The following is a 144,179-nucleotide window of genomic DNA, read 5'->3' as shown; positions in this document are numbered from 1 at the left end:
GTGAAACAGATGGGTTTCACAACAATCGACAATGGTTTTGACTGCTTTTTAATTCCAGATTTATTAATTGAATTCAAATTCCACCTTCTGCCATGGTGGGACTCAAACCCATGCCCCCAAGGCAATACCCTGAGTCTCTGGGTTACTAGTCCAGTAACAATACCACTATGCCACCACCTCCCCCTGATAGTGGCTATGTGCAAATTGCCTTTCCTACATTGCAATGGTGATTGCATTTCGAAAACTACTTCATTGGCTGTGAAACACTTCACGATGTCATGAAAGATGCAATATAAATGCAAGCTGTCCTTTTATCAATGAATATCTTGTTAAGCTGCATTGGTGATAGTGGTGGGCCTTCTTGATACAGTTGTGAGGCTTTCTAGGCCACTTCAGAGAGCACTTAGGAGTCAACCACATTGATGGAGGACTGGAGTCACAGAGAGGTTAGACTGATACAGTGGCGCAGTGGTTAGTGCCGCAGCCTCACAGCTCCAGTAACACAGGTTCGGTTCTGGGTACTGCCTGTGTGGAGTTTGCAAGTTCTCCCTGTAACCAAGTGAGTTTCCACTGGGTGCTCCGGTTTCCTCCCACAGCAAAGACTTGCAGGTTGATAGGTAAATTGGCCATTGTAAATTGCCCCTAGTGTAGGTAGGTAGGTAGGTGGTGGGGATGTGGTAGGGAATATGGGATTAATGTAGAGTTAGTATAAATGGGTGGTTGTTGGTCAGCACAGACTCAGTGGGCCGAAGGGCCTGTTTCAATGTTGTCTGACTCTATGGTAAGGATGGCAGATTTCCTTCCATATAGGGTGTTAGTGAATGAATTGGAAATAGGTCAAAGTTGTCATCATTTTACTCATGGAATGAAAGTTAATGAACCTTAAAGGCTTTTACTTTATACTAACTAGTCTGAACCACTTGACAAATCCTTTGGGCCCATAAAGGCTGTCAAGTCCAGATCCTTTGTAGAGACATGTAGACTAAACTAATCTCCAGTTTCGAAAGAGCTGACCCAAAAACAAAGAACTCAAAAGCTGCTCTGAATATAGCAGAGGGATGTTTTCACAGGTGTGTGCTGCAAGGCACAACCCAAGAGTGTAATGGATACCCTCCACTTGCCTGGATGGGAGCAGCTCCAACAACACCCAAGAAGCTTGCACCATCGAGGACAAAGCAACCCTCTTGAATGTCAGCCCATCCACTGACTTAAACATCCACTCCCATTACCACAAGCACACAGTGGCGGCTGTGTGTACCATCTACAAGATGCAGTAACTCGCCAAGGCTCCTTTGACAGCACCTTCCAAAACTGTGACCTCTACCACCTAGAAGAACAAGGGCAGCAGATGCTTGGGAACACCACCACCTGCAAGTTCCCCTCCAAGTCACACACCATCCTGACTTGCACATATATTGGCCATTTCATCATCATCGCAGGCTCAAAATAGTGGTTCAAGAAGGCAGCTCCTTCTCAAGATCAATTAAGGATGGGCAACAAATGTTGGCCTTTCCAGTGACATCCACGCGCCAGGAATAAATGAAAAAAGTGCTCACTTGATATCAAAATTAATTATCATTCCTTTCTATGTTCCTCTGATAGTTAAAAGGCAAAATATTCCATACAAAAACTGCTTCCAAAAAACACCCCACAGATTCAATTAGGGGAAGGGTTTGGTGAAGTTAGCAAATAGCCATTAAAATAATGTCCATTGCAATTTCAATGGCACGCGCATTTGGCTGCTTTGTTCATATTCCACTGGCCTGAAGTTCATAGAATCATTGAATAGTACAGCACAGAAAGAGGCCATTCAGCCCATTGAGGCTATATCAGCTTTTTTTTTAAGAGCAATCTGGTTAGCTCCCCGCTCTTCCCCAATACCGCTGCAATTGTTTCTCCTTCATGTATTTATCCAGTTCCTTTTGATGGCTACTATTGAATGTGTATTGTGTATTACCCACCCTACCAGGCAGTGCATTCCACATCCTAACCACTCATTGTGTCAAAAGGCTTTTCCATATATCACCTCTGGTTCTTTTGCGCCTTCTGGTTATCAACCCTTCAGTCACTGGAAACAGTTTCTCTTTATTTACTCTATATAAACCCATCATTATTTTAAACACCTCTATCATACCTTCTCGTAGCCTTCTTTGCTCACAGGAGAACACCCCAGTTTCTCTGGTCTATCCACCTAACTGAAGTCCCTCAGCCCTGGAGTTATTCTCGTAAATCTCTTCTGCACCCAATTGCAGCGGTATGGGGAAAGAGAGGGGAGCTAATCAGATTGCTGTTTAAAAAAAGCTGATATAGCCTTCATATTCTAATGTGTGGTGCCCAGAATTGGACACAATACTCCAACGGGGTTGAACCAGGGGTCAGCATTACCTCTTGGCTTTTGTATTCTTTAGGGCCCAATTTGACCTCTGTGTAAGTGAAAGGGTTTTGGGTGAGTTAAAATCTCGCCCATATATCTATATATATATATGTTTCTATTTATGAAGCCCAGGATCCCAATTGGCCTTATTAATTGTATATTCCCATATGCTTTATTAACTGCCTTTATTAACCTGTTCTGCCACCTTGAAAGGTTTGTACACAAAAACCCCTAGGTCTCTCTGTTCTTGCCCCTTTAAAATTGTACCATTTGGTATGTCTGGTCTCTGTTGTGAGTTTAAATTCTATCATGACAACTTGCGCAATGGAGTCCCATAAATACATGGGCTGTGCCAGGACCAATGACCATTAAATAGATTGTCATAAAATGCCAACTGGTTTAAGAATGTCCTTCAGGGAAAGCGAACGAACCATCCCTACACAGTACAGCCTAGATGTGACTCCAATCCCACACTGCATGGTTAACTCTTAAGGACTAAGGGTAACAAAGGTTTGATAATGAATGATGCCATGTTAGGGTTGCCCTATTAATAAGATCAAATAAAGAAAAGTCAATTAAAAAGCTGAGCAATGTTAAACCATGGTGAATTTCTCCTTCCCTCAGTCAACTCCCTCTTGTTCTGCTGGGTATTTTACTCTGGAAGTTTTATAATCTCTCTTACTGCAAAATTGTGGAGATGGTGGTGTAGTGGTAATGTCATTGAACTAGTAATCCTAAGGCCCAGGCTAATTTCCTGGGGACACGGGTTAAAATCTCACCACAGCAGCTGGTGGAATTTAAATTCAATTAATTAATAAAACTCTGGAATTGAAAGCTAGTCTCAGTAATGGTGCCATGAAACGACCATCGATTGTCGTCAAAACCCATCTGGTTCACTAATGTCCTTTAGGGAAGGAAATCTGCCGTCCTTACCTGGTCTGGCCTACATCTGACTCCAGACCCACAGCAATGTGGCTGACTCTGAACAGCCCTCTGAAATGGCCTAGCAAGCCAAGGGCAATTAGGGATGGGCAACAAATGCTAGCCTTGCCAGTGATGCCCACATCCCATAAAATATTTTTTTTAAATTAAAGGATTTAACAGGTGGCAAACTGAAAACAGACCACTCAAAACACACAAAGACCTAACACCATCCAGGACAAAACAGCCCACTTAATCAGCGCCCTACCCACCTCTGGCACACTGTGGTTGCAGTACATACCATCTACAAGATGCACTGCAGCAACTCACCAAGCCTCCTTTGACAGCACCTTCCAAACCTGTGACTTTTACCATCTAGAAGGACAAGTGCAGCAGATGCGTGGACAGCTTGCTGTGCACTACTTGGCTGCTGTGTTTCCCTACATCATAAAATGCTTCAAAAAAAAAAGTACCATGTTGCCTCGAAAGCACTTTGGGACATCCTGAGTTTGTGAAATACACAGTACAAATACAAATTCTTTCTTTCTTCTTTCTAACAATAGTGTGTCTCTCAAACTAATACCTCAACCTTTTTCTGGTTTGAAGCCAATTGTTTGACTAATCAGACAGCAGTAAAGGAATTCTGTAATTTCACATTGCAGGATGTATCCAGGAATGGACCAGGAAACAGATTAATCCTGAACCACAGCAATACACAGACTGAATCAAATCAATAGCAAACGAGAAAGACGAGAATGCCCCGTCTGACAAGCCAGTGAAGGTCCAACAAAATGAGCTGGATAAAGTCTGTAACTAGGCGGTTGAGTGACAGATAGAATTTAGCACACAAGTATAATGGGGTCTCAGGATGTGGGCATGGCTGGCAAGGTCACATATATTACCCATCTTATGCTGAACCGAAATAAAGCTCTGGTTAGGCCCAACTAGAGTACTGTATCCAATTCTGGTCACCACACTTTAGGAAGGATGGGAGGGTCCTTGAGAGGGTGCAGAGGAGATTTACCAGAATGGTTCCATGGATGGAGGATTTTAGTTACAAGATTGGGTTGGAAAAACTAGGGTTGTTCTCCTTAGAACAAAGAATATTGAGGGGAGATTTATTAGAAATGTACAAGATTATGACAGGCTTAGATAAGTTAGACAAGGAAAAACTGTTCCCATTAACTGATGGAACAAGGACTAGGGGAGAAAGATTGAAGGTTTTGGGCAAGAGATACATGGGGAATGTGAGGAAGCACTTTTTTACGCAGTGGGTGGTAATGACCTGGAACTCATTGCCCACGAGTATGGTGGAAGCGGAGACAATCACTTACTTCAGGAGGAAACTGGATGGCCACTTGAAAGAAATAAACTTGCAGGGCTACAGGGATTGAGCGAGGCAGTGGGAACTACTGGATAGTTCTGTGGAGAGCCAGCATAGCCCAAATGGCCTCTTTCTGTGCCGTAAGTGACTCTATGACTCTATCTCTAGTTACCCTGAGAAAATAGTGGTGGACTTCATCTGCTATCCTTAGCAGTCCTTGTGGTAATGGTACACTCATGACGGTGCTAGATAGGAATTTGACTTAGCGACAGTGATATGAGAAAGAAAGAGGTGCATTTATATAGTGCTTTTTCACTCAGAGGGTTGTGAATCTTTGGAATTCTCTACCCCAGAGAACTGTGAATGTGCAGTCACTGAGTATATTCAAGGTTGAGATCGATAGATTTTTGAACACTCAGTGAATTGAGGAATGTGGGGGAAAAGGGTGGGAAAGTGGATTTGATGTAGTAGATCAGCCATGATCTTAATGAATGGCGGTGCAGGCTCGAAGGGTCGTATGGCCTACTCCTGATCCTCTTCCGTCTGTTCTTAAGATCCCATGCATTATATGAAGAAGCGCAGGGGACAATCCAGAGAATGAGTTCAAACCCCACCCATGATATTTTGAGAATTTTACTCAGGTTGACAAAAATATCTGAAATGTAAAGCTTTTAATCAGTAAAAGTGACCATGAAGCTTTTGGATTGTTGTAAAAGCCCAAATGTTTCACTAATGACCTTTTTGGGAACAAAACTGTGGTCTGGGCCTATATGTTACTCCAGTCTCACGTCAATGTGGTTGCCTCTTAACTGCCTTCTGAAATGACTACTTAGTTGTATCAAACTGCTGCAAAGAAGGAGGCAGCCCATCCCACCTTCGAGTTAATGTTAATCTGGCCACACATCTGGAAAATGAATTAGGAACATAGGAGCAGGTGCAGGCCATTCAGCCCATCGAGACTGCTCCGCCATTCAATACGATCGTAACTGATCATCCACTTCAATGCCTTTTTCCCACACTATCTCCATATCCCTTTATGTCATTGGTATTTAGAAATCTGTCAATCTCTGCTTTAAACATACTCAATGACGGAGTTTCCACAGCCCTCTGGGGTAGAGAATTCCAAAGATTCACAATTCTCTGAGTAAAGAAATTTCTCCTCATCTCTGTCCTAAGTGGCTTCTCCCTTATTTTGAAATTGTGTCCCCGTGGTTCTAGACTCCCCAACCAGGGGAAACATTTTACCTGCATCTACCCTGTCTATCCCTTAATGTATTTTGTAGGTTTCAATGAGATCACCTCTCATTCTTCAAAACTCTAGAGAATACAGGCCTGGTTTCCCCAATCTCTCTTCATAGGACAGTCCCGCCATCCCAGGAACAAGTCTGGTGAACCTTCGTTGCACTCCCTCTATGGCAATAATATCCTTCCTAAGGTAAGGTGACCAAAACTGCACATAGTACTCCAGGTGTGGTCTAACCAAGGTTCTATACAATTGAAGCAAAACTTCACTACTCCTGTACTCAAATGCTCGTGTGATAAAGGCTAACATACCATTAGCCTTCCTAATTGCTTGCTGCACCTGCATGTTAGCTTTCGGTGATTTATTGACAAGGACACCCAAATCCCTTTGTACATCTACACTTTCTAATCTCTTAGCATTTAAAAAAAATTCTGCACATCTGTTCCCCCTACCAAAGTGGATAACCTCACATTTCTCCACATTATATTCCATCTGCCATGTTCTTGACCACTTACTAAGTTCATGCAAATCCCCTTGAAGCTGCTTTGCATCTTCCTCACAACACACATTCCCACCTAGTTTTGTGTCATCTGTGAAAATATTACATTTGGTCTCCACATCCAAATCATTGATATATTAAAGATTAAAAAAGGCTTCACTACAGGAAACATTAAACTCAACTCAAATCTCTTCAAAGACACCAGGTGTTCCAGCGCAAACTCAATAAATTAAACTCATAAATCCCAGGTTCACCTTCTGCCTCCTCCTGGGTGCCCCCCCACCCCCCCCCCCCCCCATGCCCGCACACAGTGTTCCATATAGATGCTTTAGCTAGGACATCATAAGGAACTGCAGGAAGCTCAGAGGTACAATTCTAATGAACTTCAAGAAGTCTTGAAAACAATCTTACCCGTGTGATTAAAGTTGATTTTCAAACTGGTAATTGATCAAAAACTTTGGCATTTTGAATTCCACTAATAATCTAACCTTGAGTTTGATGACCTCGCAAACATTGAAGCACCCGCTGTAGGTGTCGTTTCCCAGTCCAAGTCTGCCAAGGATGTGTTGCAAATTAAAAAGGCATTGAGTGATGGAGTTCTCTCCAGTTCTACAGTCAGGCTATTAAGGATGGAATTGTCAGCTGACTGCTACACAACACTGGCTGAACAGAGTCAGTAAAATAGACTTGTGCCCATTGTCAAAGAGAAGTGACGTCCTTGGGAATGTAAGACTCTTCTCCATCTAGGATCCGACAGAAATAACTGAAGGCCAGAGTAGAGGGTGGTGGGGAAGCACCTTCAGATTAACCAGTAGATGCTGAAATTTGAGCCCTGGACCATTCCTTGTAATGCATCCAAACATTTCCAATGCCGATCAATATTGGTATCAGCCGACCCTCGCTTGCTGGCATGCACATGAATAGTGATGTTGGCTGTGTAATAAAGTGTAGTGGTGACTTCACCTTTAAGAAACTTCACCTTTAAGAGACGAGGTCACTGATGCAACAGATGACATCATCAGTCATATATAAGGAGGAGACACTGTTTTGAGAGACACACTCAGCACATGGCTTTACAGAGAGCAGTTACACACCAGCGAGGAAAAGACCTGGACCTGAAACCATGCAATGTAGATAAGTAAGAAAATAAATAGTGTTTGTGTTGAATCCGAATATAAAGCCTGCGGTTGTCATTTAAAGAAGACTTAAGAACATAGCACAAAACTACAGGCTGTGGCACCAGAGGTTAGATAGGACTCAATGAACTGAACCCCAGCAACGACCCTTCATCATCAGCGAAAGAGGACTGGGGGGAGGTTGAGCTGACACTCAAAAGAAGACTTTTATTTTCACATTAGTTTGCACAATTGTAGAGTTCCATAAAATATTTATCGGAGTGTTACCTGCTTTCACATGTCAGCATTCCAGTTAAGCTATCTGCCACACAGAGATGAACACATTAACCAAGATGGAAAGTCCCCTCGAGTCGATAAAATACAGGTCTGGTATCAATTACCTCACTTTAGTGTTGACTGAAGCCATCCATGACAGAATTAAAATATATTACTTACATAACTGCAAAACTGCACATAAAAACCAAGCACTAGAAATGAATAGCATTAGTCAGAAATCTATATCTAACCCATTTTTCCCCCTTTTTTTTTGGGAGTGTTTGATGGGACCGTGTAGAGGGAGCTTCATTCTGTATCTAACCCCATTTTTTTTTTGTCTTTTTTTTTTCTCTTTTTTTTTTCTCAAGGTGGCCTTTATACCCCAGGCCCCTTTTACATATTTCATGTCGAGGGGGCCTTTATTCCTCAGGCCCCCTTTATATACATATTTTTAAAATAACTTTATTAAAAACAGATAAATAAACAAAAAACTCAAATTAAAATGCCATTCTCGGCGTCGATGATGCACTCCAGTCCCTGCGGTGCCCACCGGTCGCAGAACGCCTCAAGCGTACCGCGGACACCGCATGCTCCTTCTCCAGGGACACCCGGGCGCGAACGTAACCACGGAAGAGGGGCAGGCAATCGGGGAGGACGGACCCCCCGACGACCCGCAGCCTGGACCTGTGAATTGCCACCTTGGCCAGGCCCAGGAGCAGACCGACGAGGAGATCCTCCTCCCGGCCCACGCCCCTCCTCACTGGGTGCCCAAAGATCAGGAGCGTGGGGCTGAAGTGCAGCCAGAAATGGAGGAGCAGCCCCTGCAAATACCTTGCACACTCCATATATACATGGAACACAGACTTGTCCAGGCCGCAGAAAGTACAGGCGGCACAGTGGCGCAGTGGTTAGCACCGCAGCCTCACAGCTCCAGCGACCCGGATTCAATTCTGGGTACTGCCTGTGTGGAGTTTGCAAGTTCTCCCTGTGTCTGCGTGGGTTTTCTCCGGGTGCTCCGGTTTCCTCCCACAGCCAAAAAACTTGCAGGTTGATAGGTAAATTGGCCATTATAAATTGCCCCTAGTATAGGTAGGTGGTAGGGAAATATAGGGACAGGTGGGGATGTGGTAGCAATATGGGATCAGTGTAGGATTAGTATAAATGGGTGGTTGATGGTCGGCACAGACTCGGTGGGCCGAAGGGCCTGTTTCAGTGCTGTATCTCTAAACTAAACTAAACCTACTTAAAAGTCAATTGCACGGGACTGCCCAGTGCAACACCCTCCCGGGGGAGGGCTCCCGCGTAGAGAGACATCCATCGGGGTTTCCCCTCACTGCCAGATGGCAACGCGGACCGCCAGGGCATGTCCGGCCAGCTGACGAGGGCGAGGAAGTGAAGAGTGTGCAGGAGCAGCCCATACAGGAAACCCCTCCGCACCGATTGGAATGGCATGGAGGGCATTTCCGAGAGGCAGCTCGGGTTTTGCGAGATCGGCTCCCGAGGTGGGTTTCGGGGCCTGGGTCCAATGAGCAGTTCCGGCCGAGCGGGGGTCAGCTCGGCCGGGAGCACTCTGCACTCCTGAGCTCCCTCGCGACCCACAGTGCGGGGAGTCCCAGGGGCTTCGGCTACTCCTCCGCCCGCCGGTCCGTCCCCGGAACCGGCCACCCGGACAGCCGAGGCGCTCACCTCTGCCGGCGGGGGAGCGCCCTGACTGGAGTAGATCCCAGTAAAAGACAGGCAACTCCTTCAGAGAGGCGCGGCGAACGGACTCTGCCAGGAGCTGCGTGTCATCATGAAGGCAGTGACACTGGCGGAAAAAATACGTCGCCAGCGCACACCATCTGGGAGGATGCTCGATGAACAGGTATCTCTGCAGGGTCCGAAGGCAGAGAGTCGCAGCCTGGGTGCGGACGCACACCAGCGACTGGCCGCCCTCCTCGATCGGGAGACTCAGGACTGCACAGAGACCCAGTGTTTCCTCTTGCCCCAGAACAAAGAACAAAGAACAGTACAGTACAGCACAGGAACAGGCCATTCGGCCCTCCAAGCCTGCGCCGATCTTGATGCCTGCCGAAACTAACTCCTTCTGCACTTCCGGGGCCCATATCCCTCTATTCCTTCCTATTCATATATTTGTCAAGATGTCTCTTAAACGTCGCTGTCGTATCTGCTTCCACCACCTCCCCTGGCAGCAAGTTCCAGGCACTCACCACCCTCTGTGTAAAAAACTTGCCTCGCACATCCCCTCTCAACTTTGCCCTTCACACCTTAAACCTATGTCCCCTAGTAACTGACTCTTCCACCCTGGGAAAAAGCTTCTGACTATCCACTCTGTCCATGCCGCTCATAACTTTGTAAACCTCTATCATGTCGCCCCTCCACCTCCGTCGTTCCAGTGAAAACAATCCGAGTTTTTCCAACCTCTCCTCATAGTTAATGCCCTCCAGACCAGGTAACATCCTGGTAAACCTCCTCTGTACCCTCTCCAAAGCCTCCATGTCCTTCTGGTAGTGTGGCGACCAGAATTGCACGCAATATTCTAAGTGTGGCCTAACTAAGGTTCTGTACAGCTGCAACATGACTTGCCAATTTTTATACTCTATGCCCCGACCGATGAAGGCAAGCATGCCGTATGCCTTCTTGACTACCTTATCCACCCGCGTTGCCACTTTCAGTGACCTGTGGACCTGTACGCCCAGATCTCTCTGCCTGTCAATACTCCTAAGGGTTCTGCCATTTACTGTATACCTCCCCCCTGCATTAGATCTTCCAAAATGCATTACCTCACATTTGTCCGGATTAAACTCCATCTGCCATTTCTCCGCCCAAGTCTCCAACCGATCTATATCCTGCTGTATCCTCTGACAATCCTCATCATAATCCACAACTCCACCATCCTTTGTGTTGTCCGCAAACTTACTAATCAGACCAGCTACATTTTCCTCCAAATCATTTATATATACTACAAAGAGCAAAGGTCCCAGCACTGATCCCTGCGGAACACCACTAGTCACATCCCTCCATTCAGAAAAGCACCCTTCCACTGCTACCCTCTGTCTTCTATGACAGAGCCAGTTCTGTATCCATCTTGCCAGCTCACCTCTGATCCCGTGTGACTTCACCTTTTGCACCAGTCTGCCATGTGGGACCTTGTCAAAGGCTTTACTAAAGTCCATATAGACAACATCCACTGCCCTTCCCTCATCAATCATCTTCGTCACTTCCTCAAAAAACTCAATCAAATTAGTAAGACACGACCTCCCCTTCACAAAACCATGCTGCCTCTCGCTAATAAGTTTGTTTGTTTCCAATCGACGAGTTTCTTCTGGATCTAGGTGGCAAATGCAGGGGGCGGGGCCAAAGTGACCAACTGGTACCACAGCATGGAGGCCACCAGTTGGTTTATGACCAGCGCTCGGCCCCTGTAGGAAAGCACTTGGAGCAGTCCTGTCCAGCGCCCCAGCCGAGCGGTGACTTTCGCCTCCAACGCCGGCCAGGCTTCCTCAGCGGGGTTAAGGTGGACTCCCAGATAGAGGAGGTGCGTGGTGCTCCACGCAAAAGGCGTCAACTCCTCCGGCAGGGAGTCCACCGCCACTGACCCACCAGGAGACCGGAACATTCTCCCAATTGATCCTTGCGGAGGATGTGGCAGAAAAGGTCTGCTGGCAGTCGCACATCCTCCGCAAGCCAACGGGATCTGGGACCGCGAGGAGCACGTCGTCAGCGTAAGCAGAGAGGACGACCCGCATGGCCGGCTCGCGCAGAGCCAATCCCGTCAACCTCCTGCAAAGCAGGCACAGGAAGGGCTCCATGCAGATGGTATACAATTGGCCGGACATGGGGCATCCCTGATGCACTCCTCTCCCAAAGCGAAGGGGCGCCGTCAAGGACCCGTTAACCTTGACTAGACACTCTGCGGCGGCGTATAAAAGTCGGACCCGGGCCACGAAATGCGGCCCGAGTCCGAAAGCGCGCAGAGTCCCGAAAAGATATTCGTGATCCACCCTGTCGAACGCCTTCTCCTGATTGAGGGAGAGAAAGACTGACCAGTCCTCTGGGAAAGATCGATCAGGTCCTGGACCAGGTGGATGTTGTCCTGGATGGACCGGCCTGGGACCGTTAGGACTGGTCGGGGTGGATCATGTGGGCCAGCACGGAGCCCAGGCGGGTAGACATAGCCCGGGCAAAGATCTTATAATCCGTGCTGAGGAGGGAGACCGGACGCCAGTTTTTAAGCAGGCGGAGATCACCCTTCTTCGGCAGCAGGACGATGACCACCCTGCGCCACGAGAGGGGCATCTCCCCGGTCGCCAGGGTTTCCCCCAGGACCCGCGCGTAATCATCCCCTAGGACGTCACAGAACGCCCTGAGGATCTCCACGGTCAACCCATCCAGCCCCTGGGGATTTGCCCCTTGAGAGCTGGTGGAGGGCGCCAGTCAGCTCCGCCAATGTGAGCGGAGCCTCCAATCCTTCGGCGCCCTCCGGGCTGACCTGTGGCAGGTCCTCCCACAAAACTCTGCGTGCGTCCTCGCTGGACAGATCTGGAGAGAACAACGCACTGTAATAAGTACGGACCAGGAGGCCCATTCCCTCCGGTTCCGTGATGGAGGATCCGTCGTCGGCCAGCAGCTCAACGAGCTGCTTACGGAACCCCCCACCATTTTTCCAGCGAGTAGAAGAAGGGTGAGGCGCGGTCCAAATCTTCCAGTATCCGGATCCGTGACCTCACGTATGCGCCTCGGGACCCTATGAGCTGCAGGTCCCTCAGCGCGCCCTTCTCTTTATACGCCTGCCACAGGGCCGGGTCCGCGACAGCATGACCGAGACGGGACTCCAAGACGAGCACCTCCCTCTCTAGGCGCCCGATCTCGGCTTCCCGCCTCTTGGTCGACCCCTTCGCGTACTCCTGACAGAAGACGTGGATGTGAGTCTTGCCCACATCCCACCATAGCCTCAAGGAGGGGAAGCCCCCCTGCTTCCTTTTCCAGAGTCCCGGAATCGCTCGTCTTCCAGCAGCCGGTTGTTAAAGTGCCAGTACGCGGATCCTGCCCATGTGCGGAGCGGAGTGAACTCCACCCACACCAGGTGGTGGTCCGAGCACAGCACCAGCCGCATGGAGGCCGCCGAGACGTGGGAGACGTATGCCTGCGAAAAGGAGAGGCGGTAGATTCGGGACCCTCCTCCTCCAGACCTCCACGTGAAGGCGCTGGAGTCGGGATGGAGATTCCACCAGACGTCCACCAAGTTAAGGGAGCTGATCAGTCCCCTCAACTTCTCCACCGACGCTTGGCCGCGCTGGGGACCAGAGCGATCCCCCACCTCGAGGGTGCAGTTAAAATCCTCCCCCCCCCGCGAGGAAGATGCACTCGCCACTATCGATGGAGCTCAAGACAGCGGACACTTCTTCAAAGAAGCGCGCTTGCAACGCGCCGGGCCTGGGCGCGTACATATTCACAAAGTGGAGCGGCATGCTACCCAGGCAAACAGCGAGGTGGAGCAAGCGGCCTAGCACTAGCTCCTTGACCCCCAAGATCTCCGGCTGAAAAGTCGGGGCCAACAAGATAGCTACCCCACTAGAAATAGGGGTGAGGTGACTCATGTAGACCCCACCTTGCCACTTCAGGAGCCAGGTGGCTTCGTCTCCAGGAACGGTGTGGGTTTCCTGCAGAAAGCTCACCGCGTACCTCCCTTCCCTGAGGACTGAGAGATTGTGAAATCTGCGGTGAGACCCCCTGTTGCCGTTGATGTTGAGGCTGGCTATGGTTATCTTCATGTCAAAGGTACTTAAAACCCGTCACCAACACCTCACTGTGAGGAGGGAGTGGAAGTGCACCTGGCCTTCCACTCCCCCAGCAACCCATTGAGAAACACATTAAAACGGCACCTCTCAACCAGTTTCACGCCCGCGCGCTTGCCCGCTTTCTTCAGGGCAGCACGGACGGACTGTATGATCAGCGCCAGATTCGACCAATGGCTGAGGGCCAGCTGAACTTTATCGCGGCAACCCCTGCAAGCCGCGAGGAAATCCCGGAGTTCCGTCGTGGGGATGAGAGGAGATTCGGTGGGAGGCAGGAGGGACTCCACCACCTCACTGGTGATGGAATCAAGGTCAGCCTCCGTGCCCCACACCGAATCCCCATCCTCCTCCGGGTCATCACCGCCAGCGGCCGACACATCCACCACACACTGTGGGGTGGATTTCCCGGCTGCGCCAGCTGGTCCCGCCTCCATCACGATCCCACCCCCAGGATCGATGGCGGAGGAGTCCTCTCTGGGTTCTACTGTGAAACTGGAGCCTGTGGGTACCAGCAGTTCAGGACACCCCTCCACCTCTGTCCCCAGGCCAATGAGCGGTCCAGGGAAGACAGAAGTTCCCGACTCCGGAAATCCAGCCGGTGCCGAGACCGGAGGCGGAGAGAGGAGGCCATCTCCCGCTCCGCCAGCACCCACAGGCCCAGGAATAGGGACAACATTTTCAATTGCAACTGTGTCGGGTGTCTCCTGGTCAGTGGAGAACCCTCTGGGGCCTCGCCCTCCCCTCCACTCAGGGCACCCGACCCAGTGGCAGCGGCAGAATGAGCGGCGTCCTCAGGCTCCCCCACCGCAGGCAGGGCTCCACTTACTCCTTCAGGAAGGGCCGTATGTACAGGGGCCTCCCCCTCCCCTCCATCCTGAGGGACAGGGAGCTCCTGCCCAGACTTTGTAGCTTTGGTGGTGGTGGTAGGGGATACCTGGGGACCCGAAACAGGAGACAGCTCCCCTCCAACAGATGGGCCCTGTATCTCAGGGCCCTGTGTTACCTCTGTGGAGGGGTGCCTTCTCCTCTTTTTCCCAGTTGTGTGCGGAGGCTCAGAGACCTCCATGTCATCAGAGGTCTCCGCCTCCGCACTCTTTTTTTATTCACGCTGGGCCTGAGCCCAGCCCTGGGGCAAGTTGACTCCCCGAGATTGGGCTTTGTGCTGAGCTCAGACTCGGGTAGTGTCACGGTGTCCAGGGGATGCGCCTCTCGATGTTTATTTTTCCTCCGCACCTTCCTTCCACTTGGACGGGCACCCCCCTCCCTGCCGAAGGCCGTGAAAACCACAGCCTCTGGTACCGACTGAATGGTATCTGGTGGAGGTGTAGGGGGGGTGGGAGGAGGTGCAGCGGCACCACCCTGGGCCGCCATGTTGGGGTTGGCAGCCGAGAGGTTGGGGCAGTTCTTACGAACATGCCCCACCCCCTTACAGACATGGCACCGCAATCCGTCCAAGGTCCAGAAGACGCGGTAGGCCGTCCCCTGGAACTGTACATTGAAGTGGCCCTCTGTAACCTCCTCCCGCGCCAGCTACATGAACATGCCGGAGGCTGTTCTCCCGAAGACCGAGCGGGACTGGGGTGAGCCCCGTCTTTACCTCCCCCAGATGGTGCAGGTGGGGAAGGAGGAGCTCACCAGGAATGAAGGGCGGGACGTTGGATAAAATGACCCTTTGCGCAGTGGCCTCCAGGGGGTCCACTGGCAGAAAGGTCCCGCCCACGGTGAGCCCCTTGTTCAGAGCCAGGACACCGCCCGCTCGGTCCTCAGGAATAACACTGCCTTCCCGTATATTTTAGAGGCTGCAACAATGGCCGAAGGGCCGACAACCTCGGCCATTGCTTTCTCGCATGCCTCTATCGTCATGTTTGGGTGGACGTAACTCTTGACCCCATACTTCGATGTTATTAATGAAAATAGATAAGTCCCCTGGGCCAGATGGGATTTATCCTAGGATTCACTGGGAAGCCAGGGAGGAGATTGCAGAGCCGTTGTTGTTGATCTTTATGTCGTCATTGTCGACAGGAGTAGTGCCGGAAGACTGGAGGATAGCAAATGTTGTCCCCTTGTTCAAGAAGGGGAGTAGAGACAGCCCTGGTAATTATAGACCTGTGAGCCTTACTTCGGTTGTGGGTAAAATGTTGGAAAAGGTTATAAGAGATAGGATTTATAATCATCTTGAAAAGAATAAGTTCATTTGCGATAGTCAGCACGGTTTTGTGAAAGGTAGGTCGTGCCTCACAAACCTTATTGAGTTTTTCGAGAAGGTGACCAAACAGGTGGATGAGGGTAAAGCCGTGGATGTGGTGTATATGGATTTCAGTAAGGCGTTTGATAAGGTTCCCCACGGTAGGCTATTGCAGAAAATACGGAAGTATGGGGTTGAAGGTGATTTAGAGCTTTGGATCAGAAATTGGCTAGCTGAAATAAGACAGAGGGTGGTGGTTGATGGCAAATGTTCATCCTGGAGTTTAGTTACTAGTGGTGTACCGCAAGGTTCTGTTTTGGGGCCACTGCTGTTTGTTATTTTTATAAATGACCTGGAAGAGGGTGTAGAAGGGTGGGTTAGTAAATTTGCGGATGACACGAAGGTCGGTGGAGTTGTGGATAGTGTCGAAGGGTGTTGTAGGGTACAGAGGGACATAGATAGGCTGCAGAGCTGGGCTGAGAGATGGCAAATGGAGTTTAATGCGGAGAAGTGTGAGGTGATTCACTTTGGAAGGAGTAACAGCAATGCAGAGCACTGGGCTAATGGGAAGATTCTTGGTACTGTAGATGAGCAGAGAGATCTTGGTGTCCAGGTACATAAATCCCTGAAAGTTGCTACCCAGGTTAATAGGGCTGTTAAGAAGGCATATGGTGTGTTAGCTTTTATTAGTAGGGGGATCGAATTTCGGAGCCACGAGGTCATGATGCAGCTGTACAAAACTCTGGTGAGGCCGCACCTTGAGTATTGCGTGCAGTTCTGGTCACCGCATTATAGGAAGGATGTGGAAGCTTTGGAAAGGGTGCAGAGGAGATTTACTAGGATGTTGCCTGGTATGGAGGGAAGGTCTTACGAGGAAAGGCTGAGGGACTTGGGGTTGTTTTCGTTAGAGAGAAGGAGGAGGAGAGGTAACTTAATAGAGACATACAAGATAATCAGAGGGTTAGATAGGGTGGATAGTGAGAGTCTTTTTCCTCGGATGATGATGGCAAACACGAGGGGACATAGCTTTAAGTTGAGGGGTGAAAGATATAGGACAGATGTTAGAGGTAGTTTCTTTACTCAGAGAGTAGGAGGGACGTGGAATGCCCTGCCTGCAACAGTAGTAGACTCGCCAACTTTAAGGGCATTTAAGTGGTCATTGGATAGACATATGGATGAAAATGGAATAGTGTAGGTCAGATGGTTTCACAGGTCGGCGCAACATCGAGGGCCGAAGGGCCTGTACTGCGCTGTAATGTTCTAATTCTAATTCAAACGGTGACGGGGCAACAGGTGCAGCTGCAGCAGCCGCAGCAGCATATGTACAGGAAGGCCCCGCCACCGGCAAAGGAGGGCTTGCCGTGGGGTCTAAGTGCCACGTCCACCCCCAAGAAGCAAAGCAATTTTACACAATTGAAACAAAACAAACAAACTTTAAACAAAGTGGAGTGGGAGCACAGGAGGATAGGGGTGGGAAGGTAAAGGAAAAAGGGGGGACAGGTGACTGAGGCGACTGAGTGGAGGAAGGGAGAGAAAGGCTGAAAGGGATGTTTGATCCAACTGCCAGTTGGAGCACCTTTGTAACAATTAGTCCAAAACTGTTGGCTGTCTTCCAGTTGGGGGAGGCTTCTTCGCCCGGGATGGCTGGAGCCGCCCGGTACTCTCCTCTTCTGCTTTTAACAAGAAAGTCTTCACCCGGGCAACTCCAGCTGTCCCGAGCAGGCAGTTGGGGTGGGGAGGGAGCTCCCTGTGTGCAAGCACCAATACAAATACAGGGGCCCCCTACTGGATTTGGCAGCCCCACCCAAGTCTTCCGGCCTCTTCTCCCTCCCCCAAACAGTTCAAACTTAAGAGTTCTTCAGGTGCCCCGACACCCACCTCTCCAAAACAATTGCAGCCTTCCTTGATGGTTTCTCTCCACTCTGCATTCACCTCTCTCCACTTTCTCCAATTACTCCAGTCTCCACTCTGCAGTTGCTGCAGCACAGGTGCAGCTGCTCCCCCTGATTGCTGGCAGGAAGTGTTCCAAATTGCCCAGCCAATCCCAGTGCTGTACCTGTCCTAGGACTGTTTGATGGGACAATGTAGAGGGAGCTTTACTCTGTATCTAACCCCATTTTTTTTTTTTTTTTTGACTCTGTATCTAACCCCCCGTGTTGTACCTGTCCTGGGGAGTGTTTGATGGGGGACAGTGCCTTCTTTGGACTCCTTATCTCGAGAGACAATGCATAAGCGCTGGAGGTGGTCAGTGGTGTGTGGAGCAGTGCCTGGAGTGGCTATAAAGGCCAATTCTAGAGTGACAGACTCTTCCACAGGTGCTTCAGATAAAATTGGTTGTCGGGGTTGTTACACAGTTGGCTCTCCCCTTGCGCTTCTGTCTTTTTTCCTGCCAACTACTAAGTCTCTTCGACTCGCCACTCTTTAGCCCCGCCTTTATGGCTGCCCGCCAGCTCTGGCGAACGCTGGCAACTGACTCCCACGACTTGTGATCAATGTCACAGGACTTCATGTCGCGTTTTCAGACGTCTTTAATGCGGAGACACGGACGGCCGGTGGGTCTGATACCAGTGGCGAGCTCGCTGTACAATGTGTCTTTGGGGATCCTGCCATCTTCCATGCGGCTCACATGGCCAAGCCATCTCAAGCGCCGCTGACTCAGTAGTGTGTACAAGCTGGGGATGTTGGCCTCCTCGAGGACTTCTGTGTTGGAGTTACGGTCCTACCACCTGATGCCAAGTATTCTCCGGAGGCAGCGAAGATGGAATGAATTGAGACGTCGCTCTTGGCTGACATACTTTGTCCAGGCCTCGCTGCCATAGAGCAAGGTACTGAGGACACAGGCTTGATACACTCGGACTTTTGTGTTCCGTGTCAGTGCGCCATTTTCCCACACTCTCTTGGCCAGTCTGGACATAGCAGTGGAAGCCTTTCCCATGCGCTTGTTGATTTCTGCATCTTGAGACAGGTTACTGGTGATAGTTGAGCCTAGGTAGGTGAACTCTTGAACCACTTCCAGAGCGTGGTCGCCAATATTAATGGATGGAGCATTTCTGACGTCCTGCCCCATGATGTTCGTTTTGTAGAGGGAGCTTTACTCTGTATCTAACCCCGAACTGTACCTGTCCTGGGAGTGTTTGATGGGGACAGTGTCGAGGGAGCTTTACTCTGTATCTCACCCCGTACTGTACCTGTCTTTACAGTGTTTGATGGGGACAGTGTAGAGGGAGCTTTACTCTGTATCTAACCCCATGCTGTCTTTGGAGTGTTTGATGGGGACAGTGTAGAGGGAGCTTTACTCTGTATCTAACCCTGTGCTGTACCTGTCTTTGCAGTGTTTGATGGGGACAGTGTAGAGGGAGCTTTACTCTGTATCTCACCCCGTACTGTACCTGTCCTGGGAGTGTTTGATGGGGACAATGTAGAGGGAGCTTTACTCTGTATCTAACCCCGTACTGTACCTGTCTTTACAGTGTTTGATGGGGACAGTGTAGAGGGAGCTTTACTCTGTATCTAACCCCATGCTGTCTTTGGAGTGTTTGATGGGGACAGTGTGGAGGGAGCTTTACTCTGTATCTAACCCCGTACTGTACCTGTCTTTACAGTGTTTGATGGGGACAGTGTAGAGGGAGCTTTACTCTGTATCTAACCCCATGCTATACCTGCCTTGGGAGTGCTGCTGCTTGTGGGAGCTTGCTGTGCACAAAATGTCTGCTGTATTTGCTGCATTACAACAGTGACACTGCGATGTCCTGAGCTGGTGGAAGGTGCTGAATAAATTGTCTCATTTCTATCTTACCCGAGCTGTCATTGAGAAATTAATGGAGGATGTATTCCTGGTTCGGTTCCCTCCCTGCCCTTGCAATATGCTGCAGTTTTCAGTCTTTCATACATTGTCCCTGAACTCCTGCCAAACGCTTGCTTTTGAAAACAAACTTAAATTGTTTTTTTTTTTGATTGCTTTCCGCCCTGAGCCTCACACTGTGTTCTTTTTCTCTGTGAGAGATTCTCCTTAATCATCTGATTTCATTTGTTTTGAGTTTGTCTTTCATGTCTGTTAAAAGTGGATGGAGAGTCTGGACGAGCTGGGCAGAGGGAATGCTTTTTTTAAAGCTATTTTTGGATGGTGTATAACTGGTTGTGCTTATTTACTATTCTGCAAGGGATCACCATGTTTAATTGCTTTGCAACGATTTATAATCAAAGCAGTACACACAAAGAGCTAAGGAGGCGAGGGGGTCCTGGTTCACAACCTGCTGATGTTCATTTCTATTGAGGCAGGCAGCGTGCAAACTTGGTGCTGTCTCCTCATTTACCTGATTGGTCAGAGTGGGGCCTGTGCTGCTGGCTCCCTGTGCGCTCAGCAGGCGGCCCAGCAGCATGTGCTGATAGCATGTGATGCAGGGAGCTACTGACTGACTGTACTGACACTGGCTGCAAGTAGGAGCCTCACAAATGGAGCACCAGGGAAGAGAGGGGACTCCGAGGTTCACGGATATGGTGGTGGAGGCCTTAGTGGTAGAGATTGACGGGAGGAGAGAGGTCGTGTTTCCCCACGGGGGGGCGGGGGGGTGTGGGGGTAGGTTCAGAAGACCCTCAAGGACCACCCTCTGAAAGGAATGGGAGATGGTGGCCAGGGAAGTCTGGGGCGCGGCAGCAATGCCACAAGAAGTTCAATGACCTCACCCGGGTGGTCAAGGTCAGTGAATGCATTTCCAAAGGGCATCTCCTACCCATCGCAGCACCAACCTCACATACCCCACCTCACCCTCACACACGTTCCGATGATGTCAGCCTTACATCCACCTCTCACTGCTTTCATATACCACCAGCTATTGATCGGTGGCAGGCACATCACCCAAACACAGGGCAACACAATCACGAACATTCTTCCCTCTCTCTTGTAGGACAAGGTCGCCCATAATCACCAGGAGCAGAGCAGGACTGGTGAGGGACAAAGGTGTCTGCATCTCCACAGCACTACGGAAGAAATGGTTCTCCACATCATGGGGCCGACTGCAATGGGCTGCGCAGCGTCTGAGGATGATGGTACACGGATGAAGATAGGAAACAGAAGCAGGAGTAGGCTATTCGGCCCCTTGAGCCTGCTCTGACAGTTGATAAGATCATGGCTGATCTGATTTCAGCCTCAACTCCATGTTCCTGTTTACCCCCCCCATGAGTCTTGACTTCCTTGTCTATCAAGAATCTATCTAACTCAGCCCTGAATATATTCAATGATCCAATGAAGAGAATTCCACAGACTAACAGCACCTTGAGAGAAAAATCTCTCCTCAGCTCCATCTTAAATGAGAGACCCCTTATGCTTAAACTGTGTCCCCTAGTTCGAGTCTCTCCCATAGGTGGAGACATTCTTTCTGTATCCACCCTGTCAAGTCCCCTCAGGATCTTATATGTTTCAATAAGATCACCTCTCATTCTTCCAATGTGTACAGGTCCAACCTGTTCAACCTTTCTTCATGAGACAAACCCCTACATCCCAGGAATGAGCCTAGTGAACCTTCTCTGAACTGCTTCCAATGTAATTATATCCTTTCCTAAATAAGGAAAGCAAACTGTGCACAGTACTCCAGATGTGGTTTATTTAGGCCCTGTACAGCTGTAGCAAAACTTCCCTACTTTTATATTCTATTCCCCTTGTTGTCTATGTATCTCTTTCTTTCCCCCCCCCCCCCCACCCACCCACCAGCCCCCTTCCCTCACCTTAACCGTCCCTTCCTGATTTTCAGTTTTCAGATGTCTGTGAACTGTCGCTGCCCAGGAGAAGGAGAGAGAGCGACATCACAGGACTGGTGAAGAGCCCCCGGCACTTAATCTAACACTCACTGGCAGCAACGTAGATACTGGCAGTGCCCTTACCTCGGAGTAAGCAGGTATGGTTGGGCTGCAGCCAGGCCAGGGGGAAAGGATAGTTTGGGTGCCAGCTCTCCAGAGGGTAAGGATGCCGGTAAGTTCTGCTGCAGAGGAATCAGATGAGGACCTCAATAGGGCAACATACAGGAGAAAGCTGATGATATTTTTGGAAGAGTTGTGGTGAGAGGCTGGGTGCATTGGCTGGCGTGCCAGACAAACCTCTGTCACTGTGACAAAGCATGGAGGAGTCCAGCTCCAATTTGGCAGCGGGCATCGAGCACAGCTTGCTCTCCCTGCAGCCTTTGCTCTATCTTCCTGTCATGTTACAGAACCCGAGGCATTGGCACAACACTTCCAAAAATACTTCACAAACATTACAATAGCAGAAGTTAACTTAAATCACCATACCTGCAAGTTGGATGCCTGACTCTTCAAACAACATTACTGATGGATCCCTCTTGCGGTGAACGTATGTTCCTCAATGAGTGACCAGTGAATGCAGTGAGTGGACCTGAGGGTGTGGTCCACGTTTGTAATTTGTGCGTCAGGTCAGCTGGTGAGGGTGTTGGCGTCACAATCTGGTCAGTTCAGAAGTTTCCGGTGCACGCTCAGCATGCCCGCACGATTGCCCTTCCCAGCGCTGGGCGCCGTGTGGCCATGCCCCACACCGAGGGCTACCAGCTTCCACAGTGCCAACTCCAGCAGCACAAATGAGCCCAGTACACACCCACAGTATTTGGTATGTTCATTTGCTGTGGCTCCAAGACCAGGAAAGTTGAGTTCTGGAAGTTTTAGTTGGTTGTAACAACAACAACTTATCTTTATCTAGCACCTTTAATGTAATAAAATGTCCCAAGGTGCTTCACAGGAGCATTATAAAACAAAATATGACACCAAGCCACGTAAGGAGATATAAGGGCAGATGAGCAAAAGATTGGTTTTAAGGAGCAACTTAAAGGAGGGAAGTGAGGAGGAGGGGTTTAGGGAGGGAATTCCAGAGCTTAGGGCCCAGGCAGCTGAAGGAGCAGTCACCAGTGGTGCAGTGATTAAAATCGGAGATGCACAAGAGGCCAGAATTAGACGAGCGGAGAGATCTCGGAGGGTGGTGGGGCTGGAGGAGGTTTCAGAGATAGGGAGGGTTGAGGCTATGGAGGGATTTGAAAACAAGGATGAGAATTTTAAAATCAAGACATTGCCTGACGGGGAGCCAATGTCGATCAGCGAGCAGAGGGGGGTGACAGGGGAACGGGGCTTGGTGCAAGTTAAGACACAGGCAGCAGAGTTTTGGATGACCTCAAGTTTACAGACGGTAGAGCATCGGAGACCAGGCAGGAGTGCACTGGAATAGTCAAGTGTAGAGCTAACAAAGGCATCAATGAGGGTTTCAGCAGCAGATGAGCTGAGACATGGGCTCTTGCTGTTGCTTAAAGCCTCATCCATGTTTTTGTTACCTCTAGACTTGACTATCGCAAATGCAGCCCTGGTCAGCCTCCCCTCCTCGACCCCCCATAAACTCTGCTGCCCATTTCCTAACTCACACCAAGTCCAGTTCACCCATCACCCCCTTTGCCCACTGACCTACATTGGCTCTCAGTCCGGCAATGCCTCGGTTTAAATATTCTCATCCCTGGGGGGAACCTCCAAACACAGGGTTTGGAGGTGGGGTAAGTATGTAATTGGGTGGGAGGGTTGTGGCTGGGAGGGGGGAGCCCCACCACCTTCCAGCCTCCATCGAAGTTGAGTCCCGGGTGGGAAGCCTGGTAAATGGCCTCACCGCCAATTGAGGCCCTTAAGTGGGCAATTTGTGCCTAGCTAAGGGCCTCATTGCTGCTGCAATTAGCCCAGTGGTGGGCGGGACTGTCGCTGCATGGGGAGCAAGGCAGGAAAAACCATGTGGATTGCTTGCCCGCTCAGTGGGGTAGTGCAGACCCTCGTTAAAAGGTACTTAGTGCCCGAACCTGGCATCGGGAAGGGGGAGTTGGGGAGTGCTGAGAGCTGCCCCCCCTACCCTTTCTACCGATCACCCTACACCCTCTCCCCCACAACCCGCACCCCATGAGACCCCTCCCGCCCTGACCTAACTGTTGCCTGGGTTCAGTGCCGCTCCTGGACCTCGGGTGAATCTCCACCAGCTCCAATTGTCCGGCAGCTCTCCGAGGGCAGGACTTCCCTCGGTGCGGTCCTTGATCCCATGGAAGGCCCATCACTGTTCAGTTAAGTGCCTAATTGGCACTTGATTCAACGGGCCTCTCACTGAAGGGACGGTGCAGGTTTCTCAGTGGCGCTTTTGCCAGAGGTCGAGACCCTGTCGCCCGGATAAAATCCCAGCCCTTGTGTTCATATAGTTCCATGGCCTCGCCCCTCCCTATCTCTGTAATCTCCTCCAGTCCCACAAACCTCATGGCCTCGCCCCTCCCTTTCTCTGTAATATCCTCCAGTCCTGCAGCCTTCCGAGATATCTACACTCCCTCAATTCTGGCCTCTTGCACATGCCCAATTTTAATCGCTCCACCAATGATAGCACTGCCTTCATCTGCTGAAGTCTTAAACTCTGGAATTCCCTCCCTAAACCTCAACAACAACTTGAGAAACTCTAAAGCAGAAAAACATCCCAAGGTGCTTCACAGGAACCTGATCAAACAAGACACATAACAAAATATTAGGGCAGATATGGAAAATCTCCTCTTTGCTTCTCTTTCATTTTTATAAGACCCTCCTAAAAACCCTGCACTTTGACCAAGCTTTTGGTCACCGGTCCTACTGTCTCCCGATGTGGATCAGTGTCCACAATGCTTCTGTGAAGAGCCTTGGGATGTTTGACTTCTTTAAGGCGCTATATAAATGCAAGCTGGTGTTTCAACTGTTTAAACCGGTTACTGTTCAATGAGGAATAATGTTTCTCTTCAATGCTGCAGCACCATTTAACATCTTATCTGTACCCCATTGGCTGTAAAACACTTCGAGACAGCCTAAAGATGCTACAGGCATTATGTAAATGCAATTTGTTCTTGCTTCCTTATCTGTGGACTCCATTCTTTCAAAGGATTTAATAGGGTAGATAGTGGGAAACTCTTTCCTCTGGTGGTGGAATCCGGTGCAAGATTAAGTGGAACTCTGGAACTCTCTCCTGCAAAAAGCTGTTGAGGCTGCAGGTCAATTAGAGATTTCATTGCTGAGGGTGACTGATCTTTGTTAGTTAACGGGATTAAGGCTTATAGAACCAAGGCAGGTCAATGGAGTTAGGGTACAGATCTGCTTTAATCTAATTAAATGGCAGAACAGGTTTGAGGGGCTGAATGGCCTGTTCCTGCTGTTCTTGTGTACTGCCCTATTTTTTCGATGTTATAGTGACTGTGCAGATCAGAGGTGAATGAGCGGGTGATGGGTTATACCTGGGGGGAGGGGGTTGGGGGTTAAAGTTCATGGGCAGCAGAGCTGTGCGTGTTTGTGGGGCTTTACTGGGTTTTGCTCAAGGGGAGTTACTGTGCCTGGGAGCCTTTGCAGGTCTTCCCTGGTATCTTCCCCCCTCTGCTGGAAGTACAGTGAATTGCACAAGGGTTGATCAGATTTCATCATTTTAACCCTGACTTTAACTTGGGGCAGAAGAACATAAGAAATAGAAGCAGCAGTGGCCATTACTAGATGGTACGTACTGGAGGCCTGGTAATCAGAGGATACAGATTTAAGGTAATTGGTGACATAGTGTGTACCATCTACAACATACACTGCAGCAACTCACCAAGACTCCTTTTTTTTTATTTCCAAAATATACTTTATTCATAAAAATCTGTAAAAATTACATTGCCAAACAGTTTCAAACAGCACCAAATCAAAAAACACAAACAAGGCAAAAGTGATCAGTTTCCTTCAATACAATCATGAGTTGTCTCACAACCCTTCCATTTCATTTGTCATGCCATATACATTTTTACATTTACAGCAAATGAAAATTTTCCCGATACAGTTCGAGGGGTTTCCCATGGATCCAGCCCCTCAGTCCAGCTTGGTGGGGGGGGGCCTTACACAGTGGTCTTTCCCCATTGAGCCTTTGCTGCGGCTGCCCCAAGCTATAGTGCGTCCCTCAGCACGTAGTCCTGGACCTTGGAATGTGCCAGTCTGCAACATTCGGTGGTGGACAACTCTTTGCGCTGGAAGACCAGCAAGTTTCGGGCAGACCAAAGGGCGTCTTTCACTGAATTGATAGTCCTCCGGCAGCAGTTGATGTTTGTCTCGGTGTGCGTCCCAGGGAACAGCCCGTAGAGCACAGACTCCTGTGTTACAGAGCTGCTTGGGATGAACCTCGACAAAAACCACTGCATCTCTTTCCACACCTGCTTTGCAAAGACACATTCCAGGAGGAAGTGGGCAACCGTCTCTTTCCCACCACAGCCACCGCGGGGGGGTATTGCGCGGAGTGTGCAGGAAGGATCTGACGGGGAGGGCCCTTTTCACCACCAGCCAAGCTACATCTTGGTGCTTGTTTGAAAGTTCTGGTGATAAGGCATTCCGCCAAATGACTTTGGCGGTCTGCTCGGGGAACCATCCGACAGGATCCCCCGTCTCCTTTTCCCGTAGGGCCTTGAGGACATTCCGTGCAGACCACTGCCTGATGGATCGGTGGTCAAAGGTGTTTTCCCGCAGAAACTGCTCCACGAAGGATAGGTGGTACGGCACGGTCCAACTGCACGGAGCGTTCCGCGGCAATGTGACCAGGCCCATCCTTCGCAACACCGGGGACAGATAGAACCTCAGCACGTAGTGACACTTGGAGTTTGCGTACTGGAGATCTACACACAGCTTGATGCAGCTGCACACGAAGGTGGTCATCAGGATGAGGGCCACGTTGGGTACATTTTTCCCGCCCTTATCCAGAGGTTTGAACATCGTGTCCCTCCGGACCCGGTCCATTTTAGATCCCCAGATGAAGCGGAAAATGGCTCGGGTGACCGCCACAGCGCAGGAGTGGGGTATGGGCCAGACCTGCGCCACGTACAGCAACAACGTGAGCTCCTCGCACCTGATGACCAGGTTCTTACCCACGATGGAGAGAGATCGCTGCCCCCACATGCTCAACTTTTGTTGTACCTTGGCTACTCGCTCCTGCCAGGTTTTGGTGCACGCCCCGGTCCTTCCGAACCATATCCCCAGCACCTTCAGGTAGTCTGACCTGACGGTGAAGGGGACAAAGGATCGGTCAGCCCAGTTCCCAAAGAACATGGCCTCGCTCTTGCCGTGGTTAACTTTGGCTCCCGAGGCCAGTTCGAACTGGTTGCAGATGCTCATCAATCTGCGCACGGACAGCGGATCCGAGCAGAAGATGGCAACGTCATCCATGTACAGGGAGGTTTTAACCTGAGTGCCTCCACTGCCTGGGATTGTCACCCCTCTTATGCTCGCATCCTTCCTAATAGACTCAGCAAAGGGTTCAATACAGCAAACAAACAAGACCGGGGAGAGAGGACAGCCCTGTCTGACTCCAGATTGGATTAGGAAACTTTCTGATTCCCACCCATTGATTGAGACTGCACTACTGATGTTTGTGTAGAGCAGTTTGATCTAATTGCAGATTCCCTCCCCAAACCCCATTTTGGAAAGCATGGCCATCATGTAGGTGTGCGATATCCTGTCAAAGCTCACCAAGGCTCCTTCGACAGCACCTTCCAAACCTGTGACCTCTACCCCCTAGAAGCACAAGGGCAGCAGACACATGGTAACACCACCACCTGCAAGTTCCCCTCCGAGTGCAAGTGACCAAAAATGGGATTTACGAATAGAGGCAGAGGACACGGCTGAGGTACTAAATGAGTATTTTGCATCTGTCTTTACCATGTAGAAAGATGCTGTCAAAGTCAGAGTGAAACAGGAGGTAATTGAGATAAAAACAAGAAATGCTGGAAATACTCAGCCGGTCTGGCAGCATCTGTGGAGAGAGAAGCAGAGTTAACGTTTCAGGTCAGTGACCATCAGAATTGAGATGCTGAAAGGGCTAAAAATTGATAACGAGGAGGTATTAGAAAGGCTGGCTGAACTTAAAGTTGACAAGTCATCAGGACCGGATGAGATGCTTCTGAGAATACTGAGGGGAAAAGGGGAGAAATTGCGGAGGCAGTGGCCGTAATCTTCCAATCCTCCTTAGATACAGGGGTGGTGACAGAGGACTGGAGAATTGAAAATATTGTTCAGAAAATGGTCTATGGGTAAACCCAGCAACTACAGACCAGTCAGTTTAACCTCAGTGCTGGGAAAGATTTTAGAGACAATAATCCAGGACAAAATTAAAAGTCACTTGGACAAGTGTGGATAAATTAAGGGAAGCCGGCGTGGATTTGTTCGAGGCAAATCGTGTTTAACTAATTTGATTGATTTTTTTGACAATGTATCAGAGCAGGTTGATTAGGGTAATGTGGTTGATGGGGTGTACGTAGACTTTCAAAAGGCATTTGGTAAAGTGCCACATAACAGGTTTGTCGGCAAAATTAAAGCCCATTGAATAAAAGGGACAGTAGCAGCATGGATACAAAGTTAGCTGAATGACAGGAAACAGTGAATATTGGTGAACTGTTGTTTTTTGGACTGGAGGCAGGTTCCCCAGGGGTCAGTATGTGAACCACTGCTTGACTTGATCTATATTAATGACTGAAACTTGGGGGGTGAAGGGAACAATTTCAAAATTTGCAGTTGACACCAAACTTGGAAGTATTGTGAACTGTGAGGGAGATAGTGCCATAGAGTCAGAAAGTCATTACGGCACAGAATGAGGCCATTCGGACCATCGCGTCCATGCTGGTCCTCTGTAGAGCAATCTAGTTCCCTTTCTCTCACTCGATCCCTGTAACCCTGCAAGTTCATTTCCCTCAAGTGCCCATCTAATTTCCTTTTGAAATCATTGATCTTCTCCATTTCAACCACCCTCATGGACAGTGAGTTCCAGCTCATTACCGCACACTGTGTAAAAAAAAATATTCTTCCTCACATTCCCCCTGCGTCTCTTGCCCACGACCTTAAATCTGTGTCCCTTAGTCCTTGTATCATCAGTTTAATGGGGACGGTTTTTCCTTGTCTAACTTATCATAATCTTGTACACCGCTATCGAATCTCCCCTCTAACTCCAAGGAGAACAACCCCAGCTCCTCAAACCTAACCTTGTAGCTAAAATCCATCATCCCTGGACCCATTCTGGTAAATCTCCTCTGCACCCTCTCAAAGACCCTCACATCCTTCCTAAAGTGTGGTGACCAGAACTGTATACAATACTCCAGTTGGGGCCTAACCAGAGCTTTATAAAGGTTGAGCATAATTTCATTCCTTTTGTATTCAATACAAATACTGATAGACTTCAAGAGGACATAGACAGGCTGGTGGAATGGGCAGACACATGGCAGAGAAGTGTGAAGTGATTCATTTTGGTGCGAAGAATGAGGGGAGGCAATATAAATTAAATGGTACAATTCTAACGGGGGGTGCAGGAACAGAAGGTGGCGGGGCAGGTTGAGAAAGCAGTTAATAAGGCATATGGGATCCTATGCTTTATAAATAGAGGCATAGAGTACAAAAACAAGGAAGTCATGATTGAACCTTTATAAAACACTGGTTCGCCCTCAACTGGACTATTGTCTCCAATTCTGGGCCCCACACTTTCTTTTGGGCCTCCTTATCTCGAGAGACAATGGATACGCGCCTGGAGGTGGTCAGTGGTTTGTGAAGCAGCGCCTGGAGTGGCTATAAAGGCCAATTCTGGAGTGACAGGCTCTTCCACAGGTGCTGCAGAGAAATTTGTTTGTTGGGGCTGTTGCACAGTTGGCTCTCCCCTTGCGCCTCTGTCTTTTTTCCTGCCAACTACTAAGTCTCTTCGACTCGCCACAATTTAGCCCTGTCTTTATGGCTGCCCGCCAGCTCTGGCGAATGCTGGCAACTGACTCCCACGACTTGTGATCAATGTCACACGATTTCATGTCGCGTTTGCAGACGTCTTTATAACGGAGACATGGACGGCCGGTGGGTCTGATACCAGTGGCGAGCTCGCTGTACAATGTGTCTTTGGGGATCCTGCCATCTTCCATGCGGCTCACATGGCCAAGCCATCTCAAGCGCCGCTGACTCAGTAGTGTGTATAAGCTGGGGATGTTGGCCGCTTCAAGGACTTCTGTGTTGGAGATATAGTCCTGCCACCTGATGCCAAGTATTCTCCGAAGGCAGCGAAGATGGAATGAATTGAGACGTCGCTCTTGGCTGGCATACGTTGTCCAGGCCTCGCTGCCGTAGAGCAAGGTACTGAGGACACAGGCCTGATACACTCGGACTTTTGTGTTCCGTGTCAGTGCGCCATTTTCCCACACTCTCTTGGCCAGTCTGAACATAGCAGTGGAAGCCTTACCCATGCGCTTGTTGATTTCTGCATCTAGAGACAGGTTACTGGTGATAGTTGAGCCTAGGTAGGTGAACTCTTGAACCACTTCCAGAGCGTGGTCGCCAATATTGATGGATGGAGCATTTCTGACATCCTGCCCCATGATGTTCGTTTTCTTGAGGCTGATGGTTAGGCCAAATTCATTGCAGGCAGACGCAAACCTGTCGATGAGACTCTGCAGGCATTCTTCAGTGTGAGATGTTAAAGCAGCATCGTCAGCAAAGAGGAGTTCTCTGATGAGGACTTTCCGTACTTTGGACTTCGCTCTTAGACGGGCAAGGTTGAACAACCTGCCCCCTGATCTTGTGTGGAGGAAAATTCCTTCTTCAGAGGATTTGAACGCATGTGAAAGCAGCAGGGAGAAGAAAATCCCAAAAAGTGTGGGTGCGAGAACACAGCCCTGTTTCACACCACTCAGGATAGGAAAGGGCTCTGATGAGGAGCCACCATGTTGAATTGTGCCTTTCATATTGTCATGGAATGAGGTGATGATACTTAGTAGCTTTGGTGGACATCCGATCTTTTCTAGTAGTCTGAAGAGACCACGTCTGCTGACGAGGTCAAAGGCTTTGGTGAGATCAATGAAAGCAATGTAGAGGGGCATCTGTTGTTCACGGCATTTCTCCTGTATCTGACGAAGGGAGAACAGCATGTCAATAGTCGATCTCTCTGCACGAAAGCCACACTGTGCCTCAGGGTAGACGCGCTCGGCCAGCTTCTGGAGCCTGTTCAGAGCGACTCGAGCAAAGACTTTCCCCACTATGCTGAGCAGGGAGATTCCACGGTAGTTGTTGCAGTCACCGCGGTCACCTTTGTTTTTATAGAGGGTGATGATGTTGGCATCGCGCATGTCCTGGGGTACTGCTCCCTCGTCCCAGCACAGGCATAGCAGTTCATGTAGTGCTGAGAGTATAGCAGGCTTGGCACTCTTGATTATTTCAGGGGTAATGCTGTCCTTCCCAGGGGCTTTTCCGCTGGCTAGGGAATCAATGGCATCACTGAGTTCCGATTTGGTTGGCTGTATGTCCAGCTCATCCATGACTGGTAGAGGCTGGGCTGCATTGAGGGCAGTCTCAGTGACAGCATTCTCCCTGGAGTACAGTTCTAGGTAGTGCTCAACCCAGCGGTCCATCTGTTTGCGTTGGTCAGTGATTATGTCCCCCGATTTAGATTTGAGGGGGGTGATCTTCTTGATGGTTGGCCCAAGAGCTCTCTTCATGCCATCATACATTCCTCTGATGTTTCCGGTGTCTGAGGCCAGCTGAATATGACTGCATAGGTGTTGCCAGTAGTCGTTTGCGCAACGCCTAGCTGTTCTTTGTGCAGTACTTCTGGCTGCTTTAAGTGCTGCGGATGTTAAATCGCTGGGGGCTTTCTTGTAGTTCAAAAGTGCAATGCGCTTAGCGGCTATGACAGGTTCCAGCTCTTCATTATGAGATTGAAACCAGTCTGCATTTCTCTTCGCACTTTTGCCGTAGGTGGTCAAAGCTGACTCATAGATGGCGTCTCTGATGTGGGCCCACTTGGTCTCAGCATCCCCTGTGGGAGTGTTTTGAAGGGCTGTTACAAGTGAATTTAGAAATTTTTGTAACAGCTGTGGGTGAGAAATTCTGCTCGTGTTGATGCGCGGGTGGCCCTTCTGCTTGGAATGATGCAACTTCTTTGGTCTGAGTCTAACCTTGCTGCACACCAGGGAGTGGTCGGTGTCGCAGTCCGCACTGTGGAAGCTGCGTGTGATTTGAACACTGTTTAAGGCGGCTCGCCTTGTGACAATGAGGTCTAGCTGGTGCCAACGACGTGATCTTGGGTGCCTCCATGAAACCTGGTGACAGGGTTTAGTGTGAAAGAACGAGTTGGTGATGCAGAGGTTATGATAGGTACACAACTCAAGCAGTCTCTGCCCGTTCTCATTCATCCTTCCAACGCCATAGCGCCCAAGGCAGGAGGGCCATGAGTCATGGTCGGCCCCAACCCTGGCATTAAAGTCCCCCAGCAGGAATAGGTGTTCGGTGTTGGGGATGCTGCTAATGATGTTATGGAGTTGTTCATAGAACTGGTCTTTAGCTTCAGGTGCGGAACAGAGTGTTGGAGCATAGATGCTGAGTAGGTGTACTGGACCAGAGGTGGTGAGCAGTCGGATGGACAGTATGCGTTCCGAGCCATTTGAGGGAGGCTCTATCATGCTGAGCAAGGAGTTTCTGATGGCGAAGCCCACTCCATGCTGTCTTGGTTCTTCAGGATCCCTGCCCTGCCAGAAGAAGGTGTAGTCTTGCTCTGCTAGAGAGCCACTCGCGGGGAGGCGAGTCTCCTGAAGTGCTGCAATGTCCACATTGAGTCTACTGAGCTCGTTGTTAATGATGGCGGTCTTCCGAGAATCGTTGATTTGTGTAAGGTCTTCCGACAGGCCAGGACACATAGTTCTGACGTGGGAAGGATGTAAAGGAATTAGAGAGGGTGCAGAAAAGATTCACAAGAATGGCTCCAAGGAGGAGGGACTTCAGTTACGTGAACAGATTCGCAAAGCTGGGGCTGTTCTCTTCAACGAAGAGAAAGTTGAGAGGAGTTGATAGAAGTGTTCAAAATTATGAGGGGTCTGCACAGAGCAGAGGGAAAGAAACTGTTCCCATTGGTGGAAGGGTCGAGAACCAGAGGACACCAATTTATGCTGATCGGCAAAAGAATCAAAGGTGACATGAAGAAGAAACCAGCGAGTGGTTAGGGTCTAGAACACACTGCCTGAGAGTGTGGTGGAGGCAGATTCAATCATGGCTTTCAAAAGGGAATTGGATAATTATTTGAAGAAAGAGATTTTCAGGACTACAGGTAAGGGCAGGGGTGTGGGACTAGCTGAGCTGCTGTTGCAGAGAGCTGGCACATATAAGATGGGCTGAATGGCCTCTTTCTGTGCTGTAACCATTTTATGTGTCCATGATTCCATAAGTGACACACACCATCCTGACTTGGAACTATATCGCCGTTCCTTCACTGTCGCTGGGTCAAAATCCTGGAACTCCCTTCCTAACAGCACTGTGGGTGTACCTACCCCACATGGACTGCAGCGGTTCAAGAAGGCAGCTCACCACCACCTTCTCAAGGGCAATTAGGGATGGGCAATAAATGCTGACCGAGCCAGCGACGCCCACATCCCATGAATGAATTAAAATAAAAACAATGATGTTTGATGGAAAGATTTGTTGGCGAATGGTGTCTTTAGGGTGCCTCAAGTGGTCTGTTACTCAGTGGTCCTGTGCAGTGATTGGTGGAATAATACACCTGGAAAGCGGCTGCCAGTCCGTCCTGATTTAGCCTATATCACCTGAGGGTGGGGTTAAGGGCTACATTTGGCCTCAGTGCAATCAGGTTAGGGGAGAGACCTCGTGGGGAAATGAGGAGAATTTTTTTCACTCGGGGTTATCGGAATCTGGAATGCTGTTCCTTAAAAGGTGGCTGATTCCATAAATCTTGTTAAAAGGGAGTTGCACAGTTACTTGAGGATGAGGAATTTATAGGGTTACAGACTAAAGCGGAGTTGCGGGACTCAGCGCGACTGTTCTTTCCAGGAGGCAGCACAGGCACAATGGTCCTGTGATTGTAGTTTATCTGAGGGTCTAGCTCTTGCCCACTGTGCAGTGCATTCATCTTATGTTCTTTTAACAGAAGTATTGGTTTTTGGCTGTGATGCCTCTCATGGTTTAATATCCTGTTGATGCTCAGCGTCTGGAACTCCACATAAAGAAAGACATGCATTTCTATAGCACCTGCCCCAGCCTTAGGATGTCTCAAACTGCTTTACAGCCAGTGAAGTCCTTTAGAAGTGTAGGAAATGTGGCAGCCAATTTGTGCACAGCAAGCTCCCACAAACAGCAATCTGATAATGAACAGATCATCTATTTTAGTGATGTTGGTTGGCGGATAAATATTGCCCAGGACACTGGGGAGAACTCCCCTGCTCTTCAAAATAGTGCCCTGGGATCTTTTGCGTCCACTTGAGAGGACAGATGGGGCCTCCATTTAACGTCTCAACTGAAAGACAGAACCTCCGATGGAGCAGCACTCCCTCAGTACTGCACTGGAGCGATGGCCCTGCCTCTGGAGTGGGACCTGATCCCACAACTGTATGAGTTTGAGGATTTAAGAAAATCAAATGCTCAGGTGGGGTTGGGGCCTGTAGATCTAGGATGGGTCGAATGGCCTCCCTCAAATTTGCCTGTCATGTGATCCTCTATATGACTGAGCGATCCCTGCCAAAGTTCAGAATCTCTTTGGGATGAAGCTAGAGCGTGTGAACAGTAGGGGGAGGTGTGTCTTCACTTATTGGTGGATTGTATGTGGGAATGTAACAGAGTGGGGAGAATTTTATGGCGATGACGGGGGTCTCGGCTGCTGGCTGGAGATCTGGCGAGAGACCCACGTTGGCTTGTGAAGGGATATAGGTATAATAGTCTTGATTAAGTAGAATTTGGAAATAGTTAGTGTATTATGCCTTTAGAGTTAAAGACTGAATAAATGGTTAGTTTTCAGAGCTCATTAAAGTTCCCCTTTATGATGGAAGAGTTAAACATTTCAAGGTCTCTGTTAAAATAGAATTGCTGTTACCAGGGGCTTGGGAGATAAACACAGACATTGAAATATCCTGTGTGACCTCAGTAAGAGGTAGCAATAAAACTTAATTGGTTTATGGGGTTGTTGTTCAGACAGGTCAGCTCCGGAGGTTGCTGTGGGTACTATGGAAAGGGTAATTAACAAGAAATGGAATGTATTCAAAGGAACAAGAGAGGTCAGGTAAACACAATTATGAATATTTTGACCAGATAAAAGCTCACAAACTTCAAATTCCAGCAAAACAATAAATTAAAGATATAGATTTTAAAAGGGAACACAGGAAGGTCACATCTAATGCAAAAGTCATACGACACCTTATAAATAGTATATAAATACAAGGTTATGAAGCAAACACTTAGGAGTGTTGAATCCTCAAACAGTACTTCTCATCCCATGCCTTATTCAGGGATTTAAGGTACATGTTTACTTTAACTTTTGATGGATATTCTGGATATTCTAAGATAATTTTGCTGTAACATTAGCAAGGTTAAACTTTTGGATTCTATATTAGAAATGTTAGGGCGGCACAGTGGCGCAGTGGTTAGCACCGCAGCCTCACAGCTCCAGGGACCCGGGTTCGATTCCGGGTACTGCCTGTGTGGAGTTTGTAAATTCTCCCTGTGTCTGCGTGGGTTTTCTCCGGGTGCTCCGGTTTCCTCCCACAAGCCAAAAGACTTGCAGGTTGATAGGTAAATTGGCCATTATAAATTGTCACTAGTATAGGTAGGTGGTAGGGAAATATAGGGACAGGTGGGGATGTGGTAGGAATATGGGGTTAGTGTAGGATTAGTATAAATGGGTGGTTAATGGTTGGCACAGACCATGGTGGGCCAAAGGGCCTGTTTCAGTGCTGTATCTCTAAGTCAAATCTAAAAATCAAATAAGAATATGTGTTACATCTCTCAGTAATATTTGATATTGTGATATACTTATCCACTTAAGAAGTTTATTGCCTGTTAAATTCTTTAATAAATATATATGTTAATAAATTGACTCATGTAGTATTCTGTATACAACTACAAGAACCCCCTCTCTGTGCCTCTTTAAGTGGAGAGATATGTACTGAAGAGAGTTTCCCAGACCCTTATAATATCTGGGATATTTATGACTTAGCCATCTAAATATTAAAAATAGGCTGTCCAAAAGATGGTAACATTCTCTGTTGGTTTTCTTTCTTTGAGGGAAAGCTAGTGCAATTCTTTGGACCCAAATAAGTGTCTGAGAATTTGTCTGGTTTGAACTTGATTAAAGGAGATTCGTGGGGATGTGCTCATGATTTGGTTTAGTCCCTACAAGGGGTTAAAGTCATAAATCACTTCAGGCTGCTTTGGGGATGGCCCGCCATATGACGAGCCAATCAGGCACTTGAGAGGCCACTGGTGGGTCTTTGCTGGGATCAGGATCCAGGGGGTGGGAAGTCCTGCCTCCCGAGAGCTGCCGGCCAATCAGAGGCTGGCAGCTGTTTTGCTCAGCAGCGCCATCAGGGAAGTAGTGGCTGCTGCTGGAATAACACCAACCAGAGGTCCAGGATCACGGAGTGATTCAGGCCAGAGGTAAATGATGGCGGGAGGGGTTTCTCGGGGTGGGGTTCATGTGGGAGGAGGGTGTGGGGGGTGGGGAGGGTGGCAAGGGCAGGGGAGTGGCTTTCAGCCTTTGAACGAGGGACTTCCAGGAGACCACATGCAGCTCCGCACTGGCTTGCATGTCATACTGCCCACATGGTGACAAGCTTGCCTACTGCTGGGCTAAACCAACGGCAGAAAGAGGCCCCTAATTGGGCATTAATTACCCCTTAAGGGCCTCAATTGGGATCACCCTCCAGTCCATCCCACCCAATTAAATGCCCTCCCCACCTCCAAACACGCCACGGGGGAGAGCATAAAATATCGCACCAGTGTGTCAGATCTATAAATCGTGATCTTTCCCAAACTCAATCTGATTTTACCAGGTCTGCATTCAATGACAAGGCAACATCTTGGCATCACTGAAATGAGATATTGGTCCATCAGCCACTCTCAGGAGCTTGTGCCCCATTCCCTTTCCCCTATCTCTGTAACCACCTCCAGCCCTACACCCCTCCCTATCTCTGGAACCACCTCCAGCCCTACACCCCTCCCTATCTCTGGAACCATCTCCAGCCCTACACCCCTCCCTATCTCTGGAACCATCTCCAGCCCTACATCCCTCCCTATCTCTGGAACCACCTCCAGCCCTACACCCCTCCCTATCTCTGTAACCACCTCCAGCCCTACACCCCTCCCTATCTCTGTAACCACCTCCAGCCGTACACCCCTCCCTATCTCTGTAACCACCTCCAGCCCTACATCCCTCCCTATCTCTGTAACCATCTCCAGCCCCTACATCCCTCCCTATCTCTGTAATCTCCACCAGCCCTACATCCCTCCCTATCTCTGTAACCACATACAGCCCTACACCCCTCCCTATCTCTGTAACCTCCTCCAGCCCTACATCCCTCCCTATCTCTGGAACCACCTCCAGCCCTACACCCCTCCCTATCTCTGTAACCACCTCCAGCCCTACACCCCTCCCTATCTCTGTAACCACCTCCAGCCCTACATCCCTCCCTATCTCTGTAACCACCTCCAGCCCTACACCCCTCCCTATCTCTGTAACCATCTCCAGCCCCTACATCCCTCCCTATCTCTGTAATCTCCACCAGCCCTACATCCCTCGCTATCTCTGTAACCACCTCCAGCCCTACACCCCTCCCTATCTCTGTAACCTCCTCCAGCCCTACATCCCTCCCTATCTCTGTAACCACCTCCAGCCCTACACCCCTCCCTATCTCTGTAACCACCTCCAGCCCTACACCCCTCCCTATCTCTGTAACCACCTCCAGCCCTACATCCCTCCCTATCTCTGTAACCACCTCCAGCCCTACATCCCTCCCTATCTCTGTAACCTCCTCCAGCCCCGACAACCCTGGTAACCATCTCCAGCCCTACATCCCTCCCTATCTCTGGAACCACCTCCAGCCCTACACCCCTCCCTATCTCTGTAACCACCTCCAGCCCTACATCCCTCCCTATCTTTGTAACCTCCTCTAGCCCTACATCCCTCTGAGATCTCTGCGCTCCTCCAATTCTGGCCTCTTGTGCATCCCCGATTTTAATCACTCCACCATTGGTGGCCATGCCTTCAGCTGCCTGGGCCCTAAGCTCTGGAATTCCCTCCCTAAACCTCTCCACCTCTCTCTCATCCTTGAAATCTAGATCTTTGACCAAGCTTTTAGTCAACTGTCCTAATTTATCCTTATGTGACTTGTTGTCAAATTTTGTTTGATTACGTTCCTGTGAAGCACCTTGGGATGTTTTACTACATAGAAACATAGAAAATAGGAGCAGGAATAGGCCATTCTGCACTTCGAGCCTGCTCTGCCATTCAATTCGATCATGGCTGATCATCCAACTCAGTAACCAGTTCCCGCTTTCGCCACATACCCTTTGATCCCTTCAGACCCAAGAGCTATATCTAACTCCTTCTTGAAAACATACAATGTTTTGGCCTCAACTGCTTTCTCTGGTAGTGAATTCCACAGGCTCACCACTCTCTGGGTGAAGAAATTTCTCCTCATCTCAGTCCTGAAAGGTTTACCCCGTATCCTTATACTATGACCCCTGGTTCTGGACTCCCCCACCATCGGGAACGTCCTACCTGCATCTACCCTGTCAAGTCCTGTTAGAATTTTATAGGTTTCTATGAGATCCCCCCTCACTCTTCTGAACTCCAGCGAATATAATCCTAACCGACTCAATCTCTCCTCATACATCAGTCCCACCACCCCAGGAATCAGTCTGGTAAACCTTCGCTGCACTCCCTCTATAGCAAGAACATTCTTCCTCAGATAAGGAGACCAAAACTGCACACAATATTCCAGGTGTGGCCTCACCAAGGCCCTGTATAATTGCAGCAAGACATCCCTGCTCCTGTACTCGAATTCTCTTGCTATGAAGGCCAACATACCATTTGCCTTTTTTACCACCTGTTACACCTGCACGCTTACCTTCAGCGACTGGTGAACGAGAACACCCAGGTATCGCTGAATATTCCCCTCTCTCCGTTTATAGCCATTCAAATAATAATCTGCCTTCCTGTTTTTGCTACCAAAGTGCATAACCTCACATTTGTCCACATTATACTGCATCTGCCATGCAATAGCCCACTCACTGAACTTGTCCAAATCACCCTGAAGCCTCTCTGCATCCTCCTCACAACTCACCCTCCCGCCCAGTTTTGTGCTATATAAATACAAGCCTTTATAGCCAGTCCAGGCGCTGCTTCACAAACCACTGACCACCTCCAGGCGCTTACCCATTGTCTCTCAAGACAGGGAGGCCAAAGAAGAAGAAGAAAAATACAAGCCATTTTTGTTGTTGTTCGGTGTCAGTTGTTTGTAAGTGCTACTGTACCGACAGGACATTCCCATGTCTGCTATATTTCTACATGCTGCATCTAATTTGTTTCAGATGGCTCATGTCCATGTTGTAACTGCACGAATCGAGAACTAGTTTGACAACATTATCTGTCTGGACGGGACCTTTGATGATCAAAAGATCGATCTTGGTGAGTGAGTCTAGAACACGGGGGTACAATCTTAAAATGACAGCTAGGCTGTGTTGAAAGAAAGGTGCGTTTATACCTCACCCGCAGGACACCAGGATGTGTCAAAACACTTTACAGGTATCTTTTGAAGCATAATCACTGTGGAATTGTAGGAATTGCGGCAGCCAACTTGCACGCACCATGTCTCACAAACAGCAATGCAATAATGACCAATTAAACTGTTATTTAATGAGGTAGGTTGATAGATAAATTTTGAACTAGGACATAAGAACACCCGCTCTTCTGCAAAATAGTCTTTTATGTCAACCTGAGAAGGCAGGCGGGGTCTCAGTTTAACGTCTCAGCCAATGAGATGAAGTAAGGTGGGAGGAAGCTTGTGTGGAGCTTAATTGCTGGCACGGACCAGTTGGACCAAATGGGCTCTTTCTGTGCTGTGAGTTCTACATAAATCTATTTCCTCATCAAGGCCAATTTCCTGGTACCTTGCACTTCTCAATGGAGCCACAAGATGGAGCAGGTGAGGCCCATGTGGGGAATTGTTTTGAGCCTGGGGTGAACAGCAATCATATTTTGTTTTTACAGGTTCAATTTTAACTCCGCGTGCCCGATGAAAATGGGAGATGGGGGCACGGTTACAATGGTGGCTGCACGCTATCCTCTCGGTTCCAGCTGCATTTTAACTTCCCGGCTGGCTTTACAGGCAGCTTCAGGCTGACTGGGGGAGTCAGTATATAAAAGTTGGGATGTGGGTTTCTTTGCAGCAATTAGGACCCTGGCGTGACTTTCACGTTGCCGTGCCAAGGATCCAGGCGGCAGAGGGGATCTCAAGCAGGAGTGTGAGCGTTTTATAGTTCCCACGAGGGTCTGCCAACTCGCCGCCAAACACACAAGGCGACTTCAGGCATCCCCCCTGTCCAACAGCGGCCCAATCTCACACTCCTGTCACCTCCCCACCCCATGGCCGGGTAGCTGGGTGCGGGCTGGGTATCCGAATCTCTCCTCTGCCCTGGAACCGATGAAGCTGGAGCTGAAATCTCGACATCGAGCGATCTCCTGTCATTCTCCGCAGACCCCTCTCGTGCCCTGACTTCAAATGGAGGGTCCCTTTAAATATCCTCGTTTGCTGCCCGTCTCTGTGGGTGAACCTAGACAACGAGTGCCGAAAGGCTATTCGACTGGGTGGGGCATCACAGCAAACCCAATGGTGTCCGCACCCTCCACATGTCAGGAGGAGGTGCAGCAGGAACCCTGGCTGATTTTCCCCACTCCTGGTGTCAGCCGTGGCTCTGTGCATCGCACTCTGAGTCAGAAGGGAGTCAGTACAAGCCCCAACTCTGGAGCCTTAAGCACAACATCTAGGTGCTCCCAGTGCAATACCGAGCGAGTGCTACATTACTGGAGGTGCTGCCTTCCAAATAAGATGTTAAACCGAGGCCCTCATCTGCCCTCTCGGGTGGACAAGATTCCATTGCCATGATTATGAAGCAGAGCTGGGGAGTTCACCCTGGTCTCTGGTGATTTATGCCTCAACCAATAGAACTAAAGCAGAATTAACGGGACCTCATCTCATTTCTGCTTGTGGCAGCTTGCTGTGCACAAGTTGGCTGCCGTATTTCCTGCAAGCGCATGGGAAAGGCTTCCACTGCTATGTCCAGACTGGCCAAGAGAGTGTGGGAAAATGACGCACTGACACGGAACACAAAAGTCCAAGTGTATCAGGCCTGTGTCCTCAGTACCTTGCTCTATGGCAGCGAGGCCTGGACAACATATGTCAGCCAAGAGCGACGTCTCAATTCATTCCATCTTCGCTGCCTCCGGAGAATACTTGGCATCAGGTGGCAGGACCGTATCTCCAACACAGAAGTCCTCGAGGCGGCCAACATCCCCAGCTTGTACACACTACTGAGTCAGCGGCGCTTGAGATGGCTTGGCCATGTGAGCCGCATGGAAGATGGCAGGATCCCCAAAGACACATTGTACAGCGAGCTCGTCATTGGTATCAGACCCACCGGCCGTCCATGTCTCCGCTTTAAAGGCGTCTGCAAACGCGACATGAAATCCTGCGACATTGATCACAAGTCGTGGGAGTCAGTTGCCAGCGTTCGCCAGAGCTGGCGGGCAGCCATAAAGACGGGGCTAAAGTGTGGCGAGTCGAAGAGACTTAGTAGTTGGCAGGAAAAAAGACAGAGGCGCAAGGGGAGAGCCAACTGTGCAAAAGCCCCGACAAACAGATTTCTCTGCAGCACCTGTGGAAGAGCCTGTCACTCCAGAATTGGCCTTTATAGCCACTCCAGGCGCTGTTCACAAACCACTGACCACCTCCAGGCGCGTATCCATTGTCTCTCGAGATAAGGAGGCCCAAAAGATTTCCTACATTACCAACAGTGACTACACTTTAAAAATTAAATATTGGGAAGAGCGGTGCCATTGAATTTAGCCTGTGCCACAATCTTGGTTTCCTAGCCACCGACTCCATCCCTCTCCCTTGCCACTGTCTGAGGTTGAACCAGATTGTTCATAACCTTGAAACACTGTTGACCCTGAGCTGAGCTTCTGACCCCATAACCTCTCCGTCACCAAGACCGCCTACTTCTGCCTCTGTAATATCCCCTGTCCCCACCTCAGCCCATCACATCCTGAAACCCTCATACATGCCTTGATTACCTCTGGACTCAACTAATCTAATTTTCTCCTGTTTGGGCTCCCAACTTGCAACCTCTGTAAATTTGAGCTCATCCAAAGCTCTGCTGCCAGTGTCCTAGCTCACGTCAAATCCCATTCACCCATCAGCTCTCGTCCTCACTGACATACATTGACCTTTGGCCCAGCAATGCCTCAATTTTAAAATTCTCACCCTTGTTTTCAAATCCCTCCAGGGCATCGCCCCTCCCTATCCCTGTAACCTCCTCCAGCTCTACAACCCTCTTGAGAACTCTGTGTTGCACCAATTCTGGCCCCTTGCACATCCCTGATTTTAATCGCTGCAGTATTGGTGGCCATGCCTTTGGTTGCTTGGGCCCTAAGCTCTGGAATTCCCTCTCTACAAACAAACATATGAATTAGGAGCAGGAGTAGGCCACTCGGCCCCTCGAGCCTGCTCCCCCATTCAATAAGCTCATGGCTGAACTGATTACTCCACATTTCCACCTGCCCCCGATAACCTTTCACCCCCTTGCTTATCAAGAATCTATCTACCTCTGCCTTAAAAATATTCAAAGACTCTGCTTCCACCGCCTTTTGAGGAAGAGAATTCCAAAGACTCGCGACCCTTTGAGAGAAAAAAATTTCTCCTCATCTCTGTCTTAAATGGGCGACCCCTTATTTTTAAACAGTGACCCCTAGTTCTAGATTCTCCCACAAGGGGAAACATCCTTTCCACATCCGCCCTGTCAAGACCCCTCAGGATCTTATATGTTTCAATTAAGTCACCTCTTACTTTTCTAAATTCCAGCGGATACAAGCCCAGCTTGTCCAACCTTTCCTCATAAGACAGCCTGCCCATTCCAGGTATTAGTCTAGTAAACCTTCTCTGTACTGACTCCGATGCATTTACATCCTTCCTCAAATAAACGGGGGTGGCACAGTGGCGCAGTGGTTAGCACCGCAGCCTCACAGCTCCAGCGACCCGGGTTCAATTCTGGGTACTGCCTGGGTGGAGTTTGCAAGTTCTCCCTGTGTCTGCATGGGTTTTCGCTGGGTGCTCTGGTTTCCTCCCACCACCAAAGACTTGCAGTTGATAGGTAAATTGGCCCCTATTAGAGGTAGGTGGTAGGGGAATATCGGGACAGGTGGGGATGTTGTAGGAATGTAGGATTAGTATAAATGGGTGGTTGATGGTCGGCACAGACTTGGTGGGCCGAAGGGCCTGTTTCAGTGCTGTATCTCTAAATAAAAAATAAATAAACCTAAACCTCTCTGTCTCTTTCTCTTGTGAAGATGCTCCTTAAAACCTACATCTTTGACCAGGTTTTTGGTCACTTGTCCGAACGGCTTATGAGGCTCGCTGTCATATTTTGTTTGATAATTGCTTCTGTGAAGCATCTTGGGACATTTTACTATATCAAAGGGGCTATATAAATGCAGGTTGTTGTTGTATTTCATTGACTGTAAAGCGCTTTGGGACATTCTGAGGATGTGAAAGGTGCTGTATAAATGCAAGTTCCTTCTTTCTTTCTAATCCAGAGCCTAGTGTGATGTCTTGTACACTGTCCTGGTTCACTAACTAACTAACTCAGCGGTGACTGGGAGTTGAGGGTTAACACCCTGGCTCTGCAGACACACTGGGGCAGTGTTCTGTAACTTTGCTCAATGGTGCAGTTATGTTGCAGTCTTTGTATCAATCGAACCCCCCGTGTCACACTGAACGCGTGTTCCCGTGAGACCACCTCAATGGACAGCTTGGAGATGGTCATCATCTGACTTCATCCACCTGTCCCCTGATCCCACCCATCCTTTTGACTCCAACCAACCATCCGTAACCCCATCCACAGCTTGACCCCATTCACCCATGACCCCACAATCCTATCACACCACACAAATCTGAGACCCCATCCATCCAATGACTCCACTCACCTAATAGCTCCACCCATTCTATAACTCCACCCACCCCATAACTCCGCCCATTCTATAACTCACTCACCTCATAACTCCACCAATCTGATAACTCCACCCACCCCATAGCTCCACCCATGTTTTCAAGTCCCCAGTCTAGAGATTTGAGCAGGTAATGGAGGCTGAAACTCCAGTAAGTGAATACTGTACTATGGAATTGGATGCGCTGCTTCTCAATTGAGATGTTAAACCGAGACCCTGTCTGCCCTCTCAGGTGGATGTAAAAGATTCCTTGGCACTTTTTGAAGAGCAGGAAAGTTCTTTTAGTGACTTGGCTAATATTTATCCTTCAACCTATACCACTGAAAGAAATGATCTGGTCATTTATCACATTGCTGTTTGTGGGAGCTTGCTGTGCGCAAATTGGCTGCCGTATTTCTCGACATTACAACAGTGACTACACTTCAAAAAAGTATTTCATCAGCAGTGAAGGGATTTGGGACGTCCTACTGCCGTGAAAGGTTGTGTTAATGTTCTATCTTTTGTCTTTCTCTAGATGTTGTGACTCCAGTTGCTATGTAAACTCACAGCCGTCGCTTGGAAGCTCCCATGAGTAATGCGTCAGTCCAGGCATTGAGCTGGTTAATGGGCCATGACAATAATTGCATTCCGTTCTTACCTGACATCCACATTCATGCACCTTCCAGCAGGTGTGGCTGGATTGGAATCAGGCGTGGAAATCCTGATGGGTTTTTTTTTCCCTTTGATCACCAAAGAGTCAGTCCTTGTCTCTCCCGGAACCATGTAGAACAGACCAGGAACCAAACATGGGACCTTCCAATTCGTATGGCATATGTTGGGCAACATAACAGCAATCATTGTGCTTGAAAGATAATTCAAAGTGTGAAACAATCTGAGATGTGAAAAGGTCATGTGTAAATACAAAGATTACTTTGCAATTCTACATCAAAAACAACTTACATTTCTAAAGCATTTTTCACTAACAAAGCAATCCCAAAGCACTTAAATACTGAGTCACGTAAGGAGATATTCTGTGATTCTGTGATATTAGGACAGGTAGCCAAAAGCTTAGAATCATAGAATGGTTACAGCACAGAATGAGGTCATTGGGCCCATCGTGACCGTGCTAGGTCTCCACTACAGTAATTTAACAAGTCCCACTGCACCATCCTTTCCCCAATCGCCTGAAAATGTTTTCTATTCAGCTGTTTATCCAATTTCCTTTTGAAAACTACAATTGGACCTGCCTCCACCACACTCTCAGGCTGTGCATTTCAGATCCTAACCACTCGCTGTGTAAAAAAAGTGTTTCCTCGTGTCATCATTGGCTCTTTTGCCAATCACCTTAAATCAATGTCCTGTGGTTTGCGACTCTTCCACCAATGGGAATGGTTTCTCCCTATTTACTCTGTCCAGACCCCTCGTGATTTTGAACACCTCTATCAAATCACCTCTCAACCTCTCTCCTCTAAGGGGAACAGCCCCAGCTTCGCCAATCTATCCACATAAGTGAAGTCCTTCATCCCTGGAACCATTCTCGTGAATCTTTTCTGCAGCCGCTCCAAAGCCTTCACATCCTTCCTATAGTGTGGTGGCCAGAAGCAGACATAATATTCCAGTTGAGGCCAAACCAGTGTTTTATAAAGGTTCAACATAACTTCCTTGCTGGAGAGGCTTGGTCACAGAGGTAGGCTTTAAGGAGGCTCTTAATGGAGGAGTGAAAGCTGGGAAAGCTTAGGGATTTAGGGAGGGAATGCCGGAGTTTAGGGCCCAGACAGCTGAAGACACAGTACTGGTGCAAAGTCACCATGCTACTCATTACCATCTTTTGGATGATACGTTAAACTGAGGCCCAGTCTGCACACTCAGGTGGGTGTAATAGATCCTGTGGAACTATTTGATGGGGAGCAGGGGAGCTCTCCTTAGTGTCCAGGACAATATTTATTTCTCAACCAACATGAATAAAACTGATAAACTGCTCATTAAAAGTTTCCTTTTATTAATTTTCGGGATGCGGATGTCAGTGGCAATTTGATGTTCATTTCCAGGATACAATTGATGACTCACTAGAACATTTCAGAGGGTGGTTACTAGACAACCACATTGTTATGGGACTGAAGTCATATACAGGTCAGGCCAGGTAAGGACAGCAGGTTCCTTTCCTGGTTGAACTAGTTGGGTTTTTACAAAAATCTGACAGCATCATGGTCACTTTTGCTGGTGCCAACTTTTTAAAAAAGAAATATAAATTCTCATTCTGAAGCTACCATGCAGGGGTTTGAAAACATGTTCTCTCGATTATTAGTCTGGGCTTTGGAATTCAAGTGTCAGCTGTTGTTCAGTGGGTTGCATTTGCTGCATTGAGTTGGAGGTTCAGGTTCGACTCCAGAGACTTGAACGCGGTTTCCTTTGCTCCAACAGTGATTACACTTCGAAAGTCTTTCAATATCTGTAAAGTGCCTGGACTTGTTCTGAGGTTTTGAGAAGTGCGACAGAAATGTAAGTTTCCTTTTAACGACTGGCCCAGTAAGATAACCACTACACGAAGTGGCAAGTAACATTTGCGCCACACCAGTGCCAGGTAATGACAATCTCCAATAAGACAGAATTTATCCATCTCCCGTTGACATTCAATGGCATTACCATCGCTGAATCCGCCACTATCAATATCCTGGGTTCACCAGAAGCTGAACTGGACCAGCTACATAAATGCTGTGGCTACAAGAGCAGGTCAGAGGCTAGGAATTCTGTGGCGAGTAACTCATCTCCTGACATCCCAAAGTCTGTCCATCAAAGAAACATAGAAAATAGGAGCAGGAGTAGGCCATTCGGCCCTTCGAGCCTGCTCCGCCATTCATTATGATCATGGCTGATCATCCAACTCAGTAACCTGTTCCCGCTTTCCCCCCATATCCTTTGATCCCTTTCGCCCAAGAGCTATATCTAACTCCTTCTTGAAAATATACAATGTTTTGGCCTCAACTGCTTTCAGTGGTAGCGAATTCCACAGGCTCACCACTCTCTGCGTGAAGTAATTTCTCCTCATCTCAGTCCTGAAATGTTTACCCCTTATCCTTAGACTATGACCCCTGGTTCTGGACTCCCCCACCATTGGGAACATCCTTCCTGCATCTACCCTGTCAAGTCCTGTCAGAATTTTATAGGTTTCTATGAGATACCCCCCTCACTCTTCTGATCTCCAGTGAATATAATTCTAACTGACTCAATCTCTCCTCATATGTCAGTCCCACCATCCCAGGAATCAGTCTGGTAAACCTTCGCTGAACTCTCTCTATAGCAAGAACATCCTTCCTCAGATAAGGAGACCAAAACTGCACACAATATTCCAAGTGTGGCCTCACCAAGGCCCTGTATAATTGCAGTAAGACATCCCTGCAACTGTACACGAATTCTCTTGCTATGAAGGCCAACATACCATTTGCCTTTTATACTGCCTGTTGCACCTGCATGCTTACCTTTAGCGACTGGTGTATGAGAACACCCAGGTATCGTTGCATAGTCCCCTCTCTCAGTTTATAGCCATTCAGATTTTTAAAAATTCATTCATGGGATGTGGGCATCGCTGACCAGGCCAGCATTTATTGCCCATCCCTAATTGCCCTTGAGAAGGTGGTGGTGAGCTGCCTTCTTGAACTGCTGCAGTTCATGTGAGGTAGGTGCACCCACAGTGCTGTTAGGAAGGGAGTTCCAGGATTTTGACCCAGCGACAGTGAAAGAACGGCGATATAGTTCCAAGTCAGGATGGTGTGTGATTTGGAGGGAAACTTGCAGCTGGTGGTGTTCCCATGTATTTGCTGCCCTTGTCCTTCGAGTTGGTAGAGGTCGCGGGTTTGGAAGGTGCTGTCTAAGGAGCCTTGGTGCGTTGCTGCAGTGCATCTTGTAGATGGTACACACTGCTGCCATTTTGCGTCGGTGGTGGAGAGAGTGAATGTTTGTGGATGGGGTGCCAATCAAGCAGGCTGCTTTGTCCTGGATGGTGTCGGGCTTCTTGAGTGTTGTTGGAGCTGCACCCATCCAGGCAAGTGGAGAGTATTCCATCACACTCCTGACCTGTGCCTTGTAGATGGTGGACAGGCTTTGGGGAGTCAGGAGGTGAGTTACTCGCCACAGAATTCCTAGCCTCTGACCTGCTCTTGTACCCACGGTATTTATATGGCTACTCCAGTTCAGTTTCTGGTCAATGGAAGCCCTGAGGATGTTGATAGTGGGGATTCAGCGATGGTAATGCCATTGAATGTCAAGGGAAAATGGTTAGATTCTCTCTAGTTGGAGATGGTCATTGCCTGGCTCTTGTGTGGCGTGAATGTTACTTGCCACTTATCAGCCCAAGCCTGGATATTGTCTAAGTCTTGCTGCATTTCTACATGGACTGCTTCAGTATCTGAGGAGTCACAAATAATAATCTGCCTTCCTGTTTTTGCTACCAAAGTGAATAACCTCACATTTATCCACATTATACTGCATCTGCCATGCATTTGCCCACTCACTTAACTTGTCCAAATCACCCTGAAGCCTCTCTGCATCCTCCTCACAACTGACCCTCCCACCCAGTTTTGTGTCATCTGCAAATTTGGAGCTATTACATTTAGTTCCCTCATCTAAATCATTAATATAGGACCATAGGAAGATAGGAACAGGAGTAGGCCATTCAGCCCCTCCAGCCTGTCCCTCCATTCAATGAGATCATGGCTGATCCGTGGCCTAACTCCATATACCTGCCTTTGGCCCATATCCCTTAATATCTTTGCTTAACAAAAATCTATCTATCTCAGATTTAAAATTAACAACTGTTCTAGCTTCAACTGCTGTTTGAGGGAGCGAGTTCCAAACCTCTATCATCCTTTGTGTGAAGAAGTGCTTCCTAACATCTCTCCTGAATGGTCTGGTCCTAATTTTTAGACTATGCCCCCTAGTTTTAGAATCTCCAACCAGTGGAAATAGTTTATCTTTATCTAGCCTGTCTTTTCCTGTTAATATCTTGAAGACTTCGATCAGATCACCCCTTAACCTTCTAAATTCTCGCGAAAACAGGGCGAATTTGTGTAATCTCTCCTCCTCGTAACTTAACCCCTGTAGTCCAGGTATCATTCTTGTAAACCTACGTTGCACTCCCTCCAAGGCCAATATATCCTTCCTAAGGTGTGGTGCCCAGAACTGCTCACAGTACTCCAAGTGGGGTCTAACCAGGGTTTTGTACAGCTGCAGCATAACCTCTGTATCTTTATACTCCAATCTTCTATATATAAAGGCTAGCATTCCATTAGCCTTTTTGATTATTTTCTGCACTTGCTCGTGGCATTTTAAAGATCTATGCACCTGAACCCCCAAGTCTCTTTGGACATCCACTGTACTTAACCTCTTCCCATTTAGCAAGTACCCTGCTCTATCCTTTTTTGGTCCAAAATGGATAATCTCACACTTGCCCACATTGAAATCCATCTGCCACAGTTTTGTCCACTCACCTAGTCTGTCAACATCTTATGCAATATTTATATTGTGAATAGCTGGGGTCCTAGCACCGATCCCTGCGGTATCCCACTCGTCACTGCCTGCCTTTCAGAAAAAGATCCATTTATTCCTCCTCTTTGTTTCCTGTCTACCAACCAATTTTCTATCCATCGCAATACACTATCTCCAATCCCATGCACTTTAATTTTACATGCTAATCTTTTATGTGAGACTTTGTCGAAAGCCTTCTGAAAGTCCAAATAAACCACATCCACTGGCTCCCCCTCATCAACTCTACTAGTTACATCCTCAAAGAATTCTAGTAGATTTGTCAAACGTGATTACCCTTTTGTAAATCCATGCTGACTCTGTCTGATTCTACCACTGTTCTCCAAGTGCTTTGCTATAAAATGTTTGATAATGGACTCTAGAATTTTCCCCACTACCGACGTCAGGCTGACTGTAATTCTATAATTCCCTGCTTTCACTCTACCTCCCTTTTTAAATAGTGGGGTTACATTAGTTACCCTCCGATCTGTAGGAACTGTTCCAGAGTCTATAGAATCTTGGAAGATGATCACCAATGCATCCACTATTTCTAGGGCCATTTCCTTAAGTACTCTGGGATGTAGATTATCAGGCCCTGGGGATTTATTGGCCTTCAATCCCATCAATTTCCCCAACACCATTTCACTACTAATACTGATTTCCTTCAGTTCCTCCCTCTCACTAAACCCTGTGTTCCCCAACATTTCTGTTATGATATTTGTGTCCTCCTTTGTGAAGGACAAGGCACAAGTCAGGAGTGTGCTGAATTCTCTCCACATTGCTGGATGGGTGCAGCTCCAAAAACATTCAGGAAGCTCGACACCATCCAGGACAAAGCAGTCCACTTGATCAGCACCCATCCACCACCTTCAACATTCACTCCCTCCACCACCGATGCACAGTGGCAGCAGTGTGTACCGTCTACAAGATGCACTGCAGCAACACACCAAGACTCCTTTGATAGCACCTTCCAAACATGTGACTTCTACCACCTAGAGGCAGCAGACACATGGGAACACCACCACCTTCAAGTTCCCCTCCAAGCCACACACCATCCTGACTTGGAAATACTCACTGTCGCTGGGTCAAAATCCTGGAACTCCCTTCCTAACAGCACTGTGGGTGTACCTACACCACATGGACTGCAGCGGTTGAAGAAGGCAGCTCACTACCACCTTCTCAAGGGCAATTAGGGATGGACAATAAATACTGGCTTAGCCAGCGACTCCCACATCCCATGAAAGAATAAAAAATACTACCATGCAACAACAACTACATATATTTATATAGCGCCTTTAAAGTAATAAAACATTGCATGGTGCTTCACAGGAGCATTATAAAATAAAGTATGACACCGAGACACATTAGGAGATATTAGGTGAGGTGACCAAAAGCTTGGTCAAAGAGGTAGGTTTGAAAGAGTGTTTTAAAGGAGAAAGCAAGGTAGAGAGGTGAAGGGAATTTGGGAGGGAATTCCAGAGTTTGCGGTCTAGGTAACTGAAGGCACAGCCAACAATGGTGGAACAATTAAAATCAGGTATGCACAAGAGGCCAAAATTATAGGAGCGCAGAGATCTCAGAGGGTTGTGATGTTGGAGGAGATTACAGAGATAGGGAGGGGTGGGGCTGTGGAGGGATTTGCAAACAATTATGGAAATTTTAAAATCAAGATTTTGCTTGACTGGGTGTCAATGTAGGTTGTAGCGATTACAGGAGTGAATAGGACTTGGTGTGAGTTAAATCACAAGAAGCAGAGTTTTGGATGACTTTAAGTTTACACAGGGTAGAACATGGGGAACCAGCCAGGAGTGCGCTGGAATAGTCAAGTCTAGAGGTAAGGAAGGCATGAATCAGGGTTTCAGCAGCAGATAAGCTGAGATGGGGAGAAGATGGGTGATGTTAGGCAGTGGAAATAGGCAGTCTTAATGATACCCATTGTCTCTCGAGATAAGGAGGCCCAAAAGAAAGAAAGAAAGAAAAAAAGAAAGAATGATACCCATTATTTATAGAGGCAGGGGAATGTAGCTTGTAAACTGAGGTGGCAGTTTTGCTGGGTCTGGGCTATTGGGGTCTCCTGCCCTGAAAGGTGTCAGACATAGTGGAGAATTAAAGAACTAACTGTCGAACTTCTTCATATTATGGAGCAATAGACTTTCCAATATAAACAGGGGGGATGGCTTTGAAGTGTCATGAGATGAATGCAGAGCTTGTCTTCTGATATGTAAAGTGCTTGTGCACTGAAATACCTGATGTCAGTAATGATACCATCTTTAAGTAATTAAAGTGTAGCTTTAGGGACTTCTTTTGGGCCTCCTTATCTCGAGAGACAATGGATACGCGCCTGGAGGTGGTCAGTGGTTTGTGGAGCAGCGCCTGGAGTGGCTATAAAGGCCAATTCTGGAGTGACAGGCTCTTCCACAGGTGCTGCAGAGAAATTTGTTTGTCGGGGCTGTTGCACAGTTGGCTCTCCCCTTGCGCCTCTGTCTTTTTTCCTGCCAACTACTAAGTCTCTTCGACTCGCCACAATTTAGCCCTGTCTTTATGGCTGCCCGCCAGCTCTGGCGAATGCTGGCAACTGACTCCCACGACTTGTGATCAATGTCACACGATTTCATGTCGCGTTTGCAGACGTCTTTATAGCGGAGACATGGACGGCCGGTGGGTCTGATACCAGTGGCGAGCTCGCTGTACAATGTGTCTTTGGGGATCCTGCCATCTTCCATGCGGCTCACATGGCCAAGCCATCTCAAGCGCCGCTGACTCAGTAGTGTGTATAAGCTGGGGGTGTTGGCCGCTTCAAGGACTTCTGTGTTGGAGATACAGTCCTGCCACCTGATGCCAAGTATTCTCCGAAGGCAGCGAAGATGGAATGAATTGAGACGTCGCTCTTGGCTGGCATACGTTGTCCAGGCCTCGCTGCCGTAGAGCAAGGTACTGAGGACACTTTAGGGACTAGGGTCATAAATATAGGGAGAGTTATCCATTAGGTATAGTATAGGAAGACAACGGTTGATAGACCCTGTTCTTCAAAGAGTTGAGTCAGGAAGACTTGTTGAAGGGAGGTAGCTTTGGAGTAAATAACTACGACCGATTATGCGATTAATCTGTCTTAGAGGGATTTGGAAAAGATACGTTTTGAGGTCTTACCTATGACATGTACATTTGATGTGGGCAATATGTGATGTTCCAATAAAGATGACCCAGAGAGATAAAGAAATGGAAAAGCCACTCTCTGATTTGGGTAGGGTTGATCTCGCATCATAGATATCAATAAAGTCTGTTCCATACACTATGCACAGTCTCATGTGCTTACTCAGAATAAGTTGTTGTGTTGAGAAGGAAGGAGGTTGAATGCTGACGAAAATTAAACACTGGTGCCTCCTTGGGCCACTTCTGTCCTACTTTTTATCCTAAGAGGCCAGGCCATGACTCACAACCAAAACCCCGAATGGAGCCTACAATTATCAATCGGCCTATCAGTGTATTTGGATAACGTGCATTTCACATCCGCAGGATGTTGCAAAGTGTTTCACGGCCAGCGAAATACTTTTGGACTGTAGTCACTGTTACAATGTAGAAAACTGGGCAGCCAATTTGTACACAACGAGATCCCTAAAACTGCATTGTGATAATGACCATATCATCTATTTTACTGTTTTGGTTAAGGGTTAAATGCTAAGCGGGACATGGGGGAGAACTCCCCTCCTCTTCTTTGAAATACTACATCCACTTGAGAGGGCAGGCAGGGGCTCGGTTTAATATCTTACCTGAAAGACGGCACCTCCCATAATAGACTGAGTAAATGATATCTGATTTATTGGATTTATTGCAATCTGGAATTTACTGCCTGAAAGGACATCTTCACTGCCAACATTCAAAAGGGAATTGGGCAAATATTTGAAGGGGGCGAGAATTTTCCGGACTCTGGGAAAAGAGCAGGGGAGTGGGACTAATCACCATCAATAATCACTAATAAATCCAATAGGGAATTCAGGAGAAACTTCTTTCACCAGAGAGTGGTGAGAATGTGGAACTCACCACCACGGGGAATGGTTGAGGGGAATAATATAGATGCATTTAAGGGGAAGCTGGATAAATGCGTGAGGGAGAAAGGAATAGAAGGATTATGTTGATAGAGTTGGATAAAAGAGGTTGGGAGGAGGCTTCAATGGGCATAAACACCAGCATGGACTGGTTGGGCTGAATGGCCTGTTTCTGTGCTGTATGCTCTATATAGTTGGATAGATCTTTCAGAGAAACAGCACAGACACGATGGGTTGAATGGCCTCCTCTCAGATAGACACTGAGAGACTGAGAAAGAGGGTGCTCCATGACTCTATAGCCTGTTGGTTGTTTCTAACAGCAAAAAAAAGTCGGCCAAGTTTTTCTGCCCGGAAGACAATGTCCCTTTAAATAGGGGTGGGCTGTAGCAGCCTCTGTGACACAGATCGGTGGCTGGAGCCTGTGCATTGTGGAGTGTTATAAACTGGGGCGAGTGTGGAGAGATCCGACATCTAATCACCGGCATGAAGAAGTCTCTGATTTTGCAACCTGTCAGAGAGTGATGATAGAGAAACAGAAAGTCACCGCTCTCCCGGTTCCCGAACTATTCCTGCAATCCTACCGCAAAGTTTGTCAATTTCCACCCTCCTGGGTTAACTCGAGTCAGTTCCAGCAAAAGTGGGAGGGAAGCTGGTCAGTTTCCGCTCACCCAGCAGTGAAGGAGCGTGGGACTGAGGCAGACAGATAGGTAGAGAGAGAGAGAGAGAGAGACAGGAAGATACTGAGAGAGCAAGACACAGACATTGAGAGAGAGAGAGAAACACAGGGAGATATAGAGAGAGAAAAAGACAGGAAGACAGAGAGAGAGAGAGAGAGAAAGGAAGACACAGACATTGAGAGAGAGCGAAAGCCAGATATATATAGAGAGAAAGAAAGACAGGAAGATACTGAGAGAGCAAGGCACAGAGAGAGAGAGAGAGGCACACACAGGAAGATAGAGAGAGAAAGACAGGAAGATACAGACAGAAAGAGGCAGGCATTGATAGATAGAGACAAACACAAAGAGAGATAGAGTGACACCGATAGACAGATAGAAAGAGAGGGAGGGGCATACAGAGACTGAGAAACAGGGAAAGTAATAGAGATAATCAGACAGAAGGAGGAGATGATAGAAGAGGAAGAGAGGGGCATGGGACTCTAGGATATAAAGAAAGGCTGGTGGGGGGGGATGTGGGGGGAAGGAGACTGAGTGGGAAAGTGGGGGGATTTGGGGCACTGGGAGAGTGGAGTCTGAGGTGGAGAAAGTGACGGAGTGAGTGAGTGAGGAGTGGAGTTGAGGGGACAGAGTGAAACCTGCCCAGAAACTGAGATACAACTTGTATAATAAAAGCAAAATACTGTGGATGCTGGAAATCTGAAATAAAAACAGAAAATGCTGGAAATATTCAGCAGGTCTGGCAACATCTGTGAAGAGAGAAACAGAGTTAACGTTTCAGGTCGATGACCTCTCGTTAGATACACTGGGAGACAACTTGTTGCTGAGACCAGGTAGGTCTAGAATGTCAGTTTTGCTGTGCTGTCAGTATCGCCTTGTTACTGTTACTGGGAGGGGAGGTGAAGGGGGCATTAGACGGCTGGTTGTCTCTGGTCGGACGGGTGCATGTGAGGTATATAGATATATATATGTGTGTGTGTGTATATGTCCAAAGTACGGAAAGTCCTCATCAGGGAACTCCTCTTTGCTGACGATGCTGCTTTAACATCTCACACTGAAGAGGGTCTACAGAGACTCATCGACAGGTTTGATGCTGCCTGCAATGAATTTGGCCTAACCATCAGCCTCAAGAAAACGAACATCATGGGGCAGGACGTCAAAAATGACGACCACGCTCTGGAAGTGGTTCAAGAGTTCACCTACCTAGGCTCAACTATCACCAGTAACCTGTCTCGAGATGCAGAAATCAACAAGCGCATGGGAAAGGCTTCCACTGCTATGTCCAGACTGGCCAAGAGAGTGTGGGAAAATGGCGCACTGACAAGGAACACAAAAGTCCGAGTGTATCAGGCCTGTGTCCTCAGTACCTTGTTCTATGGCAGCGAGGCCTGGACAAAGTATGTCAGCCAAGAGCGACGTCTCAATTCATTCCATCTTCGCTGCCTCCGGAGAATACTTGGCATCAGGTGGCAGGACCGTATCTCCAACACAGAAGTCCTCGAGGTGGCCAACATCCCCAGCTTATACACACTACTGAGTCAGCGACGCTTGAGATGGCTTGGCCATGTGAGCCGCATGGAAGATGGCAGGATCCCCAAAGACACATTGTACAGCGAGCTCGCCACTGGTATCAGACCCACCGGCCGTCCATGTCTCCGCTTTAAAGACGTCTGCAAACGCGACATGAAATCCTATGACATTGATCACAAGTCGTGGGAGTCAGTTGCCAGCGTTCGCCAGAGCTGGCGGGCAGCCATAAAGGCGGGGCTAAAGTGTGGCGAATCGAAGAGACTTAGTAGTTGGCAGGAAAAAAGACAGAGGCGCAAGGGGAGAGCCAACTGTGTAACAGCCCCGACAAACAAATTTCTCTGCAGCACCTGTGGAAGAGCTTGTCACTCTAGAATTGGCCTTTAAAGACACTCCAGGCGCTGCTTCACAAACCACTGACCACCTCTAGGCGCTTACCCATTGTCTCTCGAGATAAGGAGGCCAAAGAGAGTGTATATGCATAAATATTGGTCTCAAAGATGCTTCAGAGAGTTTTGAACAGGACCCTTTCAAGCTAGTCCACACTATGTTTTCAAATGGTTTGATCTAGTGTTGCCAACTCTCCAGGATTGCCCTGGAGTCTTCAGGAATTCATGATCAATCTCCAGGACACTACTGCGAGCAGAAACCCAGGAGGAAAATCATCGGGGCATTTTTAAAAAAAAACTATTTCCATGAATTTTCTTTAAACCTTTTTGTTTATTAGTTATGAAAATATCTGAGAAGGGGCAGTGGGGGTGGGAAAGGCTGTTTGACTAACAGCCGAGAGTCATCCAATCGGACAACAGAGTTTGTTTGTTGTCCAATTGAGACGAGAAGGTGGAGCATCTTGAGGAATTGCCTGTTGGGTGACCAATGAAAGCGGGAGATCCTGTGATGATTCCGCCAGGAATACCGTTGGCCTGTCTGAATATGCTATGCCTGGTTTTCATTTGGATCTGACCTCCATGTACCAAATTATATAGACTATACAACAACTACTTGTATTTATATAGTGTCTTTAACATAATAAAACATCCCAACAGTAACATTACATACTGTTACCTTACAGTAACATTATTAAACAAAGTATGGCACCAAGTCACTTAAGGAGATACCAGGTCAGATGATCAAAAGCTTGGTCAAAGAGGTAGGTTTTAAGGAGGAACGTGAGGTAGAGGGGGCAGGGGGGTGTGGGGGTGCGGGGGGGGAGCGGAATTCCAGAGCTTAGAACCTCGGCAACTGAAGGCATTGCCGCCATTGGTAGATCAATTAAAATCGGGGATGCTCGAGGCCAGAATTAGAGGAAGGCAGATATCTGAGGGTTATGGGACTGGAGGAGTTACAGACGTAGGGTGAGATGAGGCCATGGAGGGATTTGAAAATAAGGATGAGAATTTTAAAATCGAGGCGTTACTTAACCGTGTGTCAATGTAGGTCAGCGAGTACAAGAGTAATAGGTGAACGGGCCTTGATGCAAGTTAAGACGTGAGCCAGAGTTTTGGAAAACCTCAAGTTTACGAAGGGTAGAACATGAAAGACCACCCAGGAGTGTGTTGGAATCGCTGTCTCGAGGTAACAAAGCATGGATGAGGATATTAGCAGCAGACAAGCTGAGGCAGGTGAGTTGGGCAATATTATGGAGGTGGAAATAGGTGGTCTTAGTGATGTTACGGATATGTCATTGGAAGCTCATCTCAGGGTCAAATATGGTACTAAGGTTGCAAGTGGTCTGGTTCAGCCTCAGGAGAGAGATGAGGCAGTGGAGTTTATTTTTATTTGTTCATGGGATGTGAGCATCGCTGGCAAAGCCAGGATATGTTGCCCATTCCTAATTGCCCCTTGAGAAGCCACCTTCTTGAACCGCTACAGTCCGAGTGGTATAGGTGCACCCTCCCACCTGTTAGAGAGGGAGTTCCAGGATTTTTACTCCACAACAGTGAAGGAACGACGATATAGTTCCAAGTCAGGATGGTGTGTCACTTGCAGGTGGCGGTGTTCCTTGCGTCTGCTGCCTTTGTCCTTCTAGGTGGTAGAGGTTGAGGGTTTGGAAGGTGCTGTCTAAGGAGCCCTGGCGAGTTGCTGCAGTGCATCTTGTAGATGGTACACACTGCTGCCGCTATGCGTCGGTGGTGGAGGGAGTGAATGTTGAAGGTGGTGGACGGGGTGCTGATCAAACGGGGACTGAAGCTAACGGCTTCCGTGTTTCCAATATCTAATTGGAAGAAATTTCTGCTCATCCAGTATGGGATGTCGGAGAAGCAGCCTGATAATTTAGAGTCAATGGCGAGGTTGAGAGATTTGGTGGTGATGTAGAGCTTGGTGTCATCCGTGTACACATGGAAACTGACGTGTTTATGGATGATGTCGCTGAGCACCAAAGTGTAGGTGAGAAACGGCCAAACTAATCTGTTGGTGTTCACACTCCACATGAGTCTGCCCCCATCACATCTCGTGCTATCCCATCTCAGCCTTCAGGCATATCTTTCTATTCTCTTCTCTCATGTACTTGTCTCGTTTCCTTTTGAAAGCATCTGAGCTATTTGCCTCAATCACTTCCAGTGGTCATGAGTTGCACATTCAGATGTGAAGCTTTGGGCCAGGTGCAGCACATTCTCATACATCCAACTCACCCAATAATAGTTTGACTTTTCAATGTTGGGTTGGGCCATGCCAGACATCAGTCGAAGATGCTGATATTTGAGGGAGAAGAGGTAGGGCAGGGTTCAATGTCCTGTGTTGAATCACAATATCTATTAAATCTGTTTCTATTCTGTGGTTCTCCTGGCCACCTTTGCACCTTCCACTCTCCGTAAACTTCAGTTCATCCAAAACTCTGTTGTCTGCATCCTAATTCGCACCAAATCCCATCCATCTAACACCCCTGTGCTCACTGACCTACATTGGCTCCTGGTCCAGCAATACCTTGATTTTAAAATTCTCATTCACATGCTCAAATCCCTCCATGGCCTCACCCCTCCCAATCTCTGTACCCTCCTCCAGCCCTACAACCTTCCAGTATATCTCACTCCTCTAATTCTGGCCTCTTGCGCATCCCTGATTTTGATTGCTTCACTACTGGTGGCCGTGCCTTCAGCTGCTGGGTCCAGGCTCCGGAATTCCTTCCCTAAACCTCTCCTACCTTTAAGACGCACCTTAAAATGTATCTCTTTATCCAAGCTTTTGGTCACCTGTTCTGATATCATCTCCTTGGCTCAGTATCAAGTTATGATTGACTGCATTCTTGTGAAGTGCTTTGAGATGTTTGACTACATTGAAGGTGCTATATAAATGCAAGTTGTTGTTGTATCCCCATACTGCCAATATGATACGAGCATATGAATTAGGAGCAGGAGTAGGCCACTCAGCCCCTCGAGCCTGCTCCACCATTCAGTAGGTTCATGGCTGAACTGATTACTCCACATTCCCACCTACCCTCGATAACCTTTCACCCCCTTGCTTATCAAGAATCTATCTACCTCTGCCTTAAGAATATTCAAAGACTCTTCTTCCATCACGTTTTGAGGAAGAGAATTCCAAAGACCCACAATCTTCTGTGAGAAAACATTTCTTCTCATCTCTGTCTTAAATGGGTGACCCCTTATTTTTAAACAGTGACCCCTGGTTCTAGATTCTCCCACAAGTGGAAACATCCTTTCCGCATCCACTCTATCAAGGTACTTCAGAATATTATGCATTTCAATCAAGTTGCCTCTTACTCTTCTAAACTCCAGCAGATACAAGCCTAGCCTGTCCAACCTTTCCTCATAAGATGACCTGCCCATTCTAGGTGTTAGTCGAATAAACCTTCTCTGAACTGCCTCCAATGCATTTACATCCTTCCTTTAAATAAGGAGACCAATACTGTACACAGTACTCCAGATGTGGTCTCACCAATGCCCTGTATAGCTGAAGCATAACCTCCCTACTTTTGTATTCAATTCCCCTCACAATAAACAATAACGTTCTATTAGCTTTCCTAATGACTTGCTGTATCTGCATACTGGGGGGAGAGGTTGCTGGAGTAGGAGGTCTAGGACTGGGGCCAAGAGGTCCCCAGGGTGTGTGACTGAGATTGAGGAGTAAGAGATCGCCAGCCGGGTATGGGTGGCGGGGGGGGGGTTGTGGGGGTGGTGAGGCTGCGACTGGGGGTGAAAGAGGTCCCCAGGAACTGGGACTAGGAGAGTTTTTCTGGGTTGGGTGTGAGGGGGAATGTCGGGGACTAGGGGGGGAAGAGGCCCCTGGGAGCTGGGATCTGTGTCCTCCTGATTAGAGTCAAAGTTGTACAGCATAGAAATAGGCCCGTCGTGTCCGTGCCAGTCATCAAGCACCTAACTATTCTCATCCCATTTTCCAGCACTTGGCCCGTAGCCTTGTATGCTATGGCATTTCAAGTGCTCATCTAAATACTACTTAATTGTGAGGGTTCCTGCCTCTACCACCTCTTCAGGTAGTGCGTTCAAGATTCCAACCACCCTCTGGGTGAAAAAGTTTTTCCTCAAATCCCCTCTAAACCTCCTGCCCCTTACCTTAAATCTATGCCCCCTGATGACTGACCTTCCTACCAATGGGAACAGTTTCTCCCTATCTATTCTATCAAAACCCTTATTGATCTTGAGCCCCTCTATAAAATCTCTTAATTTTCTCTCGTCTTCGGAGAAGGACACCAGCTTCTTCAGTCTCCCAACGTAACTGATTTATTTTTTCTTTGTTTGAACCTAAAATCTCCAGTTTCCCTTGAGTAAAGAATCAAACAACTGAATTATCAGTAAGGTTTCTTTGAAATGCTCTCCAGTGACTCTAGAAGAAGCTGATGCACGATTGGAGTGATTGAGGACTTGCCACAGGTCCTGATGTGTAAACTGCCTTGTGTCAGCAGTTCTCAGGATAATTCACTGCCTGGACAGCTAACTGAAGAATTTATGGGACCCTCTGCCATCTTAAATCAGTCAATAATCCTATTGTGAAAATAAGGTTTATTTTCCTTTTGAAATTGAAGATGAAATTGACTATGTCCTTGCTGGGGACAGGCCCAGATTCGTGTGATTGATAGCTAACTAAAGAGGAGAACAGTAGCTACAGCATTGTCTATCTCCAGTGCTTCATTCCACCACAGCCATGACCTCTGTCCTGTCAGGAGCTTGGCCTTTGACCCTTAATTGTCAATCATGGCCCAGTTGGTAGCACTGCCCAGAAGGGTGTGTGTTCAAGTCCCACTCCAGAGATTGGAGCAGAAAAAATCTAGGCTGACACGCCCAGTGCAGTACTGTGGGAGTCCTGCACTATTGGAGGTGCCCTCTTTCCGATGATGTTTCTCTGAGGCCCTGACTGCTCTTGGTTAGATGTTAAAAGATTCCGCGGCCACTGTTCCAAGGAAAGTATAGGAGTTCTGGCCAATATTTATCACTCAATCTTCATCACTCAAACATATTATCTGATCATTTATCTCATTGCTCTTGGTGGGAGTTTGCTATATGCAAATTAGCTGCTGCATTTGCTACATTACAACAGTCATTACATTTCAACAAAGTACTTAATTGGCTGTAAAGTGCTTTGGAATATCCTAAGTTCGTGAAAGGTGCCATATAAATGCAATTTATTTCTTTCTTTCCGGGCGATGTCAACTGTTTGAACCTTGTTTTGCAGGAGTAATTGGCTGCAATTCTTCTTTTTCGTGGCCTGTACATCAGACAATTACTCAACTGGTTTTACTGGTCACATGGTTAATGAGTACATGTTGGTGCCTGTTATCTTTTCTCAAAGTATTTCTAGGATTGACTTGGATGAATAATGGTTAGGTATAGAGTGAAGCTTCCTTTAACCTGTGCTGTACCTGCCCTGGGAGTATTTGATGGGAAAGTGTAAAGACAGCTTTACTCTGTCTCTGACCTGGGAGTATTTAATGGGACATTCTGACTTGGAATTATATCACTGCTCCTTCGTTGTTGCTGGGTCCAAATCCTGGAACACCCTATCTAACAGCACTGAGGGTGTACTTAAACTGCTGCAGTCTGCGTAGTGTAATAAGGCAGTTCACACCACCTTCTCTAGGGCAATTAGGGATAGGCAATAAATGCTGGCCTTGCCAGTGATGCCCATAACCTGAAAATGAATTTTAAATAATCTAACCTGTGCTACACGTCTCCTGGGAGTATTTGGGACAGTTTGGAGTGAGTCCTATTCTGTATCTGTTCTGGGAGTATTTGACTGGACTGTGTAGAGGGTGTACCTGACTGTGTACCTGACCTCTGAGTGCTTGCTGCTAACACTTTGTCCCTGAAATGGAAAGTGTTTCATTTCTCAGCTCTGACCTCTATCACCTTGATGAGCAGAAAAGTCTGGAAATTAAACTGATTAGAGAGTGGGGGAGAAAAGATAGTTTTCTGAATTATTAATTGTTGATATATACTTGGGGCGGTGCAGTGGTTAGCACCGCAGTCTCACAGCTCCAGCGACCCGGGTTCAGTTCTGGGTACTGCCTGTGTGGAGTTTGCAAGTTCTCCCTGTGTCTGCGTGGGTTTTCTCCGGGTGCTCCGGTTTCCTCCCACATGCCAAAGACTTGCAGGTTGATAGGTTAATTGGCCATTATAAATTGCCCCTAGTATAGGTAGGTGGTAGGGAAATATAGGGACAGGTGGGGATGTGGTAGGAATATGGAATTAGTGTAGGATTAGTATAAATGGGTGGTTGATGGTCGGCACAGATTTGGTGGGCCGAAGGGCTTGTTTCAGTGCTGTATCTCTAAACTAAAAACTAAACTAATGGAGGATTAGTATAAATGGGTGGTTGTTGGTCGGCACAGACTCGGTGGGCCGAAGGGCCTGTTTCAGTGCTGTATCTCTAAATAAATAAATGTTCTGATGAAAGGTCACCAACCTGAAATGTTAACTTTGCCTCTCTCTCCACAGATGCTGCCAGACCTGCTGAGTATTTTCCAGCACTTTTTGTGTTTGCTTGTGAGCTTTGTCCTATTTCTCCTGCAGAACAAGACACAATTAAAGTATCTTAGATATGGTATAAATGAGTTTAAGAGGCAATTAGACATTCTTACTGAGTGAGATTGTGAGGTGTGGTGGTTTATCAAAGAAGGAAAGTCCTTGTATAATTATTTGCCGGAGTGTTAGGCCTCTGCTGCTCCTTCAGCTCCATTTTTGTTTCAACAAGTCTAACCAAAATCTGACTTTTTTGGAGAGGTCTCAACATCTATAATTTCTTTAAAAATTCTGCATTTGTGCGCACTTTCCATCCGCTCCATCTGACTTCCTGTTATGTTTTAATTACACTTTTTTGTCAACTTTTTCCCATTTTATAAGTTCCCATGTCCACATTTGTGAAAAGAGAGATCAATTTCTACAGTCCTTTTCATGACCTCGGAACGTCCCAAAGTGCCTCACACCAATGAAGTACTTTTTGAAGTTGTAATAATGAGATTTACTGATGTAAACTGTCGAGCCTGCCTCCCCAAGTTTCTTTGAGCTGTGCAAGCCCTCTACATCCTAATGCTCCCAGACCCTGGGTACTCGCCTGGTGGCACTGCTAGAGCCTTGACATCTCATCTTAATACTGCCAGATTCCAGGACACCACCACCCACCCCCCCCCCCACCCCTCCCCCCAGATCCCAAGGGCTGAGACATCAGTGTCCTTGATTATTATATTTTGCAAAATACTCCAGTTCTTTTATCAAAAAACAAGATCGCTTATGCATCCCAGTGCCACAGAAGATCTTCTAAAGTGTTTAAAAACTTCATACTTGCGCACATTTCTTATGTCCAAATTGATAATGAAAACTGCCTATGCTCCATGGGGTATGAGCAGGAGAGTGGGATGAATTGGAAAGAGCCTGTATGGGCATGATGGGCGATTGGCTTCCTTCTGTGCAGTATGATTCTATGTAAACAGCACATTTCAACCTCTACCCGATAGAGATGGTGCTTTGTTACTGAAGTAATACAACAACAACTTTATATAGCACCTTTAACATAATAAAATGTCCCAAGGTGCTTCATTGGAGCATTACTAAACAAAATTTTACACCGAACCACATAAGGAGATATTCGGGCAGGTGACCAACAGCTTAGACAAAGGAGTAAATTTAAAGGAGGAAAGCGAGGTGGAGAGAAGTAGGGAGGGTATTTCAGAGGTTGGCGTCAGTAGTGAGGGAATAGACTTTGGTGCGGGGACTGCAAACCATGGCTTCAGTCTTCAGTCTTCCCAATATTTAATGGGAGGCAATTTCTGCTCATCCAGTTCTTGGATGTCGGACAAGCAGTCTGATCATTTTAGCAACAGCGGAGGAGTCAAGAGAGGTGGTGGTGGTGGGTTTGAGCTGGGTCCCATCAACATACACGTGGAACCTGACACTGCTTTTCGGATGATATCGCCAAGGGACAGCATGTAGAGAAATAGGAAGGGGCCAAGGATAGATCCTTGGGGTACACCCAGAGGTAATGGTATAAGAACAGGAAGAGAAGCCATTGCAAATGATACTCTGGCTATGATTAGATAGATAAGAATGGAGCCAGTTGAGAGCAGTCTCACCCAGCTGGACGACAGTGGAGAGGCTTTGGAGGAGGATGGTTTGGTGAATTATGTGAAAGGCTGCAGAAAGGTAGAGAAGGATGAGGAGGGAAAGTTTACCTTTGTCGCAGTCATGTGGTAATGGTTTTAATTAGTGTGATTCATTTAAGTAAACCTTTCCAGTAAATTGTGTACTGGCCTCTCATATGGAACCTGGATTCTGATCCAGATAACATTGGTAAATCTCTACCAGCTGCAAGGATTATGAAGTGCATTCAACTTGGAGGGGGGGTCTGATGAAGTTCCTAATGAGGAATAGCCCACGACTCGAAATGGCAGTCTTACTGAGAGTCCTGTGTGAGGAAATTAGAATATCACACACTGGCACCATAGACAGAGTGCTCTTCTGACATAAAATCAGAAAATACTGGAAATACTCAGCAATCAGGCAGCAATTATGGAGAGAAACAGAGTTAACCTTTCAGGTCGGTGACCTTTCATCAGCACTGGAAGCTGGTAGAAATTTAACATTTTATAAGCAGGTGCTTCTTCTTTGGTCTCCTTGTGTCTAGAGACAGTGGGTAAACGCCTGGAGGTGGTCAGTGGTTTGTGGAGCAGCGCCTGGAGTGGCGATAAAGGCCAATTCTAGAGTGACAGACTTTTCCTCAGGCGCTGCAGATAAAATTTGTTTGTCGGGGCTGTTGCACAGTTGGCTCTCCCCTTGCGCTTCTGTCTTTTTTCCTACCAACTGCTAAGTCTCTTCGACTCACCACTCTTTAGCCCCGCCTTCATGGCTGTCTGCCAGCTCTGGCGATCACTGGCAACTGACTCCCACGACTTGTGGTCAATGTCACAGGACTTCATGTTGTGTTTGCAGATGTCTTTAAAGCGGAGACATGGACGGACGGTGGGTCTGAAACCAGTGACGAGCTTGCTGTACAATGTGTCCTTGGGGATCCTGCCATCTTCCATGCGGCTCACATGGCCAAGCCATCTCAAGCGCCGCTGACTCAGTAGTGTGTATAAGCTGGGGATGTTGGCCGCCTCGAGGACTTCTGTGTTGGAGATGCGGTCCTGCCACCTGATGCCAAGGATTCTCCGGAGGCAGCGAAGATGGAATGAGTTGAGACGCCGTTCTTGGCTGATGTACGTTGTCCAGGTCTCGCTGCCATAGAGGAAGGTACTGAGGACACCGGCTTGAAACATTCAGACTTTTGTGTTCCGTGTCAGTGCACCATTTTCCCACACCCTCTTGGCCAGTCTGGCCATAGCAGCGGAGGCCTTTTCCATGCGCTTGTTGATTTCTGCATCGAGAGACAGGTTACTGGTGATAGTTGAGCCTAGGTAGGTGAACTCTTTAACCACTTCCAGAGCGTGGTTGCTGATATTGATGGTTGGAGCATTTCTGACGTCCTGTCCCATGATGTTCGTTTTGTTGAGGCTGATGGTTAAGACAAATTCGTTGCAGGCAGCCGTAATCCTGACGATGTGTCTCTGCAGACTCTGCAGGTGCAGAGCTAGGGAAAGGTGGGAGGGGAGGACAGAACAACATAAAGAAAGAACAGGTTGATCGAGAGGAGGTAAAAGTATAACCACTATCAGCACCTGCTGTCCGAAGAAAATCAAATATAGGAGCAGTGTTTCTAACCTGGATCAATTGAACTCCTTGTTAAGGCCAGAAGATTGTAGAGTGCCTAATTGAAAGGTGAGATGCTGTTCTCGAGCTTCCATTCAGCCTCACTGGAATAGTTTCGGAGGCCAAGGTCAGAGTGCGAATGGGGCGGAGAATTAAAATGGCAAACGATTGGCAGGTCAAGGTCATGCTTGTGGATTGAACTGAGGCAAAATTATCACTCAATCTGCATTTGGTTTCTCACTGTAGAGGAGACCACATCGTGAGCAGCGAATGCAGCATACTAAATTGAAAGAAGTCCAAGTGCTGTTCTGAAATTGGACATAGTCGTGGGAGCTTTCCCTCAATCTGACCACAGCATACTGAATTCATGTTATTGGGGATGGTGCAGTGAAGGCTTGCATTGATCCTTGAACGTAAAGGAATGGCATCTGAGGAAAGATTCGTTATCTTGCGTATTTTCTCTCTGGAAAAGGGAAAACTGAGAGGGGATATAATAGAGTTTAAAATTAGGAAAGGTTCCAATGAATTGGATCCAAGTCGAGCTTATCTACCATGTGCAGAATTTAAGCCCAAGGCTTCATATTTATAAAGTAAAGATGAAATGCAGGAGGATTTTTTTAAAATTACAGAGTGAGCAGTATGTTGAATAGATAACCGGCATAGGTGGTGGAACAAGAACCATCAAATAAAAGCAAAATACTGTGGATGCTGGAAATCTGAAATAAAAACAGAAAGTGCTGGAAATACGCAGCAGGTCAGGCAGCATCTGTGGAGAAAGAAACAGTTAATGTTTTAGGCTGATGACCTTTTCATCAGAACTGAACAGAACAGTAACAAGAAACTTTAAGTTAACTAGGTAGGTTCTTGTTAATAAACGGGATTCAGGCTTATTAGAAATTCACCAGAGGAACATTGGGGATAGGTGAACTAGATGGGCCGAAGGTAGTCTCCTTCCTGAAACTGTTATTGTGAAGTACTTGGCGCTAATGCAGAGTGCCTGAAAAGAGATGTTCAGTTCCATTTTACTATACTCCCTCACCTTGGTAAGCACCAAATCTCTCTTGCATGTCAATTAAAGAAATAATAACGCTTATTTCTGCTTTGTTCTAGGATGCCTTGGGCTCTTTCAGTCTTTGTCTTGTGGATATTGGCCTGTATTGATACAATGGAAACACATGGGCTCAGTGAATCTGGTGAGTGAATCAAAGTGGTTTGTTAACTCTGAATAATGAGTGTATTTATAGTGTCCGTCCTTCCTTTTGAATCATTTTATTCGAATATCCTCCTATCCTCCTACAGCACAAGAGGAGGCCATTCACCCATCATGTTTCTGCTGGCTCTTTTGAAAGAGCTATCCAATTAGACCCACTTCCCTGTTCTTCCTTTTTTGCCAATTATCTTAAATCTGTGTCGTCTCGTTACTGACTCTCCTACCACTGGGAATGGTTTCTTCTTATTTATTCTATCATAATCCTTCATATTTTTGAACGCCTCTATTAAATATCTCCTGCTCTTAATACCTTAACCTCTGCTCTAAGGTGAACAATCCAGCTTCCCTAGTCTCTCCATGTAACTGAAGTTCCTCATCCCTGGCATCATTCCGGTCAATTTCCTTGATGTCCTTCCTAAAGTGTGGGGCCCAGAATTGAGGACAGTACTCGAACTGAGGCCTAACCAGTGTTTTATAAAGATTTAGCCTAACATTCCTGCATTTGCACTCTGCCTCTATTTAAAAAACCAAGGATCCCTTATGCGGTTTTTAACTTGTCCTGCCAAGTACAAATATTTGTGCCTGTGAACCGTGGAAATAGTAGGAGATGACTCACTTCCTATATTGCTAAATCTGTAATTTTTTTTGAAGTAAATAGCAATGGTTCAATTGGGAAAAGGCACTGCCTGGCATGGTAATGAGTCATAAAGATCAGAAAGACTGTGAGTTAAGAGGTTGGGAATTCTGCGGCGAGAAACTCATCTCCTGTCTCCCCAAAGCCTGTCCACCGTCTACCACCATCAAGTCAGGAGTGTGATGAAATACTCTCCAATTGCCTGGATGGGTGCAGCTCTAACAACACTCAAGAAGCTCGACATCATCCATGACAAAGCAGCCCGCTTGATTGTCACCCCATTGACCACCTTAAACATTCACTCCCTCCACTACTGATGCACAGTGGCAGCAGTGTGTACCATCTACAAGATGCACTGCAGCAACTCACCAAGGCTCCTTCGACAGCATCTTCCAAACCCGCGACCTCTACCAACTAGAAGGACAAGGGCAGCAGATGCCTGGGAACACCACCACCTGCAAGTTCCCCTCCAAGTGACACACCATCCTGACGTGGAACTATTTCGCCGTTCCTTTACTGTCACTGGGTCAAAATCCTAGAACTCCCTTCCTAACAGCACTGTGGGTGTACCTACACCACATGGACTGCAGTGGTTCAAGAAGGCAGCTCACCACCACTTTCTGAAGGGCAATAAATGCTGGCCTAGCCAGCGACGCCCACATCCCATGAACGAATAATTAAAAAAAAGCAACCTTCGCCATGGTGATCAATAGCTGGCTTCAAGGCTGCTAAGCTCAGAGGAAAAGTGTCAACCTAGATTTCTGCTTCTGTTCACTATCTAGTGACCTGTGCCAGAAAGTGAGTGGCAATCTCATTCTGAGAGGCTGACATGAGAGAAGGGGAGGTCACACTTTTGCAGTACAGAGTGCGCATCTGAGGTTGGGAGGGAGGTGCATCAGAGTCATTGTCATTTACGGCACAGAAGGAGGCCATTCGGCCCATCAAGTTCATGCTGACTCTCCATGGAGCTTTGCAGTTAGTCCCACTCCCCCGCTCGATCCCCGTAGCCCTGCAAGCTTTTCTCTCAGGTGGCCATTCAACTTCCTCTTGAAGTCATTGATCGCCTCTGCTTCCACCACCCTTGTGGGCAGCGAATTTCAGGTCATTAACACCTGCTGCTTCCTCATGTTCCCCCTGCATCTTTTGCCCAAAACATTCTACTGTGTCTGCTAGCCTTTGTACCATTTATTAATGGGAAGTTTTTCCTTGTCTAACTGATCTAAGCCTGTCATAATCTTGTACACCTCTATTAAATCTCCCCTCAATCTCCTTTGTTCTCAGGAGAACAAACCCAGCTTTTCCAACCTAACTAAAATCCCCCATCCCTGGAACCATTCTGGTAAATCTCCTCTGCAACCTCTTGAGGACCCTCACATCCTTCCTGAAGTGTGATGACCAGAACTGGACACAATACTCCAGTTGGGGTCTAACCAGAGCTTTATAAAGGTTCAGCATAACTTCCCCGCTTTTGTACGCAATGCCTCTATTTATGAATCCCAAGATCCCATATGAGAGAGTAGATTGGGCTTTACCCTACATCCATCCTCACCATACTGAACCAAAAATGCCTGATGTAGGGACTGGCAGTGTTATTCCACAGCACTACCTTTAGTGTTCATAAGCAGTAAATTCACTTGTGTGGGGTATAGGTACAAGTGGGCACCAAGCTCTGTTCGAACTGTACCCCAATCTGGAGGAAATGGGCAGGGGTATTGGGGCGAAAGTGGATTTGGAGATGGAAAGGGAGAAGCAGCATAAATAGCTTTCCATGATCCCCAATCGATCTCCTTAAATCTGTCAAACCCTCTTGTGAGAGAGTTGATCGAGAAGGGAAATGATTTGAAATTTGGCAATTGGACTTCAAAATGTTTGAAAACTGGTGTTTAACTTCAATTTGTTGGTGGAATTTGAAGAGCATGAATTTCATTGCACTGAGCTTGTACTGTGTTGACTCAAGTTGTTCGGTTGCGATTGTTAAATGTTTTTGTTTTGCTGTATGAAGCTTTATTCAGAAACAGTGACTTGTTGCAAATGGCTCTTGCGATAGATGTTTGTGTTCAGGTGTGCAGCCAATCGTAATGCTAGTTTGTGAGGAACCAACTTTTTGGAGACTGATATTCCCAATTATAGCTCAATGTCCCTGGAAATGTATGTAGTGCTGAATGAACAAACTGGCATTTGTTGGTCTGATGTTATTGAAAGGAGAATTTTGGGATATTACCTACCCTTCTGACCGTGCTCAATGCACTTTACCTCTGATGATGAACACTGCAGAAGACCAAAATCAGTTAATTAAAGCCAATCCCAAAGGCTACAGAATATGATCTGCTCAATCTCTCACGTCCATCCGTTGCCTCACTTGCCAAATGCCCATCTAGCTCCCTTTTAAAGTTTGCCAACCTACTCCATCACAAACGCAATTTTTTGAAGGTGTTGAGACAAGCTGATATTTTTTTTTTAAAAGAAAAATGCTCTAAGATCATTAGCTTAAGAAATAGAGTTGAAGGGTACAAAAGCGAGACAGTTATGGTAAACCTTTTAGAAACCACTGGTTTGACTTCTGCTGGAATATTGTCTAATTCGGAAGACCATACTTTAGGAATGATGTCAAGGCCTTGGAGAGAGTGCAGAGGAGATTTACTAGAATGGTACCAGATACGAGGGACTCCGTTATGTGGAGAAACTGGGGTTGTTCAGAGGGGAGATGTAATTTGGTGTTAAAAATTATGATAGAACAGAGGGGCAGAAACTGTTTCCATTGGGGGAATAACTAGAAGAAACAGACTTAAAATAGTTTGCAAAAAAGCCAGGGAGGAGATAAGAATTTTTTTTTACTCCGTGAATTGTTATGATCTGGATTGCACTGCCTTAAGTGGTTGTGGAAGCAGATTCAATAATCTCTTTCAAAAGAGAACTGGATATACATAAAGAAACATTAGCAGGGCTATGGGGAAAGAGATTAGTTGGATAGCTCTTCCAAAGAGGCAGCACAGGCACAGTGGGCCGAATGGTGCTTCTCTGTGCTCTATGATTCTATAATCTCCATTGCTTCCTCCTTGGGTAGCCCATTCCTTCATCCGGCAGTCTCTGTCAGCACAATTAAATCTGAGTAGTTCACTTTCTTTCTTCTGAGTTGCAGTCTGTGCCTTAAGTTTCAGATGATCTATGAACTAAGCAAAGCACCTGTTCTTGTGCTGTGGTGTGAGCGCTGTTTTCATTTGTCTCAATCTCCGTGTCCTCAGTTTTCTTGTACCTGAAAGTCATGGGTTGAGTTCCACTGCAGAGACTTGAGTGCATACTGCAGGCTGATACTCCCAGTGGAGAACTGAATGTGTGAGGCACTGTCTGAGGTGGCGTTTTTCAGATGAGACGTTAAAATGAGACCCTGTCTGCCTTGTGTGGCCGTAAAAGATGCCATGGCACTTTTTGAAGAAGGGAAGGTGTCTTGGCCAATCTTTATCCCTCAAGAAACACTAAAACAGATTATCTGGTCATTATCACATTGCTGTTTGTGGGTGCTTGTGGGTGTAAATTGACTGCTGTTTCTTACATTACAACAGTGACAACTGTTCAAATGTACTTCATTGGCTGTAGAGTGCTTTGAAATGGTTATTACCATCTTATCATTAATTCCTGGAGTTGGGTTAGAGGAAAAGATCAATGAGAGTCCAGCTGTCTCTGAAAGATTTCGGGAATGCTTAACCATGTCGCGTTGGATGTAGCAGTTCCTACATGTATGGGACAGTAATCAAGGCTACAATGAAAAAGAAAGACTTATATTTATATAATGCATTTCACGAACTCCAGATGTTCCAAATGAAATTTGATGGTGATGTTTTGAGTCAATAAAGAACTAAAGAGCTGATTAATATTATTTTCATGTAATGTAATATATATATTTAGCATTGCAGATGGTGCAGTGAGCACCTCTTTACCACTGCAGTTTGGCGTATATGTTCTTCACATTGACTCAACAGTACTAGAGCTGACTATAGCTGTTTTCTCTGGAAAAGGAGTGGTCTGTTAGAGGTCTTTAAGATTGCAAAGTGTCAATGTAGAGAAGATGTCCCCACTTGTCGGTGAGTCCGAGGGGCCATAAATACGAGATAGTCACGAATAAATCTGATGGGGAATTCAGAAGAAACTTCTTTACCCAGAGAATGGTAAAAATGTGGAACTCACTAACACATGGAATAGTTGAGGTGAATAGTATTGATGCATTTAAGGGGAAGCTGGATAAACACATGAGGGAGAAAGGAATAGAAACTCATGTCGATAGGGTGAGATGAAGTGGAGTGGGATGAGGCTCATGTAGAGCATAAACACCAGCAGAGACCTGTTGGGCCGAATGGCCTGTTTTCACTGTTGTAAATGTTGAGGCAGTGGTCCCACCCATGGTCTAAAAAGTTGGTGGAGAGCCTGCCTCCACCGGGCCGGGAAGCTACGCTGCAAATTTGTGTGAACCAAGCACTTGGGTGGGGCTTCCACCACTCTGAGGCAGGAAGTCCTGCCTCCAAGAGCTGCCAACCAATCAGAGGACCAGCAGCTCCTCAGTCCCAGCAGTGCCACCAGGAGCGATGGTCACGGCAGGGATTGCACCCAGCAAGAAGAGGGCGATCGCCTTTCAGGAAGGTAATTAGGGTGCGGGCCTCGCTGGGTCAATCGCTGGATCCGGCGAGGGGGATGGGGGTCAAATGGTAGGGAAGGGGTGTTAGTTTTAGTGGGGACGGCCCGTGCTGCTGCTGCTGGGGATGGGGGGTGGGCGGTCCTCCATGAGGCACACAATCAGGAGTGAACCAACCCCCCCCCCCCCCCCCCCCCACCCCCCGCCCCAGCCCTTGAGGCGGCCGCCAGGTATTACTAGTTGGCCTCCTTGGGTGCTGAAGTGCCCATCCACTGCTGGTAAAATACTGGTGGTGGCATGAGGAGGCCCTTAAGTGGCAATTGGCCCATTAAGGTCCTCAATTGGCAGCGGGCGGGCTGTTTGCCACCTCCCCCGCCACTGGTAATAGAGCATCAAGGCGGGCCGGCAACGGGAACGGTGCCCCCCGTCCCCACAACGTCTCCCGCTCAACTTTGTGCCACACCTCCTCCTTCCCCACCCACCCCCCCCCCCCACCCCCCACCTCCCACCCTGTTCATGGGTGGGGTGTAAAATTCTAGCATATGTAATTTGATGTAGTTACCCCGCTAGTAAGTACTACCAGACGATAATTATTTGGACATTTATCATCTAGTAGTATAATTAGTTTAAGGACGTTTCCCAATTCATTTTATACCCTACTTGCTGTTAGAATACTAAAAGTGTTTTTCTTTTGTGCTGGGTTCCTACAGCCATTAATCTCATTGTGACAGGTTAATTGCTTTTTCAGTTGGTTGTTGGCTGCTTGACAGCAGCTTTGAAATGTTGCACCATCTCCAATAATTGATTCCGCTGCTGGCTTGATGGGAAGTACATGTTGACAACTCCATGTGTTGAGGTTGGACTGACCTCACAGGAGGACCAGGACTTGTGTCTTTGGTGTTAGCTGTGGCTCAGTGGGTGACATAGGAAGATAGGAACAGGAGTAGGCCATTCAGCCCCTCCAGCCTGTCCCGCCATCCAACGAGGTCATGGCTGATCTGCGGCCTAACTCCATATACCTGCCTTTGGCCCATATCCCTTAATATCTTTGCTTCACAAAAATCTATCTATCTCAGATTTAAAATGAACAACTGTTCTAACTTCAACTGCTGTTTGAGGGAGCGAGTTCCAAACCTCTACCACCCTTTGCGTGAATAAGTGCTTCCTGACATCTTTCCTGAATGGTCTGGTCCTAATTTTTAGACTATGCCCCCGAGTTTTAGAATCTCCAACCAGTGGAAATTGTTTATCTTTATCTAGCCTGTCTTTTCCTGTTAATATCTTAAAGACTTCGATCAGATCACCCCTTAACCTTCTAAATTCTGGCGAAAATGGGCCTAATTTGTGTAATCTCTCCTCCTTGTAACTTAACCCCTGTAGTCCAGATATCATTCTTGTAAACCTACGTTGCACTCCCTCCAAGGCCAATATATCCTTCCTAAGGTGTGGTGCCCAGAACTGCTCACAGTACTCCAAGTGGGGTCTAACCAGGGTTTTGTACAGCTGCAGCATAACCTCTGTATCTTTATACTCCAATCCTCTAGATATAAAGACTAGCATTCCATTAGCCTTTTTGATTATTTTCTGCACTTGCTCGTGGCATTTTAAAGATCTATGCACCTGAACCCCCAAGTCTCTTTGGACATCCACTGTACTTAACCTCTTCCCATTTAGAAAGTACCCTGCTCTATCCTTTTTTGGTCCAAAATGGATAACCTCACACTTGCCCGCATTGAAATCCATCTGCCACAGTTTTGCCCACTCACCTAGTCTGTCAATATCTGCTTGCAATTTTATGCTATCATCTGGACTGTCTACAATGCCGCCTAACTTTGTATCATCAGCAAATTTGGATATATGATTTACTATGTCATCATCCAAGTCGTTAATGAATAATTGAGGCCCCAACACAGATCCCTGCAGGACACCACTAGTTACATCCTGCCAATCGGAGTACTTACCCATTATCCCCACTCTCTGTCGCCTGCCACTCAACCAACATCCTCAGCATGTCAATAATTTGCCCTCAACTCCATGGGCTTCTACCTTAGTTAACCATCTCTTTTGTGTGGGACTTTATCAAATGCCTTCTGGAAGTCCATATAAATAACATCCATAGACATTCCCCTGTCCACTACCTTAGTCACCTCTTCAAAAAATTCATTGAGATTTGTTAAACATGACCTTCCCGTCATGAATCCATGCTGGCTGTCCCTGATTAACTGAATTTTTTCTCGATGTTCAGTCACCCTATCCTTGATTATAGACTCCAGCAACTTCCCCACCACAGATGTCAGGCTAACTGGTCTGTAATTTCCTTGGTTGCCCCTTTCACCCTTCTTAAAAAGTGGAGTGACATGTGCAACTTTCCAATCCAGAGGGACCACTCCTGAATCTAGGGAACTCTGAAAGACTATAGTTAGGGCATCTACAATGTGTTCCCCTACTTCCTTTAACACCCTCAGATGGAAACTGTCAGGTCCTGGGGATTTCTCACTCTTTAGTTCCATTAATTTCCTTGTTCCTGATGTTTTACTTACGTTAATTGTATTAAGTCCCTGTCCCCTATCAGCTGTTAATTTTTTCAGGACTTCCGGCAAGTTATCCTCCTTTTCAACTGTAAATACTGAGGCAAAGTAATTGTTCAACATGTCTGCCATTTCCCCATTGTCAATGACAATATCTCCAGTTTCAGCTTTTAGTGGGTCTTCACTGCTCTTGACCACCCACTTTCCCTTTATATAAGTATAAAATTGCTTATTGACTTTTGTGGAATTGAGCAGAAAGGCATGGCACTATGCTTGATGGGAAATTTAGCCAAGTTAGGAATAAAAGCTTGCTTTTGTAGGATAAGGAAATAGATCAGCAGAATGTAGCTCCTGTAATTGTGTAGTCACGCCCGAGTTAATCGCACCCCTTATTGGAAATAGACTTTAGAATAGACTAGACATAGGTAGATTGTGCAATGATATTAAGAACACGATGGGCTGTTAACCTCAATAATTAGTATGTAAAACGAACAGAATGTGCTGCTAAATGTGCTGTTAACCTCAATAAATGGTTTAACAAAGGGGTATAGCACGAAGCTGAGTTGTATCGCACTGATTGGTTAAACAAGGAGGTATAGCATGAATCCTAAATGTATTAACGATAGTATCTGTAACACGGTGGGGCACATACTTTGGTGGACCCGACAGACTCTGTTGGAGTCAGTGCCGCTGTATCGTAGTAAGTCCGCCGGCTAATACGCAAATAAAGTAATTGATTTTACCTACACATCCAACTCGGTATATTTACTGAACCGGACTGAAGGCAAAAAGAACTCAGATTGTCATTTTGATGTCCCTTGCAAGTTTCCTTTCAGAATCCCTTTTAGTAGCTCTTATAAGCTGCTTTGTGACCCTTTGCTGGCCTTTGTATCGATCCCATTCGGCCGGATCTGTGCTGCGTTTTGCATCTTTGTAAGCCCTTTCTTTTTGTTTTATGCTATCCCTAATCTCTTTAGTTGTCCAGGGCTGTTTTTTTCTGTTTTTCCTCTCGGGTATATACTCACTCTGTATTTCGTTAAATGCTTCTTTAAATATTCTCCACTGTTCTTCGGTCGTTTGACCCATTAACAGATCTACCCAGTTTACCATGGACAGTCTCTGTCTCATCCTGGTAAAGTCAGCCTTACCCAAGTCTAAAATTCTAGTCGCTGATTCGTGCTTTTCACTTTCAAACGCTACCTTGAATTCAATCATGTTGTGATCACTATTTGATAAATGTTCACGCACAGTTAGGCTACTAATTAAAATTGGCTCATTACTCATAACTAAATCTAATATTGCCTGTCCCCTTGTTACATCTAGGACATATTGCTGTAGGAAACTATCCCAGACACATTCCAGAAATTCACTACCTTTCTGACAGGTGCTAGTCTGCCTCTCCCAATCTATGTGTAAGTTAAAATCCCCCAGTAATATTACTCTGCCTTTTTTTTTTTCAAAATATACTTTATTCATAAAAATCTGTAAAAATTACATTACCAAACAGTTTCCAAACAGCACGAAAAAATACAAACATTGCAAAAGAGATCAGTTTCTTTCAATAATGTCATGAGTTTCTTCCCAACCCTTCCGTTTCACAATTGTCATGTCAATTACAGTTTTACATTTACAGCAATTGAGAATATTAACGATACAGTTCGAGGGGCTTCCCATGGTACCAGCCCCTCAGTCCAGCTTGGTGGGGGAACCTTACACTGTGGTCTTTCCCCATTGAGCCTTTGCTGCGGCTGCCCCAAGCTTTAGTGCGTCCCTCAGCACGTAGTCCTGGACCTTGGAATGTGCCAGTCTGCAACATTCGGTGGTGGACAACTCTTTGCGCTGGAAGACCAGCAAGTTTCGGGCAGACCAAAGGGCGTCTTTCACCGAATTGATAGTCCTCCAGCAGCAGTTGATGTTTGTCTCGGTGTGCGTCCCTGGGAACAGCCCGTAGAGCACAGACTCCTGTGTTACAGAGCTGCTTGGGATGAACCTTGACAAAAACCACTGCATCTCTTTCCACACCTGCTTTGCAAAGGCACATTCCAGGAGGAGGTGGGCAACCGTCTCTTCCCCACCACAGCCAACGCGGGGGCACTGTGCGGAGGGGGCGAGACTTCGGGTGTGCATGAAGGATCTGACGGGGAGGGCCCTTCTCACCACCAGCTGCCTTTGTTACACACTTGCCTAATTTGTGTATTTATACAATCGAACACCTCAGAACTGCTACCAGGGGGTCTATACACAACACCTATTACAGTTTTAGATCCTTTTCTGTTCCTCAATTCCACCTATAAGGTCTCCACTGGATGCTTTCCCCTCATTATATCCTCCCTCACCAATGAGGTGATATTTCTAATCAGTAAGGCTACTCCACCCCCTCTGCCATTTTCCCTGTCCCTCCTGTAATCTTTATAACCAGGTATATTTAGTTCCCAGTCCTGACCATCCTGCAGCCACGTCTCCGCAATGGCCACCACATCATAATCTTCCATTTGAATTTGCGCCTGCAGCTCATCTAGTTTATTCCTTACACTCCGTGCATTTTTATATAGAACTCTTATTTGGGCTATACCCCCTAACCTGTCCCTCAGCACTGATGCTTTATTTGCCTGTTTATTATTTCTCTCTTCTGGTTTAACCAGTATACTACTTGCAGTTGTGCCATTACCTGCAGTTCCTGAAGTTGGGTTCCTGACTGTTTCTTTACCCTGTTACATGTTTTTGAAACTGTATTGGCTTCCCCCTCCCCACCCCCCGCCCCCCCCCCCCACCCTCCCATTTACTAGCTTAAAGTCCTTGTGACCACCCTATTTATCATTTCCACTAGGACACTGGTCCCAGATAGGTTCAGGTGGAGCCCGTCCCAACGGTACAGTTCCCTCCTGTCCCAATACTGATGCCAGTGGCCCATGAAATGGAACCCCTCTTTCCCACACCACCCCTTTAGTCACATGTTTACTTCCCTAATTTTCTTATCCCTTTGCCAATTTGCACGTGGTTTTAATCCAGAGATTATAACCCTCGAGGACATGTTTTTAAATTTTGTTCCTAGTTCCTGATAATCCCCAAACAGGTCCTCTTGCCTAGATTTGCCTATGTTGTTTTTCCCAATGTGGACCACAACAACCGGATCCTCCCCCTCCCTCTCCAGTATCCTTTCAAGCTGGTTAGAGATGTCCCTCACCCTGGCACAGGGTAGGCAACATACCATGCGGGACTCTCGGTCCTGCTTACAAAGGATGCTGTCAGTACCCCTAATTATGGAATCCCTACCACGACTTTTCTTTTTGCTCCCCCCACTTGAATGGCCTCCTGTACCACGGTGCAGTGGTCAGTTTGCTCATCCTCCCTACAGTCCTTTTCCTCATCCACACAGGGAGCAAGTACCTCATACCTGTTAGACAAGGTCAAGAGCTGAGGCTCCTCCATTGCTGAATTCAGGATCCCTCTACCTGCCTCACTTGCAGTCACACCCTCCTGTCCCTGACCACTGGCCGAATTTGAGATACTTAATCTACGGGGTGTGACTGCCTTCAGCACAGTGTGCAGGAACCTCTCCCCCTCCCTGATGTGCTGCAGTGACTGAAGCTCAGACTCCAGCCCATCAACTCTGAGCTGAAGTTCTTCGAGCTGCAAGCACTTGCTGTAGATGTGGTCACTGTGACTCGCAATGGGATCTACCAGTTCCCACAGCATGCAGCTATGTCACATCGCCTGCCCTGACATCTTTACTTTTACTTTAGTTTAATTAGTTGTTCAAATTTTTCAAATTAGTTGTTCAAATTTAGTGCAGATTCCCTACCAGTTTTCCTGCGACGTCACTTTTTTCAGATTTTTCTCTGTTTCAGTTGGAACACTGAAACAGTGAAAGCAGCTCTGCCCCTCCGGGTCCGTTCTACCTCCGCTCCCCGGTGACTAGGCCGCGAAATCCCCGAGGTAAGTTATTTATACTCTCAGCTCCAATGCTCCGCACCTCCGGGTCTGCTCTTTCTCAACGCGAGCTAGGGTCCCAACCGCTAGCACTGGGCCCATACCCACTCCACTAAGGGGACCCAGCAAGCAGCCCCTTACTCGGCTGCTCTCGCACTGATTGCTGCTGGCCTCTGAATCAGAAGGTTGTGGATTCATGCCCCACTTCAGAGACTGTAGCAAAAACTCTAAGCTGACACTGAAGTGCAGTACTGGGGGAGTGCTGCACTGTTTCAGGTGCTGTTAGTTTAAATGAGATGTTAAACCGAGGCCCCATCTGACCCCTTGGGTGACTGTTAATGATTGCATGGAGAGCAGGTGAGTTCTTCCCTGTGACCTGGATAATATATAATCTAAGAACCAACATTACTGAAAGGATGGATAATCTGGTTATGATCACATTTGTTGTTTGTGGGAGTTTACTATGGGCAAATTGGCTGCCTACACTTCAAAAATACTTCATTGGCTGTAAAGCGTTTTGGCACACCCTGAGGTTGGGAAAGGCGCCAGAGAAATTTAAGTCCTTTTTTTGTGCTGGCAATTAGCAACACTCTAGTGACTTATAAATTACTGGTCTATCCTGGAGACAGGAGATGAGGAATTGCTATGGGATGGGCAAGCATAGAGTACAAGGTTTCAACAATTTGTCTTATTAATTGAGTCGGGGCTGTCTTCCAAGCTGCTGTAGTGCAAAAAAGAAAATTGCTGTTCCTTCACTTTGGTGTATAAAATGTTGTCCTCGGTGTGCTTCTTAATAGATTTGTTAAATTGTCCTTCCATATTCCTGTTCTACTCATTCCTTTGTCAGTGTCGTAGAGTCATGTAGCATAAAAGACAGCCATTCGGCCCATCAAGCTTGTGCCAAGTTATGCAATGGTCGGGTTGCTCCCACCCCCACCACTCTTTCCCCACAGCTTTGTGCAGTTTGTCTTTATCCAGTTCCCCTTTGAATCTGCTTTCAGGCAGTGCATTCCAGATCGTCATAACTCACTGAGTAAACCCATTTCTTCCAATCATCTACCTGGCGTTTTTGCCAAATATCTTAAATCTGTCTCCTCTGCTCACTGACCCTCCTGCCAGTGGAAACAGTTTCTTCTTATTTACCCAATCAAAACCCCTCATGATTTTGAACACCTCTATCAAATCTCCTCTTCACCTCCTCTGCTGTAAGGAGTACATTCCCAGCTTCTCCAGTCTCTCTCTGGAACTGAATTCTCTCATTGCTGCTACCATTCTGGTAAATCTCCTCTTCATTCTTTCTAAGATAATCTGACAACCTGATGATCACTTTTCACTGGTGGTGTTTTTTTTTTAAAAAAAAAGGTAAACTCAAGTTGTCAAACTGCTTTGGTGGAATTTGAACTTGCATTTTTTTATTTAGATCAAGAATTTTAGTCCAGGCCTGTTGTTTACTAATCCATAATGTAACCCCACTATAACCATGCCCTGTTCCCATTAAACCTTTAAACTTTTGGCCATTGAATACTGCATTTACGTTTATCATGGATTGTTGTTCAGCCAGGTGCCCATCTTGACTCAACTGGTTGTACTTTCTCTACTTGAGTCAGTTGGTCTTGGGTTTAAACCTCACTGCACGGACCAGGTTGATGCCCCTGGTGCGGTACTGAGGGATTGCTGCACTGTGGAAGATGCTGTCTTTCAGGTGAGACATTAAAACCTGGGCCTTGTCTGCCATCTCAGGTGGATGTAAAAGATCCCAAGGCCACTATTCCAAAGAAGAGCAGGGGAATTCATAGGAACATAGGAATTAGAAGCAGGAGTAGGCCGTTCGGCCCCTCGAACCAACTTCACCATTCACTTAGATTATGGCTGATCTGCTACCTCAATGCCAGTTCTCCCGCAGTGTCCTGGCCTATATTTACCCCTCAATCAACATCACTTAAAAAGACAAATTATCTCGTTGCAAATTAACTGCTGCTTTTCCTACATTACAACAGTGACTGCACTTCAAAAACACTTCATTCGCTGTGCAGCACTTTGGGAAATTCTGAGGTTGTGAAAGCACTATAGAAATGATGCTTTCTTTAACTTCGAGTTCACACAGATGTGAAACTCAATAGCACCTTGTTAAATATAAATTAACAAAATAAGCTTTTTTTTAATATAGGTGTCAGCTGTGGCTTTTTGGGTAGCACACTCCCCTCTGAGTCAAAAGGGTGTGGGTTCACTTCCCACTCCAGGACTTGAGCAAGAAAATCAAAGCTGACACTTTCTGAGGTGCTGTCTTTTGGGTGAGATGTTAAGCTAAGGCCTCCATCTGCCCCCTCGGATGGACATAACAGATCCCATGGCACAAGATTGAAGAAGAGCGGAGGAGTCCCCCACGGTGTCCTGGGCCAATATTTCTCTCCCAATCAACATCATTGAAAGAGTTTCTGACCCTTATCACATTGCTGTTTGTGGGATCTTGCTGTGCGTAAATTGGCTACCGTGCTTCCTATATTACAACAATGACTATACTTAAAGGACTTCATTGGCTGTTGAGCACTGAGATGTACGGTGGTCAGGAAAGAAGCTATATAAATGCAATTATTTCTTTTTATATAATCTACATTTATTTTCCATGTAAAGTGGCCAACTCATTATCCAGCTCTTAAAGTGCAAACACTGCTGTAAATGCGTTAATGTTGTATTCAGCTTTGCAGTTTCTTCAATGTTCTTGATTAGAGATGTAAGATATAATGTTTGGACTAAGCACAATGAAAAGTTGCTGTTCATGCTGCAATAAAATAAATTTGTGATTAATTTATCTAAAGAGTTAATGGTGAGGCGGGGTGTTGGACAAACCATTTATTCAGCATGTTTACAGTTAGTGCTGTCATTGTATATGTGGCCATGACATCTTTTGCCCTGAGCATCATTTTGGCTGTGAGTGTGTCACTGGGCTGATTTATCAAACACCGAAGAAACCAACAGCAAATGAACAGCTTTCTTTGAATATGCTACTTGTTCGCTGAGTTGCACTGTTTTTATTGATGATTTTTCAGCCCGAGTGATTGAGATCTGGCACATGCAAGTATGGCCACTCCCCTGCCCCTGGGTGGTATTTAACTACTGGCTACATAAACCTCTCTCTGTATAGAGGGAAGGTCTATCCAACTCCTGGTTCATCATCTTCGAACATGACTCCGTTTTGATGAGGGGCCAGTAGTGCTTTTCCTTTCACCAACCCCCTCTCTGGCCATGGTTCAGACTGAACCAGACTCTTGGAAAGCTCAGTGTTCTTTTCAACTCTGAGCTGAGCTTCCAATTCATATCCTTTCCACTACCAAGACCGTCTGCATCCTGCTCCATAACATTGCCCCATCTCTGCCCCTGCCTCACACAACTGCTGCTGAACCCCGCAAATGTACCTTTGTTACCTCCAGACTCGACTCTTCCAATGCTTTCTTGGCCAGCCTTCCACCCTCCACCCTCTGTAAACTTCAGTACGTCCCTGTTGTAATCCTCTGCCTTCTCTGTTTCTTATTGTCTCATGTCTTTCCCCTCCAAATCTCTGCTGCCTTTATCCTAACTCCAAAGTCCCATTGACCCCTGTCCACCATGACCCCCACCCAGCCGCACATTGCCTCCCAGACCCACAATTATTCCAGCTTAAAATTTGCATCCGTCAATGCCCTCACCCCACCCCCCCCCCCCCCCCCCTCCTCCTCCGGATATCTGTAATTTCCTCCAGCCCTTCAATTTCTACCCATTTACCCCTGAACTTTGCATTTCCTTTGCTAAAGTATCATATGCTTTGGAGTGTTGTTGTGTTTTGAAATTACAATTGCATTATGTACTGTAGAGGCTGCTGTAGAACACACATGCTAGAGAGAAAGTGAAACTAAAACGGAATGAAGAAGAAGCCTTTGTGTTCAACAGACTGCTGCTCTGTTTCGTAATGCTGTCTCAGTCTAAGACTCACATCTTATACTAAACTCGGTCAGACCTCACTAAAGTCCATTGGGAGATCACATGCATCTGCTCCTTAAAGCCAAGTTTTTAGTCAGCTCTCCAATATCTTCTTTGTGTCATATATCTATGAAGTGTCTTGGGACATTTATCTGTGTCAGATGTACGTCTCTGTTGTAACCCTCTGCCTTCTCTGTTTCTTATTGTCTCATGTCTTTCCCCTCCTTTTTTTGTCTTTCAGGGAAATGCATGGACTGGGGAGTGGACCACATCAATGAAGTGAAAGCCTATGATGGGGAACCAGTGAGGATCAGCTGCCCTCTCTCTCTGACGTACATCAAGTCAAACTACAGCATGGCCCACGGCCCAGGACTGACACTAGTGTGGTATAAAACCAGGGAAAATGAAGACCTGGAAAAGCCGATTGACTTTCACCAAGCAGAGAACCGCATCGTGAAGGAGAAGGACATGCTGTGGTTTTGGCCGGCGTTTGCCAATGATTCTGGGAACTACATCTGCATGTTGAGGTACTTGTTTGAAACTCTGTTTGACCTGAAGGTTTTGTCATTTATGAAGGTTAGATTTACAATGGAAGCTAATGGCTATGATAACCATAGAAGCATACAGCACAGGAGGGGGCCATTCAGCCCATCTTGCCTGTGCTGGCTCTTTGAAAGAGCTATCTGATTGGTCCCAGTCTCCTTGCTCTTTCCCTAGGGCCCTCCTATTCGTGTTTATCCAATTCCCTTTTGAAAGTTACTATTGAATCTGCTTCCACTGCCCTTTCAGGCAGCGTGTTCCAAATCACAACAACTCCATGTCTTTTTGTTTAAAAAAAAAACTCCTCTCCCTTCTGGTTCTTTCGCCAAATACTGTAAATCTGCATCTTTTGGTTACTGACCCTCATGCCAGTGGAAATCGTTTCTCTTTACTGACTCTGATCTTGCACACGAGGAGTTTTGACAGGAAATTCTTTATGATGCACGTAGGCCAGTATTTCAGAGAACTGTTGAAAAGGAACTGTAATTGCATCAGGCTCGTGCTGTTTCATTCAACTCTGGCGAACAAACCTCTGAATTGCACCCAGGGGATGAGTGTGATTTGTGTTGCTGATTCCCAAATAGGACAGTGGGTGGGTCCAAGACTCTGCTTGAGGCTCGCAACTTGCTGAACAGTTGAAATAAGATGGAGTTTACTATCTTATTTCAACTGATACTGAAGTGGCACTGGTGGCATGGTGGATTCATCCTCTCTCTCATTCGGAGTTAAATAATGATCCCCATACTCAGCGCCGTTTTACCCCCTTCCTCTCTCTGACTCCGAGTGCAGGAGTGCTGCTGACTGAGCCAAGCTGGCATGTGTAAATGGTGGGAAAAATCTGAAATAAAGCCAGGGAATGCTGCAAATACACGGCAACTGCAAAAATAAAAGGCTATGGGTAGGGAACCTTTATCCATACTGGGGAAGGGGCCAGTGTATGAATCTCCTTTACAAACTGGTGCAAGAGGAGGGGCATGAAAGTAAATTTGACCTTGTAAACAGGACTGCGTTGAATACAATGTTTTACCATGTTTATTTCATCCCAGGAACACTACGTATTGTCTCAAGGTGGCAGTCCCTCTCTTAGTCATTCGGAAAGGACCCGATTGTAACAGGAGTAAGGAAATTATTTTTCCTGCTGAGTTCACGCTCGGAAAAACCAGCAACTTGAGCTGTCCAGACACTACTGAGTTCTCCACAACTTCAGTCAACTCAACAATTGCCTGGTATGAGGTAAGGAACACTACAGAAGTTTTCAATTGTGGTGGCTGCCCTCTCTGTGACTTGGGAAGTACCAAGGATAACTGGGCTATGATCATTAAAGCAACTGTCCTGTACCTTTGGTGTAAATCAGTCTTCAAAGCATCATTTCTAAACACTTCTGTTTCCCCACTGAATGAGTTTGAGTTTGATGTGTGCCTGATGAGTTGCAGATCCTTCCAGGGTTGTCCTGCACACTCCAGGAATTGAAGACTCCGTCATGAGCAAGTTCTGGAGAAAATTAATCGGACCATTAGAAAATTGTTTTTATTTTTTAGAAAACTGAAGTGTTCGATTAAATTTATTTATCAGTTATGAAAAGAAATTGGAGATGGGGCAGGGAAGTCTGTTTGCTTCTCAATTGGGAATGGGAAGGCGGGGCATCACAAGAATGAGCATGACGACAGACCAATGGCAGCAAGGCAGGGCAGTGGGAGATGGGAGGTCATGTGATGGAACCTCCAGGAGTACATCCAACCAGAGTTGGCAACCCCAGTTCCTGAGCTATTTCTCACATGTGTGCCAACGTGGTGCGTGTGTGCGTGCGTGTGTCCGTGCTGAGAGGAGGCTCCCAAGGTATGAGACATGACCCACATTGTTCGGTGATTCGCTCTGGATCCTGATAGTCCGGGGGCAGTGTTGCACTGCGGGAGCAGGCTGGTACAGGACCTTTTGTCGTCCGGATGTTTAGCTTAAGGCCCATTCTTTCATACTCTTCCGTGAATGCATCAATGACTATGTGAAGCTCAGCCTCTGAGTGTGCGCGTACGCAAGCATCGTCAGTGTACTGCAGCTCAATGACAGAGGTTGGAGTGGCCTTGGTTCTGGACTGGTGGTGATGTAGGTTAAATAGGTTCCCGCTCTTTCTGTAGCGTAGATCTACTCTGGCAGGGAGCTTCAAGGAGATGAGGTGGAGTGTTGTGGCGAGGAAGATGGAAAAGGGCGTTGGTGTGATAACACAGCCTTGCTCGACCCCAGTTTGCACTCGGATTGGGTCAGTGGCAGATTCGTTGTAAGGATTCCTGTTTGCATGTTGTCGTGCAGCAGGCGGAGGATGGCGATGAATTTCTCCAGGCAGCCAAATTTGAGGAGGATGTTCCATAATCCCTCCCAGTTGATAGAGTCGAAGGCCTTTGTGAGGTCAAAGAAGGTCATGTATAAAGGTTGCTGCTTCTCCATATATTTTTCTTGGATTTGTCTTGCTGTGGAGATCATGTCCACTGTGCCTCTTGATGGATGGAATCCACATTGTGATTCCGGTAGGAGCTCTTCAGCCACGGGGAGGAGGTGGCTGAGAAGCACTCTTGAAATGACCTTCCCAGGGACGGAGAGCAGGGATATCCCCTCTGCAGTTACCACAGTCAGTCTTGTCATTTTTTTGAAGATGGTCACAATCATGGCCGGCATGCTCTCCTCCTCCCAGATGAGGGAGATGAGACCATGTATTTGTCAAGAGTGCTTCCCTGCCATATTTTAGAATTTCGGCGGGAATCCCGTCGACACTTGCGGCCTTATTTTCTTTTTTAGCATCTCAAAGCCCTGGAGAAATATCACCAGTGGTGCCTCCGCAAGATCCTGCAAATTCAGTAGCAGGACAGGCGCTCCAATATCAGTGTCCTCTCACAGGCCAACATCCCCAGTATCGAGACGCTGGTCATGGCTAGTCAGTTACACTGGGCGGGCCACATCGTCTGCATGCCTGACACAAGACTCCCAAAAGAAGCTTTCTACTCCGAGCTCCGTCACGGCAAGAGGCGACAAGGAGGGTAGAGGAAACACTACAATTATGTCCTAAAAACTGCCCTGAAAAAATGTGACATCTCCACTGACTCGTGGGAATCTCTTGCCCGAGGTCGCCCAAATGGAGAAGAAGCATCTGCGGAGGTGCCAGCCAGTTCGAACAACGTCGACATGCCCAGGCAGCGACCAAGTGCAAGCAGCGGAAGAAGCGTTCGGAATTTCAAGCATCCCATGCAGTCACCTCAGCAAACACCACCTGCCCCACCTGTGGCAGTGTGTGTGGATCAGAATTGGACTATTCAGTCACCTAAGGACCAACAACCCTGGGGTGGAAGAAAGTCACCCTCGTTCCCGAGGGTCTGCCTAAGAAGAGGCACTTGTATACTGTCAACTGAACACCAGATGGCCCTCCGACAGGTCTAAGAACATTGTAGCAGTTGCACTCGTAGGTCTTTTTTCTTATACCTGTTATTTTTTGGACCGGAATATTCGCAAGAGCCTAGTAACAAAAGGAGTTTATTTATTCTATTAACACCAGTGCGTGTTCAGGAATAACTGGTTCCTGCTCTGTTCTAAGATTTGAGGGCATAATTTAGGGTTAACATGCCAATGCAGTAGTGAGTATTGCATTATCAGGAATCTGCCTGTGTTGAAGAGATTAGAAGGGTGTTGGAGAAAATCCAGATTATGCCCAATTATTTAACAAATTCTCCGGACTCAGACTTTGAGAATAAACACTTTATTCATGATATCATGGGGGGCACACCTTACCTAAAAGCGGTCCAGTGCCACTCCACAGAACAAAGGAAATCCACAACGGATATACAGTTACTCAGCCCATCCCGGCAGGACACAATCCAATCCAGAACGGTTATTGATTACATACATTACACATAGTACCAATTAGATTACTGATTAGGCATCATGTGGCAACGTGATCAGCTCATGCAAGCCCCTGATCACCAATTGATGAGCTCAGGCCCTATCAATTATCCTTGAGTCTTCCAACTGTCACTTTAATTGGGCCTGCATTCCTGAGTGTTTTGTGCAGTCTGCAGTTACACTGATAAGAGGGGCCCTCTCGTTGTCTGCGTTATGCTGTTCCAAGCTCAAACTGTGAGCTAACTAATCTGTCCCACAATGCCTCGGTCAAAAACTCCATTTTGTACCAATATGTAGCAATACTTTCAACTCATATATGAAAGAATATATGTATACGTATTCACTAGGATTATATTAATCTACTTACTCAAATAACAGTTATAGAAGCAAAGGCTCAGCAAAACTGCTCCCACAAAGGGCTACCTGAATATTCAAGCAGAATTATCCAGATAGATAACGGAGAGTGTATTTCCGGTCTACTTCAAACGGTAGTCTTCCCATCTCCTTTCTTTTTTCTATCAGGAAACCGTAAAGCAACAGTTGGCTAACTCTTGCGAGATAAACAGACTGTCCAGTAACTGGGTAGTCGGCAGTGTCCACCATCTACAAGGTGCGTTGGAACATCTCGCCAAGGCACCTGCAATAGCATCTTCCAAACTCACAACCTCTAACACCAGGTCGGACAAGGGCAGCAAACGCTTGGAAACACCATCACCTGCAAGTTCCCCTCCAAGTCACACACCAACCCTACCATCTGCTCATTACAGCATCCAGCTATTTCTTAAATGGTTTCAGTGTCTGATAATCATTCAGTTTGATGGGTCATCAGGAATACTTCACACGACTCTGCTGCCTGGCCAGAAATAGCTGTACGTCAGGTGGCAGAATATAGACACATCACCTACACTACATCAAATAAGAAACTGAATAGGGTTAGAAGAGCAAAGGAATCTAGTGATACAGGTGAACAAATCATTAAAGCAGCATTGCTCCATTGTTGAATAGATTTAAGGCAGAGATAGACAAATTTTGGGGGGTTTCAGGCAATCAAAGGATATGGGGAAAGTGGAGTTGAGGCAGAAGATCAGCTATGATCGTTTTGAATGGCGGTGCAGACTCGACAGGCCATATGGTCTACTCCTGCTCCTATTTCTTAGGTTCTTATATTCTAAACTCTCCTGGATGGCAAACTCCTTTTGAGCTGTTAACCAATCCCCAGTGGAAATAAATATGTCTAGACATCACTCTTAAATTGCCCATCCCAGCCTGACTCTGTCCCCCTAATGCCTGGCTGTCCTGGTGCATCTTAGAGCATCATTTCTGGTTTAAATTCACTACCTTTATGCAAAGGTCCCCTGGGATGTCTCCCCGAGGCTGAAGTGTCCTAACTTCGGCAAGTCGCTCATCTCACACTGAGATCAATACCTGATTTGCTCCCTCTGCACTGCCATTAAGGCTTGGACAGATCCCTTACATTGTAGCTGGTTCCACATGTACACGACACCTTGCTCTACCTCTCCGCCATCTCTCGCAACCCCTCCGCTGTTTCTGACTTGTTACATGGATTCCTGAAGTTCAGTTCCTGGGTGACCATAAATCTCCTCCAACTAAATGTTAGGATGACTGAAGCCATTGTCTTCCATCTCAGCATGAACTCTGTTCCCTAGACACTAATGCCATCCCTCTCCCTGGTCACTGTTTGAGGCTGAACCAGTCCTTTTGAACTGGTACTGTACTACTTCACTTCCATTAGTGTACTTATTCTTGCATGCAGTTCGATCCTATCCCTGTTTTTTTAAAATTCATTCCTGGGATGTGGGCATCACTGGCTAGCTCAGCATTTATTGCCCATCCCTATTTGCCCTTGAGAAGGTGGTGGTGAGCAACCTTCATAAACCACTGCAGTCCATGTGGGGGAGGGACACCCACAGTGCCGTTAGGGAGGGAGTTCCAGGATTTTGACCCAATGTTAATGACAGAACGGCGATATAGTTCCAAATCAGGATGGTGTGTGGCTTGGAGGGGAACTTGCAGGTGGTGATGTTCCCATGTCTCTGCTGCTCCTGTCCTTCTGGGTGGGAGAGGTCATTCAAGAAGGTGGTCCTATGAAGGCTGCTTTTGTGGCTATCATGTGATTAGATGATGCCAGTTTTGCATTTTAAAACGAGCTATAGCTAGCACTAACCCTGCTAATCTCTTCCTTTCTTTTCCACTTAGGGCAGTAGGTGTGGTAAAACTAAGATTGTCAAAGACATGGTGAGAGCAATTGAGGGTAAGCTGATTATCTTCATTGTAAGAGAATACCATGCAGGAAAGTACACCTGTATCCTAACAGTGATGCGAAGAGGCCACCCATACCATCTGACCAGAACAGTCCATCTCTCAATTTCTGGTAAAATTTTCTTTTGTCCAAGTGCACTATATATTTCTGGGGCCCAAAGTCCTGGACTAGTTGCCAGGCTGGTGATTCATCTTCTAAAATGAGATTTTGTTTGACCACAGCTACCCAAGTTATGCTGATGCCACCGGTTTTAGTCCAGCCAAAGGCTGACCTACAGATTGAAGTGGAATACGGTGAGTCTGGTCCTTTTTCAGTTTGGTTTTACTGAATTCAGTGGAATGAGGGAATTTAAATGTGCTAATAAATTGCCAGGGTGATTCAGTGATCAAGTTGATAAATATAAATTCTTGTCCAAGATGGGAATGAGTTGAAAGATTTCAGAGACTTGCTCCACACCACCACCTAGTGGCCATGGTTTGCAACTACATTGTGACTGTTGACATCCCAGTTTACAATGAGAACTGTTGACAGGAAAGCATAACAATAACATTGCCAACAGGAAGTATAAAGCCCATGCAGAATTCTTAATAACACCTGTATCTTTGATAAACAGCCTCACAAATAACTTTATTGAAATTGTGATGTGCTGTAAATGTCACAATTTGATCACACATTCAGAAATTGCCTTTGTTTATCTGTGATCTCCATTTGTAAGCATGTGAGAGTAAAATTTCCTTTTTTTTTAGTTGGTGTGTTTTATCAGTCTGTGACATTGCAAGTATTAAACTTTATTCTCAATCCCTCCAGATCAACAAGTGAATTTAACCTGCAGAATGTTTTTCCATTATATCCGGGATTCACCTACTGCTGTCTGGTGGTCTGTCGATGGAAGATATGCACAGGAATTAGCTCCAACAATAAAAATATCTCAGAGGTACTTTTACCTGCCAGTCACCCTAAAGTTAGGTTTCTAAATTTTAAAAATAATTCGAGTCAAGTTTTTGCACGTTGCATTGGTGCAATCTGGGTGAAATCGGTCAAACCAGTCCCAAAGATTGGGGAATTGTAAAGTGTGAGCTACAGCCAAATCCATTTGCACTTGTGTTTCCTGTGATCTTTTACTCTGATTCAAAAATCACTTCACCGGGAGCAAGCTCCACCCACAAAACTGGCCACTCCCCCAGGTTTGAAATAGTGGGGATGGGGAGTTTCCAATGGTGGGTTGTAGAGTTGTTTTTGCATAATTTATGGCAAACGGAATGAAATCACTCACTGCTCGTCATAAAGTATATGGGATCCTGGGCTTTATAAATAGGAGCATAGACTACAAAAAACAAGGAAGTTATGATTTAAATTTGTATAAAATACTGGTTCAGCCTCAACTGGAGCATTGTATTCAGTTCTGGGCACCATAGTTTCGGAAGGACATTAAGGCATCAGAGCAGGTGCGGAAAAGTTTCATGAGAATGGTTCCAGGGATGAGAAACTTCAATTACGTGGATAGGTTGGAGAAGCTGTGTCTGTTCTGCTCGGAGAAGAGAAGATTGAGAGGAGATTTGATAGAGGTGTTCAAAATCATGGCGGGCCTGGACAGAGTAGATGAGGAGAAACTGTTTCCGTTGGTCAAAGGACCCAGAATCAGACAACACTGATTTAAGATGATCGGCAAAAGAAGCAACAGTGACCTGTCACACTCACAGCAAGTGCAGCGATCAAAATACAGAACCAGACTGAAGAGCTATAAGAAAATTGGAACAGTTTTAAAGAGATTGGTACATGTGCTGCCAACAAAATGGAGGACAAGACACATGACCCTCAGCATCTCTTGCACTCATCCACATCCATGTCTATGAATGCAAAAAGCCAATTAATCCCGTCTGCATGGAAATGCGACAGATAATCACACCTGGATGTGGGCAATACTCAAGAACAATGAGACCAGACCTTTCTCAGACTTCTCCTCTCTGAATACCCTCCATTACAATGGAGTGTGAACCATCCTCATCTCAGAACAGGGCCAACATCAAAGCCATTATACAGTCCAACTAGGACTGTAAACTGAAGTCATGTGGGTGAAATCAACCCTTGTAAAATTCACCTTTAAAAGGTAATCATTTTGAGAAACAAAGGGGGAGTCTTTACAGGGCAGGACTAGAGACAACAACATCAGTCTGGTCTGTCCTCGGCCACACAATGCAACTAAAAGCCATCTTGAATTCTGGCAAGTATTAACACAGAGAGAGAGAGAGAGATCAGTTTCAGCCAATGCAGACTGAAACATCAACACCATCTTCAACTCAAAGTGAACTGCCAGGAGACTGCAACAGCCCAACTATTACAAGACAACCAGTAAACAGACCTGCGACTTTAAAAATTCACCCCCCACCCCCGAGGGGTCCCACAGGTTATTTCTGAAACAACAGACTTTTATAACCTGAACTTTGAGCACATCTTGCCCTGTACTTTTCCATCTATCTTCTCTTGAGAGTGCATGTGAGAATGAATGCGTGCGTGAGTGGTGTTGCAATCATTTAGGGATTTGTTTTTAAAAAATAGGTTTTTCTCGTAGGTTAAGAAAAACTATCACTGTTTGGCTAATAAAATGCAAAGAGGTTAAAACAATAGTAACAAAAACACTTGCTGTGGTCAGTTGAGAGGTGAACAGTGGAAACCAGCCACACCATTACCCATCTGGCCATAACAGACGTGAGGAAAAACCTCTATGCAGCGAGCGGTTAGGATCTGGAATGCACTCCCTAAGAGTGTGGTGGAGGCAGATTAAATCAAGGCCTTCAATACAGAACTGGATAATTACCTGAAGAGAGAAAAATTTTCAGGGCTATGGGGAACAGGCAGAGGAGTGGAGCTAGCTGAGTTACTCTTGCAGAGAGCTGGCCCAGACACGACAGGCCGAATGGCCCCCTTCTGTGCTGTAACTGTTCTATGATTGTACATTGATTCAAATTGTTTGAATTTATTAATGAAATCAATGTTACTTTAGAACTATAAAGGCAGGGCCCATGGCAGTAAAAAGTTTACAGAGAGAAAATTGTCCTTTTTGTTTTTCATCTTCAAAGTCACTCTATATGGAAACATTTTTTTCAGTGGTTTTTATAGGACCAGATACTCCGTTCCCAGTCACTTATCAGTTATTTACACTACTCCATTGCACTGACTCGTGAGAAAGTTTACATTTGGGGTTATGCGAATGGGTTTGGGAGGAAAGTTCAAATTGGAAAAGCAGGACCATTTCCTGCACATTTTGGACACAATTTCCTGATTGCACCCAGAGCTGAAACTCGACCCCCAAAATATTTGGAAGCGTGCGCCAAAGTCGATTACTGCTATGCAGTTTGATACTTTCTATTTAATTGTGTGAAAGTTAGTCACCCAAAAATGTTTGTTATGTCCCAAGACATTTAAAGCCTTGAGTGTTAAAGCCCAAAACACCAAGCTCCAGTCGCCTATTTGAGGGATTGACAGAACAGGTTGTCAATATGTTCACAGTCCTTGCAAAGAAAACATACTTGAGAATCCAAAGAAGAGTATGTGTCCTGGAAAAATGTTTCTGTGAGTGTCGGTGTGGCTTATCTGGTAACATGGCACCCTCAGTATCAGAAGATCATAGGTTAATGCTCCATTCTAGACCTTAAGCACTGCTGCACTGAGAGGTACTTGTTTGGATGAGATAATAAACCAAGTCTGCATCTACCTGTTCAGGTGGACGTAAAGGATCTCGAGACATTATTTAGAGGAGAGCAGGTGATTGTCCTGCTGTCCAAGCTCCGTTCATCCAACATCTATAAGAAGCCATTCATCGTACTGTTTGTAGGATCTCATTCACAGATTAGCTGCTAAATCAGCCTACATAATGGTGTCTAAAAGAAGTTCATTGGACATGAAATACTGTGAGATGTGATGGGACTTTAACAAGTTAGTTCTTTTTGGGCATTTTTGGTAACAACTCTGATAACTTTAGCCTGTCCATGATTATCCCTTAACCAATGTCACCAAAACCACATTATCTGGTCTTTTATCATGTCATTGTTTATGGAACTTGTGATGTAGGAATTTGCAGACAGAAAACAGTGAAGTTCAAATGAACTTCATTGTCTATAGAGTGCTTTGGGATGTCTTGCGATTGTGAATGGGGCTCTGTAAATGCAAGTACTTTTCATCCTTGTACACCTTCTCTACCACTTCCTCCTCTTTGTCTTCCCCCTCCATCTTCTCACTGACACAAGTGTGATGTGTCAAATAGCAGCTTGCTGGGCTGTAATGGGCTCTGGTTACTCACCGATATCTTACCAAAGTGAACATTCTTAGTGACTGTTCACAGTCCCTTTCAAAATGGAGAGTAATTCATAACATAGGAAATAGGAGCAGGAATAGACCATCTTTTACTTCAATTCCACTTTCCAGCACTATCCCCATATTCTTTGATTCCCTTAGTGTCCAAAAGTTTCGTGTTCAACATAATTCATTGTATGGGAAGAACTGTTAAGATATTAGAGGTATGATGTGGTGCGACATAAACACTCTGCCTCGTGAGCTATAAATATTTTACTTAGTGCAGAGAAAGAGAGAGTGGGGCTAAGGCCCAGAGGTCTGGTCCCTTGGCAGGAATATTTGATAAATTCCAGGATGCTTAATTGTTGCCTTTTATTCTTCCAGTGAAGAGTCGTTGAAACTCAAGGACAAGACAATTACAAGTACAATAAGCATCAAAGCTGTGACTCTGAGTGACCTCCAGAGGAACTACACCTGCTTTGGGCAAAACAGCAAAGGATTGACCAATGTACGAGTGACCTTAGTGCGGAAAGGTATCCGAAATTTACTGGAACGTGTTGGGGATCTTTTATTTTATTTCTGATATCCTTCCCAAAATCTTCATCTGTGAAGAAATGCCAAGAGCGATGTCCTTCAATAGGCACGTGCCAAAAATCCATCCAAAACTCTCTAACAATTTCTAACATTTGTGAAGGGTTGATCATGTCTGACAAACCTTGATGAATTTTTTGAGAATGTCACTTGCGTGATGGATAGGGGCAGGTTAATGGATGTTGTCTATGTGGACTTCTAGAAGGTGTTTGATAAGGCCCCACACAGGAGATTATTGGCAGTAATGAACCATGTGGAATCAGAGGTGACCTTGTGACATGGGTTAGTAATTGGTTGTGACAGAGAGTAGTAGGGATAGAGGGTTTGTCCTCTGACTGGTGGGATATGATAAGTGATCTTCTCCAGGGATCTGTGCATTGTGTATCAGCTTTTCACAATGTATTTTAATAACCTGGATGTAGCTAAATGGTGGAGCAGGCTCAAGTGGCTGAATAGCCTACTCCTCTTCCTATGTAATGTGCTGTACTTCCACTGCCGCCCTTTGTGTGAAGAACGTATATCTTTGAAACAGGTAAAATATTAAGAAATGTCAAAGGATGCCATAAATGGAAGAGTTGGGTATTGGAGGAATGTTCTAGGAGGATAGAAAGTTGATATGTTGGAATGATGGTCCAGGGAGGATACTGAGTTAGGGGTATTGGAAGGATGGTCTAGAGATGAGAGAGATTGGGTATTGGAGGGATTGGCTAGGAAGGATGGGGAGGTGTACTTGAGGAGTGGTCAAGGGAGGGTGGAGAGGTTACTGGAGGAATGTGCTAGGAAGGATAGAGTAATGGGTATTAGAGGAATTGGTGAGAGGCGATAGAGTGCTCGTGGTACTAGAGGATGAGCACTGATGTGTGCAATACTATTTCCTCATCCTTCTGTCCTGTTCATCTAAAGCCATTCTGCTCCAACACAGTTTCCAGGGAGGTAATGCCCGATTTCTTAAAGCGACTGCTAACAGTATACTGACTTTCCCTAAAGACTCCAGTCAACTCCTTTGTGATTATCTTTTAGCTATATTCTACCTAATGTTTGGCCAAAGTTTATTGCTTTCCAAAGTCTTTTGGATCTCCTAATGCTGTAGAAGGTGCTTTATAAAGGCAAGTTATTTCTGTACTTTACATTATTTTGCTCTCCTTCTAACAAGTTGTTTTATCATTTCTTCACCCTCCCCCAGCTCCTAGTTATGCAGTTGAACTTGGCTCTGCATTAGGGATTACACTGCTGATACTGGTCACTTCAATCATTGTCTATCACTTCTGGTGGATCGAAATCGTACTGCTTTACCGACTATACTTTGGGACCGATGAGACAGGAGGTGAGGGAACCCTGAGGTTTAACAGTGAACGAGCTGTATTATTTGACATTATTGTACCTGCTTGAAAAGCTTGGAATTCCCAAAAGTGAATCCAAGAAATGAGAGTGCCCATTCCACGTAACACTACCGTTGCCATGGCTGTACAAGCTGGAGCTGCTCACGTTGAGCTCCGGATTTGACTGCCATGCTTTTCAGTTAATTTATATTAAAAACATTCTTCCCTCTTTCGCCCTTCTCGAAGGTGCTGATTCCTCACTGGCACTCAGCACCTTCCAGTAATTCACCCAAGTGATGGTTCTTCATGTACCTGTTGGCAGACTGCTGACCACAGTATCCCAGAGCCTGTCTACAAACATGTGCACTTATCACCATGGCCCAATGAACAAAGGTTTAGCTGGTACTTTATTCATCCTAGCCCAGGGCCATTGATATCAGTCCCTTCCTGACCACTGTCTAGGCTGCAGTCCACCTGGGATTGAGCCCAAGCCCCTTGGCTGTATTGAACCATCAGAGAGCTCTCTTGTTCTTGGATCCCCTTTGGATTAATGGTCCTTGTCTCTGGATTACTAGTCTTGTATAATCTAAGCACTCTGTTATCATCTCCTGTGTAAGTAACTGGGATGGCACAGGAAGGAAGGGTGACAGAAGGTGTTTGTACTGAAGCATTTTTTTTCTGTTTTTCTCTGCCTATTTACAGATGGGAAGGAGTACGATGTCTATGTGTCGTACGCAAGAAATGCCAAAGAGGAGGAGTTCGTCCTTACGACTCTTCAATCCGTTTTGGAAAATGAATATGGATACAAAGTCTGCATCTACGACAGGGACAGCCTCCCTGGTGGAAGTATGTACATGAATAACCAGAGTGGAGCTGCTTATTGTCCTCTTTAGAGGTCACTCTTATTATTTCCCCACGCACTTTCCCTCTGTTCTTCATTTCCCAAAAGCATTGACTCCCACCCAAGGAACTTCTATTGGACTTGAATAACTGATCATGATCAGGAATAAGAGCCCTGTTGAATGCCAACCCTCGCCCTTCTGTAAACCAAGGTGTTGCAGCCTAATTGTAGCACCGTCTTGATGCCGACCACACAGAGGTGAACTAGTGCAACACTGGTAAAGATCTGAACATTGCACCTTCTTGGACTGAGGCTCAGCATTTGCTGATTGCTTTTTCCTCTCCGCCTCCTCTTGGAGCCGATGGTTAAAAACATTCCCGCACGCAAGAAGGCACAAAGCTGTTTCCTTGTCTGTGCGAAGTTGGTCACCTGGGCTGTAACTATACCAATGCAATTGGCTTCAGCATCCTGGGCGGGAATAAAACATATAGAGGATCTGGATCGGCGCAGGCTTGGAGGGCCGAAGGGCCTGTTCCTGTGCTGTAATTTTCTTTGTTCTTTGTATATAGGGCACCTGGAACAGAGGAAAATGGGAACAGGAGTAGGCCATTCAGCCCTTCAAGCTTGTTCCACCATTTGCATTAAGCAAATCTTCCAATTTTCCAGACTGCAGTCAGCTCTTCACTTTTGTTCCCAGTGACTGATCCTGCTCACAACTGCTTGTCAATGACCCTGCTGGACAATTTTTATGTAAGGGCATCGGCTAAGAACTGGATCAGACTCGGTTCTCCAAGAGCTTGTTTAACTAACTGCGTGTCTCTCTCTAGTCTAGGCTAACAACTTAAGAAAGTGCTGGAGGGATGCTAGTCCCTTAGCAGCTCGGAGAAAATCAGGGGAATAGATTACTTGTTGAATGCCGATTCTTTTCATTTGATCTAAAGGTATCTCACTAACTTATTGATTATGGCATCGACTTTGCAGTTTGCTGGCTGAGAGTTTCATGTCCTAATCTTCAACTCCAGGGAGAGGGAGAGAATGAGGGTGGGGCACAAGAAAGGACATTCTCTATCTGGATCTATTTGTAGCCTGCCTCTTGCTGGCTATTCAGAGAAGCTTCGTCATACAGCAGAAGACACACTGTTTTGGTCTTGGCAACACTCTCCTGGCTGAAGGAGGCCACAAAGGTCAGAGTGTGCTCCTGGGAGTTCTGGAGAACAATTATTTCTCAGGAAATGTGGAGGGCTTGGCTACATGTCCTTTTCTGGTTTAACTTCACCCCAAAGAAGCAAGTCTTCTGGTGGGCCTTGACCTTTGCTCACTCTTCCCTTTCCGTTGACCCCACATTCATCCGATGTGGATTGGTAAAACCACAGATATTCCAACAACAACTTGCAGTTATATAGCGGCTTTAATGTAGCAAACCGTCTCAAGGCATTTTCAATCAAAACTTGACACCCCACCGAAGGAGATGACATCAGGACAAATGACCAAGCGTTTGGTCGAGGAGGTAGGTTTTCAGCAGCATCTTGAACGAGGAGAGAGAAGTAGAGATGCAGAGAGGTTTAGGGAGGAAATTCCAGAACTTGGGGTCCCTGGTAGCTGATGACATGGCCATCAATGGTGGAGCAATTAAAATTGAGGATGCTCAGGAAGTCCGAATTGGAGGAACGTAGAGATCTCGGAGGGTTGTAGGGCTGGAGGAGATTACAGAGATAGGGAGGGGTAAGGCCATGAAGGGACTTGAAAACAAGGATGAAAATGTTAAAATTGATGGGTTGTTGCACTGGGAGCCTTAAGGAAGCTGCCATTACTATTGTTGTTTATTCGGAAGTCCCCTACATATAGGAAAATAACTAGTTTCATCTTCCGGTGTGTTCCAATCCTGTGCATTAACTTCCATGCAGATACTGGTCTGACTCATTTGTTGTATTTCATAGTGGCCATGATCTTTGATCAACGGTTTCTATTCAATCTCCAAGCTCTATGAAAAATGGAATGTGTGATCCACAAGATTCCACATTTAGAGGGATGTAATTGGCTCAGGACATGGCGAAAATATGCCAGTAAGGTGGCTACTTTAGTACCATGACTGAACTAAGAAGCATTTGATGACCCTCCATTTATATCAAGGACCCTTCTCTCTCAAAGCACTGGTTATGTTCGGGTACGGTCTGTACTGGGGTAAGGTTCCACGGATACCAGCGTTCTTTTGGTATCTTGCCCACATGGACACTCTTCATGCATGAGCCTTGACGGTGAAAATTAAGTTATCGGGTTGTCCAACCTGGTGGGGCATCACAGCTGAGCCTGACCCTCTTCTGACCCCAGCATTTTCACAAGTTGGAAGAGAATTCAAATCTGACAACCAAATATGGTGTGCAACTTAATCCTTTTATAGTGTTCTGCCAAGTCTTTGACACAGGCAGTATCTCTAAGTGCTTGTTATATAGAGAAGTAAATGTATTTCCCATGTTGTTCCTCTGGGTAGAAATGTAATCTTTGTCAACCCCTTCAAGCCTGACTCTACAAATTGTGAACATAGAACATTACAGCGCAGCACAGGCCCTTCGGCCCTCGATGTTGCGCCGACCTGTGAAACCATCTGACCTACACTATTCCATTTTCATCCATATGTCTATCCAATGACCACTTAAATGCCCTTAAAGTTGGCGAGTCTACTACTGTTGCAGGCAGGGCGTTCCACGCCCCTACTACTCTCTGAGTAAAGAAACTACCTCTAACATCTGTCCTATATCTATCACCCCTCAACTTAAAGCTATGTCCCCTCGTGTTTGCCATCACCATCCGAGGAAAAAGACTCTCACTATCCACCCTATCTAACCCTCTGATTATCTTATATGTCTCTATTAAGTCACCTCTCCTCCTCCTTCTCTCTAACGAAAACAACCTCAAGTCCCTCAGCCTTTCCTCGTAAGACCTTCCCTCCATACCAGGCAACATCCTAGTAAATCTCCTCTGCACCCTTTCCAAAGCTTCCACATCCTTCCTGTAACGCGGTGACCAGAACTGCACGCAATACTCCAACGAGAGCTCCAAGCCTTTATAGGCCTCTAGTCATGCACACAAGATGATTCATTGTATCCAGATAAGTTATTGTGAACAAGAAAACCCAAAATGTCATAGGGTGGCGCAGTGGTTAGCACCGCAGCCTCACAGCTCCAGTGACCCGGGTTCAGTTCTGGGTACTGCCTGTGCAGAGTTTGCAAGTTCTCCCTGTGACTGCGTGGGTTTCTGCCGGGTGCTCCGGTTTCCTCCCACAGCCAAAGACTTGCAGGTTGATAGGTAAATTGGCCATTGTAAATTGCCCCTAGTGTAGGTAGGAGAATTGAGGGAAGGTGGGGATGTGGTAGGGAATATGGGATTAATGTAGGATTAGTATAAATGGGTGGTTGATGGTTGGCGCAGACTCGGTGGGCCGAAGGGCCTGTTTCAGTGCTGTATCTCTATGACTCTAATGAGGTAGATCCGACAAAATTTCCAGATGCCAACTTGTTTACCATTCAGGTGTATAACCATCTTGGCCACATTGTCCCACTTCTTATCGTTCTCTTGAGCCGCATTGCATTGACAGAGTTTAGTCAAACAGACTTGAATTGCACACGTTCTGAACTTTTAGCAAAAGCTAAACAGCTCAATCAGCTAAATTGTATCTGGACACATTAAAATGTAAAGCAACCTAGAAATGAACAACTTTATAACCATTTCATTATTCCAAGTTACAGTACAAATCTACAAGCCATTTACAAGCAAAAAGAAAGCAAAACTCTTAATCATGCAAGATTAAACCACATCCTAATCCTGTGTATTTATGCATTCATGCCTAGGGCAAAGTATGTGCCCCACAAAGAACAAAGAACAATACAGCACAGGAACAGGCCATTCGGCCCTCCAAGCCTGCGCCGATCTTGATGCCTGCCTAAACTAAAACCTTCTGCACTTCCGGGGACCGTATCCCTCTATTCCCATCCTATTCATGTATTTGTCAAGATGCCTCTTAAATGTCTCTATGGTACCTGCTTCCACCACCTCCCCCGGCAACAAGTTCCAGGCACTCGCCACCCTCTGTGTAAAGAACTTGCCTCGCACATCCCCTCTAAACTTTGCCCCTCTCACCTTAAACCTGTGTCCCCAAGTAAGTGACTCTTCCACCCTGGGAAAAAGCTTCTGACTATCCACTCTGTCCATGCCGCTCATAACTTTGTAAACCTCTATCATGTCGCCCCTCCACCTCCGTCGTTCCAGTGAAAACAATCCGAGTTTATCCAACCTCTCCTCATAGCTAATGCCCTCCAGACCAGGCAACATCCTGGTAAACCTCTTCTGTACCCTCTCCAAAGCCTCCACGTCCTTCTGGTAGTGTGGCGACCAGAATTGCACACACTATCCTAAGCAGGGTCATTGTACAGTAATCAGGAGCAGGAACCCAATGATGAACCAGACTAGTTGTGGTATCCTGACTGAACCCTTACATACACAAATCTTTGATGGCAGGACAAGTTGAAACAAAGCAGATGAGGTCCCTGGTTTTATAAATAGAGCCACAGACTACAAAAGCAAGGAAGTCAGGCTGAATTTCAAATGGTCTAACCGAGGTTCGATACAAGTTAAACATAACACTACAACATGGGAGGGTAGTGTAGGTGCGACAGTGTTTGATGTGAATGTTGACCATTATTCATCATCATCCTCCCCTAACATCTCCATCTTTTATTTCTTAGTCGTCACAGATGAGACATTGGCCTGTATCTGGAAAAGCAGGAGGCTGCTAGTGGTGCTGAGCCCGAATTACCTGGTAAATGGGACACAGACACTTTTGGAGCTGAAGGCTGGCACTGAGCACATGGCCAGCACTGGACAGATCAGAGTTATACTGGTGGAATTCATCCCAATGAGGAAAGTTCGCCATGTGGCAGAGCTGAGAAGGCTGAAGGCCGTGATGATGACCATCAAGTGGAAAGGGGAAAGGTCACAAGATCTGAGGAGCCGATTTTGGAAGCGGCTGCGGGTCGCCCTTCCCGTGAGAAGAAAAACGCAGACATCCAATAGGAAGAGCATTGGGCCAGCGCACAAAAAAACGTGATTCGCTAGTGCAGGAAAGGGACTCGCCCAGCCCATCTGTTTGAGAACCGTTCCGTTGCCAGCAAGTGTCTTAATATCCATGATGAAAAACAAGTGATGTGTCTACAGTTCTTGAAAATTCTACAAGAAGGTCAAACCATGTTCAAAACTTCAAAGGAAAAGAATTCTTCCTGTACATAATGCTCCACTTCAAAAATTCTTAAATAGCACAAACCAGGTGACAAATAAAAGGAACAAAGTTGCTTGTCACATCTTTAAACTGTTGTCAAACCCTTCATGATACACACCTTGGTGGGTGAGATGAGGTGCAGCTTGTAAACTTGACGAGCCTATTCTATTCCAACTCAATGAAAATCTTGCGTCTATATAAATGCAATGTAATGGAGTGCTATCAATCAAACCTTCACAGTGTTGTCTGATGGGTCTGACTGCTGAAGGACATTTGGCTTCAACCTCCCTGGAATTCCCAGTACAACACACAGCTGTTTCTTAAATGAGTTCAGTGTTTTGACGTCAACCATGTTCCAGCTGTTCACCACCCTTTGTGTAAACAAGTAACCTCCTGTTATCTGGCCGGTGTTTGCTTTTCATCCCGTGACATCCTAGAAATTCAACAAGCAATCCGATTCCAGAACCTTCAATTTGACTATTGAACTAATCAGATCCCAGAACCATCTCTGACTGAAATAACCATTCATGTTCCACCAAAATGCAGCCATTGTAATAGTTTCTCCCTACACCCAACTCAAAACCATAGCACATTAACCCAATGTTGAGTAATGTTTCAGAGAAAAGTCACAGGCTTGCCCATAAGCTTCCCCATCTCGCTTTCCAATTGCTCCCATGTCCTTACCCCCCACTCCCCACAACATGCAAAGTTAACTGCATTGATCTCTGACTGTGCCCTGCCAATGTCCAGATGGCTCCAGTCTGCAATAATGTCGGTTCTGGCCCAATTCAGGCTCAACATGAAGAACAGAAAAGCAAAAGAACAAAGTTAAAGACAAGCTAACTATTCCATCCCATCATGAGCTGCCCCACAACTGTTCTCTATCCCTCTTTTCTACCGTTTAATAAGGTGGATGAGTCATTGAGCCTTGGCCTAGGCTGTTGAAAGAAGTCGGGGAAGAGATGGCAAAGTAGTCAATGTGTGCCCTTTGGAGGATAAACGGTAACTTTGGAGTAGGTAGTCGAATGTCAGTTGGGATCACACACTTAGAACCTCTACTTACATTATTTTGTCTTGAGTTATTTAGAAATGGGTTCACTTTTGGAATATCTGACGATTAGAAACATAGACAATAGGAGCAGAAGTAGGCCATTCGGCCCTTCGAGCCTGCTCCGCCATTCATTATGATCATGGCTGATCATCCAACTCAGTAGCCTGTTCCCGCTTTCGCCCCATACCCTTTGATCTCTTTAGACCCAAGAGCTATATCTGACTCCTTCTTGAAAACATACAATGTTTTGGCCTCAACTGCTTTCTGTGGTAGCGAATTCCACAGGTTCACCACTCTCTGGGTGAAGAAATTTCTCCTCATCTCAGTCCTGAATAGTTTACCCCATATTCTTAGACTATGACCCCTGGTTCTGGACTCCCCCACCATCGGGAACATCCTTCCTGCACCTACCCTGTCAAGTCCTGTTAGAATTTTATAGGTTTTTATTGGTCCACTCAAGAATCTTACTATGATTATTAATATTAAACTGCTGAGATGATTGGCCTCCAACAGCCACAAACATCTTCCTTTTGTGCTAGGTATGACTCCAACCAGTGGAGAGTATTCCTCGATTCCCATTGGCTTCAATTTTGTTAGAGTTCCTTGATGCCACACTTGATCAAATGCTGCCTTGATGGCAAGGGTGGTCACTCACCTCACCTCGGGAACCAGTCTAGTAAACCGTCATTGCACTTATTCTATGGCAAGTATATCCTTCCTTAGGTAAGGGGACCAAAACTGTACACAGGACTCTAAGGTGTGATCTCACTAAGGCCTCTTATAATAGTAAGACTCCTTTATATTTAAACGCCAATCCGTTTGTAATAAAGGCTAACATACCATTTGCCTTCCCAGTTGCTTACTGTACCTTCATGTTAACTTTATGATTAGTGTACAAGGTTACGCTTTTTTTAAAATTCATTCATGGGAAGTGGGCGTCACTGGCTAGGCCAGCATTTATTGCCCATCCCTAATTGCCCTTGAGAAGGTGATGGTGAGCTGCCTTCTTGAACTGCTCCAGTCACTGGGATGTAGGTACACCCACAGTGCTGTTAGGAAGGGAGTTCCAGGATTTTGACCCAACGACAGTAAAGGAACGGCGATATAGTTCCAAGTCAGGATGGTGTGTGACTTGGACGGGAATTTGCAGGTGGTGGTGTTCCCATGCATTTGCTGCCCTTGTCCTTCTAGTTGGTGGAGGTCGCGGGTTTGGAAGGCGCTGTCTAAGGATCCTTGGTGCATTGCTGCAGTGCATCTTGTAGATGGTACACACTGCTGCCACTGTGCATTGGTGGTGGAGGGAGTGAATGTTTGTGGATGGGGTGCCAATCGAGCAGGTTGCTTTGTCCTGGATGGTGTTGAGATTCTTGAGTGTTGTTGGAGCTGCACCCATCCAGGCAAGTGGAGAGTATTCCATCACACTCCTGACTTGTGCCTTGGAGATGGTGGACAGGCTTTGGGGAATCAGGAGGTGAGTTACTCGCCACAGGATTCCTAGACTCTGACCTGCTCTTGTAGCCATGGTATTTATATGGCTACTCCAGTTCAGTTTCTGGTCAATGGTAGCCCCTAGGATGTTGATAGTGGGGGATTCAGCGATGGTGATACCGTTGAATGTCAAGGGGAGATGGTTAGATTCTCTCGTTGGCGATGGTCATTGCCTGGCACTTGTGTGGCGCAAATGTTACTTGCCACTTATCAGCCCAAGCCTGGATATTGTCCAGGTCTTGCTGCATTTCTACATGGACTGCTTCAGTATCTGAGGAGTCGCGATTGGTGCTGAACATTGTGCAAACATCAGTGAACATCCACACTTCTGACCTTGTGATTAAAGGAATGTCATTGATGAAGCAGCTGAAGATGGTTGGGCCTAGGACACTGTCCTGAGGAACTCCTGCAGTGATGTCCTGGAACTCAGATGATTAATCTCCAACAACCACAGCCATCTTCCTTTGCGCTAGGTATGACTAACAGCAGAGAGTTTTCCCCCGATTCCCATTGACTCCAGTTTTGCTAGGGCTCCTTGATGCTATACCCAGTCAAATGCTGCCTTGACGTCAAGGGCAGTCACTTTCACCTCATCTCTTGAGTTCAGCTCTTTTTTTGTCCATGTTTGAACCAAGGCTGTAATGAGGTCATGTGCTGAGTGGCCCTGTTGGAACCCAAACTGGGTATCACTGAGCAGGTTATTGCTAAGCAAGAGCTGTTTGATGGCACTGTTGATGACACCTTCCATCACTTTGCTGATGATTGAGAGTAGACTGATGGGGCAGTAATTGGCCGGGTTGGACTTGTCCTGCTTTTTATGTACAGGACATACCTGGGCAATTTTCCACATTGCCGGGTAGATGCCAGTGTTGTAGCGATACTGGAACAGCTTGGCTAGGGGTGCGGCAAGTTCTGGAGCACAGGTCTTCAGTACTATTGCCGGAATATTGTCAGGACCCATCGCCTTTGTAGTATCCAGTGCCTTCAGTTGTTTCTTGATATCACATGGAGTGAATCGAATTGGCTGAAGTCTGGTATCTGTAATGCTGCGGACTTCAGGAGGGGGCCGAGATGGATCATCAACTCGGCACTTCTGGCTGAAGATTGTTGCAAATGTTTCAGCCTTATCTTTCGCACTGATGTGCTGGGTACCCCCATCATTGAGGAGGGGGATATCTTTGGAGCCACCTCCTCCACATAATTGTTTAATTGTCCACCACCATTCACGGCTGGATGTGGCAGGACTGCAGAGTGGAGATCTGATCCGTTGGTTATGGGATCGCTTAGCTCTGTCTACTGCATGCTGCTTATGCAGTTTGGCACGCAAGTAGTCCTGGGTTGTAGATAATGCAGGTTGACACCTCATTTTGAGGTATGCCTGGTGCTGCTCCTGGCATGTCCTCCTGCATTCTTCATTGAACCAGGGTTGATCTCCTGGCTTGATGGTAATGGTAGAGTGGGGGATATGCCTAATGAGGTTATAGATTGTGGTTGAGTACAATTCTGCTGCTGCTGATGGCCCACAGCGCCTCATGGATGCCCAGTTTTGCATTGCTAGATCTGTTCAAAATCTATCCCATTTAGCACGGTGATAGTGCCACACAACACAATGGACGGTATCCTCAATGTGAAGGCGGGACTTCATCTCCACAAGGACTGTGTGGTGGTCACTCCTACCAATACAGTCATGGACAGAAGCATCTGCGGCAGGCAGATTGGTGAGAACAAGGTCAAGTATGTTTTTCCCTCTTGTTGGTTCTCTCACCACCTGACGCAGACCCAGTCTAGCAGCTATGTCCTTTAGGACTCAGCCAGCTCGGTCAGTAGTGGTGCTACCGAGCCACTCTTGGTGATGGATATTGAAGTCCCCCACCTAGAGTACATTTTGTGCCCTTGCCCCACTCAGTGCTTCCTCCAAGTGGTTCCTCCAAGTGGTGTTCAACATGGAGGAGTACTGACTCATCAACTGAGGGAGGGCAGTAGGTGGTAATTAGTAGGAGGTTACCATGCCTATGTTTGACCTGATGCCATGAGACTTCATGGGGTCCAGAGTCGATGTTGAGGACTCCCAGGACAACTCCCTCCCTACTGTAGACCACTGTCCCGCCACCTCTGCTGGGTCTGTCCTGCCAGTGGGACAGGACATACCCGGGGATGGTGATTGCAGTGTTTGGGACATTGTGTTTAAGGTATGATTCTGTGAGTATGACTGTGTCAGGCTGTTGCTTGACTAGTCTATGGGACAGCTCTCCCAACTTTGGCACAAGCCCCCAGATGTTAGTAAGGAGGACTTTGCAGGTTCGACGGGGCTGGGTTTGCCATTGTCGTTTCCCGTGCCTAGGTCAATGCCGGGTGGTCCGTCCGGTTTCATTCCTTTGTATTGACTTTGTAGCAGTTAGGTACAACTGAGTGGCTTGCTAGGCCATTTCAGAGGGCATGTAAGAGTTAACCACATTGCTGTGGGTCTGCAGTCACATGTCGGCCAGACCAGGCAAGGAAAGCAGATTTCCTTCCCTAAAGGACATTAGTGAACCAGATGGGTTTTTACAACAATCAACAATGGTTTCATGGCCATCATTAGACTAGCTTTTAATTCCAGATTTATTAATTAAATTCAAATTCCACCTTCTGCTGTGGTGGGATTTGAACCCATGTCTCCAGATCAATACCTTGGGTCTCTGGGTTACTAGTCCAGTGATAATACCACTACGCCACTGCCTCCCCATGTCCCTCTGAGTACCAACATTTCCCAATCTCTCACCTTTGAAAAAGTATTCAGCTTTTTTATTTTTCCTACCAAAGTGGTTAACTTTACACTTCTCCACATTATATTCCATCTGCCAATCAACCAACTCACTCACTTAACCAGTCTATATACCTTTGCAGCCTCTTTACATCATCCTCACAGCTTACATTCCCACCTAGCTTTGTATCGTCAGCAAAGTTCCCTCATCTAAGTCATTGATCTAGATTGTAAATAGCTGAGGCCCCAGCACTGATCCTTGTGCCACCCCACTAGTAACAGCCTGTCAACCTGAAAATGACCTGTTTATATCTACTCTCCATTTTCTATCTGTTAACCAATCCTCAATCCATGCTAATATATTATTTCCAAACCTGACTTATGTAATAACCTCTTGTGTGGCACCTTAATAATGGATAATAAGGAGATGACAGATGAATTGAACAGATATTTTGCATCGGTCTTCACTTTTGAGGATACAAGTAACATCCCAGTATTAGCTGTAAATCAGGAAATGTAAGTGAGGGAGGAACTCAAGAAAATTACAATCACCAGGGAAGTGGTACTGAACAAATTGTTGGAGCTGCGGGCTGACAAGTCCCCGGGTTCTGATGGACTTCATCCTTGGGTGTTAAAAGAAGTGGCTAGTGAAGTAGTTGATGTGTTAGTTTTAATTTTCCCTAGATTTGGGGAAGGTTCCGTTAGATTGGAAAATAGCAAATGTAACTCCTTTATTCCAAAAAGGAGGGAGACAGAAAGCAGGAAACTACATGCCAGTTAGCTTAACATCTGTCTTAGGGAAAATGTTAGAAGCTATTATTAAAGACATTACAGCAGGGCATTTAGAAAAATTCAAGGTAATCAGGCAGAATCAACATGATTTTCTGAAAGGGAAATCACGTTTAACCAATTTATTGGAGTTGTTTGAGGGAGTTACATGTACTGTGGATAAAGGGGAAACCGGTGGATGTATATTACTTAGATTTCCTGAAGGCATTTGATAAGGTGCCATTTCAAAGGTTATTGCAGAAAATAAAAGCTCATGGTGTAGGGGGTAACATATTGGCATGGATAGAAGATTGGTTAGCTAACAGGAAACAGAGTAGGCATAAATGGGTCATTTTCTGGTTGGCAAGATGTAACGAGTGGTGTGTCACAGGGATCTGTGTTGGGGCCTCAACTTTTTACAATTAATATAAATGAATTAGATGAAGGGACTGAAGGTATGGTTGCTGACACAAAGATAGGTAGGAAAATAACTTGTGAAGCGGACATAAGGGGACTAATAAGGGATATAGATAAATTAAGTGAGTGAGAAAAGACCTGGCAAATGGAGTATAATGTGGGGAAATGTGAAACTGTCCACTTTGGCAGGAGGAATAAAAAAAAGATGTATATTACCTAAATGGTGAGAGATTGCAGAGCTCTGAGATGCAGAGGGATCTGGGTGTCCTAATGCATGAATCACAAAAGATGAGAATGCAGGTACAGCACATAATTAGGAAAGTTCATAAAATGTTATTGTTTATAGTGAGGAGAATTGAATACAAAAGTAGGGAGGTTATTCTTCAGCTATTCAGGACATTGGTGAGACCACATCTGGAGTACTGTGTACAATACTGATCTCGTTTAGGAAGGATGTAAATGCATTGGAGACAGTACAGCGAAGGTTTACTAGACTAATATCTGGAATGGGCGGGCTGTCTTATGAGGAAAGATTGGACAAGCTAGGTTTGTATCCGCTGGAATTTAGAAGAGTAAGAGGTGACTTGATTGAAACACACAAGATCCTAAGGAGTCTTGACAGGGTGGATGTGGAAAGGATGTTTTCCCTTGAGGGAGAATCTAGAAAATAAGGGGTCGCCCATTTAACACCGAGATGAGGAGACATTTTTTCTCTTCAGGGTCGTGAGTCTTTGGAATTCTCTTCCTCAAAAGGCAGTGGAAGCAGAGTCTTTGAATATTTTTAAGGCAGAGGTAGATAGATTCTTGATAAGCAAGGGGGCGGATGGTTATCGGGGGTAGCTAGAAATGTGGAGTAATCAGTTCAGCCATGAACTTATTAACATGCGGAGCAGGCTCGAAGGGCCGAGTTGCCTACTCCTGCTCCTAATTCATATGTTTGTATGTACAATAGTGATTGTTGACTTTGATTTAAGCTTGGGCTGGTTGAGGTTGAAGAGTTTACCATCACTGCGATAAGTTATTACCACACCTGGGGGGAGCATGTCAGTACGAAGCTGCAGTGCTGCTGCAAGAAAGATTGAGAATATTGTTGGTGCAGAGACACGCCCCCACCCCCCTGCTGCTTGATGCCTGTTTTGAGAGGAAAGTAGTCTGTGGTGGAGCCATTGCATTTTACTGTTATTTGCATATTGTCATGTAGGAAATAGATGATGTTTATGAACTTAGCTGGACATCCATATCATTGTAAAGGGCAGTATTAATCACTGAGTTAGAGGCTTTTGTGAGACAGAAAAAAGCCATGTACAAAGAGATGTTCTGCTCTCTGCACTTTTCCTGATGTTGGAGTGCAGTGAAGATCATGTCAGTTGTTCCTCTAGCAGGTCAGAAACATCACTGGGACTCTGGAAGGACTTCCTCTGTAATTGGCGATGGGCAATTAAGTATCCTGGCTAGGACTTTGCCAACAGTTGAGAACAATGCTATGCCCTTTAGTTGCTATAGTTGGACTTGCCTACTTTCTTGAAGATTATGATCATCATGGCATTTGTAAGATCACTTGAAATTTCTTCATTCATCTGGAGCTTCACAGGTATCTGAGTGTGTTTCCTCCGTGTTTCAGTACTTCCACAGGGATATTGTCAGGACCAGGAGCTTTGTTGTTTTTTTTATCTGGTTGACAGCAATTATCACTTTGTCGAGCTTTGGATCATCATCTAGCTCACTTCTGATTGTATGTTTTTGGAGGTTCTCCAGCAGATGCATGTCCACTGTGGAGTCCTGATTGAGTAGTTCTACAAAGTGCTCATTCCAATGTGTGTTGATACTGTCCGTATCTTTGAGAAGAGTCTTGCCATCTTTAGATCTTACCAGTGTTGGTCCATGTGTTGAGGGTCTGTAGATCTCTTTGGTTGCCTTGAAAAAAGCGCATGTCATGCTTTCCAGCCAGGAGTCGAATTTCCTCAGCCTTCTCTGTTCTTCAAATCGCAGGTTGTTCTTTGATCTTCAGTTTTGGCTGTCTGGTGGGCGAGCTTCTTTTCTGTGGAGTTTTGATCCTGTTGCCAGGTTTGGTATGCTGTCCATTTGCAATTGATGGGTTTGCTTATTTCTGTATCACTCTCATCAGACCAGTCTTGTTATCTTTTAGTGGTGTGTCTGAGGATTTCTTGGCAGGTATGAGTAATGATGGATTTCTATGATTGCCCATCACCTGGGGCTAGTAATCCAGAGGCCTAAACTAATGAGCTGCAGACATGAGTTCCATTCCTATCATGGCAAATGGGGAATTTAATTTTAATTTAATTTAATCTGGAATAAAAAGCTAATATCAAATAGTAACCATGTAACTACTTAGTTGTCATTAAAAGCCATCTGACTCACTAAATGTCCTTTTTAAGGGAGGAAATTTGCTGTCCTTAACTGGTCTGACCGACATGTGACTCCAGATCCCCAGAGCAATGTGACTGACTCTTCACCGCCTTCTGAAATAGCCTAGCAAAGCCACTCAGTAGTCAAGACAGTGACTCACCACCTTCTCAAGCACAATTAAGATTGAGCAATAAATGCTGACTTTTCCAGTGATGCACACAGTGAGCAAATAAATTAAAAAAACGTTGAGCAGTTTTGATGTGATAAGGGTGATGTGCAGTTTACTTTCAGCTGATATTCAGTCACAAGGACTTCCTGGCATGGTTGCTGATGTTGCAGTTTCACCACTTCCTGTTGTGCAGGAAAGTGAATGCGCTCCATTTGCCCTCTAACCTTGTCTAGTCTATGCAGCCAAATTAATGTAGCCTGCACATTATGGGATATCTGAACCAGCCTCGCAAAGCTAGGATTGCAACTCTGCAAGTCTTCTTGGGAGATTTTCTCACCTGACCTCTGGCCTTCAACCGCACCGACCCCTCCACACTCCTGCCATTGCTCGGCCAACACGTCATTCCTTATGGTGCACACTCTTCCCATGTCCAATTGCAAAGTTAACAGACTCTTCAGTGCATGATGCAATCGGCCTCGCTGGTGTAGCTCTGAGGCTTTTATCCTTCACTCTCCCCCACTACTTCCATAATTCTACAATCTAATAAATGAAAATTCACATTGAAGAAAATACATCTGTAATGCCCTTTTTATAATTTTTCTTTTGCGTTTCTCGCAGCAGTGTTTGGGAGATTAACCTTCAAATTCCTGAAGGTTTCAGGACCATCCTGGAAAGTTTGGTAACCCTAGCCCAAAGTGGAGTGGGAGAGGGCAGACTGTGTCACAGTATGTAGAGGACTGAGGGGGCAGTCCCTCCCTCACAAAGACTGGTCCACAATGTACCATAACCTTACTGCTCTCCATTAGTGACTAACTGATGTTGTAATGGGAATGTACATTGGCCTTGGAAAATGAGAGTCTAAATGGGGTGGTGGAGCAAAGGGAGCTAGGGGTACTGATTCACAAATAACTGAAAGTAGTGACACTGGTCATAAAAAGTGCAGACAAAACTCCAGGTTTTATTCTAGAGAAATAAGAATTCAAAAGCACAGACATTGTGTTCAAATTATATAAAACCTTAGCTCGATCACCTGTGGAGTACTCTGCACAGTCCTGCTCTCTATATCACAAACAGGATATAGAGGCACCAGAAAATGTGCAAAAGAGATTGACGAGGATGATACCAGCATTGAGAGGTTTTTGCTGTCAGGAATGAATGAACAGCCTGAGGCTCTTTTCTCTAGAAAAGGCAAGACTGAGGGGTGTCCTGATAGAGATCTTTCAAATTATGGAAGGGTTTGATAGGGCAGATGTAGAGAAGATGTTTCTACTTTCAGGGGAGACCAGAATGCCATAAATAAAAGATAGTCACTAATAAATCCAATTGGGAATTCAGGAGAAACTTCTTTACCCAGAAAGTGGTGAGAATATGGAACTCGCTACCACAGGGAGTGGTTGAGGTGAATAGAATAGATGCATTTCAAGGGAAGTTGGATAAACACATGAGGGAGAAAGAAACAGTTATGTTAGGGTGAGATGAAGGCAAGTGGGAGGGTGCTATATGGCACATAGACCAGCTGTTTAAATGGCCTGTTTCTGTATTGGGGACGGAAATTTGTGTTCCTTAAAGCAAGGGACCAGAAGGTGGGGAGAACCTCTACGAGAATCAGGAGCTCTGGATAGAGTGGGATCGATGAGCTGAATGGCCTTTATTCATTTTGGGCTTCATGGAGTAAAAATCCTGCCATGCCACTCCTGGAGGTTGCTGCGAGCAAGTGCCACACAATTGCACACTCCCAGCCAAAGAGTTTCCGGATGAGGGACAGGATTTTGCAGTACTGCAAATTTCATTCAGTCCTATAGACATTAATTGTAAAGTCGTGCCAATGTTGATTGTTAATATTTCTTGCTTTGTAACTATTGTCCCTCGTCCCTCATCCCCATCCTTGGACAGATCCTCCCTCTTTCCCTTCCCTCCTATTCCTGAACTGTCCCTTCCCTCCCACCTTCTCTTCCTCTCCTTCTCCACCTTGGTTTCTTCCTCTTAGATGTGGTCGAAGGGTTCTTCAGTTTTATTGAGCAGAGTTGGTGGATTATCATTGTGCTGAGTCCCAAATACCTGATGGAGAGGAGTGTCTCCCTGCTGGAGTTCAAAGGCAGCTCCACCTGCCAGTGTCACGGCCACACCAAGATCATAATCATCAAGTACAAACCTGCCCGGGGCCTGAAACCTGAGCTGCTCCAGCTCCTCCAAGCCACCTTTTACGTTAAGTGGAAAGGGGAACAATCCAAGGAGATCAACTCCAGGTTCTAGAAAGTTCTGCGGCCAGCCTTGCTGTTGAGGACCCTGGCTGCCAGCTGGGTGGGCAGCTACTCCACCCTCTCAGATGATGCCACCACCACAGAGAAGCTACTGGCCAGAGCAAAACCTGCTTCCTGATCAGGCTGAGGCCTAGGCCAGCCCAGCGAGCATGCTCAGATACATGGAGTCAGCCTGTGTGAGATGCTGCAGTAACAACAGAGAAGCACAATGTTTTAGACTGGGCGTTGGGCAGCCTGGCTGGAAGACACGAACCTGCAAACCTGCCTTGGAAAAACTGCAGGGTTACTAGGACTACAATGTAAGCTAGGCCCTGCTCCAATCCTCCTCTCAACAGCCTACTGTTAAGTTACAGATATTAAGCTGTAGATGTAACCAATAACAAGGACCTTTATGTTCTTTAAAGTGAACTGGAAGATCTTAGGACCCCAGTCTTTTGTTTTAACGTCATTGCCCCTTGGTGCACATGATCAAGCACAGGTCAACCCTCCATTTCCTGTCCATTCCCCAACAAGGCTGCTTTGGTCAGCAGGATGCTCAGCACTGGTACCAGGCAGTGGGAGATCACCATTGGAACAGGAGTTAGCTCCCTCGAGCTTGTTCTATTGAAATCGGAGGAGGCTATTCAGCCCCTTGGGCTTGTTACATCGGAACAGGATTAGCTAATTGAAGAAGGTACAGAGGAAGTTTACCAGGATGGCATCAGGGATGAGGGACTTCCGTTGTGTGGAGAAACTGGAGAAGCTGTGGTTGTTCTCCTTAGAGCAGAGAAAGTTACAGGGAGACTGAGTAGAGGTGTTCACAGTTATAAAGGGTTTTCAAAAAGTAATTAGGGAGAAATTGTTTCCACTGGCAAGTGGGTTGGTGTCTAAGTGGTCATAGCTTTAAAATAATTGGCAAAAGAACTAGAAGGGAATTGAGAAATTTCTTCACACAGAGGGTTAAGAGCTGGAACAGACTACCTGAAAGCATGCTGAAATCAGACATTTACTTGAAGACCAATGTGCAGGGAAAATGCAGGGCGCTACAGTGCGGTTATTAGTTTAGTTTAGAGATACAGCACTGAAACAGGCCCTTCGGCCCACTGAGTCTGTGCCGACCATCAACCACCCATTTATACAAATCCTACACTAATTCCATATTTCTACCACATCCCCACCTGTCCCTATATTTTCCCTACCACCTACCTACACTAGGGGCAATTTCTAATGGCCAATTTACCTATCAACCTGCAAGTTTTTGGCATGTGGGAGGAAACCGGAGCACCCGGAGGAAACCCACGCAGACACAGGGAGAACTTGCAAACTCCACACGGGCAGCACCCAGAATTGAACCCGGGTCGCTGGAGCTGTGAGGCTGCAGTGCTAACCACTGCGCCGCTGTGCGCGGTTATGTAGGGGGTTTGAGGAATTAGATCCAGCAATGATGAAGGAACAGCCAACATATGTCCGAGTTGGGATGGTGTGTGACCTGGAGATAAACCATCCTGAGGAAGGTGTGATGGCTGGGAATAGCGGGTGATTGGACCATGTTTCTCGGAATGTTGCGGCAGCGTCAAACTGCGTATGAGGCTGGTTGGGCATCAATTGGCAATTCTTCAATTTTGTGGCTGCTAATCCTACCTGTGAAATCTTACCTCTTCCCTGTAATGCCCTTGTGTGATCACTGTATCCACTCTGTCCTACCCTTACTTGTCCTTATACCCTCCATATTCTACCCAATGTTTTCTCTGTGCCCCTCTATCCTACCCATACCTTATTCCAGCACTCTCAGTCCCCTCCTACCCTTCCCTTTTCCCTATACCTACCCACACACTCTGTATATTATCCTGTTGCCAAAGTGCAACAGTCTATAACCCATCTTGTGCCAATGCAGCCACAGAGTCTCATTGCTGACATTAATTACCAATCTTCAGTGAAATGTGCAGTGGCGGATGCTCTAAAATTTTCCAACTCCAGCTCAGAATAAACCAGCATGAAATGGCTTTCCCTAGACTGACATTCTCTTTTCGAAAAAAAACTTTATACACTTTGAAATGTGACAAATGCATGTCCTATGTCCAATGTGCATTTTGCCAACACACTTTTGGGGTTGTCGCACAGGAGGCACCCCCCCCACCCCCCATGTCTATATGCAAATTTATGGGTCAAGCTTGCACAGGATTGGTTAAAAGTGCATATGCACAAAGCAGCAATAAATCACAGCTGTACAAGTATGGAATGTACCAAGAAAAGGAGAGTTATTTTCAAGAGTTACCATATGCTAAGCTCATGACAAAATGCAGTGCAGTCAGTTGACAAATAGCTGAATGTGTCACATATTGGGTAAAAATTAAAAGCAGACAGTAAGGGTAAAGGGTAGTTATTCAGACTGAAAGGAAGGCTGAAAGCAGTGTTTCAGTGATCAGGGCTGGGACCATGGTTATTCCTAATTTACATTAATGATTTGGACAAGGGAACAAGTAATGTAATATAATTGTTATTAAAGTGGGATACAGCTAACACTGAGGAAGAATGCAACCTAATACATTCGAAAACTTGCAGACTGAGCAGTTAAGTGGCAAATGAAGCATACATAAATGTGGGCTGATGCAGTTTGGTTGGAAAAATGGAAACATCACCTGTGCATTGGGAAAGATTGAACAGATTGGGACTTTTAATTTGGAAAAGAGATGTAGAGGTGATCTGATAGACATCGTTAAAATTCTGAATACGTTGGACCAGGTAGATTGTTTTAGATTTAGATATACAGCACTGAAACAGGCCCTTCGGCCCACCGAGTCTGTGCCACCCATTAACCACCCATTTATACTAATCCTGCACTAATCCCATATTCCTACCACATCCTCACCTCTCCCTATATTCCCCTACCATGTACCTATACTAGTGGCAATTTATAATGGGCAATTCACCTATCAACCTGCAAGTCTTTTTGGCTGTGGGAGGAAACCCACGCAGACACAGGGAGAACTTGTAAACTCCACACAGGCAGTACCCAGAATTGAACCCGGGTCGCTGGAGCTGTGAGGCTGCAGTGCTAACCACTGCGCCACTGTGGAGTGAATGTTTCCACTTGTGAGAGAATCCAAAACTAGGGGCCATAAATCAAAGATAATTACTAATAAATCCAGCAGGTAAATAAAGAAAAATCTCTATACTCCAAGAGTGGTTAGAATGTGAAACTTGCTACCACAGAAATTGGCTGTGGCAAATCGTTTAGATGCTTTATAAAGGAAACTGAACAAGCACCTGGGAGAAAAGGGAATAGAAAGATGTGCTGAAAGGCTGAGATGAGGCAGATATGATAGGAGTAAGAGGTCTCATAAGAGACTGTTAGCTAAAGTTAAAGCTCATGGAATTGAAGGCAAATTATTGACCTGGATAGGAAATTGGCTAAGTGACAGGAGACAGAGAGTAAGGATAATGGGCAGGTCCTCTGATTGGCAGGCTGTGACTCGTGGTGTCCCGCAAGGATCTGTTTTAAGGCCTCAACTATTCACAGTATTTATTAACGACTTAGATGATGGGATAGAAAGCCACATATCCAAATTTGCCGATGATGGCATTGTAAGCTGTGTAGGTGGAAGCATAAAATTACAAAGAGATTAAATGAGGTTAAGTCAATGGGCAAAACTGTAGCAAATGGATTTCAATGTAGGAAAATCTGAGATCATCCACTTTGGACCTAAAAAGAATAGAACAGGGTACTTTCTAAATGGTGAAAAGCTAGAAACAATGGCGGTCCAAAGAGACTTGAGGGTCCAGGTACACAGATCATTAAAATGTCATAAACGGGTACAAAAAAATAATCAAAGACTAATGGAATGCTAGTCTTTATATTTAGAGGACGAGAATACAAGGGGGTAGAAGTCATGCTTCAGCTATACAAAGCCCTGGTTAGATCACACCTGGAGTTACTGGGAGCAGTTCTGGGCGTCTCACCTTAGGAAGGATATAATGGCCTTGGAGTGAGTGCAGTGTAGATTTACCAGAATGATACCTGGACAACAAGGGTTAAATTAGGAGAGATTACATAAATTAGGGTTATATTCCCTGGAATTTAGGAGGTTAACGGGCGATTTGATCAAAGTTTACAAGATATTGAAGGGAATAGATAGGGTAGATAGAAAGTATTTCTGCTAGTTGGGGAGTCTAGGATTGGGGGCATAGTCTAAAAATTGGAGCCAGACCTTTCAAGACTGAAATTATGAAACACTTCTACACACAAAGGACGGTACAAGTTTGAAACTCTCTTCTACAAACAGGAATAGAAGCTGGACCATTTGTTAAATTCAAAACCGAGATTGAAATATTTTTGCTAACCCAAGGTATTATGGGATATGGGGCAAAGGTGGGTATATGGAGTTCAGTCACAGATCAGCCATGATCTCACTGAATGGCGGAACAGGCTAGACACAGACTACTTGGGCCAAAATGCTTTCTGTGCTGTATACTCCATGTCATTCATATGAATGAAATAATGGGCCTTTAATTAGAACCAGCAATTATGGAATAAAATAGAGGAACTAAGAAATCATTTCAAATATGTTTTGAATATCCTTTTGCCTGCCATCTGGGATTCTTACCAAACTGAGAAGCTGAGTATTGGAGATAAGGTTTCTAACATAATACAGAAATAGTACATAAAAATTGCAAAACCTACGAGGCAATTATTCTCCTAGCTCTACATTTTATCTGTTTAAATTGTGAGTGACATTATCTCAGAAAAGTGTGAGCTTCACTAAAAAGCCAGTACCCCTCAGTCCTGTCCCACCCTACCCTCAGTACCGCCCCTCATCCCACCCCCTGTACCCCTGCTATTCCCACCCTCCTCATATATCTCATCCCACCCCCTCCACCTCATCCCTCCATCCCACCCCAAGTGTGACTGGGGTTACCAGGTGGATGTAGTCCTGAAGCTCTCATCACAATGACCTCCTGCTTCCAGCTGTCCTGCCTCCACACTCCTACCATTGGTCGCCTGACATGTCCATCCTCACTGTGCCCCACCTTCTTACAGCCAATCAGAAAACAAACAGATACCTGATTGGATAATTCTTGACTATCAGTCAAACAATTCCACCCCCTTCTCCAATATTTACATAATTAATATGCAAAAGTATTCAAATTAAATCAGAAAAAACCGCAAATGTTATTACCCCTTTGAATTTTCTCCAGGGTTTTCCTTGCCACTGTCTGCTGGGAGTTGGCAGTGTTGTGCCACCAAGTTGTGATCAGTTTAGTTAGCGTTGGGTGGCATTGCCTTGAGATCGAGCACTCGTTGATGGGAGATTGGAACTGGGGCAATTGGAGAGAAATACTGGAATGGTACCAGGGTGAGGGACTTCAGTTATGTGAAGAGACTGGAGAAACTAAGGTTGTTCTCCTTAGAGCAGAGAAGGTTAAAGGGAATTTGACAGAGTTGTTCAAAATTATAAAGGGTTTTGATAGCGTAAATAGGAAGAAACTGTTTCCAATGGCAGGAAGGTCGGTAACCAGAGGACAGAGATTTAAGATAATTGGCAAAAGAAACTGCAGAAATGAGTTATGATGAGATTGAATGCACTGTCTGAAAGGACAGTGGAAGCAGATTCAATGGTAACTTCCAAAAAGGAATTGGATAAATAATTGCAAAACAAATATTTTCAGAGCGTGGGGAGAAATTAGATAGCTCTTTCAAAGAGCTAACACAGGAGCGATGGGCAGAATGGCCTCCTTCTGTGTTGTACGATTCTATGAATTGTTGTGGTCAGACTGGTTACCCAATACCGGACTGAGGGTGACCTGCACAGGTTCATTATTGATTGAGGAGCCTGCCCTGACTGAACCCGAAGGGGTGCAGCCCCGTCACTGCAGACTGGGATCTCCCCTCTTGGTTTTAGGTAGCATTGCAAGCCAAAATCCCAATTGTGTCAGTAGCTGGATAGTGGGGACCTGCTCAGTGCCTTGTCCTGGGAATCTGTGTGGAACCCCCTATTGCACATCTGGAGCATCCTTGTGCCTTAGCTCTTGCCAAGTTGGCTTAGATAAATGAGCTGTGTCCCTCTCAGCATAGAGTGTAGAGAATGCAAATCCTACTCCCATGTATTGCTTAGATATTTGGTTTGAAGGCTCAGTGGGTTCATTCTCACCTCTGGGTCAGTAGGTTGTAGGAACATGTCCTGGTGTAGAGGCTTCAGTACATAATCCCAGTGCTGTACTGAGGGAGTGCTGTCATTTGCATAATATTAAACTGAAGCCCTATCAGCCCTTGCAGATGAATGTAAGAAATTCCAGAGCAGTTTTGAAAGAGAAGCGGAGTTCTCCCTCGTGTCCTGGCCAATATTTCCCTCAATCAACTCTTACCTTGTCACTGCGGGCGTTTACTGTGTGAAAATTGGTTGTTGTGTTTCCAACGGTGCTACAGCGACTACACTTCAAAACATACTTCATTGACTGTAAAGCACTTTGGGACATCCTGAGGTTGTGACAGGTGCTATATAAATGCAAGTCTATCTTTAAAAACGGTTAACTTTTATCAGATTCTCAGCTGAACTAAAATAATTGGCAGAGATGACTCATCCATGACATCTAGTGGTTCTTGAAATAATTACATCAGTGACATTCCCATTTTAACACAAGAGGCGGCAGCTCTTGAATCTTAGACTGAAAGAATGTCCGTCATTATATTTTACTGATGCCACGAACACTCAGCATTGCAGTATCTAGCTTCTTGTCTGCTATTAGTGGTGAAATAGCCCAGGCAATGACTGTCAGGGGGCTCACAGAGTGGTTGCTGTAGGAAATGGGGTAAATACTGCACTGCTGTAGTAGGGGAGATTCTTATGTAGTTCAGGCTGTGATATATTTAGGGAGATTTAGTCCGACCCTTTCTTTATATGAACGAAGCCTTTATACCCCAGGCCCCTTTTATTTTTGTCGAGGGGGGCCTTTATTCCTCAGGCCTCCTTTATATGTATTTTAAATAAATAAATGGATTAAAAACAGGTAAATAAAACAAAACTCAAATTAAAATGTCATTTTCAGCATCGGTGATGCACTCCAGCCCTTACGGCGCCCAATGGTCGCGGATGGCCTCAAGCGAACTGGTGGACACCGCATGCTCCTTCTCCAGGGACTCCCGGGCGCAAATGCAACCTCGGAAGAGGGGCAGGTAATCAGGGAGGACGGACCCCCCAACGGCCCACTGCATGGACCAGTGAATTGCCACTTTGGCTAGGCGCAGGAGCAGACTGACGAGGCGATCCTCCTCCCAGCCCACCCCTCTCCACACGGGTGATCAGGAGCTTGGGGCTGAAGCACAACCAAACCCTGAGGAGCAGCCCCCTTAAATACTCAAAGAGGGGCTGTAACCTCGCACGCTCCATATATACATGGAACACGGACTTGTCCAGGCTGCAGAAATTACAGGCGGCTTGGGAGTCAGTGAACCTGCTCAAAAGTTGATTGCGTTGGACTGCCCTGTGTGATACCCTCCGCCCCAGGTCCCTAATGTAAAGGGGAAGGACTCCTGCATAGAGACACCTCCACCGGGGTTTCCCCTCACCACCAGATGGCAGAGGACGGCAAGGGAGTGGAGAGTGTGCAGGAGCAGCCCGTACAGGAAACCCCTTCGCGCCGTGTGGAATGGCACGGAGGGCATTTCCAAGAGGCAGCTCAGGTTGTGTGGGATCGACTCCCGAAGAGGGTTTCGGGGCCTGGGTCCGATGAGCAGTTCCTGTCCGAGAGGGGGCCAGCTTGGCCGGGAGCGCTCCACACTCCCAAGCCCCCTCTCAGAGAGTTGCCTGTCTTTTACCGGGATCTATTCAGCCAGGAGCCGCTTGTCGTCCTGAAGACAGTGCCCCGGCGGAAAACATACGTCGCCAATGTACACATCTGTGGACAATATACAGGTATATATACAGGTATACAATACCTCAATATACAGGTATCTCTGTAGGGTCCGAAGATGGAGAGTCGCAGCCTGGGTGTGGACGCACAACAACGACTAACTGCCCTCCTCAATCGGGAGACTCAGTACTGAGGCAGAGACCCGTGATCCTCTTGCCGCAGAAGAAATCGATGAGCTTCTTCTGGATCTTGGTGGCAAATGCAGGGGGTGGGACCAAAGTGACCAATCGGTACCACAGCACCAAGGCCACCAGTTGGTTTATGACCAGCGCTCGACTCCTGTAGGAAAGCACTCGGAGCAGTCCTGTCCGGAGCGCCAGCTGAGTGGTGACTTGCGCCTCCAACTCCTGCCAGTTTGCCGGCCAGGCTTCCTCAATGGGGCTCAGGTGGGCTCCTAGATAGAGGAGGTACATGATGCTCCACACAAAAGGTGTCAACTCCTCCGGCAGGGAGCCAACCCGCACTGACCCACCAGGAGTCTGGAAAATTTCTGCCAATTGATCTTCACGCAGGATGCGGCAAAAAAGATCTGCTGGCACTCGCGCATCCTCCGCAAGTTAATAGGATCTTGTGGAGCATGTCATCGGTGTAAGACAAGAGGACCAGCCATATGCCCGGCCCACACAGAGCCAAACCCGGTAACCTCCTGCGAAACAGGGACAGGAATGGCTCCACGCAGATGGTATATAGTTTGTCAGATATCGGGCATCCCTGACATACTCCTCTCCCAAAACGAACTAGTGCCGTCAAGGACCTGTTAACTTTGACCAGACACACTGCAGCAGCGTATAAAAGTTGGACCTGGGCCAAAAAATGCGGTCTGAGTCCGAACTGATCTGAACTATTTGTGATCCACCCTGTCAAACGCCTTCTTCTGATTGAGGGAGAGAAAGGTGACCGACAGACCAGTCCGCTAGAAAAGATGGGTCAGGTCCTGGACCAGGTGGATGTTGTGCTGGATGGACCGGCTCAGAACCGTGTAGGACTGGTTGGGGTGGATCATGTGGGCTAGCACAGAGCCCAGGTGGGTAGACACAGCCCGGGCAAAGATCTTATAATCTGTGCTGATGAAGGAGACTGGATGCCAGTTCTAAAGCAAGCTGAGATCGCCCTCTTAGGCAGCAGGACGATGACCGCCCTGCACCAGGAGAGGGGCCTCTCCTCGCCGCCCGGCTTTCCCCCAGTACCCACGCATAATCGCCCTCCCAGGACATCCCAGAATGTCCTGAGGAACTCCACAGTCAGCCTGTCCAGCCCCAGGGATTTGCCTCTCGAGAACTGGTGGAGGGGGTTGGTCAGCTCCGTCAACGTTGAGCAGAGCCTCCAGTCCTTCAGCGACCCTCGGGCTGAACTTCAGCAGGTCCTCCCAGAAGACTCTGCATGTGTCCCGGCTGTACGGATCCGGAGAGAACAACGTGCCGTAATAGGTGCAGAATGAGAGGCCCATTACCTCTGGATCTGTAACTTAGGATCTGTCGTTGACCAGCAGTTTACAGACCCCCTGCCATTTTCCAGCGAGTAGAAGAAGGGTGAGGCATGGTCCAAATCTTCCAAGATCTGGATCCGCGACTGCAGGTCCCTCAGCGCGCCCTTCTTCTTTTTGTACACCTCTCACAGGGCTGGGACTGTGACGGCCTGATCAAGACGGGACTCCAAGTCGAGCACCTCCCGCTCCAGGCACCCAATCTCGGCTTCCTGCCTCTTGGTTAACCCCTTCGTGTACTCCTGACAGAAGACACAGATGTGAGTCTTTCCCACATCCCACAATAGCCTCAAGGAGGGGAAAGCCCCCGCTTCCTTCTCCATTTGGCCCAGAATTGACAGAACGTGTCCTGGAATCATTATTCCTCCAGCAGCTGGTTGTTAAAGTGCCAGTACGCGGACCCCGCCCACGTGCGGAGCAGAGTAACTCCACCCACACCAGGTGGTGTCTGAGCACAGCACCAGCTGCATGGTGGATGCTCAGATACAGGAGACGTACGCCTGCGAAATGTAGAAGCGGTCGATTCCGGACCCTCCTCCTCCAGACCTCCAGGTGAAGGCGCTGGAGTCAAGATGGAGATTTCGCCAGATGTCCACCAAGTTGAGGGAGCTGATCAGTTCAACTCCTCCACCGAAGCTTGGCTGTGCTGGGGACCGGACTGATCCCTCACCTCGAGGGTACAGTTAAGATCTCCCCCCACCACCCACCCCCGCTCCACCTCCCCCACCGAGGATGGTGCCTTCACCGCTATCGATAGACCTCAAGAAACGTGCTTGCAACGCGCATGGCCTGGGCACATACACATTCACAAAGTGGAGCGGCACGCTACCCAGGCAAACGGCGAGGTGGAGCAAGTGGCCTGGCACAAGCTCCTTGACCCCCAAGATCTCCGGCTGAAAAGGCGGGGCCAAAAGGATAACCACCCCACTAGAAATAGGGGTGAGGTGACGGGCCAGGTGGCTTCATCTCCCGGAACGGTGTGGGTTTCCTGCAGAAAGCTCACCGCATATCTCCCTTCCCTGAGGACTGAGAGGTTTTGAAATCTGCGGAGAGACCCCCTGCTGCTGTTGATGTTGAGGCTGGCTATGGTTATTGTCATGCTAGGCCCCCACCTGCCAAGAATGAGGCACATGAATTTCTCATGAACATTGATTTTAAATTGTTACTGGAGTGAGGGGAGGACTTGTTAAACAGATTGACCATGGCTGGAAGGGGCGTTTGCATATTGGCAGATGGTGATTGGAAGGACAAAGCAGCCATTCCCTGACATTCAACCCACAATGGACTTTTGATCACTAGACGTTGAAGATGGGGGAGTTCGCATTCCAGGTTGACTGCTAAGATGGCCGAATATACAAATGGACATGGCCAAACCAGCTAGTCACATGACTCTGACCCCACCCCTTCTGATCTGACCCCTTGCCATGTATCCACTATACCCTCTGACCTTCCCCTCTCTGATGCTGAACGTTCTATACTCAGCAAAGGTCTCAGTTTTATCCCCTTACGCCCCCACCTCAATTAATTCCGTGCTCGACATGACGTTGAGCTCTTCTTCCTTCGCCTTCGCCTCCGAGCTCATTTCTTTGACCAGGAGTCCTCCCCCGACCAGTAGACCCATTTATCCGCCTCCAGCATTCCCCCTCTACCTGGATCCATCCCTCTGGCCTCTTACCCGCTCTTGATCTTTTCATTGAAAACTGTCGGTGAGACATCGGCCGTCTCAATTTCTCTGCCCCCCTCACTCACTCTAACCAGCCCCCCTTTGAACTTGCCGCACTCCGTTCTCTCAGGTCTAACCCCGACATTGTCATCAATGCAGACAAGGGTGGTGCTGTTGTTGTATGGGGTACCGACCTCTACCTTGCAGAGGCTCAGCGCGAACTCTCAGACCCTTCTTCCTACCTCCCTCTGGACCATGACCCCACCACCGAACATCAAGCTACTGTCCAAAGGACTGTCACTGACCTCATCTCCTCTGAAGATCTTCCCTCTACAGCTTCCAACCTCATAGTCCCGCAACCCCAGACAGCCCGCCTCTACCTCCTTCCCAAAATCCACAAACAGGACAGTCCCGGCAGACCCATCGTTTCAGCCTGTACCTGTCCCACTGAACTTATTTCCTCCACAACTTGACTCTATCTTTTCTCCCCGATCCAGTTTCTTCCCACCGACATCCGTGAATCTTCTGACATCCTATGTCATTTTGACAATTTCCAGTTGCCTGGCCCCAACCGCCTCCTCTTCACTATGGACGTCCAATCTCTCGACACCTCCATCCCCCACCAGGACTGTTTGAGGGCTCTCCGCTTCTTCCTTGAACAGAGGCCCAACCAGTCCCCATCCACCACCACCCTCCTCTGCCTGGCTGAACTTGTTCTCACGTTGAACAACTTCTCCTTCAACTCCACTCACTTCCTTCAAGTAAATGGTGTTGCTATGGGTACCCGAATGGGTCCTAGTTATGCCTGTCTTTTTGTGGGATATGTTGAACATTCCTTGTTCCAGTCCTTCTCAGGCCCCCTCCCCCAACTCTTTTTCCGGTACATTGATGACTGTATCGGTGCCGTTTCCTGCTCCTGCCCGGAACTAGAAAACTTTATTAACTTTGCTTCTAATTTCCACCCTTCTCTCACCTTTACATGGTCCATCTCTGATACATCCCTTCTCTTCCTCAACCTCTCTGTCTCCATCTCTGGGGATAGGCTGTTTACTAATATTCATTATAAGCCCACCGACTCCCACAGCTACCTTTACTACACTTCTTCACACCCTGCCTCCTGTAAGGACTCCATTCCATTCTCCCAGTTTCTCCATCTCCGACACATCTGCTCTGATGATGGTACCTTTCATGACGGCACTTCTGATATGTCTTCCTTTTCCTCAACCGAGGATGCCCCCCCACTGTGATTGACAGGGCCCTCAACCATGTCCGGCCCATTTCCTGCACCTCTACCCTCACCCCTTCCCCTCCCTCCCAGAACCGTGACAGAGTTCCCCTTGTCCTCACTTTCCACCCCATCAGCCTCCAGATCCAAAGGATCATCTTCCACCACTTCTACCACATCCAGCGTGATGCCACTATCAAACGCATCTTCCCCTCCCTTCCCCTGAGAGCATTCCGAAGGGATCATTCCCTCCGTGACACCCTGGTCCACTCCTCCATTACCCCCACCACCTCGTCCCCTTCCCATGACACCTTCCCCTGCAATCGCAGGAGGTGTAATACCTGCCCATTTACCTCCTCTCTCCTCACTATCCAAGGCCCAAACACTCCTTTCAGGTGAAGCAACGATTTACTTGTACTTCTTTCAATGTAGTATACTGTATTCGCTGCTCACAATGTGGTCTCCTCTACACTGGGGAGACCAAATGCAGATTGGGTGACACTTTGCGGAGCACCCCCGCTCAGTCCATAAGCATGACACCGAGCTTCCGGTTGCTTGCCATTTCAACACATTCCCCTGCTCTCATGCCCACATCTCTGTCCTGGGATTGCTGCAGTGTTCCAGTGAAAATCAACGCAAGCTCGAGGAACAACATTTCATTTACCAATTAGGCACACTGCTGGACTGAACATTGACTTCAATAATTTCAGAGCATGGCAGGTTCCCCCTTTTGATGCTTAGTTATTTTTTTCTTTTTCCTTTTTTATTTGGTTATTTTATTTTAGGTTTTTCAGTTTGTGTAATTTGTTTCCACTGTGCTTACTCACTGTTTTGGTTTTATTAATGTCTTTTTTATGATGTGCCTGGTGTGCTCTGTGATTTACAGTCATTCGCACCCTCTCTGCACTAATGCTTTGTCTTTCAGCACACCATTAACATACCGTTCGCCTTTGTTGCATGAACTTCTGGTCAGTTATTCTCTGTGACCCTGTCCTATCAACACCTTCACCTTTGTCATCTCTTGCCCCACCCCTGTTTTATTTGCTTAAAACCTTTTACATTTCTAATATTTGTCAGTTCTGAAGAAGGGTCTCTGACCTGAAACATTAACTCTGTTTCTCTCTCCACAGATGCTGCCAGACCTGCTGAGTATTTCCAGCATTTCTTGTTTTTATTTAAGTCACATGACTAACCTGCTGGACAACCTGAGTTTTTTGAATTTGTACAAACAGTTTGGGAAGAAAGCTGTTTGCTCCTGGACTGAGAAGATCTCTCCTGTCTGCTCTCATCTCTTTCTCATAAGTCTCTGAACCCACCGAAGACACATGAACCCCAAGAGACAAAAACTCTTACAGTGAAAAAAGTTTAAGAATAATACTGGGCCCAAGTGAGAAGCAAGATCTACCTACAATCAAGGACTCTACAGTGAGCTAGAAGAACCATAACAATAACTCTTCACATATTGCCTCAAACCTTTCAACTTTATTTAGTCGAAGTGCCACAGGGGAGTGCAGTAGAGTCTGCACAAGTACCTGCAGGCAGGAGTGTCCTCTGGGACAAAGGGGAGATTAGCAAAGAATCCTCCCCCACTGTCAGAAAAAAGTGAACCACCCATCCCCTGAAGTCAAAACTCAGCATAGCACTGAAAGAGAGGTCAGCCCACTACTGACTCTCCTGAAAAAAAAAAACCTCAGCAGAAACAAAGACCCTAGGCAGCCATGGAAATGGACAAACAGAAGAGAAACTTTCCAAAAAGAAAGCCACATGTTTATTGGGTTGCCAAAAAGGGGGCAATTAAAGCAGCACTGGCACCAAGAGAAGACAGGCTGTAATATGTTTTAGGATTTATGAATGAATGAGAGAAATGCATGTGTTTTTCTGTACTTTACATTTTTCTCAACCCTTTTAATGAAATGCGCCTTTTCTCAAGTTGTATTTCATTCTGCTGGGTGTGGAGGTGTCATGCTAGACCCCCACCTGCTAAGAATGAGGCACATTAATTTTGTCATGAACATTGATTTTTAAATTGTTACTGGAGTGAGGGGAGGACTTGTTAAACAGATTGACCATGGCTGGAAGGGACATTTGCATATTTGCAGATGATGTTTGGAAGGACAAAGCAGCCATTCCCTGACATTCAACCGATAATGGACTTTTGATCACCAAACGTTGAAGGTGGGGAGCTCGCATTCCAGGTTGACTGCTAAGATGACCAAGTGCATGGTCAAACCAGCTAGTCACATGACTAAACTGCTGGGCAACCTGAGTTTTTTGAATTTGTACAGTTTGGGCAGAAGGCTGTTTGATCCGAGACTGAGATCTCTCCTGTCTGCTCCCATCTCTTTCTCACAAGCCTCTGAATCCACTGAAGACATATGAATCCCAAGAGAGAAAGGTCTCCTACAGCGAACAAGGTTTAAGAAGAATACTAGGCCCGAATGAAAAGCAGGATCTATCTACAATCAAGGACTCTACAGTGAGCTCGAAGAACTGTAACAACAACTCTTCAGATATTGCCTCAAACTTTTCCACTTTATTTTTCTTCTGCTTTTTTCTGCCTCTATTTGCAAGTGCAGATCACATACGTGTGCTAGCGTGGGGTGTGTCTTGTATCCATAGGCGTTAACCGAATTAGAGTTTAAGTTTAATAAATTTCAACTTTTCTTCTTTAAACCTAAGAAAGCCTGTTTGTGCTGGTTTCTTTGCCTTATAATTGGAAAGTGGTGAACAAGGATTCACCAAGGGGGAGCTCAACACACCAAAATATAAACAAAATACTGCGGATGCTGGAAATCTGAAATAAAAACAAGAAATGCTGGAAATACTCGGCAGGTCTGGCAGCATCTGTGGAAAGAGAAGCAGAGTTAACGTTTCGGGTCAGTGACCCTTCTTCGGAACTGACAAATATTAAAAATGTCACAGGTTATAAGCAAGTGAGGCGGGGGTGGGGCAAGAGATAACAAAGGAGAAGGTGTAGATTGGACAAGGCCACATAGCTGACCAAAAGGTCATGGAACAAAGGCAAGCAATATTTTAATGGTGTGTTGAAAGACAAAGCATTAGTGCAAATAGGGTTTTTAGTTTTTTTAGTTTTAGAGATACAGCACTGAAACAGGCCCTTCGGCCCACCGAGTCTGTGCCGACCATCAACCACCCATTTACACTAATCCTACACTAATCCCATATTCCTATCACATCCCCACCTGTCCCCATATATTTCCCTACCACCTACCTATACTAGGGGCAATTTATAATGGCCAATTAACCTATCAACCTGCAAGTCTTTGGCATGTGGGAGGAAACCGGAGCACCCGGAGGAAACCCACGCAGACGCAGGGAGAACTTGCAAACTCCGCAAGTGATGTCCGCAAGGGTGTTAACGGACTGAAGGTTGAACAGCAGCAAGTCTAAACATGAAAAAAAAACAGTGGGTAAGCAAACTGAACAAACTAAGATGAAATGAAATAAACATGAAAAATAAGATAGTCAAAAATGTAAAAAAGAAAAAATAACTAAAAATAAAAGTAAAATGGGGGGCTGTCATGCTCTGAAATTATTGAACTCAGTGTTCAGTCCGGCAGGCTGTAGTGTGCCGAATTGGTAAATGAGATGCTGTTCCTAGAGCTTGCGTTGATGTTCACTAGAACATTGCAGCAATCCCAGGACAGAGATGTGAGCATGAGAGCAGGGGGGAGTGTTGAAATGGCAAGCAACCGGAAGCTCAGGGTCCTGCTTGCCGACTGAGTGGAGGTGTTCCGCAAAGCGGTCACCCAGTCTGCGTTTTGTCTCCCCAATGTAGAGGAGACCACATTGCGAGCAGTGAATACAGCATACTACATTGAAAGAAATACAAGTAAATCGCTGCTTCACCTGAAAGGAGTGTTTGGGGCCTGGGATAGTGAAGAGAGAGGAGGTAAATGGGCAGGTATTACACCTCCTGCGATTGCAGGGGAAGGTGCCATGGGACGGGGAACGAGGTGGTGGGGGTAATGGAGGAGTGGACCAGGGTGTCGCGGAGGGAACGATCCCTTCGGAATGATGACAGGGGAAGGGAGGGGAAGATGCGTTCGGTAGTGGCATCACGCTGGAGGTGGCGGAAATGGCGGAGGATGATCCTTTGGATATGGAGGCTGATGGGGTGGAAAGTGGGGACAAGGGGAACCCTGTCACGGTTCTGGGAGGAGGGGAAGGGGTGAGGGTAGAGGCGCGGGAAATGGGCCGGACACAGTTGAGGGCCCTATCAACAACAGTGGGGGGAATCCTCGGTTGAGGAAAAAGGAGGTAATATCAGAAGCACCGTCATGGAAAGTAGCATCATCAGAGCAGATGCGTCGGAGACGGAGAAACTGGGAGAATGGAATGGAGTCTTTACAGGAGGTAGGGTGTGAAGAAGTGTAGTCGAGGCAGCAGTGGGAGTCGGTGGGCTTATAATGGATATTAGTAGACAACCTATCCCCAGAGATGGAGACAGAGAAGTTGAGGAAGGGAAGTGTCAGAGAGGGACCATGTAAAGGTGAGAGAAAGGTGGGAATTAGAAGCAAAGTTGATAAAGTTTTCCAGTTCGGGGCGGGAGCAGGAAACGGCACCGATACAGTCATCAATGTACCGGAAAAAGAGTTGGGGGAGGGGGCCTGGGTAGGACTGGAACAAAGAATGCTCGACATATCCCACAAAAAGACATGCATAACTAGGACCCGTGTGGGTATCCATAGCAACACCTTTTACTTGAAGGAAGTGAGTGGAGTTGAAGGAGAAGTTGTTCAATGTGAGAACAAGTTCAGCCAGGCGGAGGAGGGTGGTGGTGGATGGGGACTGGTTGGGCCTCTGTTCAAGGAAGAAGCGGAGAGCACTCAAACCATCCTGGTGGGGGATGGAGGTGTAGAGCAATTGGACATCCATAGTGCAGAGGAGGCGGTTGGGACCAGGAAACTGGAAATTGTCAAAATGACATAGGGCATCAGAAGAGTCACGGATGTAGGTGGGAAGAGTCTGGACCAGCGGAGAAAAGATAGAGTCAAGATAGGAAGAAATGAATTCAGTGGGGCAGGAGCAGGCTGAAACGATGGGTCTGCCGGGACAGTCCCGTTTGTGGATTTTGGGAAGGAGGTAGAAGTGGGCTGTCCGGGGTTGCGGGACTATGAGGTTGGAAGCTGTAGAGGGAAGATCTCCAGAGAAGATGAGGTCAGTCCTTTGGACAGTGGCTTGATGTTCGGTGGTGGGGTTATGGTCCAGAGGGAGGTTGGAAGAGGTGTCTGTGAGTTGAACTTCTGCAAGGTAGAGGTCGGTACGCCATACAACAACAGCACCATCCATGTCTGCAGGTTTGATGACCATGTCGGGGTTAGACCTGAGAGAATGGAGTGCCTCAAGTTCAGAGGGGGACAAGTTAGACTGAGGGGACAGAGAAATTGAGATGACCAATGTCTCGCCGACAGTTTTCAATGAAGAGATCAAGAGCGGGTAAGAGGCCAGGGTGAGGGGTCCAGGTAGAGGGAGAATGCTGGAGGCGGGTGAATGGGTCTGCTGGTTGAGGGGAGGACTCCTGGTCAAAGAAGTGAGCCCGGAGGTGGAGGCGACGGAAGAAGAGCTCAATATCACGCCGAGCGCGAAATTCATTGAGGTGGGGATGTAAGGGGATAAAACTGAGACCTTTGCTGAGTACAGAACGCTCAGCATCAGAGAGGGGGAGGTCCGAGGGTATAGTGAATACTGAATATAAGGAACTCTTGTGTGTTGATTCAGTGTTTATTCTCTTGCATTTAACATTCTTCTTGCAGATTCACACATACAAAGAAGTGATAAACTCCTTCCTGAGTCATCAGCGAAAGGACAGAGCACTGTTTCCAACTTGAACACGATCCAACTGTTTCCATTTTTAGAACTCTGAACTTCTCTATTTTGAAAGAACAATATGTATGGATCCATTGCCTAAACTTTCATTGAGTGATCAAACAAGGGATGTGGGGGTTATTACTCTGCAGGGAGCCATTCCCCAGAGTACTTAATGTGAGGTGTTAAAAGATGTTGGAAGATATAATTATCTCTAACTCATTGTTGTGGAAAGGGCATGAAGAGTGACTCAGGGCCTGGGCATTTAGAAATAAATGTGTCAGGTAGATTCTATCTCTGCCTCAAGGAACATTTCGAAGACTCAATGAATTTCTGCAGGTCATTTGGTCCCTATTTCACTGCACCATGTGGGTCAGTCTGCCTCAGTAACAGTACCCTGATCATGTTTGTTTTTCTTATTTAAAACATGAGCTAGAAATACACAACAACAAGAACAACAACTTATATTTATCTAGCACCTTTTATGAAATGTCCCAAGACTTGTTCACAGGAGCATTATAAAATAAACTATGACTTTGACACACCTAAGGACATATTAGGTCAGATGACCAAAAGCTTGGTCAAAGGCATGGGTTTTAATTAGTATCTTAAAGGAGGAAAGTGAGGCAGAGAGGTTTAGGGATGGAATTCCAGAGCTTAGGGCCTAGGCAACTGAAGGCGCGACCACCAATGGCAGAGCAATTAAAATTGAGGATGCTCAAGAGAGCAGAATTAGAGGAGCACAGAGATCTTGAAGGGTTTTTTAATGCTGTCGGCTGGAGGAGATTACAGAGTTAGGATGGAGGTGAGGCCATGGAGGGGAATTTTAAAATCAAGACGTTGCATGATCGGGAGACAACATAGGTCAGCAAGCACAGGGGTAATGGTTGAACTGCACTTGGTGCGAGTTAGGACATGGTAGCAGAGTTTTGGATGACCTCAGGTTTATGGAGGGTAGAATAAGAACATATGAACATAAGAAATAGGAGCAGAAGTACACCATACAGCCCGTTGAACCTGCTCTGCTTATGATCATGGCTGATCTTGGGCTTCAACTCCACTTTCCCACCCACTCCCCATATCCTTTGATTTCCTGAGAGACCAAAAATCTGTCCATCTCAGCCTTAAATATAACCAATAATGGCACATCCATCACCCTCTGGGGTAGGCAATTCCAAAGATCCACAGCCCTTGACGAAATTTCTCCTCATCTCAGTCCTAAATGATCGGCCCCTTATCCTGAAACTGTGCCCCCGTGTTCTAGATTCCCCAACCAGGGAAAACGACATCTCAGTATCTACCCTATTCCGCCCCTTCAGAATCTTGAATGTTTCAATGAGATCACCTCTCATTCTTCTAAATTCCAGAGAATATAAATCTAACTTACTTAGCCTCTCATCATAGGTCAACCTTTTCATCCCAGAGACCAATCTAGTGAACCTCCACTGCACTGCCTCCAATTCAAGTATATCCTTCCTTAAATATGGAGACCAAAATTGCACACAATATTCCAGATGTGGTCTCACCAAAGCCCCGTACAATTGTAGCAAGACTTCTTTATTCTTGTACTCCAATGCCATTTGCAATAAAATTCAACATTCCATTTGCTTTCCTAACAGCTTGCTGTACCTGCATGCAAACGTTCTGTATTCCTTGTACGAGTGCGCCCAAGTCTCTCTGAACATCAACATTTACAAGTTTCATACCTTTTAAAAAATATTCTTCTTTTCTATTCTTATGACCGAAGTGAATAACCTCACACTTCTCCACATTATATTCCATCTGTCACCTTGTTCCCCATTCACTTTGCCTGTCTACATCTCTTTGCAGCCTCTCTCTGTCCTTCCCACAGCTTGTATTTCCACCTAGCTTTGTATCGTCAGCAAACTTAGATACATTGCTCTCTGTCTCTTCATCTAAGTTGTCATGAGCCTGCTATGCTGAATGATGATTTTTAGTTCATCGGTTGGAAACCTATACTAAACCTTTAAAAATGAAAGCTGGAAATCTAAATTCAAATTTTAAAAAAGAAAGCGGCTGTGGTGGCCACTGCAATTTGCATTGAAATACCTCACATTCCAAGGTATCGAGGTGGTGACGCATGTCTGAATAGCCTTCATCAGGAACAATGGCTTGAGCAGTTTGAATGAGCTACCTGGTATCGCCTTCATTAGCAAGACATTCAAAGCCATCTTGGAACATTAATACTAGTGGAGGCAAACCTTAAGGGGTAAACATTGAAACAATAAGACCTGAGAGAGATTGGAATTCTTAGACTTGTATCTCATTAAAGTGCAAAAAAGAATACAGTGGGGCAAACATATGACAGTCTCTCCATCTGTGTGAAAACTTGGAGTTTCTTTTGGACACATCAGACAAGCATCTGAGTTTTAACCAGTGTGGGACTCAAGTGGTCAGTCTCTCTCTCTCTCTCCAGACAATGGTGTAAGTTCGAACCCTGTCTATGGGCTGCAAAACATCCAAGTCTATCATTGCCGCAGGCAGAGACTCCAGGGAGAAAACCATTTACATCAGTGTCTCCAAGAAAACCCTAAACCAGGTGGTGACTTCTACCAGCCAGAAACTTCAGGAACATGAGCTCAGCAGGAAGACCACTGATTTACCAGACTCCACAGACTGTATATTCTTTTATTTGTTCTGGACTCTAATCCAACCAATCTATTCTTCATCACTCTATAACCTATTTGTGTGTGTGTGATTTTTGTGTGTGTGTGTATGTGTGTTTGTGAAAGTTGGAGCATAGTTTATTATTTCTACTTAGATAGGATTTTAGTTTTAAGTACAATAAATTAACCTCTTTCTCATTTAAACTCAATGTTTGCTTCTTTTATGATCTAGCACCATAACAGTTTAAACACTCACTGAATTGGTAAGCACATCCACTGTTTAAAAGAAATAAACCTTGTTGTACTCAAACAAGGAGAGGGACAAGAGGGAACCCTTTCGACCCCTCCTCACCTGATCATAACAAAGCCATTAATATAGATTGTAATTAGCTGAGGTCCCAGCACTGATTCTTGCGGCACTCCACTAGCCACAGCCTGCCAACTTGAAAATGCCTCAGTTATCCCTATTCTCTGCTTTCTATTCATTTACCAATCATCTATCCATACTAATATATTACCCCCAACTCCATGACCTCTTATCTTGCATATTAACCTTTTGTGTGGCAGCTTATCAGATGCCTTTTGGAAATCCAGGTTTACTACGTCTACTGGTTCCCCTTTATCTACCCTACCAGTTACATCCTCAAAAAACTCTAATGAATATGTCAAACAGGATTTCCCTTTCATAAAACCATGTTGACCTGTTCTAATCATACTATGCTGTTCTAAGTGCATTAAGACTTCCTTAATAGCAGATTCCAGCACTTTCCCAATGACTGATGTCAGGCTAACTGGCCTGTAGTTCCCTGTTTGCTCTCTCCCTCCTTTCTTGAATAGCAGTGTTACATTTGCCAACTTCCAATCATAGCCAGCGCATCCACTATCACTGCATCTATTTCTTTTAGAACCCTAAGATGTAGGCCATCAGGTCCTGAGGATTTGTTGGAATTTAGTCCCTTGAGTTTCTCTGATGAAATTAATTACCTGAATTTCCTCACTCTTAGCCCCTAGGTTATCTTCTATTTCTGGTATGGAACTTGTATCTTCTACTGTGAAGATAGACACTAGATATTTGTTCAATGTCTCTGCCATTTCCTCATTCCCCATGATAATTTCTCCTGTCTCTGCTTCGAAGGCACTGATGTTTACTTTAGCTACTCTCTTCCTTTTTATATACTTCCAAAAGCATTTACAATCAGTGTTTTTATATTCCTGGTTAGTTTACTCTTATATTCTATCTTTTCCTTTTTTTAAATGAATACTTTGGTGGCCTTGGGCTGGTTTCTAAAACATTCCCAATCTTTAGACTTACTACTATTCTTTGCAACAATATAGTCTCTTTAATGCTATCCTTAACAAGGCACAGATGGATTGTTCTTGCTGAGTTTTTGTTTCTCAATGGAATGTATCTTTGTTGAACATTTTGAATTGGTTCTTTAAATGTTTCCCACTGTTTATTTGCTGCTATACGTTTTAGTCTATTTACCCAATCAACCTTAGCCAGCTCTCCCCTCATATCTACATATAAGGCTTTGTTTAAGTTTAAGATTCTTGTGTGTGATTGAAGTATGTCATTTTCAAATTTAATGTGGAATTCAATTATATTATGATCACTATTTACCAGTGGATCTTTTACTATGAGATTACCAATTAACCCGACAATACTAGATCTAAAAGTTTTTTTTTTCTAGTTGGTTCCACAGCATATTGCTCCAGGAAACTGTCATGAAAGCATTCTACAAACTCATCTTCCAGACCATCTTTGCTAATTTGATTGGTCCAGTCCATATGAAGCTAAAAGTCCTCCACAATTATTACATTGCTTTTTTTCCAAGCTTCAATAATTTCTGGTTTAATGCGCTGTCCAAAAGGATAACTACTTGTTTACTAGATGGATACCTGTAATGAGTGGGTTATCTTTTGAGGAAAGGTTGGTCAGACTGGGCTTGTTTTCATTGGAGTTTAGAAGAGTGAGGGGAGACTTGATTGAGATCCTGACCAGTCTTGACAAGTTGGATGTGGAAAGGATGTTTCTTCTTGTGGGTAAGTCCAGAACTAGGGGACACTGTTTTAAAATTAGGGGTCGCCCTTTCAGGACAGAGATGAGGAGAAATTTTTTTCTCTCCAAGGGTTGTGCGACTTTGGAACTCTCTGCCTCAGAAGGTGGTGGAGGCGGGGTCATTGAATTTTTTTAAGGCGGAGGGTGATAGATTCTTGTTAGGCAAGGAAATCAAGGGTTATCGGGGGTAGATGGGAGTGTAGAATTCTAAACACAATCAGATCAGCCATGATCTTATTGAATGGCGGAGCAGGTTTGAGGGGCAGAATGGCCAATTTCTGCTCCTAATTTGTATGTTCGTATGTACTGTTAGGGGGCCTATAAACCATTCCCACCAGCATTTTCTGACCCTTGCTAATCCTAATCTCCACCCATTCTGATTCTACTTCCTGATTTTCTGAGGCAAGATCCTTTCTCGCTAATGTCTTTATGTCATCCTTTATCATCAGGGCTGTTCCTCCTGCTTTTCCTCTCTGTCTGTCTTTTTGAAATATTGTATACCCTGGAATATTTATTTCCCAACCTTGGTCACCTTGTAACCATATCTCTGTAATGGCAATTAGTTATAAAACATTCATCTCTCTTTGTGCCACCAGTTCATCTTATTTTGGATGCTCCATGCATTCAGATAAAGTGACTTCACTTTTTTTTATTACTATTCCCTACGTGGACATTACTGTCTGATGTGCTATTACCATTAAACTCTCTGTCCCTTCCTGTCCCACTCAGCTTGTCTTTACCCACATTGATATACTTTTCTATTGCCTCAACATTTATCTTTGGATTTCTAAGTCTCCCTTCACCCGAACCCTCCTTCCACCTCTGTTAGTTTGAAGCTACTTTTCCCTACTCTGACAATATTTGCTGGCGCACTCTTATGTTTGTACACTGTGACCCTTCCAGTCACACTCTGGTTACCATTACCCATATCACTACCCTGTACTATTACTATGCCTTTTCTCTTTAAATTTCCAAATCTCCCCTCACGTGAACCCTCTCCCCACTATTTAGTTTAATGCCCTCTCTACAGAATGGGAGAGACCAGCCAGGAGTGTGTTGGAATAGTCAAATCTAGAGGCAACAAAGGCACGAATGAGGGTTTCAGCAGCAGATGAGCTGAGGCAGGGGCAGAGTCAGTGATGTGACGGAAGTTGAAATATGCGGTCTTAGTGATGGTGCGAATGTGTGGTCAGTAGATCATCTCGGGGTGAAATATGACATCTATGTTGTGAACAGACTCGTTTAATCTCAGACTGTTGCCAGGGTGAAGGATGAAGTCGGTGGTTGGAGAACAGAGTTTGGAGCAGGAACCGAAAACAATGGCTTTAGTCTTCCCAGTATTCAATAGGAGGGAATTCTGGCTCACCAAGTACTGGATGTCAGCAGGATTCCTCAATTCTAACCAGTATAACTTGAATAACCAGTCATGGCTAAGGGAGAAATGTTGGCTGATTCAGACCTGCATCTCTTTAAATATTGGCATTGGGTTGTGTCTTTAGGGTCTGCCTAAGCCACAGCAACAAGCAGACAGGAAGCACTCACAGACACACTACAGCTCTACTGACCTTCTTTACATTTCCCTCGCCACCTGCATTCCCATCTTGCACCCTCTGTAAACTTGAGATCATCCAAAATTCTGTTGCCCATATCCTAGCTCGCACCAAATCTCTTTCACCCATCACCCCTGTGCTCTCTGGCCTACATTGGCTCATTCTTGTTTTGAAGTCCCTCCTTTTAGTCACCGTTCAGAATGTCTCCTTTTCGTGGCTTGGTGTCAGATTTCATTTGATAATACTTCTGTGAAGTGCCATCGGATGTTAAAGGTGCTACATAAATGTGAGTTGTTATTCGCTTTGCGATGGTTACTACATTAAATATAAAGGCAAGCTATCATCAGTGGAGGGTCTAACTGGGATGGTGTGACCAAGGCTCAGAGTGGGGCTTGAACGCACAACCTGCTCCAAAGTCAGAGAGTGATCAACTGAGCAAAGGTGATCCAAGCAATTGCATCTCAGTGAGTTTCAACAGACCATCCAGCACCTAAAGCTCAGAACACAGAAAAGCTCATAATGCTATCTTTATTATTTGGAAAGATACAATTTACTCCAAAAGCACACGTCTTCTTTGTAAAGTTTACTGAAAGTTACCCGTGAGCGGGGAGGGGGGAAGGGGGGTGGGGGGGGGGGGGTCAGTTAATTTAGTCAATCTGATGACTTCTGTTCATCCAGGTTTTCCAGTTTTTCCTTGTGCCACTCAATGTTCTCCTGCAAACGCTTGACCTCCTTCTCTTGAGCAGAAATCTCCTCCTTGTAATGAGACTTCATCGTATCAATCAACTCCCTTTCCTTTTTCTTGAAGTACATTTCTTCCATTGCTTCCTCTCTTTTCGAAAAAGCCCCACCGCCCCTTCGGATCGCTCCATTGGACCTCATCCTGGTTCCCTCGCTCACCTGCCGAAACTGGCTTATGTTGAAGCCTGCCCAGACTTTGTTCAGAAGGATGCTCCTCAGGTTGAAGCCCAACAGACTCGTGGCCATTTCGGTGTTGTTAACATAAGATAAATGACCATCGCCACAGCAAGTCTGGCTTGGATGTGATTGTGATGTCAGAGGCCACAAGATTTAATTGGCCCTGAGTGGATTGTTGCCATGGTTTCAGCCATGAGATTTCAATCAATGGTTCAAGCCCCTCTTCTTAAAGACTTGAACCCAAGTTCTAGATTGACACTCCCCGTACAGCACTGAGGGAGCGCCGCACTGAGGGAGTGCTGCACTGAGGGAGTGCTGCACTGTCGGAGATGTCATCTTATGGATGAGACGTTTAAACCAAGGCACCCCCAACTACCTTGTCAGACGGACGTATTAGATCCCATTGCAATATTGTGGAGCGTCCTCCCTGGTGTCCTGATCAATATTTCTCCCTCAGTCAAAATCGCTTAATAAAACAGATTATCTGATCATTTATCACATTGGCTGTTGCATTCCCCTACATGACAACAGTGACCACACTTCAAAAGTACATAATTGGCTGTATAGCGCTTTGGGACTTCCTGAGGTTATGAAAGGCGATATACAAATGCAAGAATTTTCTTTCTGTCTGTCTCTCTCTCTCCTTTTATCTATTTGTGTCTATGTTGCATATGCGCACCTGCATCTCCATTTTTGTATGACTCTGCGTGTTTCTAACTATGTGTCTGTCTTTCTCTCTGCCTACTTGTGGGCGCCTCCATTTTGGTTTATCGCCCTTTGTTTCTCCACCTTGCTCTCTCTCTCTCTCTCTCTCTCCATCTGTGTCTCCATCTCTCTCTCTCTGGTGCTTTCTTTGTCTGTGTGTTTGCCTCTGTCTCAGTCTCTTACTTGTCACTGTGTGTCTTCTCTGTCTCTGTGCCTCTCTCTCTCTCTTGCGATCTGTTTGTTTGTCTCGGTTCAGCCTGTCTCTCTTTCTTTCTATTATTGATACTGTTAATATTCTGCTGAGGTACTGCTTGTTGTAATTTGATATTTCTCAGTTTATAATCCTTTGTGCACTTCTCAGCCTAATTACAGCCTCCCTCCTGGAATCTGTTTAAAGATACCTCATCTCTGGTTTAATGAAGCATTTCACAAATACTTGACCCTTGTGTGACCTGTGGCTCAGGGTGTACTGTCAGAACAGACATATTCATTCAGCTATCAAATGTGGCTTACCTGTGGGCAGGTGTGATGATGTCTGGTCACTCAGTGGGTGGGTGGGGGAGGGGGTCACGTTCTGTTTACCTTGCAACATCCTTCCAGGACTTGTGCAGAGTGTGAGTGTCCCGGACTAGATGCACCTCTCCCTGCCTCTCGCCGCCTAGCTCCTGACCTCAAACACCTAATTGTGTTATGTTGAGTTTATCTGGCTCACCTCCCAATGAAAGTGAAAAGAAAAAAGCAAGAAAGACTTGCATTTTTGTAGTACCTTTCACCACTTGAGGATGTCTCAAAGTGCTTTACAGTCAATCATATACTTTTTGAACTGCAGTCACTGTTGCAATATAAGAAAATTCCAGCCACTTTGTACACAGCAAAAGCGATCCCATAATGATCAGATAATTTGTTTTCTTTTGTGATTTTTCATTGAGGGATAAATGTTGGCCCAGGACACTGGGGACAACTCCCCTGCTCATCTTTGAAATAGTGGTCATGGGATACGAACATATGAACATACGAATTAGGAGCAGGAGTAGGCCACTTGGCCCCTCAAGACTGCTCCGCTAGTCAATAAGATTGTGGCTGGTCTGATTGTAACCTCAACTCCACATTCCCGCCTATCCCCGATAACCATTGCTTATCAAGAATCCATCTACCTCTGCCTTAAAAATATTCAAAGATTCTGCTTCCACTGCCTTTTGAGGAAGAGAATTCCAAAGACACACGACCCTCTGAGAGAAATAATGTTTCCTCATCTCTGTCTTAAATGGGCGACTCCTTATTTTTAAACAGTGACCCCTAGTTTTAGATTCTCCCACAAGGGGAAACATCCTTTCCACAACCACCCTGTCAAGACCCCTCAGGATCTTACATGTTTCAATCAAGTCACCTCTTACTCTTCTAAATTCCAGCAGATACAAGCCCAGCCTGTCCAATCTTTTCTCATCAGACAGCCTGCCCATTCCAGGTATTAGTCTAGATCTTTCTCATCCACCCATGAAGGCAGATAGGAGCCTCAGTTTTAACATCTCACCCAAAAGACAGCACCTCTAACAGTGCAGCACTCCCTCAGTACTGCACTGGGAGCGTCAGCCTGGAGATTATGTGTTCAAAGTCTCTAGAGTGGGACTTGAATCCACAACTTTCTGACTCAGAGGTGGGACAGCTGTCCATTTTAATTTTTTCTAATATTAAACTTATGCCATATTAATATAATTTACAATATTATGATCATTCCTTTGTATCGTACAAACCCCTTCACCAGTTTCCAACAAAAGAAACCAAGTCATGACTACCCCATGAACAATCTCACCCCCATTCCACCATTCCGCACAGTCATTCCTCCACCATTTATTAACAGTGTTACATCCGGGTGAGGAGGGGGTCTCGGGCTCTCCTTTCACCCTCCTCTGGTTTGACCGCAACAGGGTTTATTCTTTTAACACAGTGATTTAGCTTACCAGCTCAGTGAGCACTGGCTCACTGTTCCTCGAATATAATTACAAATGAACCAATCAGACAGGTTTTCTTGAGTTTAAACAAGAAAGATGTAAGTTTATTAACTTTATCAATCTTCTTCTGCTTCTTCGGCCTCCTTGTCTCGAGAGACAATGGGTAAGCACCTGGAGATGGTCAGTGGTTTCTGGAGCAGTGTCTGGAGTGGCTATAAAGGCCAATTCTAGAGTGAATTCTCTTCCATGGGCGCTGCAGATAAAATTGGTTGTCGGGGCTGTTACACAGTTGGCTCTCCCCTTGCGCTTCTGTCTTTTTTCCTGCCAACTAAGTCTCTTCGACTCGCCACTCTTTAGCCCCGCCTTTATGGCTGTCCGTCAGCTCTAGCGATCACTGGCAACTGACTCCCACAACTTGTGATCAATGTCACAGGACTTCATGTCACGTTTGCAGACGTCTTTAAAGCGGAGACATGGACAGCTTTATCAATCTAAACCAGTTACAATTACTAAAATCCGTGACGCAGCCATGCTCACACTCACACAAGAGGCACAAACACACACACAAATAGATACAGAGGAAAAACCCAAAGTTGAGAGGTTGGGGTAGCGTCCTAAATAAAAATGGAATTTAAAGACTGAAGTTTAGTCCCAGAGTCCTGAGTTGAAGTTGTAGTCCTGAAGTCTTCACTGGGCCACGTGCACAATACGGGGCATCTTCTCAAGGAAATGGCTGTAAGTTTAAACCAATATTTTGCATCGGTCTTCACAGTGGAGGACACTATAAACATCCCACAGATATCAGATAAGTAAGGAGCTAATGGGAGGAAAGATCTTGTAACAGTTTCTATCACCAGGGACAAAGTATTTGACAAACTAATGGGACTAAAGGCAGAGAAGTCGCCAGGATCTGGTGGCCTACATCCAAAGGTTTTAAAGGAAGTGGCTGCAGAGATAGTGGAGGCATTGGTTGAAATATTCCAGAACTCACTGGATTCCGGGAGGGTCCCAGCGGATTGGAAAACCGCTAACATGATGCTCCTATTCAAGAAGGGAAAGAGACAAAAAGCAGGAAACAAGAGGCCAGTCAGCCTAACATCGGTTGTTGGGAAAATGCTAGAGTCCATTATTAAGGAAGAAATAGCAGGACATTTAGAAAAGTTTAATGCAATCAAACCGAGTCAACATGGTTTTGTGAAAGGGAAATCATGTTTGACAAATTTGCTAGAGTTCTTTGAGGATATAACAAGCAGAGTTGATAAAGGAGACCTGTAGATGTCGTGTATTTGGATTTCCAGAAGGCATTCAATAAGATGCCACATAAAAGATTATTGCACAAGATAGGAGCCCATGGAATTGGGGGAAAAGTATTAGCATGGATTGAGGATTGGTTAACTCACGGAAGACAGAGAGTCGGGATTAATGGGTCTTTTTGAGTTTGGAAAGAGGTAACTAGTGGAGTGTCACAAGGATCAGTCCTAGGACCTCAATTATTTACTATCTATAGTAATGACTTGGAGGAGGGGGGCAGAGTGTAATATTTACAAATTTGCTAATGATACAAAAATAGGTGGGAGGGCATATTGTGATGAGGACATAAGGAATCTGCAAAGGGATATAGATAGGTTCAGTGAGTGGGCAAAAACTTGGTAGATGGAGTTTAATGTAGGAAAGTGTGAGGTCATGCACTTTAGTAGGAAGAATCAAAAGGCAGATTATTATTTAAATGCAAAGAGTCTTCAAAAAAGTGCAGCACAGAGGGATCTGGATGTTCTTGTGCATGAAACACAAAAAGTTAGCATGCAGGTGCAGCAAGTAATTAAGAAGGCAAATGGAATTTTGGCCTTTATTGCTAGGGGGTTAGAGTTTAAAAATAGGGAAGTCTCGTTACAACTGTACAGGGTGTTGGTGAGGCCGCACCTGGAGTACTGCGTACAGTTTTGGTCCCCGTATTTAAGAAAGGATATACTGGCATTGGAGGCAATTCAAAAGAGATTCACTCAGCTGATTCCTGGGATGAAGGGGTTGATTTATCAAGAACGGCTAAACAGGTTAGGCCTTTATTCATTAGAGTTTAGAAGAATGAGGGGTGATCCTATTGAAACATACAAGATTCTGAGGGCGCTTGACAGGGTAGATGTTGAGAAGATGTTTCCCCTAGTGGGGGAATCTCAAACTAGGGGACGTAGTTACAGAGTAAAGGGACATTCATTTAAAACTGAGATGCGAAGGAATTTCTTCTCTCAGAGGGTAGTGAATGTCTGGAATTGTCTACCCCAGAGGGTTGTGGATCACTGAAAGTATTTAAAGAGGAGGTAGATAGATTTTTGAAATATCGGGGAGTTGAGGGCTATGAGGATCTGGCATGAAAGAGGGGTTGAGGTCTGGGGCAGATCAGCCATGATCTTATTGAATGGCAGGGCAGGCTTGAGGGGCTGAATGGTCTACTCCTGCTCCTATTTCTTAGGTTCTCATGTTCTCCGTTTCTGGAAGGCAGAAGAGAAGCTTTATCCATGCCCCCATAGTTGTTGGCTGTGCTGGGCTGTAGGTTTGTAACTAAGGCTTTGCTGGAACTTTACTGGAGAGAGAGAGAGATATTGCAGCTCTCTTGCTGGCTTACAGTTACAGTCTCCTTCTGAGTCACAATTCACAAACTCCCAGAGTTACACAAGCAGTCATGTGATGGGACCACCGCTTTGTTTTTGAATCAGCATCTTCTGGAATGATCTTTGAAATTCAAGGTGGTTCAGACATACTTGGTCTATTTCCTCTAGGAAATAGTCTTCTTCTTCTTCTTAGGGAGTCCCTCGGGAACGAGGATGACTTTCTTCCACTCCAGGATTGTGGGTCCTTAGATTAGATTAGATTAGATTAGATTAGAGATACAGCACTGAAGCAGGCCCTTCGGCCCACCGAGTCTGTGCCGACCAGCAACCACCCATTTATACTAATCCTACACTAATCCCATATTCCTACCAAACATCCCCATCTGTCCCTATATTTCCCTACCACCTACCTATACTAGTGACAATTTATAATGACCAATTTACCTATCAACCTGCAAGTCTTTTGGCTTGTGGGAGGAAACCGGAGCACCCGGAGAAAACCCACGCAGACACAGGGAGAACTTGCAAACTCCACACAGGCAGTACCCAGAATCGAACCCGGGTCCCTGGAGCTGTGAGGCTGCAGTGCTAACCACTGCGCCACTGTGCCGCCCACTGTGACTGAATAGTCCAAATCTGGATCTGCACACACTGCTACAGGTGGGGTAGGTGGTGTTTGGTGAGGCGAGTGAATGGGATGCTTGAAATTCTGAACACTCCTTCCGTTGTTTGCACTTGGTCACTACCTGGGCATGTCTGTGATGGAATATAGGTATAATAGGTTTAATTAGGTAGAATCTAGATATAGTTAATATATTATACCTTTTAGAATTAG

General features: G+C 46.3%; 1 protein-coding gene and 1 pseudogene across 1 annotated transcript; one reads left to right on the top strand and one right to left on the bottom strand.

Annotated features, from left to right (window-relative positions):
* Positions 1–54,569: 54,569 nt before the first annotated feature.
* LOC137375473 (interleukin-1 receptor accessory protein-like) lies at positions 54,570–111,152 on the top strand. The gene is given in 13 exon segments (XM_068042771.1): positions 54,570–54,838; positions 66,797–66,879; positions 82,808–83,093; positions 84,153–84,339; positions 89,206–89,380; positions 89,491–89,562; positions 90,077–90,203; positions 93,944–94,092; positions 95,334–95,474; positions 96,172–96,315; positions 101,050–101,396; positions 101,398–101,450; positions 101,452–111,152. Coding segments are annotated over 12 exon segments (1,902 nt in total). The 5' UTR covers positions 54,570–54,838; position 66,797; the 3' UTR covers positions 101,591–111,152.
* Positions 111,153–137,817: 26,665 nt separating this feature from the next.
* LOC137375087 (ATPase inhibitor, mitochondrial pseudogene) lies at positions 137,818–138,153 on the bottom strand (annotated as a pseudogene).
* Between the last annotated feature and the right edge of the window lie 6,026 nt (positions 138,154–144,179).

The sequence above is a fragment of the Heterodontus francisci genome, chromosome 11, assembly GCF_036365525.1.
Source record: "Heterodontus francisci isolate sHetFra1 chromosome 11, sHetFra1.hap1, whole genome shotgun sequence".
Classification (NCBI taxonomy): Eukaryota; Metazoa; Chordata; class Chondrichthyes; order Heterodontiformes; family Heterodontidae; genus Heterodontus; species Heterodontus francisci.
Note: the sequence above shows the minus strand (reverse complement) of the source record. Positions and strands in the feature narration are given on the sequence as shown.